At 39.7% G+C, this 117,974-nt stretch overlaps 1 protein-coding gene and 1 pseudogene across 3 annotated transcripts; one reads left to right on the forward strand and one right to left on the reverse strand.

The window, feature by feature from the left end:
- The first annotated feature begins 23,109 nt into the window (after positions 1 to 23,109).
- Positions 23,110 to 24,683, forward strand: LOC110124589 (mothers against decapentaplegic homolog 2 pseudogene; annotated as a pseudogene).
- A 4,938-nt stretch (positions 24,684 to 29,621) lies between these two features.
- Positions 29,622 to 104,568, reverse strand: DPY19L3 (dpy-19 like C-mannosyltransferase 3). Of its 3 annotated transcripts, none has more exons than XM_020873186.2 (19): positions 104,479 to 104,568; positions 102,551 to 102,692; positions 99,253 to 99,386; positions 80,327 to 80,417; positions 73,140 to 73,261; positions 72,413 to 72,558; positions 70,360 to 70,483; positions 69,692 to 69,826; positions 57,367 to 57,498; positions 55,898 to 55,999; positions 53,705 to 53,778; positions 53,381 to 53,539; positions 50,440 to 50,562; positions 49,962 to 50,073; positions 49,081 to 49,137; positions 44,813 to 44,895; positions 37,817 to 37,949; positions 35,225 to 35,383; positions 29,622 to 33,694 (listed from the first exon to the last, which is right to left on the reverse strand). In XM_020873186.2, exons 2-19 carry the CDS (start codon positions 102,651 to 102,653, stop codon positions 33,533 to 33,535), a joined length of 2,151 nt encoding a protein of 716 aa, XP_020728845.2. In that variant the 5' UTR covers positions 102,654 to 102,692; positions 104,479 to 104,568; the 3' UTR covers positions 29,622 to 33,532. The 3 variants fall into 3 exon arrangements, with proteins under 3 accessions (XP_020728845.2, XP_020728844.2, XP_070307113.1); XM_020873185.2 differs by lacking the exon at positions 104,479 to 104,568 and adding an exon at positions 104,086 to 104,244; XM_070451012.1 differs by lacking the exons at positions 29,622 to 33,694; positions 35,225 to 35,383; positions 37,817 to 37,949 and adding an exon at positions 44,076 to 44,609.
- Positions 104,569 to 117,974: the final 13,406 nt, after the last annotated feature.

Consider the following 117,974-nt stretch of genomic DNA (forward strand, 5'->3'; position numbering starts at 1 on the left):
TAAAGCTCATAAATAGGGACCTCCCTGGCGGTCCAGTGGTTAGGAATCTGTCTTCCAATGCAGGAGATGCAGGTTCCATCCCCGATCAGGGAACCAAGATCCCACATCTAAGCCCACAATTAAGCCCAGGCCCCACAACTAAAGAAGACCCAGCACAGCCAAAATTAATTAATTTAAAAACATAAATAAATAAAGCTTATAAATATACTTTAACTTTTTTATGTTATTGTTCAGTCGCTAAGTCGTGTCCAACTCTTTGTGACCTCATGCACTGCAACACACCAAGCTTCCCTGTCCTTCACTATCTTCCAGAGTTTGCTGAAATTCATGTCCATTGAGTCAGTGATGCTACCTAATCATCTCATCTTCTGCCACCCTCTTCTCCTTTTACCTTCAGTCTTTCCCAGCATCAGGGTCTTTTCCAATGAGTTGGCTCTTCGCATCAGGTAGCCAAAGTATTGGAGCTTCAGCTTCAGCATCAGTCCTTCCAGTGAATGTTCAGGGTTGATTTCCTTTAGGATTGATTGGTTTGATCTTCTTGCAGTCCAAGACTCTTGAGAGTCTTCTCTAACAGCACAGTTCAAAAGCATCAATTCTTCTGCGCTCAGCCTTCTATATGATCCAACTCACATCGGTACATGACTACTGGAAAAACCATAGTTTTTACTAGATGGACCTTTGTCAGCAAAGTGATGTCTCTGCTTTTTAATATGCTGTCTAGGTTTGTCATAGCTTTTCTTCCAAGGAGCAAGCGTCTTTTAGTTTCATGGCTGCAGTCACCATCTGCAGTGATTTTGGAGCCCAAGAAAATAAAATCTGCCACTGTTTCCACTTTTCTCCCATCTATTTGCCATGAAGTGATGGGCAGTGAAGGGCAGAGTAGGCACGGGTGCTTCCAGTAACAAATCTGTTTCCTCCAAGACGAAAATATACTTCCCTTAATAAGCATTTCCCCACTTTTAGGCTGCAAGCTTAATTTAGAATTTTACTTCTAAATGAATCTTAAAGAGGAAGATATCATGCAAAGACAGCATAGTGTAGTGGTTAGGAGCAGACTCTGAAGCTAGGCTGCTGGTCAACTCTAGCAGGTTGATTTTTGGGGGGATGATTTTTTTGCCATGTGGCATGTGACATCTTGGGCTTCCTTGGTGGCTCAGCTGTAAAGAATCTGCCTGAGACACAGGAAACAAGGGTTTGACCCCTGGGCCAGAAAGATCCTCTGAAGGAGGGCATGGCAACCCAGTGCGGTATCCTTGCCTGGAGAATCCCATGGACATAAAAGCCTGGCAGGCTACAGTCCGTGGGGTCGCAGAGAGTCAGACATGACTGAATCAACTTAGCGCGCACGCATGCTTGTGGGATCTTAGTTCCCCAACCAGGGATCAAACCTTGAAACTGTACCCCCTGCATTGGAAGCACAGAGTTATAACCACTGGCCCACTAGGGAAATCTAGCTGGGGGATCTTGAACAAATGCACTGGTTGAATTTTCTCATCTGAAAATGGTGTTTGTGATAGTACCTTTCTCATGGTGCTGAAGTGAGGATTAAATAAATTGTTATATGTATATAACCTAGAGGGCTTCATGGCAGAGAAATGATGCTATGGAAATGTTAATTGCAATAAATACAATAGACAAAGGGAAAAAGAATGTCTGACTGCCTTTTACTGTTGTCCTTGCTGAAAGGTGTGTTGATTGTGGTTAGCCAGCCCATGAGTATTCTATCTTTGTATGTTGTGAGTGGGGCAACACACTTGGAGTTGGAGTGATGAACTCGGCTTCTGGCTCTTAAGTCTCTGGGTGGAGAGAGTACCTCCTTGCACTCAAATTAAAAATTCCTGTCCAACACCCATAGATTCTGGACTTTAAGCTTGATGCCATGACTGGGTGGAACTTTTGGATATCATCCTTGCAGGGAGGTGTGTAAGTATATATTGCTTGTAGGGAAGAAGGGTGGTATAAATATTTATTGACAAGAAGCACAGACTGTGATAATCTTTAGTTGGCCAATATTTCCACTTCTCCCCATTTCTGGGTGTACGGTAGGGTGCACTTTGGGGCCCCCTGGTGGTAGAATGAGTTGTGAGCAAAAGAGATGTATCATTTCCAGGTCAGAGTTTTGGTGTTTTTTTTTAAGTATTTATTATTTATTTTTGGTTGTGCTGGGTCTTTGTTGCTGTGTGAGGCTTTCTCTAGTTGTGGTCAGTGCCAGTGAAGTTGCTCAGTCGTATCTGACTCTTTGCGACCCCATGGACTGTAGCCTACCAGGCTCCTCCATCCATGGAATTTTCCAGGCAAGAGTACTGGAGTGGGTTGCCATTTCCTTCTCCAGGGGATCTTCCCGACCTGGGGATCGAACCCAGGTCTCCCGCATTGCAGGCAGACGCTTTACCCTCTGAGCAACCACGGAAGCTAGTTGTGGTGAGCGGGGGCTTCTCTCTAGTTGCAGTGTGCGGGCTTCTCACTGTGGTGCCTTCACTGGCTCCAGGGCATGCAGGCTCAAGTAGCTGTGGTACACAGGCTTAGGTATCCTGTGACATCTGGGATCTTCCGGGACCAGGGATCAAACCTGTGTCCCTTGCATTGGCAGGCGGATGCTTAACCTCTGGACCACCAGGGAAGTCCAGGCCAGAGCTTTTAATTACTGGTGCAAGACCCCCTCAACCATCTCTTCCTCTGCCATGGCAACCAGGCACATGCCACACAAGGGCCGCTCCATCCATCAGTCTAGGAGGGAGGAAGGCATGATGGAAATTTCCAGGCAACTTGCTGGATATGTAGGAAGAGTGGGAAATAACATTTCATCGCTGTAAGCCGCTGAGAGTTTAGGGCTGCTGGCAGCAGAATTAAGCCTATCCTGAAGACACAGAAATGTGAAGGGAACATTTCACTTGTGTAAAATCCCCTTACACTCCATCTCCCTGTTTGGGGGCCAAAACCCTTGTTAAGGCCAGAGAGGAACCAGCACAGCGCTGATACGTCGTGGCTGCCTAGAAGGTAGTTTATGATTGATCGGTGAACGTCATATTTTTCATGCTAGAAATTCACTTCCTTTGGACCTCTAAGGTCTCCGCTAAGCTATTATTAGAACATAAATTGGAGCAGACTGCTTTGTAGTGACAGGAATATGAAAGTTGGTAACTCAGAGGCACTTCATTTTGAAACCGTTTGGACAGCTCACATTCAGGTATTACAGCAGGAGAGTTATAAGGAAGGATGAGCACGGGGAAGGCAGACAGGTTTAAAATGCGGTTGCTAGAAATACTCTGAGGGGATCCCAGCATCTCAGTATTTACTATGTGATGAGTGTTGAAGGGAGGCAGATGCTTTTTAGCATATCAATGTCCAGTGACTTTGTTTTCTTATAGACCAGAAAAGGGGCCTAGTAACCCATGGGGTATTAGGGTGTATTAAATTGTTGGGTGTTAAATTGTTGGGTGTTGAGCAGGCCAAGGCCAAGTTCAAAGTCATTTTTTTTAAAAGATTTGCATTTAAATTTTTTTGAAGTATAGTTGATTGACGTGTTAATTTCTTCTGTACAGCAAAGTGACTCAGATATACACACATATACATACTTTTTGATATTCTTTTTCATTATGAATATTGAATATAGTTCCCTGTGCTATACAGTAGGACCTTATTGTTTATCCGTCCTATATGTAACATTTTGCGTCCACTAACCCCGAACTCCCAATTCATCCTTTCCCTAGTCTGCTTCTCCTTGGTATAACCACAAGTTTGTTCTCTGTGAGTCTGTCTTGGATTCATTGTTGTTGTTGTTGAGTCGCTAAGTTGCGTCTGACTCTCTGTGATCCCATGGACTGCAGCATACCAGGCCTCCCTGTCCTTCACTATCTCCTATAGTTTGCTCAAACTCATGTCCATTGAGTCGGTGATGCCATCCAACCATCTCATCTTCTGTCATCCCCTTCTCCTCCTGCCTTCGATCTTTCCCAGCATCAGGGTCTTCCCAATGAATCGGGCTCTTCGCATCAGGTGGTGTTTTGCCGAAAGTTTTCACTTTCATCTCAGGTTCAAAGAATTTGTTAACAAAATAAGCCACACATGATAGACAAATAAATAATATAGATATTTATTAGAGAATTACCTAGCTTACTTTCAATATGCTAACATTAAAAGAAAAGAGAAATAGAAAGAGCAGAGAATACATCACCAAATCGGGTTTTGACCAACATCCAGACTTAAACAGTGCTGGGATGTCCCGTGTCACAGCACATCTGGAGTCACAATTGGGAAAATGTCCCAGGCACCTTGTCCACTCCGTGGGTGAGACTTCAAGATTGCCGTTCAGGGTTCCCAGTTATAATCCCAGGAAGGATGCCAACTGATACCATCATCAATCTGTGACCAAATTGTGTTTGTGATCATTGTGATCACTGTATCAATCTGTGACCAAATGGTTTCCTGTTCATGCTGTGTGTTTTGGCTTGTAAAACTTGGAATGTTGCTAAGCTTGGGGCTTGGTTGGCCAGGCCCCCTCAAGGGGCTCAACAATCTCAAGATTCCTCCCTCATCTTACCTATGGTGCTGCAAGTCCTGCACTCAGGGCAGGCAGTCACTTACAGTCACTCCCAGTCAGCTTAGAAGCAAGGTCAGAGGCCTGCTCTGCTTTGTCTCTGAAGCCTAAACAAGACTATTCATTCAATTCCCCAACAGGTGGCCAAAGTATTGGAGCTTCAGCTTCAGCATCAGTCCCTCCAATGAATATTCAGGGTTGATTTCCTTTAGGTTTGACTGGTTGGATCTCCTTGCAGTCAAGGGACTCTCAAGAGTCTTCTTCAACACCTCAATTTGAAAGCATCACTTCTTTGGTGCTCAGCTCTCTTTATGGTTCAACCCTCACATCCATACATGACTACTGGAAAAACCATGGCTTCGACTATATGGACCTTGTCGATAAAGTGATGTCTCTGCTTTTTAATACACGGTCTCTGTATCATAGATAAGTTCATTTGTGCCATATTTTAGGTTCTACATATAAGTGATATCATATAATATTTATCTTTCTCTTTCTGACTTACTTTACTTAGTGTGATTATCTTTAGTTGCATCCATGTTGCTACAAATGACATTATTTCATTCTTTTTATGGCTGAATAGTATTCCATTGTGTATACGTATCACATCTTCTATATCTGTTCATGAGTCGATGGACATTTAGGTTGTCTCCATGTCTTGGCTATTGTGACTAGTACTCCTATGAGCATAGGAGTGCATGCAAAATCATCCATTTTTGTAGTGGTGCCTCTTAATTGTTTTACAAAACATTTCTTTGCCTGCTGTGTGTCACCTTTTTCAAGACTTCATGAAGTTTATCCTTTTAATTCATTCCCATTTTTAATATGGACTTGTTATTCCTATTAGTTCATTTCATAAGAGCAGTGAAAAGGGATGAGTGGGTTGGGCAGCGTAATCAGATTTTCATTTTGGAACAATTCCTCTGCAATATGGAGAACAGATCTCTGGGCACAGGGGTAGGTACAGACAGACAGAAAGCTGCCCAGGACTCTAGGTGAGGGATGATGCTAGCTTAGATTAAGTTATATAAAAACGAGGAATTGACAGGTACTAGAGATGTAGAAGAAGCAAAATGACTTCTGGATGTGTCTGATACTGGAGACAAGGGAGAAGACAGTACAAGCATAGTCAGGTTTCTGGCTTAAACATCAGGATGGATGAAGGTACCATTCACTGAAGTAGATACAGTGGGTTGAATGGTGCTCTCCTCAGACGTCTACATATTAGAACCTGTGGTTGTGACCTTATTTGGGGTCTTTGCAGAGGTATTTATGAGTTAGGATCTTGAGATGAAATCATCTTGGATTTTTCCAGGACCTTATAAGAGAAAGGCAGAGGGAGATTTGAGATATACAAGGAGAAGAAGTGAAGATCATGTGAAGATGGGAGAAGAGACTAAAATGATGCAGCCACAAGCCAAAAACACTGGGAGCCACCAGAAGCTGGAGGAGCCAAGGGAGGATTACCCCCTAGATCTTGCCTTTTGGGGGAGGCTTGATTTCAAACTTCTGGTCTCCAGAACTGTGAGGGCATAAATTTGTTGTTTGAAGTCACTAAGTTTGTGGGAATTTGTTGTAACAGCTCCAGAAATGAATGCACTAGTGAACACTGGAAAAGGAACAGGCTTGGAAGAAGAAATAGTTTGTTTGGACATGTTGAACTTGAACTGCCTTTGAGACAGCAAGGAAGAGAAGTTGAATGGGCCCTTATGTACTTGTCTAGGCTGGAAAAATCAGCTTGTAAGTCATGTACATTTAGGTGGTCTTGGAAGACAGGACATGGTAAGATCTGAGGAGAGAAAATACAAGAAGGGAAGTCCTAGGACTAACTCCTGAAGTACCTCAACATCTAAAGGGGTAAGTAGTAGAAGATACACAAGCAGGAGAGCTGGGGAAGGGGAGGGCAGAAATAGAATGAATCAGGAGAGCACTGTTTTAGAAAATGAGGGAAGAGGGCTATTTCAGAAAGGATGGAGTGCTATATTTTTATTTTTTATTAAAGTATACTTGATGTACAATGCTGAGTTAGTTTCAAGTGTACAGAAAAGTGATTGTTATATCTATCTATATATATATATTTGTACATACATATGTGTATATATCAATTTGGATAAGTATGAAAATATATATATTCTTTTTTCAGATTTTTCCCTTTTGGATTATTACCAGGTATTGAATACAGTTCCCTGTGTATACAGTAGGTCCTTATTGGTTATCTATACACAGTAGTGTATATATGTTAATCCCAAACTCCTGATTTGTCCTTCCCCTACCACCTTTCCCCTTTGGTAACCATAGGTTTATTTTCTGTGTTTGTGAGTCTATTTCTGTTTGTATATAAATTCATTTGCATAACTAAAAAATTCTACATATAACTGCTATTATATGACATTTGTATTTGTCTGACTTACTTTACTTAGTGTGATGATCTCTAGGTCATCCATGTTGCTGAAAATGGCATCATTTCATTATTCTCTATGGCTGAGGACTGTACCACGTCTTCTTTATCTAGTCGTCTGTCAAAGGACATTTAGGTTGCTTCCATGTCTTGGCTATTATAAACCACCAATGTTTAAACTTAAGAGAGCACAAGGACTGAAAATTGTCCCCAAATCTCGTGAAATCATTGGTGACAAGAGCTTTACTAGTCAAGTAATCCTGCTAAATCTACACTGGAATGGGTTGAAAGTGACTACAGGCAGCTTTTTTGGAGAGAGGACAAGGGCATTAGGACTGTTCAACCAGGGAGAGAAATTTACACGTTGGAAAGAGAGGATGTGAGGGTTTAGTTGGTGTGGTTTGTGCTTTTGTTGGTCTGTTTCTGAGAAGAGCCAGGAGTACACTGAAAAGCTGATGAGAAAGACCCAGTTGAACTGAGAGGATGGCTGTGTAACAAAGGAGGGATAATCCATTCTGAAAGCATCCTGAGAAGAAGGGTCAAGATGGGAACCAAACCACAGGTGAGAGGGCGCGTCTCTGTTGTGACAGGTGGTAAGGGTAGTAGGATGATGCAGATGAATGAATAGACGAGAAAGTTCTCATGCCATGGCTTCTATTTTCTGTGTAAAATTGGAAGTGGGGTGTGGTTGGTAGCCTTGAAGACGGCCCCCACTGATGCCTCCTGGTGCTCATGCCCTTGTGTGACCCCTCCCTGGAGTGTGGGCTGGACCCAGTGACTTGCTTCCGCCAGACCCAACATGGCATAGTCATGGGAAGCCACTTCAGTTATGAGATACCCTGAAAGGCAGTGGCTTCTGTCTTGAACTCTGTTGCATGCAAGTGCACTTGAGGAAAGCCAGCTGAGCTGCCCTATGAAAAGTCTCAAAAGGTGAGGAACTGGGGAGGGGGCTTCTAACCAATAGCCTGCAAGGCGCTGAACACCACCAACAAGCATGGGAGTGATCTTAGAAGAGGATCCTGCCCCACTTGAGTCTTCAGGGGAGACACAGACCTTACCGACAACTTGGCTGAAACCAAATGAGACCTGGAGCCAGAGGCATCCAGCTGATCCACACCTGAATTCCTGAACAACAGAAACGATGGACAGCGAATGCTTTTCATGTTTAAGCCATTAAGTTTTTTAAGGTAATTTATTACACAGCAATAGATCGCTAATACTTGGTTTTATCTACTGAGAATGTAGGATGGTCTTTCTGTGACATCTTCAGGGACCTGACTCATTCAGCACATTTGCTGAGGGTTTATTATGTGCCAAACACTCTTTGTGCGTTAACAATATTTACTGGGTGTCTAACTGGGGTTCTCTGATGGCTCAGATAGTAAAAAAATCTGCCTGCAGTGCAGGAGGCCTGGGTTTGATCCCTGGGTCAGGAAGATCCCCTGGAGAAGGGAAAGGCAACCCACTCCAGTATTCTTGCCTGGAGAAATTCCATGGACAGAGGAGTCTGGCGGGCTACAGTCCATGGGGTCGCAAAGAGTCGGACACGACTGAGTCCGTAACACTTTCACTTTCATTAATTGGTGCTGGGGCTTCCCTGGTGTCTCAGACAGTAAAGAATTTGCCTGCAGTGTGGGAGATCTGGATTCGATCCCTGGGTTGGGAAGATCCCCTGGAGAAGGGAAAGGCTACCCACTCCAGAATTCTGGCTTGGAGAATCCATGGGTTGGCAGAGTCGGACACGACTGAGCGACTTTCACTTCAGTTGGTGTCCATTGTTCTAGACACTGTTCTTGTGGGCGATGTGGAAAACTAATAAGTAAATAAAAAGGTGATGCAAACTCAAAAGGAAAGGAAAGAGGAAGGGATGGGATGAACGGGGCTCTTTTATGTAGGGGGCCAGGGCAACTTAGTTGCAGGGGCTTCTGGAAATAGAGGATAGTGCAGTGAACAAGATAAAGTCTTTGCCTTCTTGAGAGTTACATTCCTGTGGAGGAAATAGAAAATAGAACAAACACGACTGTGGGACTTCCCTGGGGGGTCCAGTGGTTAAGAATCCACCTGACGATGTAGGGGACACGGATTCAATCCCTGGTTCGAAAGAATCCCTTATGCCGTGGGGCAGCTAAACCCATGTGCCGCAACAACTGAACAGGTGCTCTAGATACTGTGTTCCACAACAAGAAGCCCACACACCGGGCTTAGAGTAGCCCACACTCACCCCACTAGAGAAAGCCTGCGCACAGCAGTGAAGATGCAGTGATGCTACAAATAATAAATAAATAAATAATTTTTTTTAAAGTATACTTACAGGCACTGATAGATGGTAGGAAGCAGAATTAGAGTGAGCAAGGCATGCCTCTCATAAAGGGTAATATGTGAACAGAGTTGAATAGAGGGAGGGAGGGAGTCCTGTGGAAACAGAATCCCAAGCCAAGGGGATGACACCTAGAAATGCTCCCGGATGGGACCATGCTTGAAATGTTCCAGCCTTGGCCAGTGCTCTGGGAAGTGAGAATTGCTTTTTGCTGATGGCACACAGTATTTCAAAATTTTCATTGAGTTACAGCCGAAAGTGTCTATTAATAGATGATCTCGTCACACCAGGGGTAAACATTTTATTCCGTTGGGTAAGAAGAAGAATTACACAAGCCAAACTCCCCTTTAAGAAGTGTCAAAATTGTGTTAATAACAGCAGTAAATATTTATTAGGTGCTTACGCCATGCCTGACACTGCCAGAGAGCTTTAAATTATTAACTAATTTAATCCTTTCAAACCTTATGGGATGAGACTATTGATTTAATCTATTTACAGTTCAGGAAACTGAGACACAGTTTCCTGTGTTTATGTGTTTCTTGTCCAAGGTCACGCTGCTGTCAAGTGATGATGCTGTGGCAGAACCCTTCGCCCTTGTGCTGCCTCCATCCAAATCTCTTGAAAAGATACTAGAAAATATTAGCAAATAATATGCATTATGATTTAAGTTTAATGGAGTGGATTATATATGTGAAGGGGAAATTAATTTCAAATATCTTAATGTAACATTAGATTTCAGTAGTTGGATAGAAAGCAGCTTAGATTTTACAGATGGCTTACTAGTTGTTTGGGTTAGAATTCTTAAAATGTCACTCACTGAGTGTGTATCTTATCATAAAATATTAATGGGCTAATGATTTATGTTGAGCTCTCAGCTGCTGCTATGCCGAATCTTTTCAAATATTGTCCATCTGGAAAACCCTAACTGATCATGGGGTAGTAGTCACTCTTTGTGTTTTATAGTCTTTCCGTTTACACAGCAGGCTCAAATACTCTGCATTTGTTTTTCCTTTGATAGTTTTGAGCTCAGTCTGTTAATGACTGATTTTCATGTAATTAACTTTAAAATAGACTTTATTTTTTAGAGCAATTTTAGGTTCATAGAGAAATTGAACAGAAAGTATAGCAGTCTCCTATATACTGCCTGCTCCCCGCTGACTCCTAGATAGCTTCCCCCACCATCATCTTCCACAAAAGGAATGCATTTGTTACAACTGATGAATCTACCTCGACATCCTAGTCACCCGAAGTCCATAGTTTAGGGTTCACCCTTGGTGGTGCCCATTCTATGGATTTTGGCAAAGGTATAACGACAAACATCCAACATATATTTAGGGAAGATGCATGTCCCTAAAAATCTTCTGTGGTCTGCCTATTCAACATTTCCTCCCACCAACCCCTGGAAACCACTGATGTTTTATGGTCTCCATAGTTTTGCCTATTCCAGAATGCCGTATCGTTGGAATCATACAGCATGTAACCTCTTCATACTGGCTTCTTTCGCTTACTAGTATGCCGACTCCTCTATGCCGCAGGCTTCTCATGACTTGATAGCTCATTTCTTTTTGTGCTGAATCATATCCCGTTGCCTGGATGTCCTGCAGTTTATCCATTCACCAACCAAAGGACATCTTGTTACTGTCGTCGTCATTCAGTCGCCCAGTCGTGTCCAGATCTGACCCCATGGACTGCAGCACTGAGGGACAGGGAGGCCTGGTGCGAAGGACATCTTGGTTGTTCCCAAGTATTGGCAGTTATGAATAAAGTTGCCATGCTGCTGCTGCTGTGAAGTCGCCTCAGTCGTGTCTGACTCTGTGCGACCCCGTAGACGGCAGCCCACCAGGCTCCCCTGTCCCTGGGATTCTCCAGGCAAGAACACTGGAGTGGGTTGCCATCTCCTTCTCCAATGCAGGAAAGTGAAAAGTGAAAGTGAAGTCGCTCATTTGTGTCCAACTCCTAGCGACCCCATGGACTGCAGCCCACCAGGCTCCTCCATCCATGGGATTTTCCAGGCAAGAGTGCTGGAGTGGGGTGCCATTGCCTTCTCTGAAAGTTGCTATAAAAGTAGATATACATTTTCAACACACTTCAGCAGTGTGATTTCTGTCTGGGTCGTGTGGACTTGGTGGCAGGGGGAGTGGCCCCCTTCTGAGTGACACTCTCGTTTTCGGAGGAGGACGCTGGGTGAGGGCAGTAGCTTTCAGTTTCCCAGCCTGCTCTTCCTGGCAGTGACCCTCAGTCCTATGAAGCGGGCCTGGGGTTTTCAATGTGCCGTCCTTGAGGGGAGCCTCCATCTGCGGGGACCTGGGTGGAAGAATGAAGCCCCACACCCTTGGCCACACCTGCCTGGAATCTAGTGCCTGCAACACGTAGCTGGGGTTGAAGGGTCCGGAATGCTGTGTCTCCTGGAAAGACACTGCAACCCTCAGCGGGGAGGTTGGGGGGGAGCCCTGTGTCCTCAGCTACACTGGCCTGGACGCTGGAGTTCCTGTCACGCTGAACAGGGAAGGGGAGGGGAGAGAGGGACTGGCTCTGGTTCAAACACCACAGACTTGCACTGTGTTTAGTAAGTTTTAATAGATTTTCTTGAATAAATGTTTTTTTAATAAGATATTTTCCAGAGACTTTAAATGGTTGGGTTTAAAAAATTATTTTCCTGATTTATACTTATTTCACTGATGAGCAGGTCCATAGAATTCCTTGTGCTACCAGTGTGGAAGTGGAACTCTTTGGAAAGGTTTTTGATAAATTCAATTTGATTAAAGCATTAATTCCTAAAGTATTGTCTAAATAGCTACAAATAAAGTGTGGCAAAGACAGAGGGTGAGGGAGATCACTTTAAGGTTTATAGTAGGTACCTTCATTACGGAATGCCTTCAAATAATACTGTATCACTTCAGGTAAAATATAAGAATCTTATAACAGGTGGAGACAAGGGTGGGAAATAACAGTAAACAGAATATAGTCTGACAAAGTGTGAGTTATGACTGAAGTTTGGAGGAAAGGGAGAAAAGCCACGGTAGATGGGATAATTGATTGTTGAACAGATAACAGTTGAGAATCAACAGACACCCGAGATACCAGATAGTAAAAGCTAAATGAGTTTTTCTCACTTATGCCTAATGAAGAACATAAAGAGTATAAATATAAAAGTAACCAGTGAGACAAGATACAAGCTTTCCTAAATATAAACAATAATTTAAAAAAGTTGACATATCACATAAAGAAACATGGCCAATATAACATACACAATAATTAAAACAATATGAAGGCATTAAGACCATACACATCAATCATATCGATAGATGTTAACAGGCTTAACAGCTACTAAAAAGGAGTAAAATCTCTATGAAAATATGTGAGATGATTTCAAGGATTAAGAAAAAATAGCAAAGTGCAAAAGAATGTATTCATTTTGTGTAAGGAAAAATGGAAAATAAGAAAACACACACACCTGCTTAGTTTTGCAAAAAGATACAAAGAAAAAATGAACACTAGAAACTAGTAAAATGGATTGTGCACAAGAAAAAATGAACACTAGAAACTAGTAAAATGGATTGTGCACAAGAATGAAGTCAGGTGGGAAGGATAATGGAGAAAGTGACACTTCTTTTTTATTTTTTTGACTTTTGTAATCATATTAATGTTTTAAATACTAATACACAAAAACCAGAACAACATGGGTGGGAAGAGGGGAAAACTCAAACTAAACGCAAACACAAACCGGTGAATCCAACTGTGTTTCATAAGAATAACAACCACAATAAAGGGGGAAGGGATTAATTTGAGTAATATTTGAACACAATACTTTGACTATATACCCACCCTCAGTCTAAAAAATAATAAATACTGAACTTTTCCAAGTAGGCTTTATTTTCATAGTGACGTATAGGCATAGCAATTCTGAAACTATTTTATGTGATTTTGGATTGCTAACATTGGGAACCAGGGTTCTCACTGCAAAAGTAAGATATAAATACTGATTTTTTGTTTAAATATAGGGAAAGCAAGGAAGAACATTGTGGAGTTGTATTGGAATTGGCTGTTTCAGCACAAAGTCACTTGTATGTTTATGCATACATGTATGTATGTATTTTTGCATACACATATGTATATAAATTTTCTCACGCATGCATATGTGTGCATGTGTTTCTGTGTATTTCATCACATAGTCCACGAAAAGCCTAAAAGCCACAATGGTCAATAGCAATTAGCACACCTAGCATTCAGAGTCTGGTTTCTAAATACCATTTCCTATTAAAAGGACCAGAGCTCCTTAGAGAAATGTTTGGCTGTAGGGCTCAGGAAGGAATCACACAAAGTAAGTATGAAATGTCTTATTGTACCAGAAAGAGAGGAAAGGTTAAGATAAATAACAGGGCATGTGACAAAGGCAGAAGAGTCAGCTTGAAGGACTTCCACTGTTCAAAGCTAGAAGAATGTGAACACTGAAATAATAAGATCAGGTATGGTTTGTAAATCTACTGGAGGAGCTGGAATTGATGAAGGACACTGTTTTTGTTCTCAAAATATCTTCCTACACATCACTTACTATTTATCTTTTCATAATTATTAATAATAACTATATAGTGACTAATTGGACAACACCTTAAGTAAGTGACCAAAATTAATATCATTGAGAAAAGAAAAATGGTATCATGTGTCTTCAGGCGTGGTGCCCTGAGAAAGACACAAAATCACTTGTTTAGTATCACTGTATCTACATAATGTATTTATCCCAATGTATTTACCCATGATTACACTAAAATCTAAACAGACTAACCTTTCCTACTGGAAGGACAACATTTTCAGAATGGAGGAAAAAACCCTACTGTAAGTTTATAAGGGACATAATAAATATAGGAATACAGAAAGCTTCCAAGAAAAAGGGTGGAAATATATATATATACATATACCATGCAAAGAGACATAGGGTAACTATACTAACATCAGACAAAGAAAGCTAAGCCAATAAGCGTCATTTAAAAATTAAGTGGGGAATTTCGTAAATATTGAGGAGATTCATCTACCAGGAAGGCATAGCAATTCTAAATCTTTTAAAATTAATTTATTTATTTTTGGTTGTGCTGGCTGTTTGTTGCTGTGTGTGTGCTGTCTCTAGTGGTGAGCAGGGGCTCCTCTCTAGTTGTGGTGTTCAGACTTCTCATTACGGTGGCTTCTCTTGCTGGGGAGCACAGGTTCTAGGTGTGTGGGCTTCAGTACTTGCTGCACATGGACTCAGTAGTTGTGGCATGTGGCTTAGTTCTCCCCATACCACGTAGAATCTTCCCAGACCAGGGATCGAACCCATGTTCCCCGAATTGACAGGTGGATTCTTAACCACTGGACCACCAGGGAAGTCTGCAATTCTAAATCTTAATGCATCCAATAGCATAGCTGCAAGACATGTAGAGCAAATTAGCAGGAGTAAACTGAGAAAAAGGCGAGTCCATAACCATAGTGGGTTATGGGTTCAACACCTTTCTCAACAACTGACAAGCAGAAACAAAGAAATAAGTAATTATATATATATTGAATATCTAAATAACAAAATTAAATTTGGCCTAACAATAAATATTAGAGCATTGTACTCAATCAATAATGACATAATAGATATCCTTTTCAAGTGTATATATATGTGTGTGTGTGTGTCTGTGTGTGTATAGTCACCATTTTTTTTTTTTTTTTTACTGTTGAATGCTTGGATATTTTTGAGTGAGATTCTCATATTCATCCCTTCTTTTTGGAATGTAGGTGAATCAGTTTCTTCAATAGGTAGTAGGAAAGGAAAGTTACCTTGCAGGAGCCATGCTCTCATTCCCTTTCTCTCCCTAAGAAGAATTGACTGACTATAGTTCAGTGAGTATTATTTGGCCATTTTGATCTTAACTGCAGAATCCGATGCAATAAACCCTTACAACACACTCACTCTCAGTGTCCATTCAGGGTTTGAAGATGAAAAATAAATAGTCCCTCTTAGGAAGTTCACAGCACAGTGAGAAGGGTAGAAACTTACATAATTAACTAGACCCTGGTGCTAGGAAAGACTGAGGGCAGGAGGAGAAGGCAGGCGACAGAGGATGAGATGGTTGGATGGCATCACCGACTCGATGGACATGAGTTTGAGCAAGCTCCAGGAGACAGTGAAGGATAGGGAAGCCTGGCATGCTGCAGTCCATGAAGAGTAAGAGACGACTTAGTGATTAAACAACAATAGGATGACAAGTACCATGTTTACTGTGTAGAAATAGTCTTATGAAATTAAGAACATCAAAAAGAGATGTCTTAAGATAGCCAGACTCCTGAGAATCCTTTGCCTGTACTATCGTCTTCATCAGGGATCATTTGGTTATAAGAAACAAGCCCATAGTAGCTCAAATCAAAGGAGTAATTTACTGGAAAGTAACCTGATGGGTACTTCCTGGAACCCAAGAACAATGCGTGAGGCCAGCCCCAGGGGGACTATGATTAGGCACTGACCATCCACAACCTGGTAATTCCCCCCTGTCTCGCCAGGCAGCCACATGACTTCTTATGGCCGCTTTTCCTGTCTGCTTCACTCTTTCTCTGCAGGCTGGCTTTGTCTGGTTTGGTGTGCACATAGCAGCTCTGGTCTTGTGGTTTTACAACTCAAAATGCCAGTGAAGACTGACTGGGGTCCTGAAGTCATATTTCCAATTACACTTATGGTAAGATAACCCATTTAGTGTAAGTCAGCGGTGGGGAGGATTCAGGAATGTGATATTTTTTGTGTTAAACAGAGGCTGAGGGGGGCAAACTCTCTGGGAAGCAGATGTGGGCAGTGCGGGTAACACACTTGCTATAGATGGGCAGACCCATAGGTTTTTCAGACTTCTCTTTACATGGTTCTCTTTACATACTTCTCTTTATCACAGTTGTGGCACTAGAAACAAATGTTAATTATTGTTTTCATAGTATCTATAGGGAAAATGTCAAAGTAAATCTGTGGGTAGATAAAGTTACATACATGACATCTGCAACAATTTTAGCTGAGCTTAACAGTGCTCATCATGGGTTCCATGAAGGATGGGATTACTGATGAAATGATACATGCTGGGAATTCCCTGGTGGTCCAGTGGTTAGGACTCTGCACTCTCATTGCTGAGGGCTTGGGTTCAGTCTCTGGTCAGGGAACTAAAATCCCACAAGCCACACACAGTGCAACCACACACACACACACAAAGATACAAGCAAAGTATCAAGCACTGTGCCAGACCTACAACAGGAACTTTAAAATGTGTTTTCCTCTTGTACTGAACATGCATTCCCAGCAGCTTCCCTCTCAAGAAAGCTCTGGTTTTCATAGTCATGTGAACTACATGCGATTTGTCTCACATTCAACTCCAGAGGGAGAAACTGATTGGCCTAAGTTGTCAGTATAACCCATCCCCATGGTCTCAGCAATTGGCTCTGAGACAGACACATGAACAAGATCAGGTCATAAAAACTCCATTCTTAGATCTCTGAGCCATCTGAACCTGGATCATGCCAGCATATAGATCTTGAGAGCAGCTGACAGCAAGTCTAGAAACAGGAAGAGTTCTCTGAGAATGGAGGTGATGCATTAGTACTAAATTGCACTCATTTCACATGCTAGTAAGGTTATGCTCAAAATCCTTCAAGCTAGATTTCAGCAGTATGTGAGCTGAGAAATTCTAGATATACAAGTTGGGTTTAGAAAAGGCAGAAGAACCAGAGATCAAATTGCCAACATTCGTTGGATCATAGAGAAAGCAAGGGAATTCCAGAAAAACGTCTGCTTTATTGACTACATGAAAGCCTTTGACTGTGTGTGTCACCACAAACTGTGGAAAATTCTTAAAGAGGTGTGAGTGCCAGACCACTTTACTTGTCTCCTGAGAAACCTGTATATGGGTCAAGGAGCAACAGTTAGAATCTTACATGGAACAATGGATTGGTTCCAGATTGGGAAAGGAGCATGACAAGGCTCAATACTGTCACCCTGTTATTATTTAACTTCTATGCAGAGTATATTATGCAAAAGCCAGGCTAGATGAATCACAAGCTGAAATCAAGATTGCAAGGGAAATATCAACAACCTTAGATATGCAGATGATACTACTTTATAGCAGAAAGTGAAAAGGAACTGAAGAACCTCTTGAAGGTGAAAGAGGAGACTGAAAAAGCTGGCTTAAAACTTAACATTGGAAAAACTAAGATCATGGAATCCAGCCCCATCACTTCATGGCAAATAGAAGAGGAAAAGTGGAAGCAGTGACAGATTTTATCTTCTTGGATTTCACTATGGACAAAATCACTATGGACAGTGACTGCAGCCATGAAATTAAAAGACACTGGCTCCTGGGAAGGAAAGCTATGTCAAACCTAGACAGCATATTAAAAAGCAGAGACATCACTTTACCAACAAAGGGCCATGTAGTCAAAGCTACAGTTTTTGCAGTAGTCATATACAGATGTGAGAGCTGGACCATAAAGAAGACTAGGTGCCAAAGAATTGATGCTTTCAAACTGTGGTGCTGGAGAAGATTCTTGAGAGCCCCTTGAATAGCAAGATCAAACCGGTCAATCCTAAAGGAAATCAACCCTAAATATTCATTGGAAGGACTAATGCTGAAGCTGAAACTCCAATCCTTTGGCCACCTGATGCAAAAAGCCAACTCATTGGAAAAGACCCTGATGCTGGGAAAGATTGAAGGTAAAAGGAGAAGAGAGAAGCAGAGGACGAGATGGTTGGATGATATCATCGACTCAATGGACATGAATTTGAGCAAACTGTGGGAGATAGTGAAGGACAGGGAAGCCTGGCGTGCTGCAGTCCATGGGGTCGCAAAGAGTCAGATATAACTTAGCGACAGAAACACAAAACTGAAGCAGAGCAGGGAAGCAGACAGAGAGGCACACTTTCTGACACACCACTGATTAAGCATCATGAACTTAACTGGTCAATTCATAACTCTTTATTCTTGCTTCTGCAAAAGGGCTGTTCCTTCCCCAGTAATGTCAGGTCAGGGTAGGTGAGACTGAGGTGCAGTAACAAACAACCCTAAATCAAGGTGACTTAAAACAACCAAGGTTTATTTCTTACATGTTGAATGTAACTTGGCAGGAAGGTCTGTTCCACACCATCCTTTTTCAGGACCTAGGCTGATGGAGCAGTGGCCACCAACTTGGAGAGAGCTCTTGAGAATTTTGCACTGGAGGGTAAATGCTCTGACCCAAGAGTGACACATCTCATTGGCCAGAATTGGTCATAAGGCTGCATCCAACCAAAAGGTGGGCAGGGAGAGGGGAGAACCAGATTACTGAACACCAATAATGGCTATAATGCCAGTCTTCTCCATATCAAAAGGTACTACCATCAAATACCCAGTTTTCCAAGTAAAAAAAAAAATCTAGGTGTTTCCTTTGATTTTACCCTTATTCTCAATGTATAATCCACCAGCAACTCCTATTTTACCCTACTTCTTTTCCTTCTCCATCACTACCATTCTGTTCCCCAAGCCATATCTTCTTCCTTGGAGTACTGAAATACCCTTCCAATCTTACCCTCTGTCCGCTCAAGTCTGACTTCCACACAGCATCTGTGGAGGCTGAGCCCCAATTTCTACTTCCTAACCTCCAGAACCTGTGAATATGTCATGTTACTTGGCAAAATGGTCTTCGCAGGTTATAAACCTTAAAGATTATAAACCCTGAGATGGGGAGATTATCCTATAATTTCTGGTGGGTCCAATCTAAGGCCACAAGCCCTTAAAAGAAAACTTGGACTTTCCTGGTGGTCCAGTGGTTAACAGTTTGCCTGCCAATGCAAGGGACAGGGATCCGGGAAGATTCCACGTGCTGTGGGGCAACTAAGCCCAAGCGCCACAACTACTGAGCCCATGATCTAGAGCCTGTGCTCTGCAACAAGAGAAGCCGCCTCAGGAATAAGCCTGTGCACCCCAGCTAGAGAGCAGTCCCCTTTCGTCACAACTAGAGAAAGCCCATGTGCAGCAATGAAGACCCAGCGCACAGTCAAACATAAATACAATTTTAAAAAGTGGAAAACTTTCCCCAGCTGAAATCAGAAAGATGCAGTAGACAGGAGATAGACGTGAGAAGTGATGCAAGATAGTGGGGCTCCTAAACTTGTTGCTGGTCCTGAGATGTAGGAGACTAGGAGAAAGGATCACAGAGGGATCACCAGGAGCTAAGGGTGGTCCCCAGCTGAGAGCCAGCAGAGAAGTGAGCACCTTAGTTCCACGTGTGCTTGGAACTGAATTCTGCCAACAACCAGAATGAGGCTGGAAATGGACTCATCCCCAGAACCCTCAGAAGGGAGCCTCGATTTCTCAGGAGAGTTTGAGCAGAGCAAACAGCTGAGCCATGAAGACTTCCAACTACAAAACTGAGAGGTAATGTTTTTTTTTTCCATTTATTTTTATTAGTTGGAGGCTAATTACTTTACAATATTGTAGTGGTTTTTGTCATACATTGACATGAATTAGCCATGGATTTACATGTATTCCCCATCCCGATCCCCCCTCCCACCTCCCTCTCCACCCGATCCCTCTGGGTCTTCCCAGTGCACCAGGCCTGAGCACTTATCTCATGCATCCAACCTGGGCTGGTGATCTGTTTCACCCTAGATAATATACATGTTTCAATGCTGTTCTCTTGAAACATCCCACCCTCGCCTTCTCCCAAAGAGTCCAAAAGTCTGTTCTGTACATCTATGTCTATTTTTCTGTTTTGCATATAGGGTTATCATTACCATCTTTTTAAATTCCATATATGTGTGTTAGTATACTGTATTGGTCTTTATCTTTCTGGCTTACTTCACTCTGTATAATGCGCTCCAGTTTCATCCATCTCATTAGAACTGATTCAAATGAATTCTTTTTAATGGCTGAGTAATATTCCATGGTGTATATGTACCACAGCTTCCTTATCCATTCATCTGCTGATGGGCATCTAGGTTGCTTCCATGTCCTGGCTATTATAAACAGTGCTGTGATGAACATTGGGGTGCACGTGTCTCTTTCAGATCTGATTTCCTCAGTGTGTATGCCCAGAAGTGGGATTGCTGGGTCATATGGCAGTTCTATTTCCAGTTTTTTAAGGAATCTCCACACTGTTCTCCATAGTGGCTGTGTTAGTTTGCATTCCCACCAACAGTGTAAGAGGGTTCCCTTTTCTCCATACCGTTTTAAGCATAGGAAGTTCTTCGTAATGCGATACGGCAGCAACAGAAAGTGAATAGCATCCATGGCTACCTTTTTTGAAATAGAAATTAATGTCATTATCTGCTCAAAATCCTCCATTATCTTCCTATCACATTGGAGTAAAATTCATCCTCTTTCCTATGGCATCCATGGTCTGATGGCTGCATGCTTCCACCATTCACACCCTTCCCTATGTTCTCATTTCTGACCCTTAGTCGACCCAGCCTCCTTCCACCTACTTGCCTCTTTCCTGTCAGTCACATCCTAGCCTAAATGCCATCTCCTCAGACAAGCCTTTCTGAGCACCTAAAACCAAGTAAGCCCCTAACTGGGCTTCCTAGGTGGCGCAATGGTAAAGCATCTGCCTGCCAGTGCGGGAGACTAGGGTTCGATCCCTGGGTCTGGAAGATCCCCTGGAGGAGGAAATGGCAACCCACTCCAGTATTCTTGCCTGAAAAATCCCACAGACAGAGGAGCCTGGTGGGCTACAGTTCGTGGGGTCACAAAGAGTTGGACATGACTGAGCGACTGAGCACTATAACCCCCTGATTACACTATCACAACACCTTATTTCCTCTCTAAACATTTTCTTATATTTTTTCTTATCAATTGTGTGTATCCTCCACTAAAATATAAGTTCAGTGAAACCATGGACCTTGTGTGTCTTGTACACTAATATGTTCCCAGTGCCTACGGGTCTCGATAAATATTGAGTGCATTTAGTCACTGGGACATTAGACTAAGTCTTATCTAAAGGCCTAATGTGCTAATGTCCTTTTAGTTTGAGCCAGTTTGAGTCAGGTTTTCTGCAACTATCAATATGAAACTTCCTAACTGGCACATCCTTTCTTTTCCCTTAAAGCTGTTTTTTTTTTGTTTTGTTTTGTTTTTTGATGAGAGGATAATTGCTTTAAAATGTCGTGTTGGCATGAAAAGATGCTCAACATCACTCATTATCAGAGAAATGCAAATCAAAACCACAACGAGGTACCATTACATGCCAGTTAGGATGGCTGCTATCGAAAAGTCTACAAGCAATAAATGCTGGAGAGGGTGTGGAGAAAAGGGAACCCTCTTACACTGTTGGTGGGAATGCAAACTAACACAGCCACTATGGAGAACAGTGTGGAGATTCCTTAAAAAACTGGAAATAGAACTGCCATATGACCCAGCAATCCCACTTCTGGGCATACACACTGAGGAAATCAGATCTGAAAGAGACACGTGCACCCCAATGTTCATCACAGCACTGTTTATAATAGCCAGGACATGGAAGCAACCTAGATGCCCATCAGCAGATGAATGGATAAGAAAGCTGTGGTACATATACACCATGGAATATTACTCAGCCATTAAAAAGAATTCATTTGAATCAGTTCTAATGAGATGGATGAAACTGGAGCCCATTATACAGAGTGAAGTAAGCCAGAAAAATAAAGACCAACACAGTATACTAACGCATATATATGGAATTTAAAAAGATGGTAATGATAACCCTATATGCAAAACAGAAAAATAGACACAGATGTACAGAACAGACTTTTAGACTCTGTGGGAGAAGGCGAGGGTGGGATGTTCTGAGAGAACAGCATTGAAACAAGTATACTATCAAGGGTGAAACAGATCACCAGCCCAAGTTGGATGCATGAGACAAGTGCTCGGGGCTGGTGCACTGGGAAGACCCAGAGGGATGGGATGGGGAGGGAGGTGGGAGGGGGGATCGGGATGGGGAACACATGTAAATCCATGGTTGATTCATGTCAATGTATGGCAGAAACCACTACAATATTGTAAAGTAATTAGCCTCCAACTAATAAAAATAAATGAAAAAATAAAATAAAATGTGTTGGTTTCTTCTGTACAGCGTGAATCAGTCAGAAGCATACATATGTCCCTTCCCTACTGAGCCTCCCTCCCCCTCACCTGTTTCACTCCTGTAGGTCATCACAGAGCACCAGACTGAGTTCCCTGTGTCTATACAGCAACTTCCCACTAGCTATCTAGTTTACACATGGCTTTATATATATTTCAATATTACTTCCTCAGTTTGTCCCACCCTCTCCTTCTCCACCATGTCCACAAGTCCATTCTCTACTTCTGTGTCTCTATTCCTGCCCTGCAAATAGGTTCATCAGTACCATTTTTCTAGATTCCATATATATGTGTTAATATATGATATTTGTTTTTCTCTTTGACTTAATTCACTATGTATATAACATGCTCTAGGTTCATCTACCTCAGTACAACTGACTCAAATTTGTTCCTTTTTATGGCTGAGTAATATTCCATTGTATATATGTACACTTCAGCTCTGTCTAAAGCATAGCATTATAACCATTTCACAGGGTGTTTTTATTCATGTTTATATCATAGCACCTTCCCTATCCTTAGGCTTCACCCTGTCATAGAGTAGATACTCAGTAAGTTCTCATGGAAGGAATCACTGAGCTGAATGATGGTACAGGGAAGGTTGTGTTCATAATGTTTATAACCCAGCAGGCTCTTACAGATAATCAGATTTCCTATTAAACAAGCAAAAAGTACTGCTCACACCACGCGGCCCCAGCGGCGGCGGCGGAGCAGCTCCTAGCCACCAGCCAGCGAGTGCTGAGCGAGCCGCCTGGAGGTTAGATTAAGGAGGATATTAGAGTGGACCACCGCTTTCAGTAAGACCATGTCGTCCATCTTGCCGTTCACTCCACCAGTTGTGAAGAGACTGTTGGGATGGAAGAAGTCAGCTGGTGGATCTGGAGGAGCGGGTAGAGGAGAGCAGAATGGACAGGAAGAAAAGTGGTGTGAGAAAGCAGTTCAAAGTTTGGTGAAGAAGCTGAAGAAAACAGGACGATTAGATGAGCTTGAGAAAGCCATCACCACTCAGAATTGTAATACTAAATGTGTTACCATACCAAGCACTTGCTCTGAAATTTGGGGACTGAGTACACCAAATACGATAGATCAGTGGGATACAACAGGCCTTTACAGCTTCTCTGAACAAATCAGGTCTCTAGATGGTCATCTTCAGGTGTCCCATCGAAAAGGACTGCCTCATGTAATATATTGCCGATTATGGCGCTGGCCTGATCTTCACAGTCATCATGAACTCAAAGCAATTGAAAACTGCGAACATGCTTTTAATCTTAAAGAGGATGAAGTATGTGTAAACCCTTACCACTACCAGAGTTGAGACACCAGTTTTGCCGCCGGTGTTGGTGCCCCGGCACACGGAGGTCTTAACAGAGCTGCCCCCTCTGAACGACTATACCCACTCCATTCCGGAAAACACTAACTTCCCAGCAGGAATCGAGCCGCAGAGTAATTATATCCCAGAAACGCCACCTCCTGGATATATCAGTGAAGATGGAGAAACAAGTGATCAACAGTTGAACCAAAGTATGGATACAGGATCTCCAGCAGAATTATCTCCTACTACTCCTTCCCCTGTTAATCATAGTTTGGACTTGCAGCCAGTTACTTACTCAGAGCCTGCATTTTGGTGTTCAATAGCATATTATGAATTAAACCAGAGGGTTGGAGAGACCTTCCATGCCTCACAGCCCTCACTCACCGTAGACGGTTTCACAGATCCATCAAATTCTGAGAGGTTCTGCCTAGGTTTACTCTCCAACGTAAACAGAAATGCTACGGTAGAAATGACAAGATATATAGGAAGAGGAGTGCGCTTATATTACATAGGTGGGGAAGTTTTTGCTGAGTGCATAAGTGATAGTGCAATCTTTGTGCAGAGCCCCAGCTGTAATCAGAGATATGGCTGGCACCCTGCAACCGTGTGTAAAATTCCCCCAGGCCGTAATCTGAAGATCTTCAACAACCAGGAATTTGCTGCTCTGCTGGCTCAGTCCGTTCATCAGGGTTTTGAAGCCGCGTATCAGCTAACTAGAATGTGCACCGTAAGAATGAGTTTTGTGAAAGGGTGGGGAGCAGAATACCGAAGGCAGACGGCAACAAGCACTCCTTGCTGGATTGAACTTCATCTGAATGGACCTCTGCAGTAGTTGGACAAAGTATTAACTCAGATGGGATCCCCTTCAGTACGTTGCTCAAGCATGTCATAAAGCTTCATCACCAATCAAGTCCCATCAAAAGACTTAATATACCAACTCTTCTGTCATAGTATTTGTGTGTGGTCCCTGTGGACTGTTTACTATCCAAAAATTCAAGAGAAAACAGCACTTGAGGTCTCATCAATTAAAGCACCTTGTGGAATTGGTTTCCTATGTTCGAATATTAGATGGGAAAATTAATGTCTAGAAATACTCTCCCGTAAAGGAGGAAGAGAAGATTTTAAAGACTTCCTGATGTCTTGTTGGGCATAAAACTGAGTGTCCCAAAGTTTATTAATAACAGTAGTAGTTATGTGTACAGGTAATGTATCATGATCCAGTATCACAGTATTGTGCTGTTTATATACATTTTTAGTTTGCATAAATTAGGTGTGTGTGTGCTGCTTCTTGATTTAGGCAAGCCTTTATAAAGTTACAGTACCTAATCTGTTATTCCCCCCCCCCCCCAAAAAAAAGTACTGCCCACAAAGCCAGAGCAAAATCGCTGTACAGTAGGCCCTCCAATAATGGTTTTGTCCATTTGTGTCACACCATTAATTATCAATAATCCCCAAATACTTTCCTGGCCAGAGAGAGAATCGAGCGTAAGATGAGGCATTGTTTAAAAAAAAAAAAGCATTAAGAGTGAATTCTGAATGAGCACAAGTTATGTAAATAATCTGAATAGCAATGATAAAAGAGATAATTGTTCACAGGTGTCATTTCCTGGGGGAGGGAGAAATCCACCATTTCTTGCAAGAGAAAATGCTAATAGTTATATTAAATTTATGAGCTTTAATTATCACTCTGCTGTTTTAATTACTATGGTAATTCCTGAAGTCATGTTCTTTTACTCCTTTCCCTCTCTTAAGTAAATTCATACACTTTTACTTTCTTTATGAATATGTGTATCTTGGCAGGGCTTTTACATTTATCTTCAATAATGATGATGTTGCCTCCCAAAATATGCAAATAATTAGCTTCTCAGTCTTTGTCTATGGCTCTTTTTTATCTCATATATATATATATATACACACACACACACTCAGCTAGCAACAGACACAAACATACCTCTTTTTGTGATGTAAATACGTAACTCAGAAAATACTAAGAAGTTAGTTTCCTTACAAGCTTTATGTCCATAAAGGTTTTTGTTTTCTTTTTTAAAGATTTTTTTTTAACAGCAATACAGCAGAATAGTTCACAAAATTATCAAGGGTTCTTCTGTCTGAGTCACATAACTTTGTTCTTCATATTCTTCTTGACATTCTAATTTTGATGACAATGATGATGGTGATAATATCCTGTAGCTTCCACCTACTGTACTCACCTTGTACAAAGTATTAGGCCTATTGCTTAAAATATTATCTCATTTAATCCATCCAATGACCCTATAGGTAGATTATTAAACCTCTATATACAAAAAAGGAAGCTGAAGCTAAGAGTATATGTAGCTTGTGCAAAGTCATATAGCCCCATTCTCTTCCTTCTCTCTGTGGGGCTTTAGTTATACTTACAGGAAAAGTGAAATGTTTTAACATATATATCTCATGCACTTTCCTTTTTCACTTTTTTTCTCCTTTATATTTTAGTCTGAATATTTTCTTCTAACCTATCATCTAGTTGATTAAGTCTCTCTTCAGCTGTATCTAATTTTTTATTTAACCCTTCACTGAATACTTTATTATTTCTCAATTCTAATATTTCCATTTTGTTCCTTTTTACAGTTTTCAGTTCACCTAAATTTTCCATCTTGTCATTTAATTTCTTGAATATAATAAGCATAGTTATTTTTGAAAGTTTAAATGGGTTTCCCAGGTGGTGCTAGTGGTAGAAAATCCACTTGCTAATGCAGGAGACATAATGAGCTGTGGGTTCAACCCCTGGGTTGGGAAGACCCCCTGGAGAAGATCATGGCAACCCACTCCAGTATTCTTGCCTGGAGAATCCCATAGACAGGAGCATGGTGGGCTACAGTCCATGGGGTTGCAGAGTCAGACACGACTGATGCGACGTGGCATAGCATATGCTTTAAACTCCAATGTCGGGCTTTCGTGGTGGTCCAGTGGTTAGGAATTCACCTGCCAATGCAGGGGACAGGGGTTTGGTCTCAGGTCTGGGAAAATCCCACATGCCCCAGGACAACTAAGCCTGTGTGAGACAACTACTGAAGCCCAAGCACCTAGAACCTGTGCTCCACAACAAGAGAAGCCACTGCAATGAGCAGCCCATGCACTGCAATGATCATCCACTGCAACTAGAGAGAAAAGCCTGTGCGCAGCAACGAAGACCCAGTGCAGCCAAAATAGATAAATGAATGAATGAATGAATGAATAAAAATACAAAGATGGTACTCTGGTCTGTTGCTGCCAGATACTCAGTATTGGCCAGACTCTAGTTTTCTTTTTAACCTGTCTGTGGTAGGCAGAATTCTAAGATGGCCCCTAAGATTCCTACCCCATGGTGATCACGCTGTCTATAATCCCTCCCCCAAGTACCGGTGGGCCCTGTAGTTATGATGAATGTCACTCCTCTGATTACATCACAGTCTATGGTAACGGTGAAGGAAATTTGTTGATGTAATTCAGGCCCCAAGTCAGTTGATTTTGAGTTAATTAAAAAAATGGAGATTATTCCAAGGGGGTGGGAGTGGGTGGGTTGTGGAGTCTGACTTACTCAAGTAAAAGGCCTTAAAAGAATCTTTCCTGAAGAGAGATGCATTCCTGCTGGTCTTGAAGAGGCAAAAAGCCATGTTATGAAATGCTTATGGAGAGGCATGGGCTCCAGGAGCTAATAGGCTCAGTCCTACAATCACAAGTAACTGAATTCTGCCACCAATTTTACGATCACCCTGCACTCCAGATGAGCAAGCCGCCTGGCTGACACCTTGACTGAAGTCTTGTGAGACCCAGCTCAGCTATGCTTGGACTCCTGCCCCATGGAAACTTTGAGATAACAAATGTATATTGTTTTAAGCTGGAAAGTTTGTGGTAATTTGTTATGTAGCATTAGAAAACAAATACACTATTCATGCTGAATTCTAGTGAACTAACTGAAAAAGTTTCCTAGAAGAAATGTGGAAGGTTTCCTTATTTTTCTATGGCCCACATTAAATTTGGAATCATCCTGTCTTTAAAAGTTGGAATTCAGCTGTGTATCCTTCTTGCCCAGGAGTCCTTTACAATCTTTGGACCTCTTTCCAGATTCTTCTATGGTTCTTATCTATTCCAGTTTTCATTTTCTTCTTGGGGTTTATTTTGACAATTTCTGTTTTGTTAGGAAATCACCCAATTCTGGTAGGGTTTCGATTTATTTCTTGCTACAAAATTGTATACATCATTTCACATATATTTTTTGTCGCTTCTGATGCTGTGATTGTCTTCTTTATCTCTTTTTCTTAATCAGGTTTACCAGGTGTTGTTTTCACTAGTCTTTTAAAAAAATATCCAGCATTTTGGGGGTGGGCAATTTGTTTATTCTATTGCTTTCCTATATAATTGATTTCAGTTCTTACCTTTTAAATTTTTTATCTTCCTAGTTTCCTGGTTAAATTTGTTAGTTTTTTAATAACATCACTTTGATAAGTTAATGTTTTTAAATTTAATTTTTATTTCTGGCTGTGCTGGGTCTTTGTTGCTTTTGTGTGGGCGTTCTCTAACTGTGGCAAGTGGGGGCCTCTCTTCATTGCGGTGCTCGGGGTTCTCCTTGTGGTGGCATCTCTTATTGTGGAGCAATTTGGATATAAACCCTGTATATATAATCTCTCCTGTAAATATTTCAGTATATATTCTAAAAGATAAGGATCTAAAAAATAACAATGTCCATATCATACCTAAAATGTATAATTCTTTAATGTCATCATCATTGTTCAAAAGGGTCTACTCTAGCAGAGCTGGGGGACAAGGACAGAGCCAGGTTCAAGCTGCCATCCTCCCAGAGTCCTCCCTGATGTAAGGGCATGGCTTTCCAACTGACTATGAATTCACAGTAAGGAAAACGTTTGACATTGCATTCCAGTGCACAGATATTGACATGTGTAACTGAAACAATCATTTCACAAAATACTTAGAGTTACCATACTGGCTGTCTGCTCTCTCCCTTCCCTTTTCCTCTCTCTCTCTTTCTCTCAACTACTAAATGTTGGCTGCAACCTACTAAGCTGATTTCACATTACACTATAGCTCTGTTATCTGCGCTTCAAAGAGCAATGCTGTAAAGCAAACAGCTAAGTATTAAATTAACTGAAAAGGGGTAACTCCTTGGCAGCACAATGGTTAAAACTCTGTGATTCTATGGCAGGTGGCATGGGATTGATCCCTAATCATGAAATTAACATCCCACATGCTTCGTGGTGTGGCCAAATAAAAATAATAAAATAGTTTAAAAATTACCTGAAAGGGTTTGGGATGAGTTTCAGATACCTCTTCTGAAAGGAGGCGCAGAGAACTAGCATTTTATCTGCTCTGTGCCTGGTGTCCCTGTCAAACCACTACATGTTTATTCACACCTGAATCTCTCGCTTATCTGTACTGCTTGCAATTCTTATTTTGCTAGACCGTTAAAGCAACCTGTACTTAACTGTAAGTACACTGAAACTGTATATGTATAAAGAGTCAGTACGAAATATCTGAGATCCCACTGCCATTTTCTTGTTAGGAAGTATACTTGTCTCCCTGACCATTTTTGCTTGGGATCTCAATATCTGCTTTGAACAATAGTCAAGCACATTTGTTATCTATACACTTAGCAAAAATGTGAACCACTGCTCATTTTCCTGAGTTACTAAAGACTGATAATTTGATCAAGAAGTAGAAACAATTCCAAAGGTCAAAACAATAGCATTTATCTCCTTGAAGATAAATTCTGCTGATAGCAGCCTTCTTTTTAGAAACCGTAACTATAACCTTGAGGTTCAAGTGAAGCAAATAAGCATCTAGCAAACCAAATTTTGTGAAAAAATGAACCCCTTCAACATTAGCAAGCACAATTAAGACCTTGCCACATCCATCTTTAGTGATGATACTCTATTTAGCACATATTTAATACACTTCAGTAAGCCAGTTCCTAGGTTTTTGACCTTCAAAGAACTGAGAGACACTCATTTTGTGTAACTTAAAAAAGCTTTATTCAGTAGATAATCTTCATACAGTTCAGTACAACAAATTATAAAAGCTCTTTGTAAGATTTTACCCATAGGATATTAAGTACAGAAAATGAATCGCCACAAGACAGTAAGTCACTCTCTCATTTTCAAAGCTTCTTCCCATGAACAAACAAGCACTCTCTTTTATGCCAAAAGGTTGTTGTATATAAAGCATTTGGGAGCATACTGGCCAAGTTATATAATCTGAGAACATTTTTTCTTCCTATTAATTCCAAGGTTTAAATGAAAATTTAAAAATGGAATATTTCTGTGTTACTTTAGGTAAGTTTTGGCCAAATATGAGCTAAAATTGTTACAAGGTCCATGTGGAATCAGAATAAACATTTTTAGTTACTTTTAAAGATGCAGGCCAGATGAAACATTGGTCTGCAGTATCTACATATGCCCTTGCCATCACCAGCACCAACCTAACACATACAAAGACACAAACACTCACATAAATACATTTATCTAGTTGATCTCAGTGAGGTCAAGAAAATCACCTTTAAGTAGACAACAAATGACCTAGATAACACCTAATTACGGTCCTGGCTAATATATCTGAAATGAATTCCTACTTCTAAGTCTGTAATAAAGTGACTGGAACCTTTCAACTCTAGCAGATCAGTCACTGTGATCAGCATCAGCAGCTAGTCATTTAATGAAGTTAAGTGGGTCAAAGCGGGGAATCCTAACTTCAAATGTGTAATTTGTACATCCATTTGCTCATCTTTTGATGTAAAGCTGAAACCTTTCCTTTGCATAAGGGTCCAATGACTGTGGTTTTATTCTTGAATAAATCATACCAATAACATCCTCTGGGTACATTTTAATATCTTCTGATCAGTCTAGATTTTTTTGAAAGGTGAAATGAGGACTAAAATAAATAAACCTGTGAAGCAATCTAAGCTCATAAATTTTCTTGAATTTTAAGTTCTCCCAGTATTTTATAATTTTCCCAAACACAATTCATTTAAAAGCAGTTTTTACTAGTGGCAGCATTTATCAAATATGACCAAAGCATTCTAGCTAATTTTCACAGAAATAATCCTTTTGTTTTAGATCGAAATGTCCTGGGTTTATGTTGAATCGTGTCTTTACAACAGGAAGTACAGCATGCACGGACAAGCAGAGATCCCCAACGAGGGCGCTGAGGCCTGTGAGAACAGGGCAGCGGGGAGCAGTCCCCACTGGTGCTGGGCGGCAGTCAGCTTACATGACGACGGAAATATCAAGGGATCTGGTGAGTTGTGTACGTAAAGGATAATTAAGAGCACTTACTGTACTTAAGAGTTTCTTTTGAATGCTAACTCTGAAGCAAAATCAAGTGGTACTTCTATGCATAAAACACAGCCATAATTTGAGGTCATTATCAAATATTAGCACAGCCACTGAGATCCGTGTGGAAGGGACCTTGGGCTACAGGTCACTTGCTTTGGCTCGGCAGAGAGCCAGGAGTCAGCCGCTTTTCTTCTCTTTCCTCCTGTGTACTCCAAGGAGAAGGTCATAAAAGAGAAAACTGAGGCGCACTAAAAAGATTTAACATTATTCATTGAGAGATTTGGTCATCAGGAAATAAAAATGCCAACTATACATGGTCACAGTGTTTTGGAAAGAGTGTATGTATGGATTCTGTCTTGCAAGATTTTTTTGGCACTTTATATTTTTCACTAAAGACTGAACACGAAGTGTTTTGGCAACAGATGGCACCTAAACCATGAAAAAAAGATTACTGTGTGCCATCAATGCAGTGATGATAAGCATAAAAATTTAAGTACACGTTCCTAGTATATTGAAACTCCAAATACCCAAATGCGTAGATTATAATAATACATATAGAAATATTTAAAATAAATCAAAATATTTCTGAGAAGGTAATAGGGGGTTTTAAAAACGTAACTAGATAGTCTAACATACTGTACCTTACATGTGCTTGGTCTCAATTAGAGTAAGGCACTCATTGAAGAATGGACTGACTCATGCTGTCAGCTACAACGGCATGCATCATTATAGAATTAAAGTTTTAGTACTGATTAAAATGTTTCATTATTGTATTATCCTAAACTGCAGTGGTCTCCAACCCTATTAAGGGATACAAGATGTAATTCAGGAGTTTCAGTTGCATAATTTAATAACCCAGCTACTGTCAATTTTTTATTTAAATAAGTTGTGATAAAAGCCAAGTGTCCTTGAATCCAACATGACAGTGTAAAATTTCTTTCTGAATATTGCTTAATAAGTAGTAGCTGAATATAAAATCACTTGGACATATGATATATCCATCTTCATGCCGACAGTGATTTACTTTAATACAACTGTGAGGAGAAACATTTAAATCATTTCCAACTGGCATGAGAGATGAAAGTTAATTTCATTAGCCATCTTGATTTAGCTGAAAACACAATATGCTTTTATCAGCAACTTTTACATGTCCCTATCATTAGAAATTAATTATAAAAGAAATTATCAAAAGACTTTTGAGCAGGTACAAGGTACACATAATCCTCTTCATTGTTGTTTACAAGTAAGCATGACTTAGAGGCACTTGGTTACCTTTGAGTAAGAAAAAGAACAACCTGTCAAGGGCCCTCACAGTAAGATTGGAGACCACAAATCAAACCTAGTATGAAAATGCTTTCTGCCAAAAATATCATAGTTGTAAGTTAGTTAAGATACAACATTTAAAAAATAGTAAGACTTTGCAAGGTTCTAGGCTGTAAAAAATACAAAGGCTAAAAACAAAGAGTTTACAAAATCTTGCAAACCCAGTAAATTTGAATGAGTAAGAAATAAAGAAAAATTTTCTTACTTACAGGATAGGTTAAATAGTATCAACAAGTTTTAAAATAATGACACTAAACAGTAACAAATTTGATTCAGCTACATAACATTGCTGCTGCTTTTTTTTTTTTTTTTTCATTGCTGCTGCTTTTTAAGGACTTACAATATGGAATTTGTAACCCTTTTCTGTGTCCAGCATTAAAACATGCATGCACATGCTCATGTACACACAAACACACACAGACACATACTGCTGAAGTGCTACCCATTACATTTCAGACGGAGCACAACAAAAAATTTAGATATATACGAAGACCTAACATGATCTTTCTTTAAATAGTAAAAGCATGACAAATGGAAAACATTATAAAATTTTTAGGTGAAAAAGGACAATAAACAGCTTTTTAAAAAGTCACCAGTTGGTCTTCACTGGTGAAATAATATTAAAGAACTTAATTATGCATTTCCTCAGTTCAATTCAACTATAGCTGCTGTAAGTCAATTAAAAATTAGAAGTATTTCAAATCCTGAACAAGTTCTGGATTTACAACAGGATATGCAACTGTTCCGGGCTCCCTATGTGGCGCTAGTGGTAAGGAACCCACCTGCCGATGCAGGAGACGTAAGAGATGTGGGTTTAATCACTGGGTTGGGAAGATCCCCTGGAGGAGGAAATGGCAACCCACTTCAGTATTCTTGCCTGGAGAGTCCCATGGACAGAGGAGCCTGGCGGGCTACAGTCCATGTGGTCACAGAGAGTCAGACACAACTGAAGTGATTTAGCATGCACACACGCATGCAACTGTTCAAGCTACCTACAGAACACTTACTGTTCTCCCCAACAACAAACTTCTAGATCACTTTTAGAAAGTGGAAGCATTTAGGCTAAAGAACATTCATGAAACAGGACAAAGACTGAAGCTTGTATAAGATACTTTCAAAGATGGTAATGCTTGTGTAAACATTTGTAGACTTAATCATATCACAGCTTTAAGGTTCGGGCTACCTAATTACATATGAAACATCATCTGAGTTTCATTATGATGGAGTTTCACGTATCAAAAATAGAGACTGAACAGAAAGCTCTGTTACTTGTTTCTAGATAGCTTGTAAACGTGGAATGTTTTGTTCTGGAACACTCTAGTGAAGTATGCTGTGTAGGTGGGCAGGTTTTTTTTAATCTCTTCACAGAAGCGAGGGTGGCCTGCAAGTTTCAAATCAGGATCGTTCTCTCCTGGGCCGTCCATCATCTACAGCCAAAACAAAACCAAATACAATTTGGAAAAGAAAAATCATATTTACAAGACAAACATAAGTAGGAATAGGGACTGAGTTTCTTTAAGAATGATATGCTAGTGAACTTAAATTGAATGACATCAATGTGACCTGCTGCTTGGAGATCATCTGGTTTACCCTTTTCCCCTTTGGAAGTGTGACCCAGGACTGAAGAGGAGAGTTCTGTGTCAAACAGTGTTCGCCTTTATTAATGGTAAAGCTAGAACTAGAACTTGCATCTCCTTGTCCTGACGAACACACTACACTGTTCCTCTCACAAAAATCAAATACAAGAGAAGAATTTCTATGACTAGAGAAAGCTTTTCAACTCATTAGATGGCCTAGTTAGAAAAAGTTATAAAAGTTACCCACGAAGCAAAATTTAAATGCAGCTATTTGGTCCGTACCTTCTCTGAATTCAAGATAGTTACAGACAGTTATTTTCCTTGGGCAAAAATCAAATATTCTTTTTTCTTCCCTCAGCTTTATTGAAGCATAACTGACAAATAAAATTATATATATTTCAGGGATATAATTGATGATTTGTTATACATAAACATGGTGAAATTATGACCACAATCAAGTGGATCAGTACATCTGTGTTGGTCACAGGATATAAGCTTGCCTTTATGAGTAAGTTCTGGTGACCTAAATGTACAGCATGGTCACTAGTGTTAAAACCATACTCTACACTTGAAATTTGCTAAGAAAGTAGATTGTTAAGTGTTCACAATCTCAAATTCTGTAGTTAAGTTTTTTCTTTTCAGATTTAGGCTAGATTTATCATTCCCCCCGCCCACCAATTTTAGAAATATCTATTAGCTTTTAATTCAGCACCAATAATTACAGCAAACGCCACTTCTGTAGGGTGAAAATCTTCTGTTTGCCCTATCTGAGATCTGGCATAGCTCCAAAAATATCTCCTCTCAGAAGGGAGAAAAGAGGAGTAGCTTGTTTTCCTGCTCTGGAGTGTAAGCTTCGCTGTAGAAAGCCACCTCTGTGGAAGTGTGTCAGAGGACGAAAGGGGACACCCAACAGGAGAGCAGGGAGAGAAGTGAGATTCTATCACGGGCGGGGGGGAGGGTGCAGGGTGGCAGCAGTGTGGGGATGGGGCACCGCAGTCATTTTCAATGAGCCAAAATGATGGTTTGGAGCAGCGGTTTTAAAAGGTTGAGGTTTTCTTTTTTCATTTCTGAAGCAAAATCGTAAAAAAAAAAAAAAAAAATTCTACGCAGAGCATGACACAGACCAGCTGCAGACAGAGTTGCTCTATTTGGTGTGAGGCTGGGGACTAGAGCCCCGCTCCCATATCTCCCGCTGCCCAGCTCCCGTGGCAAGTATCTAACATGCCAAGGTAGGAATTCTGCAGAACACAGCAGACAGACACTTGATCTATCATGTAATTCTGCAGACACTCAGTCTAAAGGCTGCTCCGTTCCTCAGGACTCACCCTGGACCCTCTCCCCCCCAGGAGATGCCCCGTGTGCGCTGGCTGGCATGCTTACGTGTCCGTTGGCGACGTCCAGCAGGTCCCGCAGCCGGCAGCCCCGGCGGTGCCTGCGCTCGTAGCAGATGCTGTCTTCCAGGATCACGTAGTCAGTGCCAAAGGACCTCAGCAGGGCATGCACTTCCTCTGGGGCCCTCTTTGCATATATCTGATACACCTTCAAAAGGAGATAAAAAATGGAATAGGGCAAAGTACCACTTAACCGCTGGGCAAGTTAGTCAAGGACTATCTACTGATGTAACTTCCCCCAAGAGCGAGTCTAATCGCAGCCACCCAGCTCCCTCACCTCTTCCCGTGCGAGTCATCTCATTCACCTACTGTCCTGGGGTGTGTGGGACATTTCAGAGAAAGAATATTGTTGGCAAGGGGGAGAGTGAGTCATGCTGAATATATCTGGATTTAGACACCAAAGAGATCTGGATTGAGAATGTATTACCTTGAGTTATGAATATATTCATTAGTAGATGCTGATTCTAAGAATGCTTCACCAAGGTAAAGAATGAGGTGAAGTGAAAGTTGCTCAGTCCTGTCTGACTCTTTGCGACCCCGTGGACTATAGCCCGCCAGGCTCCTCTGTCCATGGAATTCTCCAGGCGAGAATACTGGAGTGGGTTGCCATTCCCTTCTCCAAGGTAAATGTGATTTAGTAAATAAGACACAACATCTCCCTTTGAAAAGGGGGCTTTCAGACTAAGAGGACTGGAGGGGACTTTGGAGGCACAGACACGTGTAAGGAGCCCCAGCTTCTGATGATGGCAGTTGGAGAACAGGACCCTCACGGGGTCCCTGGGCCCGGGCAGGGGTAGCACCCATCTTCTGCTGCCCTGCTGCACTCAGCCTGACCGGCAAACCCTACACACACACTCTCTCTCTCTCTGGGAGGGAGAGCAACTCTCCTGGGGCGAAAGCAACGTGCGGTGCCCAGGGGCCCTTCAGTAGGGGGTGGCAGCCCAGTCCCCGCCAGCTTCACACGCCTGAAGTCCTGTTTCCCAGGACTTGGCAGGTGGGGCGGGGGGAGGCTGGGTGGGGTGCATGGGAGGGGGTGGCAATGAAGAGAGGTGCTATTTCCTGTGCCGTCCACTGATTTCTCATTTGTCTCTGACTTAAGAGACTGGGTTCTGACAACTACGGTCAGCATGTCTGGACGGACACTGAAATGGTAGAGGGTGTCTGTCTGTACTGCTAACACCGTGAGGTTAATCCTACCTACACAGCACAGCCTCAGAGTAAGGCATTTCAGGGATTTGAAGGTCATGACTGAGGAGGGGCACTGGGACCTTCAGGACATCAATTTTTAGGGCATAAAATGGCGCCGAGGCAGGGACTGGATCTTGGAGAGGATGAAATATAGCACTCCCGTCTCTCGAGTCAAAGCGGTGGCCACCTCCTGGCTGAACTTTGGAGTCTGGTGAGCCAGGTACCTCCCCCTCTTTCTCGAGCTAACTTGGGGCTATCTGGAACATTTGGGCCCATTGGAAAATTCCCATTTTAGCTGGAATCAGACAGTTCTTTTTAAAATGGAGGAGTTAGTAAAAATCATTTGCTTTTAGGCTAGTTATTAATAAATCTCATCCCCTCAAACAGACTTTTTAACACACTTTCAGCCACCAAGATTAAGAAGTGACTGACAAGAAACACTAAAAAGTCTGGAACGCCTGCTGGTAAGGACTAAGACAGGTACCCTTCTGTAGCACTGACTAGAATGTAAAGTTGGTGAAATTTATACAGACTTAGTAATTCTATCTCAATACAAATGCCCATACCCTGTGACCCAGCAACTTCACTTCTAAGAATCTGATGTACACTTTGTACCTGTGCAGAGTGAGCCCTATACAAGTATGTTATTTGAAACACTGTTCAAGGAATTGCAGAAGACAGGCAACAACCTAAATGGTTAAATAAAATTTGCTATTTCCACATAAAGAAATATGAGGCAGCTTTAAAAATGACAAGGAAGCTGTTGATAAACCAATATGGAACAATCTCCAAAATATATCATTGCCCAAAAAAGGAAGATGTAGTAGCTTAGTTCTTTTGTTTAAAAAAAAAAAGGAGGGAAAAGAATATGAATTTACGTGTGTATATAGATATACACACATCTGTACATACATAAAATTCCTGGTAATGTTATTTCCCTCCTGGGAGAGGAACTGCTAGTTGGAAGACAGGGTTGGGATGGAGACTTTTCACTATGTTCTCTTTTGCATGTTCTGAACTTCTTAACTATGTGTTGCCCCCCCCCCCCCCCACACGAAATTGCCCATGAACACCATGACCAGCACGGCTCTCCCGCTTTCCCTCCTCGCTCCAGTTCCAACCTCCGAGGGCTCCATCCTCAAACACTCTGTCCTGAACATCGCAGGGTGCACTTCTCCTCAGGTACTCTTCTAACCCGAGAGGAACATACGGCCCAAACGGCACGCCCTTGAATGGATGGGGTCAAGGTCTAGGTTCCGGAGACGTGAGTCCTGCCAGGTGTTTCAGTTGTGCCTTCCCCTCAGGACCCACAAGACAAGCAGCCGGGGCCCCGGCTTCACCAAACACAAGCCAGCCCGCGGCTGCCCCGCGAGGAGCCGGGTGGGGCCCTCACCGCTTTGGTCCGCTCTCTGAGGCTGTTGTCTTCGTAGTGCGGGTGGTTGGTTAAGGTCCGGCCCGTGCACAGCTTGACTCCCGCCAGCAGCTGCATGCTTCCAGCAAACACAGCCTTCCCTGGAGTGTTAGTGCTAAAAGATTTTAAGAGTCTGAATTAACCTCACTGCTATGACCTCCACGAAGACAGTGCCCACACACTCAGGATGACCCGGCTGTGTTAAGAAAGGCTATGTATGAGTTGGGAAAAACAAGAGACTGCTGTGATTCTGATCTGCGCTCAAGCTGTTCTATGAAATTTTTCCTATCTGATTTTGATAATGACTGGGAAGTTTCTGATTTACTGTTTTGATGGGTTTACTCTTACAATGAATTGTCTTAGGATGTGGCTAAACTTCCCGAGTCTTCTAGGCTCAAGCCCACAACCCTCTCCTGCTCCTGTTCCAAAGGGACAGCTTCTAACAAGAGGCCTTAGAAGACTGCCAATGCCTTTTGTATTAAACTTAATTAAATGGGCTGCCTAGAGTAAAACAAATTATAACGCTAGAAACTGCAGCTGGCCACGAGTTGATTCCAAGGGTTTTTGGTTAAAACAAGGAAAAAGGATCATAGATACTACTATAAATTACTTTTCAGAAAAAAATAATTGGTTAAAACAGAAGAACACAGGAAAAAGATTCTGAACTAGCAGATATCATACTCAGTAAGAAGCTATACAACATTTTTGATGCAGGCCGAAGTATTTTATGTATTCCTCTCCTTTAGTCCTGATTATGAAAGACTGCATGCATCTTAAGGAGTACAGGACATTCTGATACTCAATTACGGTCTCACTTTCCAGTTATCACCAAGCTGTGATTCTCCGCCTCCCCATAGGGTGTCAGGGACAACTGACAGAGGGCCAAGGGAAGACTTCCTGATTACTGTGATACTGTGAAAGCATGTTTTCCTTTTCCCCAGGGAAAAAAATAATCTTAGTCGTTGATTCAATTCCCTTCCATTTTTTAAAACCTGGGAGCTACCTTCAAATCAATGTGGTGTCATTTTATTGTGAAGAACATAACAGCTATTCTATGGACTTTCCTTAATGCAGAATTTCCAGTAAAGGTCCACTTGAGTAGTGCAAGATACACTCACCCTTCTTGTGTTAAAAATGAGTTGATGGCTGCTAGGGTGAGTTAAAATGGACATAGTCTTTTTGAGACGGAGTCTAACTGAAATCATTAAAACTCAACATACGTTGCAGAAAAAGCCAGAGCATACCATTCTCAATGTTTTGGACATCAGGGCATGAAACTTGCTCTAATGTTCATTCTAAGAGAAGCCTCATCATATTCATATATTCCATGAGGATGTTCTACTTATTATATTTTTATGCTAAGACTACGGCATGAATGCCACCCAACAAAGGCCTTAGGATGTCTATAAGCAAGGCATTCTACAGCTCAAGCTGAAACACTGACAAATAATATACTTTACAAAAATGCAGTATTTTCTAACACTGACACTCTCGTTCACTTGTATTCCAATAACCTTTCTTAAAGTGATAGAATTACAGTGAGCACCCAGGGAATGACACAGTCTGTACCCTCCCTTATTCCCGTTGGACGCCAGAATGGATTACAAGAGAAAAACTTTTACATGAACCTGGCTGTGCTTCACAGGATATCATCATTCTGACAACCAGATCCAGGAACACAGGCATAAATACATGTCTGCTCTGTCCCCCTTAACCAGCAATTTATAAGAAATTCTTGACATGTGTCCCACATGATCAGGGAAATAGGAGGGTTTAAATGAAAAAGGGTAAAGGTGCATAGAGTTCCTTAGTGAAAGATTATCTAAAAATTCAGCTTAATTCAATGAATATTTACTAAATGCTCAGTCTGTGCTATATATACTGTGCTGCTCTCATTTATAGTGTATCATAATTGCTAAAGAGAATAGATATGAACAAATAAGATGAAAGAACATGTCATCATTTTTCCAAATCTGTCTTCTTTCCTTCTATATACTCTTAACTGGCACAAACCATCCTACTGCAAGAAATTATACAACCAATGCCACAAAAACGCCGTCTTTGGGTCCTCTGAACCAAAGAGATTTAGAATGCAGGGGGAAGATGCATCTGGTCTCCGTGTTTGGCAAAGCACGAGGTCGAGGTGAGAACTAACAGAGACGGAACCATCCTGTTCTGTATAGTCTTACTGAAACACAGCAGATGAGCTGACAGTATTCGCTCAAATCTTTAGGCTGTCTGAGTATCATCATTTTGAATATGCAATGGGATTCAACATCAGGGAGATGCACAGGGCAGTTTGTAATGTTGGCCAAGATAGCTGGCCTGTTATCTGTTCATGGCTAACGAACAAGGCTTCTTTCCCCTTCCTGGGCTACCATCATAATACTTGGATGAGTTATACAGTTCACAAAGGTTTAAAACGTCAAAAATCCTAAACTGCTTGCTGGGGAGTTACAAGGTTCTACTTGCTTCAGCCAAAAGTTATTACTGAGAACCTACTATGTGCTGGGCTGGTAGATACCCTGTCTTCAAGAAGCTTACTGGTTGACAGACTCAGCTCCCACCACAGGCAAACACTTCAGAACAACCCATGACTAGTCCACCACATATTGACGACTGTCTTTTGTGGGCCTGCAGCTGTGCTGGAAATGGAAAGCGGCAGGATCGTGGCAAACACACCTCTCCCCTCTGAGAGCACCTGCCGTCCCTGCCGCCCCGCTGGCTACGGTCCCCACGGCAATAGCAGCCTCACCAGGAGAGCAGGTCAGGTCACATGAGCGCTTAGAGGCGGTGAGGAAAAGTGGGATGAAGCTCATTTGATTGTGACAAGATTTTAATGTTTGGCCTCATTAGTAAAAGAGTCAGAAAGTTTAAAAGAAATGTAATCCGTCTCGACTGCAGGGCTACAATCCTCTGGATTCTTAAAGAGTCTTTCACTGAAGGTTCTGGTTTCATTTTCAGCAAAGTACAAGTACCCTAATGCCTATGAAATAGATTTAGATATAATAATTTCTTTGAAAACGACTGACTTCCAAGCATACTAAAGATGCTGTTTATTCACGGGATTGTTTGACTTGGTTTTATGTGCTAGCTCTGTGGTAAATCTGGGACATTTAACTGCTCCCTTAAATATTTAATTTTACCCATAAAGCAAATGCAAAAGTAAAACAAGCAAAGTGAAACAAAATGGAAAAAAAAAAATCACACGTTTTTCTAAACTTTAAAAACCTAGGTTCGAAGTATTTTATGTTTCCTGTGGTAAGCTCGGTGGGCAAAGGGAGCTGGGGTTCTTTGTCTTGACTTAAAATATGCAGCATGACAGATGGAACGATGGGTATGCTTCCTTCACGGACACTTCTGCTGACACAGTCTGCGGTCTGTGTCCAAAATAGCTAATGTGCTTTTAACCATTGAATGACACTTCTCTATTATAGAAAAACAAAGCAATTTTTACCAATGTTTGAACAAATGATGTATAAAATGAAAGAATAATTTGTTTTTATAGCTCTCTGCCAAGCTCCATAGCAGGCTGCCCAACCTGCAAACAATTTATTCTGTAAGAAATGTCACTAAATAATGACAAGGACTCACAGGTCAAATGGATTTACATTATATAATTTAAATGTCATTCCAGGAAGACCTGATGGCATTTTTGAACAAATAATCTCATTTATTTTTGAAGCTCTAAGCTTCAACAAGTTAATTACTGTTGAACTAATGGGTAAACTGAGCATTATAATATAACGTGTGAACATTTGCTTTATCTACACTTCAAAAATTTATAGAATTATGCAAATGCCACAAAATGATTCATTAAATATAAAAGAGGCTCATTGGCATTTAAGGTCTGAACTTAACCTACATCATATTTAAAATATACTGTAATTCTTTCTGCTTTGATTAAATGTGAAGGAAGTCTGGTCCATTTTTTCAGGCCCATTGAGAAAATATTGCACATGCAGGCTTCATCACTGGAAAGAAACTATTTCTAGTGAACATCTATAGCCAAGTAGGTAAAATGTCACACCTCAAAACAGTCAGTCTATCTGAATTGCACAATGTCCAAGAAATCTTTCAGGAGCCAAAAATGAAACACTCTTAAGGATGCAAAGGAACAAGGTATGGATTACCAATTGCTGTGACATTTGGCCTTGAAGTAAACGTGCTTTCTAGTCACACATAAAACCTATAAAAGTTCCACCAGGGTTCTGCTGAAAGAGATACCAGAAAGTAAAACAAAAAAGGCAGGTTTTTAATCTTCATATTCAGGAAAAACATCATTAGCAAAAAGGGGTTAATGTGAACACGTACACTTAAATTTACTGGAAAATAGAGCATGCTGCACCTCAGTATAACATGAAAGGCAGGCATCCAGGCCCGTGAACACACAGCTGGGGCTGTGGAAGGCATGGGGAGATGACGTCCTAGTTCTCACAGGGAAGACGCCGGGGGCCTGACTGCAACAAAGGGTCCTCACTGATTAAAGAAGAATTTAATCCTCGGGCATCAAGCCCTAGCATCAAGTACATGAGGCAGACTGGGAGATGGTGGTAGCTTCTTCTGAACACTTTGCACAAGAGTTGCCCCATGCTGAAATAGAGAGTTATTTGTCTTCCTGAGTTTCTTCAGGTCACTGTTTCTTGTTCTGACTCATTCTAGAGGCCGGGCAGCCATCCGGCAAGGGGAGCTGTGCCCTGACCCCAAAAGATGCTGTCATGCCCTCCCTGACAAAGGACAGATGTGAGCGTATCACTCTGGCTGCCTGAGAGCAGGAGCAGACAGGATGGAGAGGAGGCGTCTCTCAGCAGCAGTGCTGGGTGGGACCAGAGGCCCAGCTGCTGCCTTCAGACAATTCCAAACAGGCTTTCAGATACACTCCATGAATCCTTAGCCCACAGCCTTTCCTCCAGCTCAGCTCAGACCTACTAATGTCACCAACACTGTGTGATTAGTCAAGGTAGTAGAGTCAAAGGAGAAGGTCATAGTTTATGTTAAAAAACAGAAGAAATCAGGACAGGTTAAACGAATAGTAAAGTGCATCTGCTTGTGTTTGGAAATGAAGCCTAGACCAGAGCTGATTTAAATGTTGATTTAAACAAATGCATTTTGTGTCTAAACAGACCCTATTTTGACATACATTCATCATCACTTAAGCTTATTTCACAAACATGCCTAGCAGCTATTTTTGCAAAAACAATAATTTAGATTTGAAGACTTTGAAGGGAAAACAGGCAAGATTAGATCACAATGGAACCATTTTTGGGGGAACAATACAAATCCTTCAGTTGCTGAGATTTGTAAAAAGTGAAAAGAATAAGCCTACATACAGGGAGAAGAACTGTTAATAGAAGGAGAATGTAAGAACAGAGCCCACTTTCCCAAAAGCAGACTAAAAGATTATCTTCTTTACACATGGAATAAACTCTCGTCCATAATTTTTCAGAACCACAAATGTTATATTAAATAACCTCTGTGAGCAAAAGCATGAAAATAAAGGCATTACAATAAGTATATCCTGTCTGACATAGCCAGAGGTAACTCCACTAGAATAAAATCTTAATGACACTACAATTAATTCCTAAAAGATTGGGAAGTGGAGGTGGGATGTTTATAATGCCAATCCAAGTAGATCCAGAAGGTATGCCACCTTTGGGACTCTATCAGAGTGGGCACCCTACACCACTCCTACCCATGGTGCAATTTGAAAAACAGAAAAATCAGCCTCACCTTCAGATGCGCACGTCATAAATTTCCAGTTGATTGCAGCTAATGCAAAAGTAATTAGCTTTTCTTTATATGAATAAGCCTTTTTTCTCTTATACAATAAATACTGAAGGAATTATTTACTTTATAATAGTCTGCCATGATTTAAAGTTAAATAAATAAATAAAGATAAAGCACTGCTTCATACACTCAGCACTGGAAATAAATGAAAAATTATACTCATTGCATCTAGTCAAATCTAGTCCAACATTGGGACCAAAGCCACATATATATTTTAGATACAAATCTCTATAAAACCCATGTATTGTACTCAAGAGGCCCAAGCTATCAAACATTTACCATCGCTTAATACACAAGCAGTGCTAAACTGTACTGGTTAGTAAACATCAGTCACGAGCAAGTGCCAATATGGCTACTAAAATTCTAAGTGATGGAGACAATACAGCCAATGCTTTCAGAATATGTCACATAAGATTTGCAACATCTATTTATGTGTAAATAATGACACTGCTGCTTTTTGGCTATAAAATAGGGAAATACAACATTACAGGGCACAGGAATGCTGCTTGGAGTAAAAGAGTTAATTTTTGCTGGTGGGAGGTGGGTTTCATTAACGAAACTTTGAAAAACATGAATCTCATTCTGCTGCGGAATGCTGAGGTGAAGCAACCGTGCAGGCAAAAATAAAAACCAATATAACATTGAAAGCATTATGATGTTTGCGGAAGGAAAAGCTCTAGCTTTTGTATTTTAAATTTTCTCTAGGCCTAATCTTGGGCAATATGATCAGTTAAAATGAAGTCTGCACTGAGCTAACATGACTCTAATTAACTGTAGTTTACTGTATAATTTTTAGATGATTAACAAGGAAAGAATACTTTATGTGTCAGTATTAATAGAAAATTTGAATGCTATTAAAGTGAAAGAAATGCTAAAGATAAAACTGGCAGAGAACATAAAACTTTATTTCCACTGCTGTCGCTGATCTGAAACACATCCTCCGATTCTGTTTCCCTCTCTATACCAGTACTTCCCCTTCTTCACAGGCCTGTGGTTAGAGAGGACATTTCTTGAATGGAAAGAAATTATTTTCAAGTATAAAATTTTAAAGAAAAAATTTGAGAATGAATGTATCTTCATAATTAGATTCAGAAAGAAAAAACCCAAAAAACCAAAAACCAAATGAGGCCTACAGTGACTCTTAAAAAAGGCACTTTAATTTTTAAAGGTTAAAAAAAAAAATCCTCTTACTTAATCCAGTTCATCAGCTCCACTGTATCTGGATCATAGAATTCTCTCAACTCGGAGAGTTCATCCATCATTCCTGGCCAGAACTGAAATTAAAAACAAAACTAAACAAAAACAAAATCCACCCCCAGACCCACAACTATCACTAAAATTAAAGTGAAAAAGGAGAAACTGCATATAACTTGTGAACTACGTAAACTCAGTAACTGGAATAGTAGAAGTCCTTCACCTCTGAGGTCAACCCTTCTAAGTGTAAAGTGAGATAAAGTCTGAGAAAAGTTCCCCAAATCATTTTGAGCTGCAGCTAATTAGAAGTACTGGTGTTGCCAACTTTAAAAACTGAGCTTTTATTTTACACTAACAAAAATGCTGTTGTATGTGTCTTAATATCTAGTAAAACATTAATTTGGATATGATAGGAGTGGCAACCGTGAGAAAGTTCACAAGATATGAGAAAAATGTGACTGACTAACTTCATGTATTTATCTCTAAATGCAGAACGTACCCTTTGGAATACAGAATCTCATTTTATCCTCACAATTCCTCAGGGAGAATGATGATGCAGAAGGCATTATTACCATGAATATCTGTTCTTAATTTTTCTAGTTTAGACACCTCAGCTCAGAGAGATAGATAATCTGACTTGCTCAGATCAGACTGGCAGAGTCACAACTAGAAACTTTTCATTGTGTGCTATGGTGAGTATATTGTTTGTACTAGAAATCTGGACAAATGGTTTGATGAATATTAATATAATTACAGGTACAAAGGTAGAGAAGAATATTTGAAAGAAGGGTGGTCCAGGAAAACCTGGTATATCTGAGTATTATCTTCATGCCACTGGTGCCTCCTACTCAACATGAGTTACTTAAGCTATGAAAATATAATGCAAAAATACATGCTGAATCCACTGCTTTTGTATTATAAGTTATCTGTTTAATTCAACAATTAATTAAATGTTCATTGTTTTATGAAATGGCAGTTACCTAAAAAGACTTAATCATCTAAATACATGCTAGGGTGAACTACAGAACTCATGACCTATATTGAAACAGAAGCCCAATAATAATGCATCTATACTTCGTTCATGTTGTAAATAGAAATTTTCTATTTAAGAACCATTAACTAGAACCAAAGTGGCACCTGACTGGTCTGTGGCTGTTTTTTTAATCCCCATCACTTTCTTATCTTCTTATCATCTCATCTTTGGCCATTTTTACTGTTCATTCGTATCTGGTCTCCTGGGTGGGTAAATCAGGAAAATTGTTGGTGATGGAAAATCAGGTGTCTGCACTACTAATCCTAAGTTTCAGAAGAGATGTAATAAAAATTACTGATTAAATGATAACATTTGTAAGACTTCAATTACCCACTGTCCCTATTAATTTTGATAATAGAATACCAACTTTTAAATGATATTTTAATTATTTTGGTATAAAACATTTTGAAACCTCTGAATTCAACAATTATCAGATATTTTTCTAGTTTGAAAGTTGCTGTTGTTAATTCTGAAAATGTTACAATCTAATAACACAGTCTTAAGGTAAACTTCTTAAACAATGTGTGAAAAAATGCCAAATTAACTAAATGCTGTTGGGTAAAATGATCAGCAGTAGTTTATATGAGACTTCAGATATCCAAGTAAGTGAATTAACATGAGGGCAATGACTTTATTAAACTCTTGATTTTTGAGTGGAGACTAGTACATACTTTTCCCTTTAAAAGAGGATTATCCTAAGCAGACATAGAGCAAAATAGGTATTATTAACAAGAAAATTTGAAATCCTCATTACAAGTGCTATGTAAATAAACTTAAATCAGACTTTGAAATATTAGTTCCTATTTCTTACAGATAAATCTGTTCAATAGTTGGAAAACATTCAGTTTCAGGGTAACTGCTAATATACTTAAAATCTTTATTGTCTTTGTGATTTTGTATTTTACAAGTTCTGAGAAGCTGAAATATGTAAATTAAACTATTTTATACAGTGAAAGCTGGATGCATCAGGATTTTTCCTGAAGTCCAATACTGAGAGAGGCCTGGCCACCTGTCTTTGGAAGGATTCTTCAGAATTACTACTATCTGTCATGTGTGTGTGTGTGTGTGTGTGTGTGCGCGTGTATGTGCACACGCACGCGCACACACACACACACACACAAATGCATTCAGTCATGTCCAACTCTTTGCAACCCCTGGACTGTAGCCCACCAGGCTCCTCTGTCCATGGAATTTTCTGGGCAAGAATACTGGAGTGGGTTGCCATTTCCTTCTCCAGGGGATCTTCCTGACCCAGGGATTGTACCCACGCCTCTTGCGTCTCCTGCATTAGCAGGCAGATTCTTTACCACTGCGCCACCTGGGAAGCCCACGAACTGTCTTACTCAGGATATATCTACAAAGATTTCCTAAGGAAATGATGGCCTTTTCAGTGCTATCATTGGTTCTTCTCTGGCAATGGTTCTCAAGAGGGGTGGTGTTGGCAGATTCTGCCATACTGTAAAGGGACGTTTTGCAGTATCCGTAAGTGTTTTCATTTCTGACAGTCACACCTGGAGGCTGGTGCTATTAGCATGTAGTGGGAAGAAGGTAGGGATGCTGCCAAGTGTCCTAGAACGCACAGGACAGCCCTTAAGTCACAGAATTATCCGGACAAAGTGCCCACAGTGCTGCCACTGAGAAGCCCTGTCCTACCTAGGGGGTTCTCAAGTGTGAGGGTGCGACAGTGCCCACTGGAGGGCTGGTTACACCCGGATCCCTGGGCCCCACTCCCAGAGCTCCTGATGCGCTAGGTCTGGAGCAGGACCCAAACATCTGCAATTCTAACAAGTTCCCAGGTGATGCTGATGCTGCCTGTTTATTTCTTCTATTATGTCCTTTCTCAATTTTGTCCAGAACAAAAGACTTTAGTCCTCAAGTAGCTTTAAAAAAAATCAAAAAATTTTCAAATAAATATCTGAGACAACAAGGAACTCAGCCCCACACAGAGCAGTGGGAGAAAGGACTGCTGTGGTGTGTGTCTTTAGTGGCGAGTCAAGGATGAAGGTGAGCTGAATCTTTTCTGTGCTCTATGCCTGAGAATCGATGTGTAAAGATAAAGTTACCTCCTTCATCATCACACTTATACTCTGCTTAATCCTTAGTTGTTGCTTTCCAGATGTTTTTAAGAAGTTTCATTTACTTAGAGTAGAGCAATAAAATTCCCAGAGGCAAGGTGGCAGAAATGATCTATTTCTATGTTTGCCAGTATCTGGGAATTGGCACAGTGGTCTGCCTATAATAACAAATGTTTTGGTAGACAGGAACATGATAGAACATAATTTTTTGAAATATTTACAACAGAACTGTCCAATACAGTGATTATCAGACACTTTTTCTTAGCCTAAAACCTTTGCTTCAAATAAAATATAACATGAAAATACAAGCAAATAAACCCAGAAGCTGAGCTGCCAAAGCGGATCTTTTCTGTGGGAGAGTCCCCCCGCCTCCCGCCGCCTCCTTGAGCTATCCTCCTAAATCAGAAGCTATACACAGATGAGTTTGAGATCTACTGTTCTAACTTAAAGTCTGAAGAAAAAAACCCTAAACTTAAAAAATATATAAGTTTTTTTTCTTTTAAGAGAGGGTAAGAGTTCAATTGGATAAAACCATCCAAGTTCCCTACCCAGGTAACAATTCAAGCCTCTAAATTTCAAAGATGTGAAAACACAGACTCGTGGTCTTTTATGGAGAAGTCTCAGAACTGAAACACAGTTAATGCTGTTTCAGAAATCAGTCAACTGAGAATATGAAGAATTTCTTTACTTCCTGCTGAAACTGAAGGACAGATCACAAAGCTAATCTTAGACTATATTTATATGTACTCAGTCCTCTTACACAGATGATTTTAAGAATCTAATAAGGTGTGTAGGTTAAAGTAAGATGCATTTTAAGATCTTACTCTATCAAAAGCAGGTAATGGGGAAAACTAACTTTTCTCAAAATAGGTCTGAAAACATCTTTATTTTCAGAGTTTGTATCAGCTGAATGGTAAGTCATAACCATAATTAACTAGAATAATTAAACTGTAGTGTTTCTTGCTATAATGTTTTCATCTGTCAAAACCCTTTTTGGGAAGCACATCACTTTTCTTCTCAATGTCAATTGCCATAAGAAACTAAGCAGATACGTGTAAGCTCTGCAAACCACTCTGCTTGCCAATGGCACCAAAGTGCACTGAGTCAAAGCAATTATTCTGCTAAATAAAGACAAGAATGAGGACAATCAGTCTTACCTTACAGCACAGATACAGCAGTATTAATATCGGTACTGAATATCGCATTATACATATCTATATAAGAAAGACATTATTTAGATTACAAGTATTTGGAATACTTTTGCTTTATATTTTGCTTTGTAAATACATTATTTAAAAAAAAAAAATATATATAATCTAACAGGGCATGAATCTCCGATAGGTGAAAAAAACTGAGTCAATCATTTGTAAGGTATTTGGAGCTTCCACCATATTGCCACCTAGTGAATTTATAGGGCAGAACAACCCAGAACTGCACTTACGGGCTATTAATCATTACCATACTATTATTAGTAATTATGTACATATTATATATTATAGTAATTAACAATAATAATAGTGATAACGTAGATAATGGGATTACTGGTAATTTTTAATATTCCTTTTTGTGCTTTTCAGTATTTCCAAATTCTATATAATGAACATATCTAACTATGAAAAAAAAATGATTTAGAAAATAAAATTAAGCAAAAAATTATTTTAAAATGATTCCTTATAATGCAGGGAACCCAAAGCTGGTCCTCTGTGACAACCTGGAGAGATGGGATGGAGAAGGAGGTGGCGGCGGGGGGGGGGGGGGGGGGGGGGGGGCGTTCAGGAGGGAGGGAGGGGACACATGGATACCTGTGGCCAATTCATGTTGATGTATAGCAGTGGCCATCACAATATTGTAAAGTGATTATCCTCCAATTAAAATCAATCAATCAATCAATCATAATGTATCAATTACTTTAGTTTTAAATTTTAGTATCCATTTTATCAAACTGATCCCTAGACAACTCTTGGTAAAACAACAGAATATATAATGAAAGAAATACTGAAAGTCGTAAAAATGAAATGGAAAAAGAGATAGCACTGACCCTCTTTGGGTTATAAAGATGGATCAACTTCAGAAGTAACTCCCATATTTCAGGGCTGCATAAGCCAAATGACGCAAATACACACATATGGGATGTCCAGAGGTACTTCATTCTGGAAGAATACAGGCAGGCAAAGGTCAACAGTGCTAACTGTACAGAAACCTGAGACAGCTGTAAAGGCAGCTATATTATTTGTGATCATAGAACTTACTAAAACTATGCAGAAACCATCTGCCAAGGGGTTAGTTATTAATTCCATTGCCTTTTGAGAACCATCATATAAGTAAAAATAGAGGAATATTTGGTAATTAGAACTGGTTTCCAATGGTATATTGTACTGGGAGAAGACAATAAATAAGGACATTTTTATGGGAACCATAATTATTAAAGAAGATGATTGTCAGTTTCCAAATTACATTGCTAAACTATGTCAGGTAAAGAGTGGTCATAAAAAAATAAATAGATAAGACAAAAATACCTCATTGTACTCAATGCCAAGAATCCAAACAGAATCGTATGTATTAAATTGTAGGCAGTTTCTGGTTTCAGGCCAATTGTGTACTTTCCCATTTTACACATGGATTGCTGATTGGTAGAATCACTGGATAAAATAGCATATATACAAAATTAGTACTTAATTTTAATTCAGCTAAATCTTTGTTAAAGAAGAAGATATAAGAAAGCTATGCCTTCATATATTTAGAAATGTTTTATTTCCCTAAAATAAAGTGAATCAGCTCTTATCAATTTTGAATTTGTTTATGAGGCTAAAAGTGTCATAATATAAATGTACTAATATTAGAGTACCTAAAATTGAATAAATTTCACTTTAATTTAAGCAAAACCTTAAAGTCCTTCAATCCCTTTGATTATAAGAGACAGCAAAGAAATTCTGGAATCACTGAAACTATAAGAGATCTTCAGAGATGTTGTACTCACTCATATTTTTCTAGTTTTTACAAATAGGAAGTAAAACTGTATCTTGGAATTCAGTAGTTTTATGAACCAATGATCACATTCTTAACCTATCACAATATCTCATTACATACGTCTAACATGATTTTTAAAATCAAATATGGCTACATTAAAATGACTGCACCCATAAAATTAACAATAATCCTTTAACATCACCTAACACCCAGTTCATGTTCTAGTGTCTTTATTTGTTACAAAAGCTTTTTTTCAGGTAGTTTCTTTGAGTTAGGATCCAAAGCTTTCATATTGCATTTCAGCAATGTCTCTTTTAAATTATCTTTCAATCAACAGAATTACTCCCCCCTCCTGACTTTTTAAGGGCATTTACTTGTTGAAGAAAATATATCATTTGTCCTATAGCTATTTCCACCTTCTGGATTTGGTTGATTGTCTCCTTGTGGTGCCATTTAATATATTTCTCTATTCTCACATTTTTGATAAACTTTTAACTAGATCTAGAGGTTAATTATCAGAGTCAAGTTCATTTATTTTGGCAAGTACACTTCATGAGGGTACAACGTATTCCACACTGCATCACGTTGGAAAGTATGTACTGTCTGGTTATTCCCACTTGAGTGATGCTGAGATGGATGAGTGCGTTCAGATTTGCACAATTTGTTGTCAAGGGGAAAGGGAAACAACAACTAATGGCTGCCAGTTTAGGATAAAGATAATACTTCCATAAAGGCTCCACTTATCCTTCATACAAATCCAGTAGGCTTGGATATGTACAATGCTTCTGTATAACTACCGACCTGTTATTTCCTGGAATTCTCTTTTCACAACCCTAGATACATAAGAAAATGAAAATGATACTCTATGATAATTTTCACCACTGGTGATATTCTTTACCTAAACACTATGTATCACAACCCAAGCTCTGGCTTCCATTGACACTAAAAGATTACTCCAGACAAGAGCATACACTTTCATCCTCCCTTGATATTTGGGAGAATTCTGCAACACCTCTCCCAGGCTCTGCAACTGAGCCAGAAAGCTCAATTAATTCTGTGAACATAGAACGGGGTGCCCCTTTCAGTTATATAGTGCACAGTAATGTAGACGTGCTGCATAAATGTAATAGTACCATCCTTCCTAGTACCAGAAGGCAGGAAAACTTTAAATACTTGGCGGTGATAATATATCCTTCAAATTACTTAGACATTAATTCACATTAAGACACTGTAATTCTTAAGAGACTTTAATTAATGTAGTGCTTTCCTCTAATCAAGTCCTAATATCCCTACCTGGTAGATGAAGATGCTCTAAAATCTTTATCTATAATCATATACCAAATCAGCTTCCAGGGACGGCTCATAGATTCACACTGAGCATGGCAGACATTTTCACACAACACTGCAGGCCAACTGAACTTCCTGCTTTGCATGCAGTCTAGAGTCCTGTCGACACTTGATGTGTCTGGAATAATATTAAATTACACTGTCTAGAATAATTTCCATCTATTTTCACAGGGCTAAATTTTTATCTTGGGCTCGGTATAAAAAGAACACTTCTGAAAGATACTAAAATAGTTTATAGTCAATGAAATATCTTCATGGTTCAATGTTGCTTCATTCTTAATAATCATAAAACACCTCAGCTGAGCTGGGCTCACTGTAATGACTTTCTCCCAGCCAGCTCTTGGTGGCTGTGAATCAGCTCACCGGCACCTTAATTGGCAAGGTAACTACACAGAAAAAGGGCTTCCTTCTGGGCTTCATTACATCTTCACAAATGACAGTAGCTTCAACTTCTTACACTTAATTTTCTTTCAATTTAACATGGATAGTAAATGCAAAAACCTCCATCAGCTTGATAGGTAGGTATTCCATAAGTTTTTAAAAAGTCTTCATACTCCCTTACTTCTTCTTTTAAGTAGGTTAGCAGATTGCTAAGTTTTAAAAAACTGTCAATTAATACTTTAAGACTTTTAGTAGACGTTAACAATTACGGTCCGTTCCAACTTCATAAGCCCTTAAGCAAGATGCAACAAAACAACGGTTTGTAAACCAATAAAAATACGTGCTAATGATAGCTAAAGCCAACAAAATACGCACAAGGCACTAAGTACTTTATGTAATTTTAACTTATCTCTCAGAGAGCCTTGAGGGGTAAGTACTCTTAATGCTCTCATTCTATAGAAAGGGGAATGGAGATGTGGAAAGGTTATGTAATTGGCTCAAAGATCACATCATTCCCAAGTGTGTGGGCCAGGACTTCAACCCAGAACTGGGTGCAAGGCATCCGCTACTATTTACTGTCTCTTCACTGCTCCACCCTTAACAACTCAGAGTCGAGTTCATGCTAACCTGGGCATGCTCTCCCTTTAAGATGACTGTACTCTGTTCTGTATCTAATGCTTTGATTTTTCAATTTAGCAATTTTTCTGCAACACAGAACAAGCTCATTAAAGCACAAAATTAGATTTCTGAAATATGCCATACCTGAGATTACGGAAGGCCACAGCTAATGCTGCAATCACTGTGATGGACAGAACAAATATATAAGCATAAAAAAGCAGAGTATCTGAAAGTCTTTCAAATGTATTAAAAGGTAGAAGGCCAAATGCTTCTTCACACAGGTATAGGTTTGCATCAAAATCTCTAGGAAATAAAAGGAAAGCAAAGTATTTAATTCAATACAAGATAGTAAACCTCACATTTTTCCTCAAAACAAGCCTGAAATTAAAATAACTGGTAACTTACATTTTAAAGACTCTTGCTGATTTAATATAAAAAAACAAACACAGACTTTAAATTTAATCATACCTTGTTGCTCCAAATCCAAATTTTGCCTTCAGAAATTTAAATATGTGTTCGTCTGACTTGAGGTTAAGAATTTTCTGTCAGGGAGGGAGAAAACGAAAGTTGCTAATTAGCTCCTTATGCATTGTTTTCTGATAATTTCCCATTGAACACACTTATTCAGTGTCCCATTTCATAGGCGTGTATGTGTGTACGTGTAAAATTAGTAAATGTTCAAAACAATTCTTAGAATCAAGAAATTCAAAAGCTGAGATATTCTTTTTTTAAAAAAAGTGTTTTAGTGAAGTAGTTGATTTACAATGTTGTGTCAGTTTCCGGTATACAGCGAAGTGACTCTGTTATACATACATATATTTTTTTCCATTATGATTTGCTACAGGATATTGAATATAGTTCCCTGTACTATACAGTAGGACCTTGTTGTTTATCTATTTTATATGTAGTAGTGTGTATTTCAGAGTTGGACATGACTAAAGCGACTTAGCAGCAGCAGCAGTGTGTATCTGCTAATCCCAAGCTCCTAATTTATCCTTCCCTGAACTCCTTTCCCCTTTGGTAACCATAAGCTTGTTTTCTATGTCTGTGAGTCTGTTTCTGTTTGGTAGATAAATTCACTTGTATCATATTTTAGATCCCATATGTAAGTGATATGTAATACTTGTCTGTCTGTCCGATTTACTTCACTTAGTATGATAATCTCTAGATCCATGCATGTTGCTGCAAATGGCATTATTTTATTCAAAAGCTGAGCTTTACAAACTCTCTTTCTTCCTGTTTTTTTTTTTTTTTTTTTAGCAGAATCACTTTTGCAAACAAAATCTAGGCTTAAGTTCAATATGCAAAATAGATAAAAGATGAGGTTCTTTGGTTTCAGGGAAAGCGAGAAGCTGAAGCCCCAGTGAGTACAATTTTTTAAATCAGAAAACCGATAATATCATGATCTGAAACCTCAAACAGGAACATAGTCCACAAATCCTACTTTGCTGATGTAAGACTCATTCACTCAAAGATAATTCAAGACACAGCAGTAACCCTCAATGGGTGAAGAGACAAATGCCAGTGTTCATCATTAATGAGTGTAATTTTAACTCACATTACTTTATTTTTAATTTATGGCTTACCAAAATTCATACAACATAAATGGGTGAAGAAATTATATCAGAAGAAAAATGAAGATAGAAAAAAATATATGATTAATCCAGAACTGAGGTTGATACACAAAACACATTCACTAGAGATGAGCCACAAATCTGGACTCAAGCATTCTAGCAGAAAATGCGAAGAAGGAAATAAAAGCATTTATGCTCCTCACAGGGTCATAAGATTAAAACAAACCAGTTGCTTAGAAGAGATCCTTATGGTCTTAAAATTGAGACTCAAGAGAAATTTTGCCCATGGGTATATTCAAAACAGTGAGCAGTCTCAAGGAGTATCTCTTCCGAATTCTTCTCATTAGGTGGCTGGCAGAATGTCAAGTGCAATTCAACAGATGTTATTTTTGGGGGGAGTCAAAAAATAGTGGTCCAGATATGCAGCTCTCTCCTGGTTTAATCCAGACACAGATAACTGAACATCTAGGGTGGTGAGATGAACAGACTGCATAACTTTCAGCCAAACTTTCAGAAATGCTGATTGTTCTGCTCAGATATGTTTTTGGTGAGTACTGACTGATATGGAGTTTAAGGACATAGTGACAAGGACCTGGAGTAAAGGTGTTTAATGTAGCTGGCTGAGTGAAGGGTCTTTTTTCTTTCTTTGACAGTCAACAGACAGGGGGAGGGACTGTCATTTTCCTAGAGGAAGGGTCTGTCCTGGGTCCAGCCTTCCCAGAGGGGTAAAATCATCTCCATCAATCAAAGTGGCTCTGATAATAAAGCTAGTTTATTTATGAACTTAACCCAATAAAATCATGTCATTTTTTTTTAGTAGCATTGTACAGAAAACTATCCCTAAAAAGTAGATTTTTTAAATTTAGAGAAATGCTTGTTAAATGCTTTTAAAGCTGAGTTTTTAAAGAAGTTTAAGAAACTCAAAGGTGGGTTCAAAGTAGAACATGTTAAAGAGTGAATAGAAATCAAGGACTAAAATAAAGAAAACAATCCTATTACTGAAACAAAGATAAAACTGAGTCTGTTTAAAGTAAAACTAGTAACTCTTCAGTAATGTTAAATTAAATATATCATTTTATTAACATACCTTAATGATGTTGTTGAGAAAAAGTGTCAAACATAAAACGAAAAATAAATGTAACAACAGTTTCCCAAGTCTATTAAGAAAGTTTCCAGTTTTCATATTTTTCTAGAAATTAAGAGAGTTAAGTTTTAATTTTTTAATATTCATTTAACTTCACAAACATTTAAAATGAGATTACTTAAAAGATTTAAAACATTGAGTCATGCAACATACAGAGAAAATATAACCTAATTTTCATGCGGTAACATTGCTTAAAATTTGTTATTTTCTAATAGTAAATGAATCACTTAATAATAAGCTCCATATGATAAGGAATGTATCCGAGTCCTTTCTATTTTAAAGACCTTCAAAAAAAAAGATCTCTTCAGAGTATGGAGTGAGCTCCTTAGAAGGTACTCAGCTCATACTGACTGAAGAAATCTTTTGATGATTTATCCACTAATTTGTATATCACAGACTAGAACCCATTAAATAAAAACACCAGCATAAAAAATAAATTGTGCTCTTTGATATATAATAATTTTATTATAACACTCAAATAACTTTACAGATTATCAAATATAATAATATCTAAACAGTTCAAAGATGAGTGATAATTCATTTCTAATTAAAGTTAAAAGGATAAATGAGACATACAGTTTCTAACAGTCAGCTAAAAGCCTATTTATTAAAATCTTTGTGAGGACTTGTCCATAGCAATTATCACTCAAAAGACTAGTAAGAGAAAGGATTTATTCTTCCCCAAATGGAAAACAAAACAGCTTCTTGATTTAAAAGTGATTATGAGAAATGTTTCTCATATGCTTATGAGACAGAGAACAGGCTTTGCAACACTCTTAAGGAAAAGACAACTAACTCAAATTTTATGTAAATTTAAGAAATTTTAATAGCATAATAAAGTCAAAGATCAGGTGAATGTCAAACATGTTATTCTAGTAAGTGTCCCAAGGTATTTATTTATTTGGAACCTCAAATTCTCAAAACTGTTAATTTTAACTGACTTAGAAATCAATAATAATAATAATATAATATGTAAGAATGAGGGAGAGTGGTGTTACTACTTTAAACAACAAGGTGTCCACCAACTTTAAAGACTGTGACAAACGTTCCCACAAGCAATAGGTTCTTCTCATTCTTGGGTTCACACTTGAAAAGTTAACATTTTTTTCTCTTTTATTTCAACTTTAAACCAACAGCATTCAAATCAGTATCTCTGGCTAATCCTAAATTTAATTAAGACTCCAATTTTGTAGGAAATAATAATGTCAAAACAAAGGGATGATGACATATCAGAAAGCTTGAAAACGAATGCTATACCATGCACTTCAAAAAAAAAAAATAATAATAATAATGCCCCTACTGTGATTTAGTGGGAGTTTGGTCATAAATTTTCCTTTGTATCCTATATGAAAACATGGTCCAAACAACCACACGTTTTTTAAAAAGTTTAAGGACAAAAAAAAAAGTCCTACCTGAAGTTTTCTTGCAATTAATACCGAAAGGTTGAAACTGATGAGCAATGATCCAAGAATCATGGAATTAAAAAACTGAAGAATGCAGACCAGGAGTAAACCTGTGAGTTGTATACTGTACAGCCATGTCACCTGCAACAACCAAAGGTTAGATGATTACGCAGATTTTATCAGGGGACTCCCACATGCTGACGGGCTGGTCCCTAGCTGAATACATCTCAAGCTATAAATAATGCAGAAGACACACCTAGCTTCAAGTAATACAATCTAAGAAAGGAAAATAGAACATTATACCTTTTAGTTACATGACATTTTAAACTTTATAACATTAAGAAGAAAGGAGACATATGAAGTAGAGGGAGCAAACAACGGTATAAATAAATTCTAGAAATAGGCAAATGCTGTTAATAGCTTTCAATGTTCTTCTAAATTCCTTTATAGTTATGGTTTATATTTTATCATCTTCTAACAATGAATAATTTACTGTATACATTATTTCTCAATCTTTTATTTCCCAATCTTTCCTAATGATGTTGAACATCTTATCATGTGTCATTGAACCTTTATATATCTTCTCTGGAGAAATATCTACCTAATGCTTGCCTATATTTAACTGTGGAAAGTACTGTAAGAATTCTTTATATATCCTGGAAATCCCTTTTCAAACATGTGATCTGCAAATTTTGTTGCCCATTTTGTAAGCTGTCTTTTTACTTTCTTAGTGGTATACTTTGAAGTACAAACGTTTTCAATTTTGATGAAGGCCACTTTTTCTCCTTTTACATCCTCGTGATTTTGTTGCTGTTGTTTCGTCGCTGAGTTGAGTCTGACTCTGTGTGATCCCCCGGGGTGCAGCACGCGACTCCTCTGTCCTCCAGTATCTCACGGAGTTTCCCAAAATTCATATCCATTAAGTCAGTGATGCTATCTAATATGTCGTCCTCTGCCAGCCTTTTCTTTTTTTGCCTTCAGTCTTTCCCAGCACCAGGGTCTATATTGGTGAGTCGGCTCTTCGCATTAGATTGTCCAAAGTATTGGAGCTTCAATTTCAGTCCTTCCAATGAATATTTAGGGTTGATTTCCTTTAGGATTGACTGGTTTGATCTCCTTGCAGTCCAAGGGACTCTCGAGTCTTCTCTAGCATTACAATTTGAAAGCATCAATTCTTCAGCTCTCAGCCTTCTTTACAGTCCCAACTCTCACATCCATGTGACTGCTAGAAAAACCATAGCTTTGACTATACAGACCTTTGTTGGCAAAAGGATGTTTCTGCTTTTTAATACGCTGTCTGTTTGTCACAGCTTTTCTTACAAGGAAAACGTGTCTTTCAATTTCATGGCGGCACTCACTGTCCACAGTGGTTTTGGAACCCAAGAAAATAAAATCTGTCACTGCTTCCACTCCCCCCTCCCCCTGCCCCGCTTCTATTTGCCATGATGCCGATCTTAGTTTTTCTGAATGTTGAATTTCAAGCCAGTGTTTTCATTTTCATCTTTGATCCTCATCAGTTCAGTTGCTCAGTTGTGTCCAACTCTTTGAGACCCCATGGACCACAGAACGCCAGGCCTCCCTGTCCATCACCAACTCCCAGAGTTTACCCAAATTCATGATCCTCATCAGGATGCTCTTTATTTCCTCTACACTTTCTACCATTACAGTGGTATCACCTGCATATCTGAGGTTGCTGATATTTCTCCTGGAAAGCTTGATTCCAGCTTGGGATTCATCCAGCCCAGCATTTCACACGATGTCCTCTACATATAAGTTAAATAGACAGGGTGACAATATATAGGCTTGACGTATTCTTTTTCCAATTTGAACCAGTCCATTGTTCCATGTCCAGTTTTAAATGCTGCTTCTTCAACTGCATACAAGTTTCTCAGGAGAAAGGTAAGGTGGTCTGGTATTCCTATCTCTTTAAGAATTTCCACAGTTTGTTGTGATCTACAGTCAAAGGCAAGCCATTCAATATCACAGTAGTCCAAGTTTATGCCCCAACCAGTAATGCTGAAGAAGCTGAAGTTGAACTGTTCTATGAAGACCTACAAGACATTCTGGATCTAACACCCAAAACAGATGTTCTTTTCATCACAGGGGACTGGAATACAAAAGCAGGAAGTCAAGAGATACCTGGAGTAACAAGCAAGTTTGGCCTTAGAGTACAAAATGAAGCAGGGCAAAGGCTAACAGAGTTTTGCCAAGAGAACGCACTGGTCATAGCAAACACCCTCTTCCAACAACACAAGAGATGACTCTACACATAAACATCACCAGATGGTCAATACCGAAATCAGATTGATTATATTCTTTGCAATTGAAAATGGACAAGCTCATACAGTCAGCAAAAACAAGACTGGGAGCTGACTGTGGCTCAGATCATGAACTCCTTATTGCAAAATTCAGACTTAAATTGAAGAAAGTAGGGAAAGCCACTAGACCATTCAGGTATGGCCTAAATCAAATCCCTTACAATTATACAGTGGAAGTGACAAATAGATAATAGATTCAAGGGATTGATCTGAAAGAATGCCTGAAGAACTATGGATGGAGGTTCATAACATTGTACAGGAGGTGGTGACCAAAACCATTCCCAAGAAAAACAAATGCAAAAAATGCAAAATGGTTGTTTAAGGAATCCTTACATATAGCTGAGAAAAGAAGAGAAGTGAAAGGTGAAGTAGAAAAGATATATCCATCTAAATGCAAAGTTCCAGAGAACAACAAGGAGAGAAAAGATAGCCTTCCTAAGTGAACAATGCAAAGATATAGAGGAAAACAATAGAATGGGAAAGACTAGAGATCTCTTCACGAAAATCAGAGATCCCAAGGGAACATTTCATGCAAAGATGGGCACAATAAAGGACAGAAATGGTACGGACCTAACAGAAGCAGAAAATATTAAGAAGAGGTGGCAAGAATACACAGAACTGTACAAAAAAGATTTTAATGACCTGGATAACCATGATGGTATGATCACTCTCTTAGAGCCAGACATCCTGGAGTGTGAAGTCAAGTGGGTCTAAGGAAACACCACTACCAACAAAGCTAGTGGAGGTGATGGAATTCCAGTTGAGCTATTTCAAATCCTAAAAGATGATGCTGTTAAAGTGCTGTACTCAATATGCCAGCAAATTTGGAAAACTCAGCAGTGGCCAGAGGACTGGAAAAGGTCAGTTATCATTCCAATCCCAAAGAAAGGCAATGCCAAAGAATGTCAAATTACTGCAAAATTGCACTCATTTCACAGGTGAGCAAAGTCAAGCTCAAAATCCTCCAAGCTCGGTTTCAGCAGTACATGAACTGAGAACTTCCAGATGTACAAACTGGATTTAGAAAAGGCAGAGGAAAGAAAGATCAAATTGCCAGCATATACCAGGTCATAGAAAAAGCAAGGGAATTCCAAAAAACATCTACTTCATTGACTACATTAAAGTCTTTGTGTGGATTGCAACAAAGTGTGTAAAATTCTTAAAAAGTGGAAATACCTGACCACCTTACCTGCCTCCTGAGAAATAGGTATGCAGGTCAAGAAGCAACAGATAGAACTGAACATGGAATAAGAGGCTGGTTCAAACTTGGGAAAGGAGTGCATCAAGGCTGTATATTGTTACCCTGTTTATTTAAATTATGCAGAGTACATCATGTGAAATGCCGGGCTGGATGAAGCACAAACTGGAATCAAGATTTCTGGGAGAAATATCAATAACCTCAGATATGCAGATGACACCACCCTTATGGCAGAAAGCAAAGAGGAACTAAAGAGCCTCTTGATGAAGGTGCAAGAGGAGAGTGAAAAGGCTGGCTTAAAACTCAACTTTCAAAAAACTAAGATCACAGTATTTGGTGCCATCACTTCATGGCATATAGATGGGGGAACAATGGAAACAGAGACAGACTTTATTTTCTTGGGCTCCAAAATCACTGCAGATGGTGACTGCAGCCATGAAATTAAAAGACACTTGCTCCTTGGAAGAAAAGCTATGACCAACCTAGACAGCATATTAAAAAGCAGAGACATTAATTTGCTGACAAAGGTCCATCTAGTCAAAGCTATGGTTTTTCCAGTAGTCATGTATGGACATGAGAGTTGGATCATAAAGAAGGTTGAGCAGCAAAGAATTGATGCTTTTGAACTGTAGTGTTAAAGAAGACTTTTGAGAGCCTCTTGTACTGCAAGGGGATCAAGTCAGTCAATCCTAAAGAAATCAACTCTGGATATTCATTGGAAGAACTGATGCTGAAGCTGAAGCTCTAATCCTTTGGCCACCTGAGGCAAAGAGCTGACTTATTGGAAAAGACCCTGATGCTGGGAAAGACTGAAGACAGTAAGAGAAGGGGATGACAGAGGACAAGATGGTTGGATGGCATCACTGACACAAGCTCTGGCAGATGGAGAAGGATAGGGAAGCCTGGCATACTGCAGCCCATGGGGTTGGAGAGAGTCGTACATGAGTGGCTGAACAACAAGAAGACAGCAGATTAAAGACAGAGACGTCATTTTGCCAACAAAGGTCTGTATAGTCAAAACTATGGTTTTTCCAGTAGCCCTGTATGGATTGTGAGAGTTGGCCCATAAAGAAAGCTGAGGGCCAAGGAATTAATGTGTTTGAATTGTGGTGCTGGAGAAGACTCTGGAGAATCCCTTGCACAGCAAAAGATCAAAGCAGTCAATCCTAAGGGAAATCAACCCTGAGTATTCTTTGGAAGGACTAAAGCAGCTCCAATACTTTGGCCACCTGATGTGAAGAGTCAACTCACTGGAAAAGACCCTGATGTTGGGAAAGATTGAGGGCCAGGGTTCAGATCCCTGTTCAGGCACCAACCAGACCAGCAAGGAACTGACCTGAGGGAAGAGTGCCACAGAAGAATAAAGAAAAAGAAGACTCAGAAATAAAGAAAAAGAAGACTCAGGGGTCTGATGCCATTTACAGGCAAAAGCCCAGATCCTAATCCTTGCATGCCTTTTATTGTTAACTTCTACTTCCTTGTTTGTGCTCTAGAGATAACTGTTCTTTACAATCTCAGATCGGGGATAAAGATATACAATGCACAGTCCTCCTTGTCAAGCCTTCAGGCTTTTCATGACTTTTGTTTAGCTCTTTGGTTAGTGATGACCTTTCTCAGCAACTCCCTCAAGGCTCTGGTTATGGGAACAGTCATTAATGGTTTTCCATCAGTCACATCAGTACTTCAACATCTTGTTTTCAAGATGTCTTTCCACGACATACTTTTTACTGCTCCCAGCCCTTCATCTGGGGGTGATGAGAAAGTCATTCTTTTTCAAAGAAGCCCTGTTAATTATAGTACAAGCCTGTGCATAGCATATTCCCTGCATAGGAAAAGGGGATGAAGAGAGGAGGAGATGGTTGGAAGGCATCACCAACTTAATGGGCATGAGTTTGAGCAAACTCTGGGAGATAGTGAAGGACACAGAAGCCTGACATGCTGCAGTCCATGGTGTTGCAAAGAGTTAGACACAGCTTAGTGACTGAACAACAACAAGGTGACAGCTTGGTTATAGTTGAGATGTTTCCTCTTTTATAATGTGAGTATGGAGTGCTACACATTTCTCTGTCAGTGCTGCTTTAGTTGCACCCCAAAAGGTTTGATGTGTTGCATTTTTGTTGTCACTGAATTCATTGTTTTCTCAAGGCTGCCTTTTTGACCCATAGATTATTTAGAAGTGCACTATTTAGTTTCCAAGTTTGTAAAGTTTCCTACCTTTTTGTATGATTTCTAGTTTGAATCCATTGATTCAATCCATTGGGTATTCTGCTGTTGTTGGGTGGAGTGTTCTATAAATGTTAGTTAGATCCTGTTGGTTGATGGTGTTGTTCAGTGCTATATCCTTGATGATTTCTGTCTGGTTGTCAATTATTGAGAGAGGGTTGCTGATGTTCTCAACCCTATTTGTAGGTTTGTCTATTTCTCCTTTTAGTTCTGTCAGTTTTTGTTTCATATATATTGTGGCACTGTTATTTAGTACATATGCATTTACAGTTCTCATGTCCTCTTGGTAGATGAATACTTTTTTCAATATACAGTATTCTGGCAATCTCCTTTGTTCTCATGCCTACTTTATCTGATATTAATATAGCCACTCCTACTTTCTTTTGGTTAATATTTGCAGTGGTGTTATCTTTTCCAACTCTTTTAGTTTCAATCTTCCTATACTGTTTGTTTGGTGTGAAGTGAATTTTTTACAGAAAACATTTTGGTTGTGTGTTTTTAATCTGCTTTAACCCATCTCTGTCTTCAAATTTTTGTATTTCCTTGCTATGTGTGTGTTAGTAGCTATGTGTATGTTAGTAGCTCAGTCATCTCTGACTCTTTGTGACCCCATGGACTGTAGCTCACCAGGCTCTTTTCTCCCTGGAATTCTCCAGGCAAGAATACTGGAGTGGTGTGCCATTCCCTTCTCCAGGGGATCTTCTCAAGCCAGGGACTGAACCCAGGTTTCCTGCATCGCAGGCAGACTCTTTACCATCTGAGCTACCAGGGAAGCCCTAAATAATTGTTGCTATGCTAGATCTTAAAATCTGTCATTTTGTCATTTGCTATTTGCTCACTCTGTTTTCTATTTGTTTTCTCTTCTCTGCCTTCCTGTGGGTTACTTGAACATTCCTTGAATTCTATCTTTACTTATTTATAGTATTTCTGAATGTATCTCTTTGTACAGATTTTTAGTGGCTGTTCTGGATTATTCCATTATGCATTCTGACTTATTACAGCCTACTGGTGTAGACATTTTACCAGTTTGAATCAACTGTAGAAATTTTACCTCAATTTAAGTCCCTTTACTTTTCTCATTTACAACTGTCTTAAATATTTCCACTACATAGAGAACCATAGGCAATATTAGTAACTTTTGCTTCTGCTATCAAACATAATTTAGAACACTCAAGATCAGACAAGTTTATTATACTTAAGTATAACTCAAAATTAAGGGAGCTACCCACTCCAGTATTCTGGCCTGGAGAATTCCATGGACAAAGAGCCTGGTAGGCTACAGTCCATGGTGTTGCAAAGAGCTGGACATGCCTAAGCAACTTTCACACAATAAACTTGTTTCATCTGGTTCCAAATTGGGAAAGGAGTACCACAAGGCTGTATCTTGCCACCCTCCTTATTTAACTTATATGCAGAGTACATCATGCAAAATTCTGGGCTGGATGAAGCGCAAGCTGGAATCAAGATTGCTGGGAGAAATATCAATAACTTCAGATATGCAAATGATACCACCCTTATGGCAGAAAGCAAAGAGGAATTAAAAAGCCTCTGATGAAGGTGAAAGAGGAGAGTGAAAAAGCTGGTTTAAACCTCAACTTTCAAAAAACTAAGATCATGGCATCAGTTCTCATCACTTCATGGCAAATAGATGGGGAAACCATGGAAACAGTGACAGACTTTATTTTCTTGGGCTCCAAAATCACTGCAGGTGGTGACTGCCATCATGAAATTAAAGACACTTGCTCCTTGGAAGAAAAGCTAAGACCAACCTAGACAACATATTAAAAAGCAGAGATATTACTTTGCTGACAAAAGTTGACATAGTCAAGGCTATGGTTTTTCCAGTAGTCATAAAGAAAGTTGAGTACTGAAGAATTGCTGCTTTTCAACTGTGGTGTTGTAGAAGACTCTTGAGAGTCCCTTGGATTACAAGGAGATCAAGCCCGTCAATCCTAAAGAAAATCAGTCCTGAATATTCATTGGAAGGACTGATGCTGAAGCTGAAGCTCCAATACTTTGGACACCTGATGAGAAGAACTTACTCCTTAGAAAAGACCCTGATGCTGGGAAAGACTGAAGGCAGAAGGAGAAGGGGACGTCAGAGGATTAGATGGTTGGATGGCACCACCAACCTGATGGACGTGAGTCTGAGTAAGTTCCAGGAGTTGGTGATGGACAGGGAAGCCTGGTGTGCTGCAGTCCATGGGGTTGCAGAGTCAGAAATGACTGAGTGACTGAAGTGAACTGAATTAATATTTTTATTTTTAATTGCCTTTTATTTGTTCTTGATGTCCCAACATTTCTCCTTTTATCATTTTATCTGTTTCAAGAACTTCATTTACCATTTTTAAAAAACAGTAGGTCTGCTGGTAAGAAATTCTGTTAGTTTTCCTTCATCTGAGAATGTTTTGCTTTCTCTGTCTTTCCTGAAAGGTATTTTGGCTGGGTATAAGACTATGGGCTGACCATTGTTTTCTTTCAGCACCATGGTTTCTGATGAGAAATCCACTGTCATTCAAATTGGTTTACCCCATCAGTATCATTTTCCTCTGACTGATTTCACAGAAAAATTTTTAGTCTCCAGAAATTTGATTATGATGTATCTTGGCATTGATTTATTTGGTTTATACTATTCAACATTAGCTTAACTTCTTGATTCTGTAGGTTTTCCCAAATATGTAAAGTTTTTGATCATTCCTTCAAAAATTTATTTTTTCACATACTTTTTTCCAGTTTGACACTCCTTCTCTCCTCTTGGGGTTCTGATTACATGAATTCAAGTTCTTGCTATGGTCCCATAGGTCTCTAAGGCTCTGTTCACTTTTTCCAATCTGTTTGAATGTTCAAATTAGTTAATTTCTAAATTGTCCTATCTTCAAGTTCACTGATTCTTTCCTCTGACCATTCCAGTCCACTGTTGAATTGATCTTCTGAGATTTTTACTTCATTATTGGAATTTTTCAGTTGTAAAATTTTCATCTGCTTCTTCTTTTATCTTTTAAATCTCAGTTGAGAGTTTCTATTTTTTCATTTGTTTCAAGTGCATTTATAATTGCTCAATGACAATTTTATGAAGGCTGCTTTAAATTCTTTGTCAGATAATTCAACTTTTGTGTGTCTTGGTGTTGCCACCTGTTGATCCCTGTTCATTCAAGAGATTTTCCTGGTTCTTAGTTTAATAAATGATCTTCAGTTGTATTGTATGATATTATGGATCTTGGACCTTCTGTAAACCTTCATTGTCAGCAGACCTCCTCTGATACCATTCCAGCCTCATGCCACTGAGGAAAGAAGGATGCTGCCTCATTATTTCCAGACGAATCTGGCTGTCCAGGGTGCCCATTTGACCTCTGCTGACCTTTAAGGGGGTGTCTCATTACTGCAAGGTGAAGATGAAAGTTTAGGCTCCCCATAAGGCATCTGCTGACACCATCCTGGCAAAGAGGGTAAGGGATGTCTTATTACCAACAGTTAGAAGTTGAAGGTTCTCCACGTGGCATTCATGTTTCACCTTTTCTTGAGGCTTTTCCCCCCTCTGAATCCATTAGTATTTCCTGGTTGCTAACTTCTCTAATACTTAGTCTGAGATAAATACAGCAAAGAGAAAATTGAGAGAACTCAGTGTCATGTTTTCCCTTTGGTCTTGAGGTCTCTAGGCATTGTCTACTTTCTTTTCTCCACTTCTCAAAATCTTATGTTTGTTTTTTATATAACGTCTAGGGCTGCTTTTAATTGTACTTAGTGGGAGGGATAAGGAGAAGTGCGTTTACTTCATTTTGTCTGGAAACTTACTGAGTACTTTAAAATTGCCTCCCAGGTATTAATCACTAATGTGTCTTGTTTTCACAATGGGTAATCTCTATATCCTTAGTAATGGAACAGAATTACATGCTTAATAATAACATTTACTGTTCTATTTTATATTTTAAAGTTCTGTACACATTTCTCACTGAAAACTTCACTTTTGATGGTAAGAGACTTTCCATCATCCATGATAAGAAGATGACATGTACTGAAAAAGATAGTTTTTTATCACCACATCAGGCTCTGAATTTGCATCATCTTTTTCTGTATCAATTATTCTGACTCTTTCCCATGTGACATGATTAGAGATCATGATTCCAGTTTATGAAGAAACTAAGGCTCCAAGAACTTGTATCAGTTGAAAAAGCTTAAAGAGCTAGTTATTTTCAGAACTGATAGTAGCAACTTGGTATTATAAGCCAGGATCCTTTCGTTATGATACTGTTCCTTCTTAAATTCTGATACTACTTCTAACACCAACAGAGTTTCAAATATGAAAAGTTCAGTGAAGTTTAGAACTGAATATAAAATAAATCAGCTGTATTATGCTTTAGTTTTGTGTACGTGCCAAAATAGTACTTTTTATTGTTTTGTAATTAAAAAAAAAAGAAATAGATGGTCATTATGGAAATTCAAGAGATCTATAGAACAAAAAGAAAATAAGAGTACTAAGCACATTTTGTTGTTGTTTAGTTGCTAAGTTATATCTGACTCTTTGTGACCCCATGGACTATAGCCCATGAGGTTCCTCTGTCCATGGGATTTCCCAGGTAAGAATATTAGAGTGGACTGTCATTTCCTTCCTCAGGGATGTTCCCCACCCACGGATCAGATGACTGCTAATACTTTAATGTATATTATTTCTGGAAACTTTCCTTTCTATATACATGTTTTACTTTTGAAAAAAAGGGAGAAGGAAAACTAATGGTTATATATAACACTCTGTTACATAGTTAAGACATGTTCATTTAACAGTACTCTATTGCTGTTGACTTAGGTCATTTCCAGACTTTTCTTATTACAATAAAACTAAAATGAACATCTTTGATTATTTCCTTATGGCAAATTTCAAGAAGTGAAAGTCTGGTGAAAAGACAAACACATTTTCTTGGGCTTATGATGCTTACTGTAAAAATACACTAGAGAAAATTCTATACTACAGAAAAACTTTATAGTTATATTTTCAAAATTGCTCATTATTTATTTAATTTCTTCTTCCATTGATTAATTAATAAATCAATTATTTATGCTAAAATGTACAGTGTTCTTTTGAAGTACTTGTTGGGGCAGAGAGTGATATGAAGAAACCAACTGGCCTAGGAGTGTATGACTAGGAGAAATACAGAGGCATCTAGACACTCCTTCCCCTTAACTTGCAAGTCCCCATGAGCAAAGTATAAAGAGTTAACAAAATAGCAAAGCAAATATAATCCGACATGAATGAACTCAGCTTCATTTGTACATATAGCTTTTACAGGCATGTAGGTTCTATTATTATTATCCAATATTACACATACACATATACACACATATACATTTTAGCTTTTGCTTATCCACCTGCTTTCTTTTTTAATTTTTTCTAAATTAAAAAAATTTTATTTTATGTTGGAATTTACTTGATTAACAATGATGTGCTGATTATAGGTGTACAGCAGAGTGATTCACTTATACCCATGAGTATCCATTCTTTTTTGATTCTTTTCCCATTTATCCACCTGCTTTCTTTACTGTATTTTACCTTCATATTTTGATTTCTCACACTCCATCCAAATTCTACTCTCTTCATTTTTGGTCCAGCTCGAGCATCTCATTTCTGTGAAACCTTTCTAGCCTAAAAATAACTTTCTTCTTCTAGACTTCTAGTGCTTATTGTTACTACAAATTGACATCATAGATAGATATAGCTATATAGATGTATATATTAGACATCTAATTGTACAGACATCTTTATTTCCCAAGTTAGATGGCAAACTCCCAATGGATGGGACAACATCTTACCCAGGTTCTCACCTGTTTCCTGTGCTGACTGCCTTTAATGTGCTGACTGACTTTAACGTTTCCTAATTCAGATTTAGTTAGTTTTCAAAGATTGCTACACCTCTTCTGACATGGAATATGTGAGCTCAACTCTTCTCTATTAGATTATATTGCTGCCCTAGGTCTGGAGATAATATTTTATTGTACTTGGGAACTTAAGTTACTGTTACTTTAGAATAGTAACTATGAGCAACTTAAAAATATACACAACACATTAAAACATATTTCTGCATGTGACAAAAACCATGCTGTTAAATGACGGCAGCACACACTGGGAGACAGACAAGTTTCCTTCATAATTTCCTTAGTTCATAGGTGGCCTCTGGCCAATCAACAGGGATTCAGATCCCAGACTGGTAAATGTTACTGTGAAAATTTTATAAAGTACCATAGAAAAGTTATTATATATCCACTGATTTCCTTGGGGGAAAAAGGATGGGGCAATATACAGTAACACATTTAAAACAGCTATCCTACATTTTAACATTTAAGTAAACTCTATAAAGGACAATTGACTCAGACATTTGTGCTCCAAATAAATATGTCTTTTAATGTAAAATACGCAGGATAAAAGTTAAAATCATCAAACTAGGCTGTATAAATTACTGAACTTCAACTGACTACAAGATATTTACATTACAGTTAAGAAGCAGCTTCAACTTTATCATTAAGCATGTGCATATTTTGAGCTCATTCTATGATATAAAACATTAAACAATGACCATCTCAACTGAGAAAAGAAAGCAAAGCTTACCTTCATTGCTGGCAACATGTCTAGGGAGTCCAGTATGAACAGCACTAATGCTTGCATCAGCATCATAAATTGATTAAATTGCCATGTTAGACTAAAGAGAAAAGTTGATATGAAAATGGCAAGAAGTGTCAGCCTCTGTAAAAAGAAAATTTTATATAATTTACACGTCTCTACTAATAAAAAGCCTCTCAGACAAGTGTTCTCAAGAGCAGCCAATATCTCTACAAACAAAACAGAAAAAAGCTATAGTGTTGCTCTGAAAACTCTTGCATTTGTTACTTATGCTCTAAATATCCTAAAGTGACACTCTGCATATAAATATTCACATACAGTATGTGTACTCCATATTATTATGGAGGCGATAATGCACCAAATCACATCTCAAGAGCAATCGCTTAAAAATTCTGACAGCTCTGCAGAAATTTTGTGTGGGTTTGCTGCAACTATTTAAAGGCAGATGATACAAAGAACATTTTTCACATCATAAATGAAAACATTTTCTTTGTAAAGTAGGGAAAGACTTGGAAAAAAATGTAACAAGTTAAAAAACTGGTTGTGGAATAAGAACTATCAACAGACACTGGGACACTATGAACATCACATTTTCTGATGCTTCCAAGATAAAACTGGAGAACTAAAAATAGACACAAAGGATTGTAAAAACTTACTTGAGAAAGAGGCTGTAAGTTTGGTCTCAGGAAGTATGTAATTGCTGCTATCTGGATTGCAAAGAACGGCAGCGCCCAGTTCTCTCTCAGGGGGATGGTAAACTCCACCCTCGTGGTATCTATTCTGCACATGGAAAAAACAAAGGGCCCAAGGGGTAATTTTTACCACCATTAGCTCAAAGATTTCCTGAAGTGAAAGATGTATTACATTAAGTATATTTGGATTTTGGTTCTTGGTTCTCAATAATTCATCCTTATCATCATCCCTGTAACATAAAACTGTCATTGAGAAAATTTAAATAACCTGTCCACAGTTAGACAGGGGTGGAACTGGTAGTGTTTTATACTCGAGTCTTAATTTTGTCATTGATTAATAATTGTTAAAAATGGTACTGAAGAATTTATTTACTGGGCAACAATAGAGAAACAGACATAGAGAATAGACCTATGGACATGGGGAGAGGGGAGGAGAGGGTGAGATATATGGAGACAGTAACATGGAAACTTACATTACCATATGTAAAATAAATAGCCAATGGGAATTTGCTGTATGTCTCAGGAAACTGAAACAGGGGCTCTGTATCAACCTAGAGGGGTGGGATGGGGCGGGAGATGGGAGGGGGGTTCAAAGGGGAGGGGACATATGTACACCTATGGCTGATTCATGTTGAGGTTTGACAGAAAACAACAAAATTCTGTAAAGCAATTATCCTTCAATAAAAAATAAATAAATTAAAAAAACTACTGGTAAAAACTGTTTGACTCACTCCCCTAGAATGTGAACCCCAAGAGGGCAAGAATAGTTTTCAAGTTTGTACACCCAGTACCAAGAACCATTCCTACAAACACTAGATATCCAACAAATGTCTTTTATTTACTTTTAATAGAAGCAAATTTGACTTTTAGCTGGGATTATATGTTAAACTGTTAAGAAGCAGCATAACAGTGGTCTCACACTTTGCATCTTAATTCTGATTAAAACTTAGCTCCATATGTGCGTGTGTGTGTGTGTATACCTTTCTACAGAAATATATATGCCTAATAAATAGTTTCATATACATGTCTATGCATATAACTTAACCTTTTACATATATTTATATATATAATGTATACTATAAAACTCAACCTTTTAAGCTTCAATTATCTTATCTCTGAAATAGTAGTAATAATAGTACCTACACTATAAGGTTGCTAAAATAATACATATAAAGCACTAATGTAAAGTGCTTAGCATATAGTAACCACTCAATAAATTTATAATAAAAAGTAATTTGTTGAGGATTAACCAGTATTAGAACTCATGTTCAAATTTTAAGAATGATACTGAATATTGATATTGCTTTTACAGGTCAGGCAATAATTCGATATATCCTGACTATGTTTTTTAAAAATGCTATTTAATAATGCTCTGGTATTTGGAAATTAATATATATTAATTAAATAATATAAGAACTTCTTTACATTTGTACAGTGCTTTATGCTTTGCTAATTAGGAGCTCCACACAATCTTATTGAGGTTGCTAATAAAGATATTAAACCTTAGAAATGAGATTTATGACTAGAGAAATATTAATCATACAGCAAGTTAGTAAAAGAATTGGGACTATTATAGATGATTCTCTTGACTTACAATTCAATGTTTTGTTCCTCAGTTGTAGACATATTAATACAGAAGTAGGACTTTCTATGTTACTAAATAAAATGTTTATGAGGTAACCCAAAGAGAAAATGGTGGTTGTTTAGTCGTGCCCGATTCTTTTTCAACTCCATGGACTGTATCATGCCAGGCTCCTCTGTTCATGGAATTTTCCAGGCAAGAATACTGGAGGGGGGTGCCATTTCCTTCTCCAGGGGATCCTCCCGACCCAGGGATCAGACCCATGTCTCTGGCATTACAGGTGGATTCTTTACCGCTGGGCCACCAGGGCTTCCCAAAGAGAAAATACTCTCACACAAATGTGGAAGAACAATCTTCTTTAACCTGGAAATGAAGTAACTTCATTTTCTAAACTTACACTTAGAAAGGGAGAAAGGAATACTGATTCCAACTCACCTATTTGTGACGTACCAGAAGGCTGCTAACAGTCCTGAAAGCCACGTACCGCTCAGGAGCCAGCTGGTTATGTAAAGAGCTGTGACATAAATTGCTTGGAGTCCAAATAAGGTGTAAATATAAAAATAAACTGGTTCTATATATCTCTGTAAAAGGGAATGATAAAAAAAATGTTTGTTATAGAACTCCTACTCCTACTCATTGCCACTTAAAAAACATGCAAGTGGAAATTTAGTATTTAGAAGTTTGGTATTAATTCTAAGAAATAAGTATACATCACTCCTTCCCATGCAAAAGTGTGCTAGCAGCCTTCTTTCTCAATATCAAGAGCAGAAGAGGGAAGTTCCTGAGGACTTTGGCTTCAGACAAGTTTTACACCTAATTTTGTCGAGTATTCCCTTATTCAGGTGAAGAGGGCCACTGTGATCTGCTAATCTTCCAGGTTTTTTTTTTTAATTCAAAGATAAATGAGGAGTGATTACACATTGCCAATTGAAAATATTTACCAGCTTTCAAACTACACACAAGCCTCCAAGTATCTATATGTGAAAATATAAAATATAAATAAAAAGCAAAATTCACAATATGTAAGGAGAAAATTAGCTTGTTTTTATAAAATTGTTGTTTTTATATCAAGACAGCTGAAGATCAGAAAAACCTATGTGAAACATTTCAACACTTTGATTTTCATCTGATATTAAATTCAATGTCACAGATCACAACATACCTGTATGGGTAGAACTCTATACAAAATACTGAGAAAAACCTCTTGGTAGATATTCATTCGTTGAAGGAGGTTAATTGTCCTCATAGATTCCGTTTTGTTATCATATATTAAGCCACGAAAACCTAAGATTAATATTTGAAAATTCAAGAAAAGATAATTATTCATTCAAAACTATTCACAGAGTCTTTAGTATATGTCAGAGAATGTGCTAGGTACTAGGGATATAATATATCCTATCCACAAAGAGCCTGGGCTTCCCAGGTGGCTCAGTGGTAAAGAATCCACCTGCAACGCAATGCAGGAGACGTGGGTTTGATCCCTGGGTTGGGTAGATCCCCTGAAGAGGGCACAGCAACCCATTCCAGTATTCTTGCCTGGAGAATCCCATGGATGGAGAAGCCTGGCAGGCTACGGTAAATGGGGTTGCAAAAGAGTCGGACACGACTTAGCAACTAAACAACAACGACTTCCACAAAGAGCTTACCCCCATATATCAGATGGACACTTGTTTAAATGTTTACACAAACATAGGTAAATTATAACTTTCGTGATGTGATAGAATCTTCTACAGAAATTTGCACAAGAGGATTTTATATTTTCCTGCCTTGCCTTCCTGTCATGAGACCTGTAGGACCTCCCCGGGGAGAATATATGAAGCCTCCCTTACTCCTCTGGGATGGGTTTGGCCATATGACTTGCTCTGAGCAATGGCATGTGAGTGGATGTGACAGAGGTCATATCAGCAGAATCACTGCATGTTTCCACCAGCAATCTTGCTTTTCCCTCTGCTGTGATAACAGTATGTTCCCCATAGAGGCTGGATAATAAGAGTGAGAAATAAATCTATTGTTAAAGAATTCCACTGCTATAATTTGGTCACCTGCTACTGTAACCAAGTCGACTATTCAACAGAAGGTATGAATAGACAGTTCACAGAAGAACATGCACACAGTTCTTACACATTTGAAAAGATGCTCAACCTCACTCCTACTAGAAATGCAAATTAAAACTTCACTGAGATACCACTTCTCAACTACCAGCTTGGAAACAATCAAGAAGCTTGACAATATATTCCATTAGTGAGCCTATAAGGGAAAGGAGTGTGTCAAGGCTGTATATTGTCACCCTGCTTATTTAACTTACATGCAGAATACATCATGCGAAATGCTGGGCTGGATAAAGCACAAGCTGGAATAAAATTGCTGGGAGAAATATCAATAACCTCAGATATGCAGATGACACCACCCTTATGGCAAAAAGCGAAGAGGAACTAAAGAGCCTCTTGATGAAAGTGAAAGAGTAGAGTGAAAAAGCTGGCTTAAAACTCAATATTCAAAGAACGAAGATGATGGCATCCGGTCCCATCACTTCATGGCAAACAGATGGGGAAACCATGGAAACAGTGACAGACTTTATTTTCTTGGGCTCCAAAATCACTGCAGATGGTGACTGCAGCCATGAAATTAAAAGATACTCGCTCCTTGGAAGAAAAGCTATGACAAACCTAGACAGCATATTAAAAAGCAGAGACATTACTTTGCCGACAAAGGTCCATCAACTCAAAGCTATAGTTTTTCCAGTAGTCAAGTATGGATGTGACAGTTGGCCCATAAAGAATGCTGAGTGCCGAAGAACTGATGCTTTTGAATTGTGGTATTGGAGAAGATACTTGAGAGTCCCTTGGACTGCAAGGATATCAAACCAGTCATTCCTAAACGAAATGAACTCTGAATATTCATTGGAAGGACTGAAGCTGAAGCTCCAGTACTTTGGTCACCTTATGCAAAGGACTGCCTCATTGGAAAAGAACCTGATGCTGGGAAAGATTGAAGGCAGGAGGAGAAGGGGACAACAGAGGATGAGATGGTTGGATGGCATCACCGACTTGATGGACATAAGTTTGAGCAAGCTCCAGGAGCTGGTGATGGACAGGGACGCCTGGTGTGCTGCAGTCCATGGGGTCACAGAGTCCATGGGGTCACATGACTGAGCGACTGAACTTAACTGAAGGTGCTTTCATACACTGTAGCTGGGAAGGCAAAATGAAATAATCCTATGTAAGACAATTTGGCAACACCTAGCAAAATTACATATGCATTTACTCTTTGATCCAGGAAGTCCAAGTCTAGGAATTATTTCCAAAGACAGACTGGCAAAAAGACAAAATGACATAGGTACAAAGTTATGCATCCAACACCAAAGTCCATCAATAGGAGGTGTTTTGGACTGAACTGTGTCTCCCCAGATTTCTATGCTGAAGCCCTAATCCCAGTGTGTCTGTATTTGGATAGGGTCTATAAGGAGGAAAAAAGGTTAATATGTGAGGTCATAGGGTGGGACCTTAATCCGACAGGACTGCTGTCTTTATAAGAAGAGGAACCAACAAAACGGGACTCTCTCCCTCTCTCTAAGAATACACATGGTGGAAAGGCCATCTAAGACCATGGGAAGAATGGGGCCATCTACAAGCCAGAAAGAGGCTTCACTAGAAACCAACCCTGACAGTACCTGATTGTAGACCTCGGGCCTCCACAACTGAAAAAAAAAAAAAATTGTACTGTTTAAGCCACCCAGTCTGTGTTATTTTGTTACAGCAGTCCTACTAGACTAATGTAGGAGTGTTATGGAGTCTTTAAGTGCCTCCTGTCCATGTCAAAGTCCTAGGAACCCCCAATGTGATGGTATTTGAAGATGAGCCTTTTGGACGTAACTAGGTAGAGATGAAGGTTATAAAGCGGGGGAGCCTCATGATGGGATTGGTGCCTTATCAGAAGAGACACTGGAGAGCCTGCTCTCTGTCTCTCCTCCTTCTGAGGGTGCAGAGGTGGCCATCAGCAAACCCACAGAGTCCTCACCAGAACCCGACTGTGCTGGCACTCTGATCTCAGCCTGCCAGCTTTCGGAATGGTGAGAAAATGAACTTCTGCTTTTTAAACCACCCAGTCTATGCTAGTCTGCTATGGCAGTCTGAGCAGGCAGAGAAGACTACCTGAATAAAGTGTGGTTACCCACACAAAGGAGTGCTGTGTCACTGCGAGAATGTAAGTAAGTAAATAAATAAGGAATATCATGATACTCTACTCCAGAGTGATGAAGATTTCAGTCAAGGAAAAAAAACAGCAAAATAAAGAACAGTGTGTACAGTAAGCAGGGATTTTTCTATGGTAAAAGGTAAAATAAAAATATATAAAGTATTTGCTTACATTGAAAATATTAACTGTGGAAGAATAAACCAAAGACTAATAAAAATAGTTACCTTAAAAGGAAGAAAGAAACAGGGTGGAGATGAGAGGGGGACTTTCCTGAATCGCCCCTGTTTTATAGTTTTGACTTTGGAACCATGTAAACTTTTTAAAAATAAGTATAAAAATATATATTAAAATGTTTTACAAAGCAATCCCTGAAAACCAAAAGCAAGATAAAACAAAGATACCTACTGAGTTGGTATTAAAAAAAAAAAACACTTCTTTCTAGTGTTCTTGAGAATAGAGGAATGTGACTATAAATTTCCAGGAGGCCACATCCTAAGGACAAAAATCCCTGGTGGTCCAGTGGTTGGGAATCCACGCTCTCACTGCTATGGGTCCAGGTTCAGTCCCTGGCCAGGGAACTAAAGTCCCATAAGCTGCACGGTGTGGCCAAAGGCAAAAAACGAACAAACAAAAAATTAAAAAATAAAACAATTACAAAGACAGCTTTGTTTTTTAGGCAGTCACACTGTTGGTAGCAATATTATCATTTCTACACTGTAAGTATCATACACAGCAGCAAAAAATAGGTAAGTGACGTTAATATCATAAGAAGTCAAAATTTTTTATTTAAATAAAAAAGATACAAATGTAAAGTTGAAAAAGTAAAACCTTGTTCTAAATTTGAACTAAAAATAGCTATATTCATATTTTCTCTCAGGGGAAAAAAAATCACATTTCCTAGCTCTGCTCACTAAAAAGGTCTGGAAACAAAGACCAATCTAGATCAGTAAGGGCCTTGGGTACCCAGAATGTGGTCTCTAAATAGCCACGAAAGAGGACTGGGGCTCCTCTGGAGAAACAGCTGATTCTAAGCCAGGGGTAGAGAACACACAAAATGGGTTTGAAACAACTTGTCGTGTCAAAAACGAGGGAGTCTGCAAAGACTACAGGAGTCATATCAGAAAGAAAGAAGCTGATTTGAAGAGCATCCCACTGGCCAAAGATTGGACAATTTGTTTTAAGAAGAATAAGGCAAAAGATTGAAACACATCAAGTATGTTAGAAATCCATGCATTTATGGTGATTTTTAAACAAGCAAACCTTTAAGGGATGCGAGAGATGTAACTCATTCTACAACAAAGGGAAAGCATCAATACTTCTCCCATCTTTCCCTGAGGAATTAAAATTCTGGGTTGCCAAACAGTTGAAGAGAAAATGTTTTTCTTTAGAGAGGAATTCCATCTGATAATGATGGCAGTAATTACAGACTTAGATTATCACCACGTTATAGTCATGACACAATGAACAGATTTAGGTAGTGATCATCAGTGGTGTCAAACCAATAGGTGAAAGGCTGAGAATTCAATAACGGATGGCCTAGGCCTAACTCCAAAAGAAAGAACTGTACATTCCCTGATGTGGAATTGTACAACACCATCTATAAAGTATTCTTGCCAAGAAGCAGAACCTAAATCTGAGCAAGCCTCTAGATCTAACTGCCAATCAAGAGGGAATTCAGACAACAGAGAAATACCGAATGCAACCACTGGGGCTCCCACAAAACCCAGAAAGTGGAAAACTCTAGGACAAAGCCATCTGTGTTTGTTTTCAACAAGGAATTATAAGGAAAAAAACGATGGTAAGAAATCCATAGCTTAAAAGAAAAGACACCACAAAAGATTGCAATGGATGAGCTTTACTTGGATCTCAAAAAACTACATCAAACATCTGTAAGACAAACAGGAAAATGAGAATACTGAGTGGATATCTGATACTAAGTCATCTCTTATTTGTGACAATGACAAGTTGGTTATATTCACAAAAAGGAGTTGCCATTCTTTAGAGAAATATACTGCTATATTTACAGATGAGCAATATGAGGTCTTGGAATTACTCCAAAATAATCCAGGTGGAGGGTGGGGGGTAGCGAGGAGACAAGATTGGTCATAAATTGGTAACCAATATAGTTGAGACACTTGAGTGCGAACCCATTAGAGAGTTCCACACTTTTATATGTTTGAAAGTTTGTAAAAGAATAGTCTTAAAAATGACTTAAATGAACTGAAAGATCAACTACTGCGTTCACAGTGATACGTAGAAAATACTCACTATTCGCCTTTAGAGCAGAGTTTCTCAACTTCAGCACTACCTGTATTTTCATATTTTGGTCCTGATAATTCTTTGTTCGGGGGACTGTCCTGAGCATTGCAGGATGTTTAGAAACATCTCTGCCCTCTGCTCACTAAATTCCAGGAGCACACTCACTCCCTCCCCTCTAAGCTGCGACAATCAAAAGATCTCTGGACATTCCAGTTGTGTCCCAGGGACACAACTGCCCTTCAGTAAGAACCACTGCTTTAGAGAATGCTAGAGAAGCAACTCAGAAGTTTGAGAACTAGTAAGGACAGTTGATCCTCATACTCACTGTAGTTATGTCCTATAAAATTGCAAAGAAAACTGAGCAATACTGAACAAGTAGGAAAAACAGGGTTAGGTTCTTCCAAGCTTCTGGTCATGTGTTTTCATCAAATGATCAACACATGACCTTGATTTATGTGAGTTTTTGTCGAAAGACACCATTTGTTGATTCATTAACATTTAACTCGACAGTACTCTAACTCACACCTGAACAAAGCTTATCTAACACATGTATTTTCTCTGTATGCCTTCACCACAGCCTTCTCACATTTAAGAAGACTATATAGCACTTCAGTGCTATGCTTGGGGATCACTTTAAATATCAAAGTAATCAACAGAAAGCACAAAAATGCAAAAAACATGGCACTAAACAGACTGTGAAAAGGACTCTGTAGTCTAAGAGCTAGAACATGAAAGCCGTGCATCACCTTGTTCAGCTTCAGCTGGGAACACGAACATCAGGCAACTAAAATTTTTCACTGCTGTGCACATGCTTGTGAATGACCATGAAAGAACCAAAACTATTGACTCTGGGGTTACAGATAAGTTTCAGTGAGTATGTGAATTTGCAAATATTGAATCCATGAATAATGAGGGTCAACTATATGGGATGAGAAATCAACACTTACCCTGACTTTTTTTTTTTTTTTTGATAAACTATCTCAGGGTAACCAAATAGCTGGTGAGAAAAAGGTTTTCTATATAACAGAGTTTTGGCTAATAAATGCAGGAGGAATGACAGTCACTTCTGTAACTACTGAAACAATGTACATAGCAATCGTCATCAATGGCTGCCAAAACCATTAAGTACAAGGCTGGTGGGTAATTCACCTTATTACGTTTGAATGTGATTATCTACACAGGAGTCAACTGGTGAACTTTTATGGCACTAAAATGAAAGGCGGCCAAAATTTCAAGTCTCCTATTGTGATAAAATTAGAAGTACAAAACATTACCTGTGACGGATACTTGCCAAAAATATACCTGATTCCAAACAAAGCCTAGAAAAAGGCAATTCTCTGCCACTGCACCCATATTAAGGATATAAAGCATATATTAAGTAGGAGAGAGCCTTTTGTGGGGGTTCCATTAAATGGAGTAAAGGTAGAGTATGCACTAAACCACTTATAAACCCAGAAAATGGAGGAAAAAGGTAAATGCAAAATAAAGGAATGAATGGGGGCACCAGAGACAAAAAAGACAACTGTAATTCTTATTTGCATTGCCCAAATGTCTCCTGTTTTCAGACAACACTCCTTTAAAATACAGAGACCTTTTTCAAAATGATCATGAAAAAGAAAACAACAACAGTAAAACCAAGAAACTGCAAACAGATAATTTGGGATGGAGTAGAGCTGAGATGCAAAGAGAGGAGAATTACATAAAATATTATATATAACTTCTTCCCGAGCAAAACATCTTCACAGATTGATTATGTTAAGGAAAAACATACAAGTACAAAGAAAAACTACACAAGCCCTATAAAACATTTAAAATGTATTAGTGCAGAAGTGTATTTTGGCTGAAATACTGAAAAGAATGCAGCAGACCCTAAATAAAATTGTTAGTTGTGATTACCTTGCATGAGGGTAGGCGCCTGCAGCATCTGCTTGTAGTAGGAGTAATATAGTCCACATTCCGTTCTGAATGAGATTTCTCGCTCCACTTCCTGAAATAAAGTGAGGTTTACATGACCTAGTTTTGTCTAAACATCTACTGTCACTGGAGAAACAGGACACAGAACTAAAACTTAAAAAAACCCACAAAACTTCGGACAAAACAGTCTTAAGAAATCTTGGCAAATAAAAACAATGGAAGGCTTGATACATGCATGTGTATGTATAGCTGAGTCCCTTTGCTAGTTCTCCTGAAACGATCACAACATTGTCTGTTACTCAGCTATACCCCAACAGAAAACAATGGAAGGCTTGATGCATAATATGTACACGTATGGCTGAGTCCCTTTGCTGTTCATCTGAAACTCACAACACTGTTAACCAGCTATACCCTAAAATAAAACCAAAAGTTAAAAAAACATAAACTACAAGGACATACTGTATAAGACAGGGAATATAGCCTACATTTTGTATAAATGGAATACAACCTTTAAAAATTGTGAATCACTATATTGTATACCTGTAACTTATGTAATACTATATATCAATTATTAATATGTTTCAATAAACAAATAAGCAACAGAAGGCTAATAATTATTGAAGCTGGGTATATATTATAGGGGTTGATTTTACTATTCTATTTTTGTGGCTGTTTAAAATTTTTTCTAACAAATCATTTTTAACAAAGGAGAAAACTAGTTCCATTTAAGTTAATGTTCTGGAGTTAATGTTTTTTTATTTCATACAAACTAAAACCTTAAAAAAACACCATTCTTATGTACTATTAGTTAGAAACAAAAAAGGGACAGTAGAAAAAGTCTCTCAAATAAAAAGAACTACAATTGCATTAGATACTTGCCTAAAAGCTAATAGTATTATATAAGATTTTTTTTCTTATATTTTCTTATATATAAAAATATTATTTTTCAAATAATAATAAACATTTCATTAAAAGAACCATTCATGCTATTTATCTTCAGATCTGGAAATTATGCAATGTATTTCCTTTTGCCCTTAAGATACTTTTTAAGAAATATTTCTCCTACCTTTTAAAAAAGTATTACAAATCAATTCAAAAATAGAGCACTGAAGAAATACTCAATTTTCAAAGAGTGTGTAAACATTCACTTAGTGATACTGAAACAAACTGTTATGTTTTATTATTATTAACTCTTCTTTTTTAAAAGGCCAGGAGATACAGGGTAGCAAACCTTCTTATATACTGAGTTGCCTTTCATAGAAAACAAATTTATCCTTGGGAAATCAAACACGAAATCAAACATTTCAGGCCCATGAGGTTCTGAAATGTAACTTCATGAGCACACTTGCTTTATAAAAAGGACAGAAAATGATACAGCTCTTCTAGTTTTTACATTTGCTACTGATTTGTGCCCTTTCTTTTATAGCTACAAAGTTCTATCTTAGCAGTCACATGAATCCATTCACCTTCAATCTTTAGGCAAAACCTGCTCCATTGATTTTGATAACATATAACTAAATTGTATCACTTGTTCCTAAAATGTTCAACCTCCTCCTTGATCAAGTAACCAAGAAGCTAGGAATTGACATTAAGCAAATATTAGCTTTTGTCCATACAAATTAAAACAAACCAAACCATTAAGTATATTACATTCCTTTCCTTCTCTCCTACTGTCTTAAAGTGTTCAAAGTATGGCTGCCTTCAGTGGAATATTCTAACATCAAACTCACATGCCCAAACCAAACTGGAGAACCAAACCAGCCATTCACATGTAGGGGGCTCCGAATCCAACACACTTTAAGAAATAAAAGGAGAGTGACTTCATAAAGATGAGGAAAAAGAAAAAACAAAACAAACAAAAAAAAAAACCACTGCTCAAAGTACTAAAAGTAGAAAGCCACTTTTGTGCCCCATCCTCTCTCTCTCTAAAATACCCAGAATGTGTAAAGAACAGAGGGGATCCTGATTAGTAAAAATGCATTTCGACATGATTAATTGGAAATCTTGGCACCAGCTGTATAGAACCAAATGCTGTACTTTATTAGACAGACACTTGCAAGTTTTACATCTGCTTCATGCTAGGAGAACATCTGCTTTACTCATTCAAACACTTTTCCGGTTTTTATACAGCAATTTATACTTTGCCTGGTGGACAGTGCCAATGAGAATGTACACTAATAGAAGTTACCCTCCGAAGATTCTAAAATGAACAAATATAATACTTCATATTTTAATCTGCACAAGTTCCACAGGGGAAGAAGCACTGTTGAAAGAATAAGAAAACATGGTCTCTGAAGATAATGACAGAAAAAAGGAGAAAGACAAAAGATTGCATTTTTAAGAAACCGTACAGCTAAAACCATGTAAGTAGTAGTTTATATGGTAATTTAACAGAAGTATTAAAAAGAAACAGGCATCAAGAAAAAAAAAATGACAGCTCACAATTAATGATACGCATACCCTAGCAACAAACAAAAGGTAACAAGCCCTTTCAGACAAATGACACCACATTTGCAAAGGAACCATATCATTAGCTTTTAAAAATCTCATGTAAATAACTTTTGTTTATAAAAATTGCCCCCCAAATAACTAGGCAACTGGTAGCGGAGAAGCCATTGAAAAACTAACATTAAAGATCACATTAACGCTAAAGATTACATTAAAGATAAATGTAACCTTTCAGAATTCAGTTAACAAATCATCTCACCAAGAAACAGTAGCTCACGATAAGACAGCTGTTCTTAAAGTTCTGTACAGGGAATCATGCCCTCAGCAAACATATTTATGGCACATACATGGTTTATTGTCTGGTTAAATTCATGTCCATCTGTTAGAATGGGATGATGCTTGCCCTAGAGTTGATTATAGCAGTGACATGTGACAGTTGCCAAGCAGTGTTTGTGAGTAGTTTAGACTAGCTGAAGTGACAGTACTTCCACTGGGCTCAGTTGAAGCAATTATTATCCCTCGTTCTACCAGTTACCACTGTGCAAATTAACCCTACTTGGTTTAAAGACTCCTTGCTTTGCAGGAGTATTCAATGGGGAAATGTGCAAATTCTACGGTATCAAATAAATAAGAAAAAAATGTTAGCATAAGGTAAAAAGACTTAAAAAAGTGACTTTAGTACTTTTAGCCAAATGAGAATTACCTATTCTTATCACTGAACATTCATTTGCTGAGGAAATAAAAGGTGTTAAGATTTCAGTCCTTGACCCCAAGCAGTTTGAGTTTTAGTGAGAAAGAACAATGCATTTTTTAAAAAGGGAAGTAACTATTCAAGGCAAGACTGGTATCAATAGAAAGGAATGACTATTCTTTGCCTATTCAACTAGCCTCCCAGACGTCAGAGGTGGTCCAGTGGCTAAGACTCCGAGATCCCAGGTTGCAGGCGCCTAGGTTGTATCCGTGTCAGGAACTAGATCACACATGACACGACTGAAGAGTGTGCATGCTGCAACTAAAAAAGAAAAAAAAGATCCTGCATGCCACAACAAAGACTGAAGATCCCGCGTGCCGTAACTGAGACCCTGTGCAGTTAAATAAATAAATAAAAATAAATATTAAAAAAAAAAAACAAACCCAAAACTTAGTCTGCCCACCAGATTCGGTGCTTCTGATTGGTATCTTTTTAATCCAATTGATCCTCCCCATTCACTCATTCATTCATCCATCCATCCATTCATTCATTCATTCAACAAATGCCTACTAACCACCAACAATTTATAAGCAATCTTTTGCCGAGAGACTGAGCAGGGAACAAAAGAGGCACAATCTCTGCCTTCATGGAATTTATAATCCAGAGCAGGAGGAGAAGAGAATAAACCAGTAAAACATAAAAGGCAAAGCAGAGAAGAGGGACAGGAAGGGAAGGGGGTGGTACTGTGAGCCTGGAGGTGGGCAGTGAAGGTCTCTCTGATGAAATGACGCTGACCAGAGGCTGGAAGAGGTGAGACAGTGGGGCCCGCGGAGGCCTGAGGGGAGAGCTGAACAGTCAGAACAGCCCGCAGGCACCCTGGAGATCACGGAGACAGGGTGGTCTGAGCAGAAGGAACAAGGGAGGGGAGTCGTGTCAGAGAGGCTGAAGGGGCAGAAACAGAATCTGAGGTGTAAGGAGGGGCCGGGGGCTGCAGGCACACGGACTCTGGGCTTGTGCCCTGAGCTAGAAGGTGGGTGTGTAGGGAGGTGTGAGGTAGGAGTTTGGTTTCGGGCATGCTGAGTTTGAGGGTGAAGGGTTTCGAGCAGAGACATACACTGCCAAACATCTAAAAGAATCTCACTGGCTGTTAGGCTCAGGATAGACTCCACAGGGAATCCAGGAAGGGAGCTGCTGAAGTAATCCTCGCAGACACAAAGGCGGAGGTTGTGAATGGTGATCCGATTCTAGATACTATCAAAAGAAAACTGAGAGACTTCCCTGGTGGTCCAGTGGTTAAAACGCCATGCTTCCCAACCTAGATGTCCATAGGCAGACGAATGGATAAGGAAGCTGTGTGTGGTACATATACACGATGCAATATTACTCAGCTATAAAAAAGAATGCATTTGAGTCAGTTCTAATAAGGTGGATGAAACTGGAGCCTACTATACAGAGTGAAGTCAGTCAGAAAGAGAAACATTAATACAGTATATTAACACGTACATATGGAATTTAGGAAGATGGTAACAACCCTATATGCAAGGCAGCAAAAGAGACAGATGTAGAGAACAGACTTTTGGATTCTGTGGGAGAAGGCGAGGGTAGGATGATTTGAGAGAATTGCATTGAAACATGTATACCATATGTAAAATAGATGACCAGTGCAAGATTGATGCGAGGCAGGGTACTCAAAGCCACTGCTCTGGGACAATCCAGAGGGATGGGGTGGGGAGGGAGGTTGGTGGTGGGGTTTCAAGACGAGGAGACACATGTGCACCCGTGGCTGATTCAAGCTGATGTATGGCAGAATCCACCACAATATTGTAAAGAAATTATCTTCCAAAAAAAAAAAAAAAAGACTCCATGCTTCCAATGCAGGGCAGGGTGGGTTCAATTCCTGGTGGGGACACTAAGATCCTGCATGCTGCACAGCGCAGCCAGAAAGAAAACTGATAGGATTTCCTAAAGGATTTAATTTGGCATTTGAAAGAACTAGAATTCTCTAAGGACAGAAATCCTGAGCCACTGAAGGACAAAGTTGCTATTTACAGATTTGGTTTTAAGGAGAAACACCTGCAGCCAGGGAAGGTCAGGTGTTTTAAGTCAGTTAAGTCTGAACTGCCTATCGGACAAATGCAGGTGATCAAGTAGGTGGCTGAATATCCAAGTCTGAGTTCAGGCGGATGTCTGAGCAGGGATGGACACTTGGGAGCTGGAAGCATAGAGGTGGTTGTGCGTGCTCAGTCATTTCAGTCATGCCCGACTCTCGGCAACACCGTGGGCTACGGCCCGCCAGGCTCCTCTGTCCCTGCAGTTTCGCAGACAAGAATACTGGAGTGGGTTACCATTTTCTACCCCAGGGGATCTTTTCAACACAGGGATCCAACCTGCATCTCCTGCACTGGCAGATTCTTGACCACTGAGCCACCTGGGAAACCCGTGGAGATGGTATTTAAAGCTACAGACAGACTGTTCTCAGCAGCTGACGGTGGACAGAAGAATGCAGGAGCTGATTCTTAGGGTTCTCTGCCAATTAGAGGTCACTGGGAGGCTGAGGAGGAGCCTGTAAAGGAGTCCAAGGAGCATCTGAGAGGCAGGAGGAGACCCGGGAGACTGTGTGCTGGAGGCAAGGAAAGATGCTAACAGGTCAGGTAGGAGGACTGAGAAATGACCACTACAGTTAGTAAAGTGAGTGAAAGTCGCTCAGTCATGTCCGACTCTTTGCGACCCCACGGACTATACAGTCCATGGAATTCTCCAGGCCAGAATGCCGGAGTGGGTAGCCGTTCCCTTCTCTAGGGGATCTTCCCAACTCAGGGACCGAATCCAGGTCTCCCACACTGCAGGCAGATTCTTTACCAGCTGAGCCACAACGGAAGCACACAGCTAAGTAACTTGGGGGACATCCATGACTTTAGCCAGACCTTTTTAAGCACATCATGGGTGGAGCCTGATCGGAATGGGTTTGAGAGAGAGAAGGGGAAGAGAGGAACACAGATGACTAAGTCACCAAACTTTGGGGGGAATTTTGGTGTTAAGGTGAGCAGAAAGATGGGACAGTAAGTGCAAGGGGGGGAAGTAGAGTAGCCTGCTCCTTCTAGGATGGGAGAAGTGTGAGAGACAGAGAAGGACGACGTGCTAGAGCGACGTGGATCAGCAGGAGACGGGGGCGAGGGCCTGGCACACACGGGCAGGGAGTCGGCGAGCACGTGTACCGGCCTGGGCGGTGTAGAGTGGGGGCAGGTGCGCCGTCTCTTCAGTTGACCTCTCCTTTCTCAGCTGACAGAGTTCAGAACACGTTACCTCAAAATACGGCTCCCTGGCATGCTGAAGGAAACGGACGGGTGGCAGGTGCAGAATGGACTCTGACCTCTGTACTACCCTGGGCTCACACACTATCACATTCTCCCACTGCCCTCGATTCTTCATCAAATCCAGTACAAAAATGCAAAGGTCTGAGGATTTCTTTGGGTCATTTTATTATGAAGGTGTTGTGTCCCATAAAACTTGTATTAAAGAAACTTGTATGCTTTCCTCTTGTTAATCTGTCTTTTGCCAGCTCAATTTATAGGACTCCAGCCAGAGAGCCTAGGCGGGTAGTAGGAAAAATAATTTCTTCCTTCCCTATATGGTGAAACAGGAAGCAGTGTCCCTAGCTGACAGTGAAGACTGGAGGGGGTCTGGTGAAGAAGAGGAGGGAAGAAAAGGCTGAAACAGTCACACAGGAGAGCTGCGTTCTAGGACTGCCAGGCAACACTTTTTAAAAGGGCGTATGTGAAGTCTTCCATCCCTATTAATTTCAGTTTTTGACAAACGTAAAAATAAAATTATCGTGGCTTCTGTATATTTAGTTTTGGCATCGGCATATTTAATCCCTGGTACATTCTGAACTTTCTTATTGCTTGTAACCACTTTTTAGATTCTCTTGGGGTGAACAGGTATATAGTTGCATCATCTGCCAATAACTCTTATCTCCTCTTTCAGTAAGGGGCAGAGCAGCACAGTGCAAGATGCCTCAGCTCCAGGACCAGTGGACAAAGTTTGAATCCCAGCTCTTTCAAATATTAGTGGATGGCCTCAGGCGACTCATGTAACAGTTCTGAACCTCATTTTTTCTTTTGTGAAAAAAAAGAAAATAGAATCTACCAGGAGGAGATTTTAGGATTTAAGACTGTAACCTCTGTGTGATATGAGTGTGCTATATACATGTACATATTTCCCCAGAAGCAATGGTTCAGTATTCTCTAACTCACAGCTCTCAGTGACTTTATAGATCATAACCGGTGGAAATAAGAACTGACTGTAGCTATATTCTGATCCTCAGGTTTGGTGTGTAATTCTTGATTTATAACAATATCTTGGAAATTTTCTTCCTCTTTAATGTTCTAGAATAGCTCAAATAGCAGTGGAATTTTTTAAGAGTTTGGCAGAATTCCTTCATAAAATCCACAGCATCTGGTATTTTTGGGGTGGGGGTTAGGTAGGTGTTTTTCAAGTTTTCTCTATCACACGTACAGAAATAATTATGTTTACTGGGGCCATTTTGGTAATTTATATTCTAGAAAATCATCCATGTTACCCACTCATCTAATGTGCATAAATCAAACAAAATAGTATCATGTGGCTCTTTCTTATTTCATGGTCTTTATGGTTATTTCTCTGTGACCATATTTCATGATTTTTGTAATTTTTGGATATTTTCACTTCCTACCCCATCTGTATCTTTTTTTAGTTTCTTTAGTTTTCACTCCCCAAATAACCATTCATTTATGAACTGTTTTCCTACTTTTGAGGTGACAATTTCTCTTATTAATACTTTTATCCTTCCTTCTGTTGTGAGACTTCGTAAGTGGAAAAGTTCATTTACTTCATAATGAAAGTATTTACAGTTATAAACTTTCTTCTGAATACTCTTTCATTAATTCTGAAACATAGGTTTCAATATTTTCTAGATTTCATTTGTGATTTCTACAAATTCAGTTTTAATTACCTGTGGTCAAAGATTATTTTTAAAATTCAAGGTACTGATTTTTCTTTTTAATTAGTTAACTCCTATCTTTATTTAAAGGGGATACTGTGACCTTTATGCCCAAAGTCAGGAACAAGCCAAGACTATGTGCTATCACACTGTGATTAGAGAATATCATCATATAATTTTTGTATTTTTGGACTGAGATTTTCATTATGGTTTAATTTATCAATGTTTTAGTGAATGTTCTGTGAAAACTGGAGATGAGTGTATGTTATCTTTAGATATTATAGATTGGGTCTATCATATTCAATATTACATCTTTATATCCTTATTTTTTAAAATATTTATTTATTTTGCTGTGCCAAGTCTTTTTTTTTTACAGAATAGTATAAATGTTTATTTTCTGTATGATTTACTTTGCTCTTCCTGTTTTTACAATATAGAAAAGTGTATTCTTTGAATAGCTCTAGTAAATATAAATTTTATCTTTCTACTTTGGGATGTAAACAGAGCTAAAAAATTATATACCCAACCCTCCCCAAATAGTCTTTTAAAATTGTTGAATTAACGTGGACATTAATCTTGTTCAGCAATTTGATGCAAATGCCTAAATACAAAAAATTGTTTAGTAAGTACTACACAGGAAGGAAAAGGCTTAATACTTTAGATAAGTTTCTTGAAAATCAGAAGAACTAGTAGCATTTGATTGCACCTTCAAATTAGCATTTGATTGCACCTTCAAATTTTTACAAGCAAAACATTCTCAAGCAATGCCATCATACATAATCTACAATTGTAATCCAAATTTCACAAACATTTATGCACACTGTATATAAATACACATCACAAAGGTGCAATTAGAATTAAACGCAGAATATGTACAAAATGAACACGGTTTAGGTGTAGACCAAAAAGGTATTGTAATCTTTTGAAAAATAACTTGATTAGATATTACTTTATCCTCTTACACTAATTTACATTTATACAAACTTTAATTAAACATACTAGAGTGAGGTGCTAAGAATGTCTACACTATCTACATTTAAAGTTACTGCACTATGACTTTATAAATCCAAATTTCAAAAGGGAACTGGAGATGAGTGTATCTTATCTTTAGATATTATAGATTAGGTCTATCATATTCAATATTACATCTTTATATCCTTATTTTTTAAAATATTTATTTATTTTGCTGTGCCAAGTCTTAAAGGCAGCATGTGGGATCTAGTTCCCTGACCAGGGATCAAACTCAGGCCCTCTAGCATGGACTCCCAGCTACTGGACCACCAGGGAGGTCCCTCCTTACTTATTTTTGTCCACATGTTTTTCTATGACTGGGAAAGAATTAAAACTCAATACTAAGGTATTTCTATACTCTTCTTGCATCTCCAGTGGTTTTTGCTTTGTAAATATTTTGATTATTTGATACACAGATAGTCCTATTTGTAGTTTGTATGTTTATCACTGAAACACTGTCCTTCTTTGCCTCAGTTCAGTTGCTCAGTTGTGTCTGACTCTTTGTAACTCCATGGACTGCAGCACGCCAAGCTTCCCTGTCCGTCACCAACTCCCGGAGCTTATTCATACTCATGTCCATAGAGTTGGTGATGCCATCCAACCATCTCATCCTCTGTCATCCCCTTCTCCTGCCTTCAATCTTATCCAGCATCAGGATCTTTTCCAATGGGTCAGTTCTTCCCATTAGGTGGCCAAAGAACTGGAGCTTCAGCTTCAGCATCAGTCTTTTCAATGAATAGTTAGGACTGATTTCCTTTAGGATGGACTGGTTGGATCTCCTTGCAGTCCAAGGAACTCTCAAGAGTCTTCTCCAACACCACAGTTCAAAAGCATCAATTCTTCGGTGTTCAACTTTCTTTATGGTCCAATTCTCACATCCCACTTAAAAATCAATATTCAGAAAACTAAGGTCCTGGTATCTAGTCCCATTACGTCATGGCAAATAGATGGTGAAACAGTGGAAACAGTGTCAGACTTTATTTTTCTGGGCTCCAAAATCACTGTGGATGGTGACTGCAGCCATGAAATTAAAAGACGCTTACTCCTTGAAAGAAAAGTTATGACTAACCTAGACAGCATATTAAAAAGCAGAGACATTACTTTGCCAACAAAGGTCCATCTAGTCAAGGCTATGGTTTTTCTAGTAGTCATGTAAGGATGTGAGAGTTGGAGTGCTTTTGCACTTTCAATTTCATCAAGAAGCTCTTCAGTTCCTCTTCACTTTCTGCCATAAGGGTGGTGTCATCTGCATATGAAGTTATTGATATTTCTCCTGGCAAACTTGATTCCAGCTTGTGCTTCATCCAGTCTGGCATTTCGCATGATGTACTCTGCACATAGTTAAATAAGCAGGGTGACAATATACAGCCTTGATGTAGTCCTTTCCCAATTTGGAACCAGCCTGTTTTTCCATGTCCGGTTGTAACTGTTGCTTCTTGACCTGGATACAGATTTCTCAGGAGGCAGGTAAGGTGGTCTGGTATTCCCATCTGTTGAAGAATTTTCCAGTTTGTTGTGATCTACACAGTCAAAGGCTTTGGTGTAGTCAATAAAGCATGTTTTTCTGGAACGCTCTTGTTTTTTCAATGATCCAACAGATGTTGGCAATTTGATCTCTGGTTCCTCGGCATTTTCTAAATCCAGTTTGTACATCTGGAAGTTCTTGGTTCACGTACTGTTGAGGCCTTAGTTGGAGAATTCTGAGCATTACTTTGCTAGTGTGTGAGATGAGTGCAATTGTGCGGTAGTTTGAACATTCTCTGGCATTGCCTTTGGGATTGGAATGAAAACTGACCTTTTTCAGTCCTCTGGCACAGCTGAATTTTCCAAATTGGCTGGCATATTGAGTGCAGCACTTCACAGAATCATCTTTTAGGACTTGAAATAGCTCAGCTGGAATTCCATCACCTCCACTAGCTTTGTTCGCAGTTTTGCTTCCTAAGGCCCACTTGACTTCACACTCCAGGATGTCTGGCTCAAGGTGAGTGACCACACCATCGGGATTATCTGGGTCATTAAGATCTTTTTTGTATGGTTCTTTTGTGTATTCTTGCCACCTTTTCTTAATATCTTCTGCTCCTGTTAGGTCCATATCATTTCTGTCTTTTATTGTGCCCATCTTTGTATGAAATCTTCCCTTGGGATCTCTAATTTTCTTGAAGAGATCTCTAGTCTTCCCCATTCTATTGTTTTCCTCTATTTGTTTGCATTGATCACTAAAGAAGGCTTTCTTATCACACCTTGCTATTCTGTGGAAATCTGCATTCAGATGGGCATATCTTTCCTTTTCCTTTGCCTTTAGCTTCTCTTCTCAGCTATTTGTAAGCCCTCCTCAACCATTTTGCCTTTTTGCATTTCTTTTTCTTGGGGATGATCTTGATCACTGCCTCCTGTACAATATCCATTGTTCTTCAAGCACTTTGTCTATCAGATCTAACCCCTTGAATCTATTTGTCACTTCCACTGTATAATCAATCCTAAGGGATTTGATTTAGGTCATACCACATTGACCTTCTTTGCTTCACTTAATACAATTTTCTGTCTGAGATTTTCCTTCCCCCTTTTGCATTTATTAAGTCTTTATCCATACTTTTGGTTTAATCCCTCTAAGTAACTTTGTTCTGGGAGGATCTTATGCATAATATGATGTGATTTGGATTTTGCTTTATGATCCAGAATTTTTATTAGGTGAACCTAAAACCCATTGACACTTATTTAAACAAAAACATTTGGATATATTTGTGTTAATACATTTTGTGTCATGCTTTTTGCTGCTTTTTAGAACAAATCCTTTGCTACATGATCTGTCTGCTTGTTTCTGTGTGTGTGTGTGTGTCTGTGTGTGGTTGCATGTGTGTACATGTGTCTTTAACTTGGAAGGTTTATGTTTTTGTTCTAGGGTTTACCTTTCTTTATAACCTCAGAGGATAACTTCTTTACCTCTATGGAGAGTATCTACTGACTTCCTATAAGGAGTAATGACAATCTTATTATATGAAATTCATATTTCTCCTCTGCCAACTATTTGATAATATTTTTCCTGGAATGTTCTTTTATATATACTGTGTGTCTGTTTCTGGACATGATTTTTAGTTGAAAGTTTTTGAATTCTAGCTATAAAAGATAAATTAGCATACCTCCACCATCTTTTACCTTCTCTTTCCAATTCCTCTTCTAACTTGTGCTATTGTGTTATTACTACACTGGGGTGTGTTACTATTATATAATAACATTATTACATGTTATTACATTGCTCATGGGCTTCCTTGGTGGCTCAGCTGGTAAAGAATCCACCTGCAGTGCGGTAGACCTGGGTTCAATCCCTTGGTTGGGAAGATCCCCTGGAGAAGGAAACACCTATGCATTCCAGTATTCCGGTCTGGAGAAATCCATGGATTGTATAGTTCATGGGGTCACAGAGTCAGACACGACTGAGCGATTTTCAATTCATTCACATTGCTCACATATGTTTTGTTCTGTAACTATTTATTCTTAGTCCTAAACTAAATTTGAACTTCACTGACAATTTTTCTACCACTGTTTTGCCTTTTATCTCTTGACAGGATAAAGTTTTTCCTCTACCCACTTCTCCAAGTGTTGTTAAAAATACATTTCTCAGAGTCAAAAAAATCTGTATGGTGCTTTATATATGATGGAGTAATCGGGTTAAAACATGTAAATCACTTTCTTAGACATCATTCGTGGTCTTGGAGCACTCGATGTTACTATGGAAAACTTGGAAGCCAGGCTGACCTTTGTCTCCTATTATACATAACTTGATCTTTTTGTCTGGATGATCAAAAGTTGTTTACTACTCAAGTATAGCAATTTCATAACTACAACTTGCTAATGACTTTTCTAGGCCAAATCTTCCTGGGACTCACTGTGCCTGTTCAATTTGTAGATTCAAGTCTTCTTTTATTTTTGGAAAGTTTTCTTGAATTACATTTAAACTTTTTTTCTTTTCCTGTTTCACGGTTTTGGTTCCTTTGGGACACAAATTATGCAGTCTTGCTGCTGTTTTTCTCAGCTGTCACTTCTCTTTAATATTTTAACTTTACTAATTTTATTTTGTTTAATCAGTCCTGTCCAACATATCTCTTTCTGTGCTTTCTGCAGGTTCTGGCCTCCTATAGTCATGATTTCTATCTATTATATCTTTAAATATTCTATTTATTGACTAAGATCTGTCAGCTCAAGTTTCATTTCCTTTTGTCATCTTCCTACTTCTCTTTAAAAATGTATACTCCTTGCTATATTCCTACTCTGAATTCACCTTCTACAGTGGCAAACACTGTATTATGTTTGCTTTTCCTTGTGACATGATTGGCTAGAATCTTCTTGTCTCTGCTGTGAAAGTTTTCTGGTGACTATTCTTCATGTATCATTTGTTCTTGTTTTTCTCTTCCCTTTTTTTCTTGCAGTATCATTGTACAGATCCTGGACTAGCTCTTTTTTGAGTATTAACTCATTTCTGAATATGGCAAGTTCTTACCCAATCAGCTACACGTCAGAAGCTCATGCAGGGGAGAGGCCTGGGCCATAACTTAGGCCTGCAAGAATTTTCCTGGTGCTTCAGAGTGGATTACAGAGTGAGGTTTTAGTCTTTTCCTCATTTTAGTCAACAGAGATTGGCAGCTTTGGGGCTGTTGAAAATGCAAGTTTTCTTTCTTTATCCTGGTCATCTTGACTTTTACAAAAATGGCACGTTTCTGTGATGTCTTTCAGCCTGTCTATCTTGTTTCTCTTTCACATCAGAGTATCTCTAGGAAAGCTTCTGTCATTGCTCCTTACATCCAGTCCCATTAACCACCACACCCCCCAACCCAGGATATGCCAGTGACTTTGGAGGACTAAACTTTGGCAGGTTTTTCCAAAATCTGCAGCTTTGAGATTCCTCTCTCAGCATCTGTCTACACTCCTAGGAGTTTCACTAGATTTGGCAGCCCTTCCTCATATACTGTGATTCCAGATTACAGGACTCTAGTTTCATCAAAGAAGGAATTTGACTATTTTTCATTTCTCTCAATTGCTCTGAAGTAATTCTAAAAAAAAGTAAGAGAACTGACATCTTTATTCTGCCACTTTAAAATGAGAAGTAAGCAATTTTAGGGGTCTAACCACACAGTCAGAAACAATCTATCCCAAATTGGGGAGCAAGGAAACAGTGAAATGACCATGGGTATAAAAATGTCAAAAAGATTAAATTATATAGCTATCATTATTTACATAATAATTGTTTGTGAAAATATACAATTGTATATTGAAAAGCATATGATGATTATAAAAACTGCCTATACTGAAGTCATAAATAAGTAAAATACATATACACATACAGGATGAAGAAGAATGGAAGGGAAAATGAAAATTGTCTTCTGTTAAAGGTGATGAATACCGAGCAATGTTTTTCACTGAAAAAGTATTTGTTGTTATCACAGTATAGTTTGTGCAGTTAAAAAAAAAAATACACGTTCAAAAAACAAAAACAAACAAGACCACACAGATATTTACTTTAGTACCTACTAAACACAAATTATTAAAAACACAATTAACAGCTTCCCACTTGCCATTGCTAACCATGCCCTAACCTTGAAGGCAAGCTCCGAAGGCTGCACCCTTCGGCTCTAGTTCCAACCAGATTCTTTGCAGCAGCCAGTGGTCTCCTGGCTACACCACTGCCTCACCCCTAGAGGTTGGCCCTGCTCCAAAAGAGCACTGTCTACTCAGCCCTGAGGATGTGCGGGTCACTGCGAGGGGAGCACAGCAAGTAAGAGTGTGGGCTTTAAATTCTCTTAGTTTGTTTCCTTCATAATGCAGAGCAGGAAAAAAACAAAACAAAACAAAAACGGCTGCATTTAAAGGACAAGTTAAGAGTTAAAATAGCTTGGGCTTTGGAAACAGCCAGATTAAATAAAATATGTATAAAATGCACCTAAAACAGGGTCAAGCACATAGCAGACATTCAGTTAAAGTTATTTGAAAAAAGCTCTTATACTCGGAAAATGACTTTTTAATTAAAAAAATATGGTAGGAAAGGATACTACTTACACATTTTCTAGGACCATTTAAACCAACATTTTCTCCTTTTCAGCTCTTCAGTTTCTCTGTTCCAGAGTTTCCCACATATTAAATACTGACATTGCTATGACCATTTAAAAAAATTACTTTGAATGCATAAACTGAATGTGTGATTAGTCTATTTTATTAGCAATATCTGTACTCTCTGAATAATTACAACTAATTCAAGGTGTTCAAAAGATCAAAGTATTTTCATAAAAAAGTAGCCTAGTAATTTTGATAAGTTATAACTCACAAACAAAAAAGAGGAAAACAGATTTACATGTCTCAAATATTTCCATAATCCTCCAAGATGAAAGTGATGAAAAGGAATAAATCTAGGTATAAACTCTGAAAATGAGCTTCTCCTTTGGCTAAGTAAATCACTGATCAGTAATGGCTAGAACTGTCATTGGTTTATTCACAGAAAATGTATACATATTTGAAAATTAAAGTTCAATTTAAGTAAAATTTAAAATTTAGTTCCTCTGTTGGACTAGCCACATTTCCAGTGTCCAATTGCTACACCTGGCTGGCAGCTACTGTATTGGGCAGTGCAGGTTTAGATCATTTCCTTCAGTGCAGAGTTCTGGAGATCACTGGGTTTAGATGGTTCAAAGATGAAAAATAAACCAAAGCCTGTAATCTGGTTTGAGAAATGATTACATCATCTGAGGACTCCTCTTGTGACATAGGGGGAAAAAGAGAGAGAGGTTGAATAGAGAGAGAGAAAAAAAAAAATGCATCCAGACTCTGGCTCAATTTTAAGCTTGAGGGGCTGGGGGTGTTGGTGATGGTGAGAGGGAGAAACCTGTGAGAGGATGGGCCTCTTTCACGGCTTCTCCCAGATGCCATCTGAGGCACAGCCAGAATCTAGCGTGGGGTCTCTTTCTTTTCTCACTCTACATACTCCCCAAACAATCTTGCCCACACAACCACAAGCTGGTAACAGGAAAGTGTCTGTTTCCAACACAGATGGAATTCTTGCCTTCAGGTCCATACCCAGCTTCCTTTACTCTAGGTCTTTACTTGGATTGTTTTGAAAGTGACTCACAATGTATCCAAACTCAAACTCCTCATTTCTTGCCTTACTGAGTCCTATACAATAAAGAACTTGGTTGCCCTTTGTCCCCGTTCCTGGGGGCAGCCAATGAACCCTTGAACTTCCGTGTGACAGAGTATCTTTGTTATTCACGGTGGGCTCCTTGGCCCACATCTGATAGCTTGTGTTAACAAGTGACTCAGGGGGGACCCCCAGACAGTTTTCGCTAAGGAGATGATTCACGATGGGAGTTGGTCAAGCCAGAAAGTCCAGCCATATCATCAGAGGGTTGGGGCACTGAGCCAGCAGATATCAGACCAACATCTGGGGAGTGAAGAGGGGCTGGAGATTGAGTTCGACTTTGTGGTCAATTATTTAATAATGCATACATAATGAAACCTCAGTAAAAACTCTCCACACCAGAGCTCAGTAACTTTTGCCAGCTGGCAATACTCTACACATTGCTGCATGCTAATATGACAGTCCAGGGAAGGCAATGGCACCCCACCCCAGTCCTCTTGCCTGGAAAATACCATGGACAGAGGAGCCTGGTAGGCTGCAGTCCGTGGGGTTGCGAGACACGACTGAGCAACTTTACTTTCACACACTGGAGAAGGAAATGGCAACCCACTCCAGTGTTCTTGCCTGGAGAATCCCAGGGACGGCGGAGCTTGGTGGGCTGCCGTCTATGGGGTCGCACAGAGTTGGACATGATCGAAGCGACTTAGTAGCAGCAGCAGCAACGTGACAGTCATGTCCTGCCTCTGGGAGATGGGACAATGGAGACTCTGAGTGTGGGGTTCTCCCAGGCCAGCCGGATGCGCCTCTTCCTTGGGCTGGTTCTGATGTGTATCCTAGTTCTATAATAAAATTGTAATGATAAGTATAGAGCTTCCCTGAGTTCTGTGTCATCTGAGTGAATGTATAGCCTGTTGGTCTGAAGTGAGAGTAGCTGGGGAACCCCCAAAGTTGTGACTGGTGTCTGAAGTGAGGGGCTGTTTTGGGGAGGACTGTGCCATCAACCTTGAAGAGTGGCTTAACTCCAGGTAGCTGGCCAGATGTTACTGTCCCCTCCAGACCTTCTCTTCTCATGGGGTTCATGATCACAGTGAATGAAGATCCACCCATCTATCCTTCTGCTAATAGGGGAAAGGTCATCACTGATGATTCGTCCTCCTCAATCGTCCTCCACACAAACGATCAATCATGACATCCTTCTGACTCTGTCTCTGTCCATTTCTCTGCAATTCTGCCCAGTCTACAAAGCCCTACATGACCTGGCCTTCTCCTCAGGCTTCTTGATGAGGGGGTATATTAGTAAGGCCACTTATCAGCTTTAAATTAAAGAACTAAACTTACATTTTAAAATTACATCATCTCTTTCACCTGGTACCTTGCTATACAGCTTCTAGCATTTAATTTTGGCTTTATGCCCACAAAGGGGAAATTCCCTGCTTTATTCAAAATACTTGTATTAAATAAGTCTTAAATTTCTATCTCCAGGGAATCTCTTTACAGGTACTCCATTTTAAAAAGACAAAGGTGGGTAAAATTTTTCTTGACAAGAAAAACTACCAAGTGTCATTGAAGGATAAGAATTATTATTCTTTGGTACCATGATCATTTGTAAAAAGATATATACATAGATACTTGCTATACCTATAAAGTAATATGGCAGGTTTAAAAAAATAAACATACTAGACATTATTCATAAAAATAAAACTTGTCATTCAAAGTAGTCTCCTTTGGAGACTCATTCCAATAACAGAACTGAAGCTGTAAATATTTTGGAAAACACTGGACAGTCTATATATTCTGCATATTCTGCTTTTGAATATTCTCACAGACAATAAACTTTGCTTGCGAAAGTCAATTTTACCTTCATAACCAACTAGTCATTAGAAGTCATGGTGGGAAATAAGGTCAAGGATCATGACATTTTTGGATGAAAAGCAAGTTATATTTGGATGAAAAACACTGGCAACGTGTAAGTTTCCTTTTAAGTGCTATACTTGCTCTGAACCAAAGCCAAATTGAAGGATGTATAAAAATGTTTAGAGAGAGAGTGAAAGACAACAAGAAAACTGGTGTTTAAAGAATCACAGACCCTTCTGAAAAATCTGATGACATTTATAGCTTCCCGCAATCTTTTGCATATACTTTTAGAAAGGTATACCACATCAAGATCATCTATAGAGCCAGATTAAAACTCCTTGGTTTAAAACAATTGCTTTGGCTTTCTCCCCCCCCCCCCCCTTTTTCTTTACTATACCCAACAGAAAAAAATTATACTATAACCTGTTTTGTATATACATACATATAGTTAAAACAAAAGTTTCACAAATAATTACCAACTTTACTATGTGACCATGTTCTCTTCTATCTGATTTCATTAAGAAAAGTGTTACTCATGACCTACTACACCAATTTCACAATCTACAGTTTGAAAAATACTGGTTTAGAGTAACTGATACATAACTGGAATAAGTTAACGAAAATGGGAAAACTCATTTGACTATAAAACTTCTGATGTTATTAGAAATTAACAAAAGTCATTTTACTCTGCATCCAAGCACAAGGGCCTGAATTCTTTATGGCAAAATGAAACTGTCTTGGTCATACATCTAAATGGTTAACTAACTACTGGAGACATTGATGGGTAAATCATACAATGTTCATACCTTAATATTAGAAAACCACAAATCATTCTCATGTAAAGTGGCCAAGTAGACAGATGTAAGAAGCCCAATGCACAGGGCAACAGTTCCACCAATTGTAAATGACAGAATCTTCCATAATCTTCTATTGGTACAACCTTATAGAAAAAATAAAACAGATGAGCAACCAAATCAGTAAAGGATTTAGCAGTTAATAGTTCTATTTCAGATTGTCAAGCCTGCTAAGTTCCAGCTGCCTGTCATTAGAGTTTTCCCTGTCCCCAGCAGACAGGGGCTCCTTTCTGTGATTCCACAGATCTTTCTTTCTATACTTTTATTATAGCTTTTCCCACCACTGTATCTAACTGTTCATTTGTCCATTTTGCCAACTAGAATGTGAACTTTGTGAAGACAAGCACACTATCTTATTCACCTTAAAACCCAGGACCCATGTTTGACTTAGTTTAGCTACTAAGTTTCTTAAATGGAAGAATAAATGTGTTATAGTTAAAATATAAAGTCTTTTAGATGATCTACTTAAAATGTATGGTTTATTCATTAAAAGCTACCCCAAAATTTGATTAAAATTTTAAAATCCATAGAAAAAATCCATCATTCTAAAGTTAAAGGGCATATAAACGAGGAAACATATTTTTAAAGTACATATAAGAAAGGTTAAGTATTCTTAATATAGTATTCAGTTCAGTTCAGTCAATGTAGTATACTTTCAAGGTAACAGAACAATGAATATTCCAGCAGGAAATTGATTAAGGATGTGAATAGGCAATGTACAAAAGAAAAAATGACCAATAAAATTAATAGAAAAAAAAAAAAGGTTAGTATTAAAGAAATGGAAATCAAAGTAAAGAGCTATAACTTTACAATACTGGCTAATTTGATAGCTTAAAAATGTTTAGTATTCTGTTTTGGTATGTACACACACACAAAAAAAAGACATTTTAAAAACAATGCTGGTGTTAGAATAAATTGATACCTTTCTGCAATGCAACATGGCAACAGGCAATAAAAGCCACTGACATGCGTACCCTATTTGACCAATAATTCTAAATCTAGGCATATACCCTAAATAAACAGTTTTAAACAAAACATTTGGCCACGAGGATATTTATCACAGTTCAGTTTGTATAGGTAAAAGGTTAAAAGTCATCTAAATATTAAATAAGAAATTAGTTAAAGAAATTATGCTAGAGTTACACAGTGACTACACACTGACAAAATTTTAAAAATACACTGACTGATGTATGTTCATATATATCATAATAAGAAAAAGACAGCAAGTTACACAACAGCATGTAGGATCTCAATTTTGCAAAATCACATCTGAATGCTTGTAGGTATATATGTACAGGAAACAACATGCAGATTTCGAGATAATCAAAGGGCCATAAGTGGCAATCTCAGGATGAGTGGGTTTCTGGGAATATCTGTTCCTTCCTTTTTGCTTTTGTTTTTTTCTGACATAAATACTGCTTTGGTAGAATTAACAATTCTCAAAGCCATGTTTTAATTTAATGTTAGGGAAACTAAAATGGAGGAAATCTTGTTCAGGCTTCAGAAGCAGGAGAGCAGGTCTCTGATCTGCTTCTGACCTTCCTGGCCACTGCCTGGATTCTGTGCCTGCCTGCAAGTACCGCAGGTCAGGTGGCACTTTAGATAAGAAAGGGAGTGCGTCCTGAAATTTTTGGGGCCCTGGAGGTCTGGCCAGTCCCCCAGGGTCTAAGAAGTCCTGTGACTCACAAGGTGAAACAAACAGCATTATAAAAGTTAAAGAAAAACCAGAGCTGCATTTTTGTGTGCAAACTGATGATGATATCAGTTTGTAGCCTGGGATTATAAATGAAAGTGAAAAGTCAAAGTGAAAGTGAAAGTCGCTCAGTTGTGTCTGACCCTTTGTGACCCCATGGACTGTATAATCCATGGAATTCTCCAGGCCAGAACACTGGAGTGGGTAGCCTTTCCCTTCTCCAGGGGATCTTCCCAACCCAGGGATCGAACCCAGGACTCCAGCATTGCAGGAAGACTCTTTACCAGCTGAGCCACCAGGGAAGCCAAGAATACTGGAGTGGGTAGCCTATCCCTTCTCCAGGGGATCTTCCCAACTCAGGAATCGAAGCAGGGTCTCCTGCATTGCAGGCGGATTCTCTGCCAACTGAGCTATGAGGGAAGCCCCGGAATTATAAGTGGGAGTCCTCCAAACTGCAATCTCAAATCTTGCCTGTTGCGTGGACACACCACCCAGGATCCTTCCCCAACTGAGAGTCCAGATTTGCTGTTAAGGAGGGACTGCCCAGCACTGTTTAAGTCTGGATGTTGGTCAGCCCAATTTGGTGATGTAGATGCTTTTCTCTATTGCTTCCATTTATCTTCTTTTAATGATTGTAAATTGAAATTAAGTCAAATAATCCTCTGTTAAATGCTGAAATTGTTTATTGTGTGTGACAAGTGTTTTCTTTTGTTAACGAATCCTTCCAACCTAAAATGAAAGTAAAACTTTTGGCAAAAATTTAAAAGGACAAACTTGAACTTGTATTTTGTATGAGATTTTCAGAGAGTACTCTGCATTATCTCAATTTGCTAACAGCCGAGTGGCATGACTGCTCAACACAGATTGTTTACTTTATAAAACTGCTCCCCCAAATCACTTTACTAGCTCTAGCTGCAGTCGACATAAACTCAGTCATATCCAAAACGGCTGATGGACATGGACTTTTTCATGACTACTTTTAAAAATCCTGACATGCTTAGTCTAAGAAAGCAATTCAGGAAACAAAAGGTTGGCAATTAATGCCGTTTGATGCATGGCTTAGCACAAGTCTTCAACATTGTATAAACAATTTACCAAATTCTGACCACTTCCCTCCCCACCCCCCAAAAGGCAAAGAAAAAATATTTAGGAATTTGACTGAAAATAAAAAAATGTTTTGACTCATCTTTCAATACTTTAAAGAATTGAGAAACTCACCCAAGGTAAGGCTGTCTACTGTAAGCAGCATACACAAACCAGAAAAGTAAGAACGAGACTAAAATCTAAACAGTGGGGAAAAGTATTACCCTGAAAGTCAAAAGATCAGGTTGGCATAATCATACTGAACAGACACCTGAGAAGCAAAGAATTCTAAGCATAACTGTAAAATGAATATTATCAGATAGAAATCAAATCATCTGTAGAAGCCTCAGGGTAGCAGAACAAGTTTCTTCAACTATTAGGTCTCTCCAAATTTTGTTCCTGTTGGAGAGTGATTATTTCAATATGCAGACAAAAAAAACAACCCCAAATGCTGCTTTAATTTAAATCACATACTAGACGGCAATTTATCTTCCAGCTTCACATTTTCTTCTTGTGCCGTGTAATCCTCAGAAACTTCTGTGGTTTGTATTCCTTTTCTTTGCCTGATGGATATCATGGTGTCAAAGACTCACATGCATTGTTCTTCCAACCACTCCTACAAACAACACAGAAGTAAAGCACCAGCCATATGTGAGTACCCTCTCTAGCAAATACACCCTAGTGCTCATCTGTGTTTTAGAGACTTTACCTGAGCCATTTCCCCATGCTTACCATGTCCTCCCATTTTCCCATCCAAACCTTAACAAGCATTCAAAGCGACTCTCAAGACACAACACAAATATTTCTTCAACACGACCACATTTATAAAGCTCCTGTTCTACGGCAGGCACTGCCAAGAGTTAGGAATACAGGTGAGCATCACAGACAAACCCCTGCCCTTCTTCCAGGAAGCCTTCTTTTCCTGGGATGCACCGACCCCTACTGATCCTTCCCCTTCCAGAGTTACAGCAGTCATTATGCAATTTGTCACATAATTAGGTAGCTTCCTATCATTTTCTATAGTACCATACCATGGAAATGGTATTAAGTAGAATCTGTTGATTGTTGATAGCCTGATTTTGAAGAACTGAAATAGTGTTTTGTCTCAGGTATCTGGATTTTGATACCTGTGTTCCTTCAAACAATCCACTCTGGAAGCTTTAGGAATATGTCTGGGCGGTGATGGCAGCGGGGGTGTGCCAATCAGGGCAGCTGCTCCGCCAGGGAGCAACAGTGGGAGTGCCAGCAGGGAGCAGGAGCCTGGTTTGGAAGCAGCAAGTGGGAGGCGGGGGAGTGCTGGCAGTGAGTAAGCTGGCTACCGTCCCCCAGAACATCTTGCGTCACTCCTCTGACGAATGAACAGCCTTAACTAATTTATTTATCAACTATGACCGGCCGCCGGACATGATTGATGGGGCAGTTTATTAATTCCTAAAAGTAAACAAGTTGCTCTATTGAAAAGAACACATCATCCAACATTATGCAATTCATTCATTCATTCATTGAAACAAGCAAAAAAACCTGAGAGGCAAAACAGACTTCGGGGCAAACACGGAAAATGGAGAATCTGGAGCAACGAGACAGAAAAGGAGTGTCGGCAAAGTCGTACCTCCAGAGATGAGCTTATCCCCAAGTTACCTCATCCTAGAGTCATGCTCAGAAAGAGGCTCCGAGCGGAGTTGTAAAAAAAATCCCAAACTGATACACTGTAACATGTTAGGACATACGGCAACAAATATTTAAGTGTCAACTATGTGTGGTAATTGCATGAACCCCATGGTACAAAAGTTTCCCCACCAAATTACAAGCTACGCTATCTTAATGTTTGAAAAGGGAAATGACAGCGTTGCTTTTTTCCTCCATTGCTTAGGAGGACCAGCGCGTACTGGGCATCCGGGGCGCTGCAGGGCACGTTGTTCAGCTCACCTCCGCACCCCAACCCTACGGCACCGGCGGTCCCCGCCGGCCGCCGAGCGGCCGGAGAAGTTCAGTAACTCGCCCGGACTCACCCAGAAGTGGCTTTGCCGCCGAGGCCGGAGACCACCCGGGCCTTCCCTCCGCCCGCGCGGCCAAAGCGAGAAGTCGACCGAGAAGGCGCCCCGCCCTCGGCAAACTTGCTCTCTCCAGAGTTGCTGCCCCCGGCCCCGCACGTCGGGTGGACAGGGGACGACCCGTCCCAAATCGGGTGCCCCAAGACGCCACGAGGGGCGGGGCCGCGCCCCCAGACTGCGCGACGGAGCGGGGCGGCCAGTGGGCTTTCGCTCTTCGCTGCTGATCCGGCCGAACACCACCAGGCAAAGGCGCAGCGCCACCCACCCGCCCGCCGGACAGTCCCGAACCGCCGAAGTCTGGCGCCCAAGCGTCCGTTCGCGCTCCCCACGGCCCGACACGCAACCACAAACCTGCAGCCTCAGCCGTCCTCGCGCGCGGCTCGGGACCAGGAATGAAGGCTGTGGGCTGGCCGGGGGCGCCGAGGGTCGCGGGTGCGGGGCCTCACCACGGCCTGCAACGCGCCGGGGGAACGACCTGGACCCCGCAGCCGCGGAGCCTTGTGCAGCACCCTGGAAATGGGGGGCTGGGGGGCGTCTGCCGCCCCGGGGAGGGGGCGCGCCGGGGAGGCCGGGCCACTGTGGCCGCGCCCATAGGTCCCGGGAGCCGTCCGTCAGCGCGGGCCCCCGCCCCCTCCGGGGACGCCCCGCCCCGTCTCGTGCGGCGCCGGCCGGAAGGAAGCAGCGCACTTCCGGTCTCCAGAACGTCCCAGTCTGGGGGTGCAGCTACCTCCGGGGCACCCGGGACCTCGGGAAGGGAACTGGACTCGTGCTGCAGACCGCAGGGCCGGAGGCCACCTTCGGCCACGCAGACGCCCGCCACCCCCGGACCAGAGCGAGGGGTGGGGCTTGGGCAAAGAGGGCCGAGCTGCGAGGAAGGGTGGCCTCAGGTCGGACCGCGGAGCCGTGACACCTCTTCGTCCCCCAGGGGGAAGGTGGGCGGGCAGCAGGAAACTGTTCTTTTCGCCGGCGCCCTCTGGTCACCTGTGCTGGTCGATCCGGAGGGGCCGGTAAGGGCCCGACGAACGGAAGCACTCCGACCACTCGGACTTCTCCCAGCTTCCTGGGTGGCAGGGCCTGGCGCGCCCCTTCCCCGGTCTTGGCAAACTCCCCAGGGCCCAGCTGTCGCTGATCTGTGCTTGGAAGTCTTTTACCGACTGCCAGTGAGAGTTAATTTTGTATCTCCATAGATGCCCTTTTTGGGGGTGCGGCGGGCAGTATCTTCCCAGTTTTGTCTTCTAGAAAACAGTATGTTCCTCTGTCTTACTCTCCTGTGTTAGTCGTCTTCAAACGGGTGCCAGCCGTTTGGAGGGCTTTTACTGTTCTGTCTACGTAAAAATCTTTCTTAATCACACTGCGATGAACAGTAAAGCCTTTTGTCAGCAGATTCTCAGAGCACATGTTAATTCATTTTTGTTAAGGAATGGTCCTCTGGGTCCTCCACCTGTGAAAAGGCTGCCCATCTGTTTAATTCCAGGAATTACTTCAGCCAGGTGCCTTTCCTAGTTACCCCTGTTTGATGTTTTTCTCCTCCTTTGTGTGTCTGTTGCTATTAATAACAAACACATTCTGTGAGTATGGATTGAGGTAACTGCTGGGTTGTTTTAATAAACCTAAATGTCAGCTGTTTTTTCAGGTGGTATTTGTCATATTTCAACATGATTGTTGGTGTCTTTACTTCATGGTGTGGACCCGAGAACAGGGACTGTGTATTTATAATCCGCCTTTTCCACCTTAAGATGCAGTAGTAAAATACATTTGTGTGCTTAATAAATACATATGTGAGTTGATTCCTCATTAAATAGGATTCCCCCCTTCTTTCTTATATAGGGTTTTTTCTTATTAATAAATTTTCATGAGTCTGTTGTGAAACATGTATCTTTTGAGTAAAGGAAATACTGTTTGTTAGCAGCTGCTTGTTTTACTATGAAATGGTTTTACTAAACAAGATAAAGCATTGAGAGAAATAAACACCCACTGCACAGAGTAAGTCTTGGTATTAAATAAGTTAATTAAGAAGGAATTCTTCATTCCAATACAGCATTTGTGGCTGTGGGGGTGATGGGTAATGAGTGGTAGACCCATCCCCCACTGAGCTCTGGGCATGCACTGTGACCGCAGAGGTGAGCACTTCTTGTTTGTATTATGTTTTGAAGCACAGTGGACTTTGGCTTTTCCTTTGTTGGGGTCAGCAACAGTTAAGTTGTGCTGAAACAGGTCAAGTCAAAAAGTATGGTCTGGAAACCTGTGTCATCATGGGGAGCTTGTTGGAAATTATCAGATTCTCTCCACGCCTATTGAATCAATCTGTAGCAGTCAGGGACTGAGAATCTGTAGGAAGTTCTCCATGTGAGTCTGTGTTCAGCAAAGTTTGAGACCCATAGCAGGACCCTGCTATTCAAAATGTGATCTGTGGACCAGCAGTGTTGACATTACCTAGGACCTTAGAAATGCTGGATCTCCAGCTCTCCCCAAGACCTACTGAGTCAGAAACCTGCATTTTAATATAATCCTCAAGTTACTTGTATGTACATCACTGAGAAGCACTGCACCAGAAGTCATTAATACCGTTCACATCTTTCCCATAAAAGCATCTTGCCTTGGACCAATGGGGAGGGAGCTCTACTCCACCGACTTTCTTCTCATGCACGATGTTTGTTCATGTTTGTTCAGTTTTTAAGTTGTTTGGCTTAGTAGTGTGAACACTCTGGACCACTCCTGTTTTCTGTGGCAATAGACTCTCCTGGTATTCCTTCTTTGTCCTGTTCAGTCTGTTAGGTCATGTCCGACTTTTTGCAACCCCATGGACTGCAGCAAGCCGGGGTTCCCTGTCCTTCAGGGTCTCCCAGAGTTTGCTCAAACTCATGTCCAGAGGGTCGGTGATACTGTCCAGCCGTCTCATCCTGTCACCCCCTTCTTCTGCCCTCAATCTTTTCCACCATCAGGGACTTTTCCAAGGAGTTGGATATTCACATCAGGTGGCCAAAGTATTGGAGCTTCAACTTCAGCATCAGTCCTTCCAATGAATACTCAGGGTTGATTTCTGGCATTCCTTCTCTATACATTTCTGGCATTCCTTTTCAGTCTTTTGTAAGCTCCTTTTCCTCTCTGGCTCATGTCTCCAGTTTCCAGTGATATTGTGACTCATAAGTTTTTATGTCGAGGCATAGCTCCTTACCTCCAGGTCCCATATGTTCAGTGTCTGTTGGAAATTTCCACGTGTACAAAGCATCTCAAACTCACCTTGTTAAAAATTAAACTTTTCCTAATCCCCAAAACTACTTTTCCTCCCATGTGCCCCCATGTACCTAATTGCCGGTAACCTAGGAACCAAACTTTATTCCTCCGTATTGTGTAACCCAAATACCTAGTCAAATACTGAGTCCCATTGGGTTTATTCCTAAACATCTCAGAACTTGCCCAACTTTTCTCCCTCTTTATAGCCAGTACTGTAATACAAGGTACCATCTTTCTGTCTGGATCATTTCAATAGCCTGCTGACAGAGCACCTTGCCTCTGGTTCCTGGTCCCTGGCTTTGTCCACTCAATCTACTCTGCATATAATAACCAAACTGATCTTACTAAGATACAAATCTTTTGGTGGCTTACTGGCTTTCTATAAAAATCAAGCTCCTTAACAAGTTTCTAAGTACTGCCATGAATCAGGCTCCATTTACCTCTCCAGCCTCATCTCTACTTCCTGTTCATAAATTTCCAAGTTTTTATAAGTGGTCTCCTTGCCTGACTTAACTACTGTTCAGCCTTTAAATTTCAGCTTAAATGATCCTTGCTGCTTGGCATTTATATACTCCCCTCTCACTGAATACAGCTGTTCTGTGTGATGCATAGGAAATGGTGGAAGTGACACTGTGGGACTTCTGAGGCCAGGTCATAAAAGACATCCCAGTTTTAGCTTAGCATCTCCAGGACTGTTCAACTGTAGGGCCACCAGCCCCCGTGTTGAGCGGACATTCAAACAGCCTGAAGTGAAAGCCACATGGGCAGCACCTGGCCTCTGGCCAACAACCAGCCTGCCATGTGAGCAAGCCACCTCAGAGCAGGACCTGCCGGGTCCAGGTCCTCCGTGCCACCCCCAGATATCTGATGAGAACAGTAAATGTTCATTTTTGATATAGCTGAAGGGATTTGGGGGTAGTTTTGTTACACCATGATGGCTAATCAATACAGTAGTCATCCTCCATATGGATATATTATCCCTTATATCATATGGATATATTTATCATTATTTAATATTTCCCTGTAATTTGACATTTACATGGTTTCTAGCTCTATCCTATTACAAGTAATGCTATAGAGAATATCCTTATATGATTTTTTAGGATATATTTCTAGACTTATAATTGCTAGAACTCATATTTTAAATTAGGAGAAACATTGGTAAACTACATTCCAAAAAGGTTAAAACTTCTGTTACTTTACACTTGCACCAGTGTATGTTATGGTGCTTATTTCTCCATGTCCTTGCCAACAATGGCTGTTTTTCATCTTTGCCAAACTTAGGTGACAAATGACACATCATTTTAGATGTATTGGTGAGGTGGAGATAGTTATATCAGGAGATTATTTGTATCGCTTTTTTCTGTGATTTATCTTTCATGTTCTTCAATGAATCATTGATATAAGCTTTATATCCCAGGATTATTTGTAGATTGTGGATATTAATTCTTTGTCATTAACATGCAGATATTCTCTCCGTGTTGTGTACTTCATACTGTGTGTTTACTATGCACTGATTTTCCATTTTATGTTGTCAAATCTATCCTCTTCCTTTTATAGCTTCTGGGTTTTTTGACCATGCTTAGGAAAACTTTTACCATCCCAAGAGTGTAAAGTTTTTAAAATACTTTTTACTAGTTTTAAAATTATTGCATCCTTTTAATATGAGGAGTGATAGACATCTGATAGTTTTTTAAATTGGAGAATCACTTGTTTCACCTTCATTCTTACTGATTTGAATTATCTGTATCACATACTAATTCTTGTATGTATATGGCCTATGTGTAAACTCGTGTTTAAATGATTCTAAGAAAGAACTAGTGTGCAACAGTTCTATATAGTGTATTATTATTATTTTACAATAGGTCCTTGCAAGGAGATCAAACCAGTCAATCCTAAAGGAAGTCAGTCCTGAATATTCATTGGAAGGACTGATGGCTGAAGCTCAAACTTCAATCCTTTGGCCACCTGATGCAAAGAACTGACTCACTGGAAAAGACCCTGATGCTGGGAAAGACTGAAGGCAGGAGGAGAAGGGGATGACAGAGGATGAGGTGGTTGGATGGCATCACTGACTCAATGGACCTGAGTTTGAGCAAGCTCGGGGAGTTAGTGATGGACAGGGAAGCCTGGAGTGCTGCAGTCCATAGGGTTGCAAAGAGTCAGACATGATTGAGTGACTGAACTGAACTTGCTGATTATCTGTTTTAAATATAGTAGTGTGTACATGTCAATCCCAAACTCCTTATCTATCCTCCCCTCCGCATTTCACCCCTCATAACCATAAATTCATTTTCTAAGTCTGTGAGTCTGTTTATTTTGTAAATAAGACCATTTGTAACATTAAAAAAAATACTGTATATAAGTGATATCATATGATATTTGTCTGTCTCTGTCTGATTTACTTCACTTAATATGATAATCTCCAGGTCCATCCATGTTGTGAAAAACGGCATTGTTTCATTCTTTTTACTGGCTGAGTAATAAGCCACTGCATGTATGTACCACATCTTTATCCATTCATCTGTCAACAGACATTTAGGTTGCCTCCATGTCTTGGCTATTGAAGATAGTGCTGCAGTGAACATTGGGGTGCATGTATCCTTTTGAATCATGTTTTCCTCCAGATATATGCCCAGGAGTGGGATTGCTGGATCATATAGTAGCTCTATTGGCAGGTTCAGTCAAACAGTTCAGTCGCTCAGTTGTGTGTGACTTTGCGACCCCATGGACTGCAGCACACCAGGCTTCCCTGTCCATCACCAACTCCCAACTATTCAAAACTCAAGTCCATCACATTGGTGATGCTATCCAACCATCTCATCCTGTGTCATCCCCTGCTCCTCCTGCCTTCAATCTTTCCCAGCATCAGGGTCTTTTCCAATGAGTCGGTTCTTTGCATCAGGTGGCCAAAGTATTGGTGTTTCAGCTTCAGCATCAGTCTTTCCAATGAATATTCAGGACTGATTTCCTTCAGGATGGACTGGTTGGATCTCCTTGCAGTCCAAGGGACTCTCAAGAGTCTTCTCCAACACCACAGTTCAAAAGCATTGATTCTGCAGTGCTCAGCTTTCTTTATAGGCCAACTCACATCCATACGTGACTACTGGAAAAACCATAGCTTTGACTAGACAGAACTTTGTTGGTAAAACAATGTCTCTGCTTTTTAATATGCTGTCTATTCTGACATGGGATTAATTTCCAAAATATACAAGCAGCTCATACAACTGAATGCCAGAAAAACAAACAACCCAATCAAAAAGTGGGAAAAAGGCTTAAACAGACATTTCTCCAAAGAAGACATACAGATGGCTAACAAACACATGAAAAGATGCTCAACATCACTCATTATTAGAGAAATGCAAGTCAAAACTACAATGAGATATCACCTCACACTGGTCAGAATGGCCATCGTCAAAAAGTCTGCCAACAATAAATGCTGGAGAGGGTGTGGAGAAAAGGGAACGCTCTTGCACTGTTGATGGGAATGTAAATTGATAACAGCCACTATGGAAGACAGTATGGAGATTCCTTAAAAAGCTAGGAATAAAACCACCATATGACCCAGCAATCCCACTCCTAGGCATACTCTGTGGAAACCAAATTTGAAAAAGACACATGCATCCCATTGTTCACAGCAGCACTATTTACAGTAGCTAGAACCTGGGAGCAACCTAGATGTCCATTGACAGATGAAGGGATAAAGAAGTTGTAGTACATATACACAGTGGAATATTACTCAGCCATAAAAATGAATGCATTTGGATCAGTTCTGATGAGGTGGATGAACCTAGAACCTATTACACAGAGTGAAGTGAGTCAGAGAAAGACAAATATCATATTCTAATGCATATATACAGAATCTGGAATAATGGTAATGAAGAATTTACTTACAGGGCAGCAGTGGAGAAACAGACACAGAGAACAGACTTATGGACATGGGGAGAGGGGAGGAGAGGGTGAGATGTACGGAAAGAGTAACATGGAAACTTACATTTTCCATTGCCAAGGGGAATTTGCTGTATGGCTCAGGAAACTCAAAGGGGCCCTGTATCAGCCTAGAGGGGTAGGATGGGGAGGGAGATGGGAGGGAGGTTCAAAAGGGAGGGGATATATGTTTATCTATGGTTGACTCATGTTGAGGTTTGACAGAAAACAACGAAATTCTGTAGAGCAATTATCCTTCAATAAAAACATAAAACACCCACACACACACAAAACAATAAAGTCAGAGTAGTGGTCTCCAAACTTGGATCTCACAACTTAAATAACAAATTTTGTCCTGTGTCTGTGTGTATACACACACATTGTTTGTATATAATGGATAGATATAACACAGATAAATATATGTGTGTAGGTATATATTGTTTAGTCACTAAGTCATGTCTGAGTTGTGTGACCCCATGGACTGTAGCCCACTAGGCTCCTTTGTCCATGGGATTTCCCAGGCAAGAATACTGGAGTGGGTTGCCACTTCCTTCTCCAGAGGATCATCCCAACCCAGGGATCAAACCTGTGTCTCCTTCATTGGCAGGTGTATTCTTTACCACTGAGCCACCAGGGAAGCCTGTGTATGTACGTATGTGTACATGTATATATATACACACATACACTACTTATGTATATGGAAACGCTAGTATGTTCTTCCTGCATCCCATGTGTTTTACATACTGCTTGTGTATGACCCACGTCATAGACCTCAGACATCAGGTGTATCTACAGCATTCTTTCAAGACTGATTGGGCTCACTTGGTCTTAAGCACTCCATGCTGAGTCCTGAGGAGGATCAGCTTTCTCAGTGCTCAGAGATCATTCCAGAGTTGCGCAGGAATCAGCGTTACACCAGAGTCCTTCTCCCTCAGTACTCCCTCTCCTTCTCACCCTCCACCTCCATTTAAAATATTTGGTTCCTTGTTAAGAGTAGGCATTATGTAATATCATTCATAACTTTTTCTTTCTGCCTTTGATCAACTTTGTGTTAACTGGATTTGTAATGGTTTAAACAGTGAAATTTACAGGCAGATTAGCATAGTGCATAGTTATCCAAGGATTCTATTATTTACACATTGTGTTGTTTTATTTTAATACCTGCTACTCTTCTCACCTCCACTCTGTTAGTTTCCACCTACACCTGTCTTTTCTGTTCCTATGGTTAGATTAACTATTGTACTTCTGTATTTTTGAATGAGGAAACAAAATGCTTGTGCTTTATCACTCAAGCTCTAGGTCAAATGTGATGATTCCTAGATGTTGGCTTTCCAAATTCACAAACCAGTGGCCTTGGCTAGTCTTTCCAATTTGTTCTAGACTGCACTAGTACCATTCCCTGCAAGACAGGGTATACACAACAGTGTCTGCAGACCCTAGAAGCAGATATTTCTGGCTTTGGTATTCTTTTTTTAATAGGAAGAAGTAAGGCTTTTAGCCATAATGTATGTGTTTCTAAAACCCTCAAATTCAGATATTTTATCATTTCTCTTTTGTATATATTTCATTTGTTCCAGGTTTCTGATGGGTTCAGAATATGTCCAAGTATATCTTTATTTATTGACTGTGCTGTGGCTTACTTGCCCCATGCAAACTCTTAGTTGCAGCATGTGGGAGTTAATTCCCTGACTAGGGATCAGACCCAGGCCCCCTGCACTGGGAATATGGAGTGTCAGCCACTGGACCACCAAGTCCCCCTAAAATATTTTTTAACCAACTCACACAATGGAATTGCTGATGGGTTGTTGGAAGGGATCTTGCTTTAAGAATACATGCCTTAGTCACCTGGAGACCAGAACAAAGATCTGGCCAAATATTTGCCCAAAGGCATTATACCAGGGAGCTTTGACCACACACTGGTTTAAACATGCCACTTGAGAGAATCAGCATTAGAAATACCAGTGATGAGAGCAGTAGCAGGGTGTCAACCTGCCAGTAGAAAGCAGGACAGCGGGGTTAGTTACAACACAGGGACTGTAATAATGGAGTTTGGATTCCAGAGGAAACAAAGGTGGTGGTGTGGTTGCTGTTGCTGTTTAGTTGCTAAGTCCTGTGTGATTCTCTTATGACCCCGCGGAGTGTGGTCCGCAGTCTGCCAGACTCCTCTGTCCATAGGATTTCCCAAGCAAGAATACTGCAGTGGGTTGCTTTTTCTTCTATCACTTCTTAAATTATGGCTAATCTAGCACTGGGTTGAATTTTCACTAACACTTATCCAATCCTGGCCCCCAAACCTTCCTGAGTCCACCCGTGGATGTTGATAAACTTGCTTGAAGGGCTTATGCTTAAGAATTCAGAGGACTGATTGTATCGCATCAGGCCTGTGAGCTGCTAGGATTCAAATGACCTCAATAGCTGTGTGGGGACTGGAGTGGGTGGGCTTTGTCTGCTATGCTCCCCACGTGATGGAGGAAAGAACACAGCTAACTCTGAGAGGTTTTTAATCACCATCTCTTGATGGTTTAAAATTTTTTCAGTCAAGATACCAGGAAACAAAGCCTGTTTCTTCTTACCATTGTCACCAACCAGCTCATTTGTATGAGCATGACTTCTCCATGGTGACACTATTCTCTCCACTCCCAGTAGGGAGAAAATTGGTTCTTAGGAGTTGAAAAAAGAATTTATGTATTGGGTTGGTCAGAAAGGTCATTTGAATTTTTGCATGTTACGGAAAAATCCAAACAAGTTTTTTTGCCAACCCAGTATAAAATGCAGATATACAGTATATATAAGGTATTCAAATTTCATGCAGGAGGGATGATCAGGAAAAAAAAGTCTAGAAAAGTTTCCTTAAGGAGGTGATAATGAGAAAAAGGTTGAAATGCTGATATAGATTAAACTTTGGGGGTTGGAATCCTGACTAAATCCTAGCAGTAAACTTTTCTCTTTAGTGAATTTTCACTAGGCATGAGTGTGTGGCGGGGGGCAGGGAGGAAGATGGGAAATAATGTTAGGTTACATCAACAAATAGTGGTTAAATACAAGTGCTGCTTTGGGTTTTATCTTTGCCCCTTCTGCCTTTGTCCTTTGGAAAAAAAAAAGAAAGTATTAGTCATTGAGTCATGTCTGACTCTGTGATCTCATAGACTGTATAGCCTGCCAGGCTCCTCTGTCCAGGGAATTCTCCAGGCAAGAATACTGGAGTGGGTAGGCATTTCCTTCTCCAGGGGATCTTCCCGATCCAAGGACTGAACCCAGGTCTCCTGCATTGCTGGTGGATTCTTTACTGACTGAGCCACCAGGGGAGCCCTTTCTCCTACCTGATCCTAATTCTTCTTGGTGGAACTACAGAGCTACGCCCTAGGCCCACAGGACAGTACCCCACAGAACGAGGCTGGCCTGCAGGTATACTTCAGAATTAGGACTGCTCTGCAACCGGAGTCCTGCAGGTCAAACTGTCCGGTGTGATGGTTGGAAGAATGACTTTGGTGTGAGAGCCTTGCATGGTCTAAAACATTTCTCATTGTTTTCAAGAACTTTCACCCTTCCCTAATAGTCCACTGCACTCCCATATAGTCAGCAGTTGGTTATTTAAAGTACCATTCTTTTTCCTTGGGCCATTCTGCCAGGTTACTAGCTTATTTAATGAAAGAGGCATTCTCACATAGTCCTTAATAGTGGTTTGTGGATGTGAGAGAGGGACTGATATAATGGGAGCAGGGTAATGTTCTGATACTTTATCCCAGGCCATTGTCTTTTGAGATGTGACATGAGTTGTATACAATATAGTCCAAGTACCAAGTTTGTCTTTTTTTGGGTCTATTTTAAGAGAGAGGATTATTTTGAGTTATTTTTGTTCAGTCACCCCATCATGTCCAACTCTTTGTGACCCCATGGATTGCAGCACTTCAGGTGTCTCTATCCCTTACCATCTTCTGAAATTTGTCCAAGTTCATGTCCATTGCATCAGTGATGCCATCTTCTGATGCCCTCTTTTCCTTCTGCCCACAATCTCTCCCAGCATCAGGGACTTTTCCAACAAGTCAGCTGTTCACATCAGGTGACCAAAATACTGGAGCTTCAGCTTCAGCATCAGTCCTTCCAATGAGTATTCAGCGTTGATTTCCCTTAAGATTGACTGGTTTGATTCCCTTGCTGTCCAGGGGACTATCAGGAGTCTTCTTCAGCACCAGAGTTTGAAGGCACCAATTCTTCTGTGCTCTGCCTTCTTTCCAGTCCAGCTCTCACAAGTGTGTGACCACTGGGAAGATCATTGCCTTGACTATACGGACATTTGTCTGCAGAGAAACGTCTCTGCTTTTCAACACACTGTCTATGTTTAACCAAGGCTCAAAAGAAGGTTGAAAGCCTTACTCAAGGTTACACAGCTTAGACCCAAGGACCATCCAGAACTGTCAGAACTTGACTAGGTATCTTACAGATGATCTTCTCCTTTAGTCCACATAACTCTGAGGTAGGTATTATAACATCAATTTGACATTTCAGAAAATAAAAGCAATAACTGAACTTACAAGAGGTTGAAACAGGTAAAAGCAAACTACATTTCACACCAGCTAAGGTAGCAATACTCACTCTGCGTGCAGCCTAGTGGGCTGTCCAGGGACACAATGACTGCTTCCCCATTAGGAAGATTCACTTTTTTTTTTCTCCTGTGATCACAAAGCAGGTTTTAAAAAGTGTCACACATAGGGGTTCAGGATGGAGGGGACACATGTATGCCTATGGCTGATTCATATTGATGTATGGCACAAACCATCACAATATTGTAAAGTTAATTATCCTCCAATTAAAGTAAGTAATAAACTGGAAGCTTTTAATCAGCACTGGCACAGACAGCAGAGGGGTGGCTCCAACTGGGCAGGCTCTGAAGGGTTTGTTAACCTACACGGTGACCCTGCACGGACTCGTCTCAGCATCACGACCGCCCCGTCTGCCTTCTCCCGCTTCATATGGACAAAGGCTTAGAAAATAAAGAACCTTGAGACCACTGGTTTCCCGCAATTATTTAATTATCTCTGCACAACTATTTTTTGTAGAATGTTAGCTGTAGAGGACCAGAAATAAATGCAGCTTAAGATTTGAACCGTATCCTGCTGTACTTTTTCCTAGAAGCCCAAAATAGAATTTTCTAACACCTTTTGTGGTTGGAAATACTGAATTTAAATAGGATTGCAGATACAAACATGTAGATTGATGTGTCTATTTCCGTAAAATGCAGCCACCATATTGGTGAAGTATGGATACTAAAATTAATAAAATGACAAGTAGAAAAAAAAAAAACAACCTAAATCTGGAGACAGGCACTGTAGTGACAATAAGCCTTTACATAACGTTAGGGACTAATAAAAGATCTGAAAAATGAGTAACTTGCTTTATTTTGTTGAGGGTCTCTTCAGGTCACAATTTTCTGTTGTGTACATATTTAAGATGACATACTTTATTGATAATTAAAAAAACAGGGCTTCTCTGGTGGCCTGATTAAGAATCTGCCTGCCAGTGGGAGGTATATGGGTATGACACCTGGTCTGGGAAGATTCCACATGCTGCCAGGCAGCTAAGCCAGTGTTCCACACCTACTGAACCGCAAGCGCCCTATAGCCTGTGCTCCTCCACAATGAGAAGCCTGTACCGCGCCTAGAGAGCAGTCCCTGCTCGCTGCAACTGGAGGAGGCCCACACACAGGAACGCAGGCCGAGCACAACCTAAACAAATAAATCCATCTTTAAAAAATAATTTAAAAAACATGTTACTATTACTGATACCCGTGGCAATGACATGGATAATTGTTCTTTTAATTTTTAAGAGGATAAAGCTGAGAAATTGGGGCTTACCTTGTGGTCCAGTCAGTGAAGAGTCTGCCCGCAATGCAGAGAACCCGGGTTTGATCCTTGGGTCAGGAAGATCCTGTGGAGGAAGAAATGGTAACCCCCCTCCAGTATTCTTGCCTGGGAAATCCCATGAACAGAGGAGCCTGGTGGGCTACAGTCCATAGAGTCACAACAGTTGGACACGACTGAGCAACTAAACAATGACAAAGCTGAGAAATCAGAAAGATGAAAACAGTTGGATCTGACTGCATGGTTAAAGAATAAATCAAACTCCACTCACCTGTCTTGTCCTTTTCAAACAATGGCCCCATGTGCCTCTGAACTGCCATGGAAGTATCCGTCTTATATTCAGGTTTGCAAACAGTTCCAAATGGTTCCTTTACTGTCTGGATTAAGTGACACAATTGGTTTAAATGTGGTTGAGTTAGGAAGCAAAACAGTATCAACATCTGATGATTTTTTTTCTATAAAGGTAAAAATTTATATTAGATGCCTAAAATTAAACTTTAATTCAAAGGATGATCTATTATAATCACCTTTTTTAAAGGCAAACCATGTAAACAGGAATTACTCATACTGGAAAAATAATCAATAGGTGAAAATCAATGTCATAACACTTTATGGTTCAAATGAGAAAACTGGATACAGTGTATTAATGTATCACCAGAAAAATGAGGTCTACAGTTCCCCAACACAACATACACACTGGATTCTGCTGATCATTTAGGACTCTGGAAATGGTTTAAGCATCTTAGTCATTTGGATTCTAAGATATAAACCAAAACATACTATCTTATTGTATGGCACCAATTAAAAACAGAAACATCTCTAAGAAAT

Source organism: Odocoileus virginianus, chromosome 20 (assembly GCF_023699985.2).
Source record: "Odocoileus virginianus isolate 20LAN1187 ecotype Illinois chromosome 20, Ovbor_1.2, whole genome shotgun sequence".
Lineage (NCBI taxonomy): Eukaryota > Metazoa > Chordata > Mammalia > Artiodactyla > Cervidae > Odocoileus > Odocoileus virginianus.

What these genes read in the sequence shown, in the direction of transcription:
- DPY19L3 (XM_020873186.2), bottom strand. Translation starts at nt 102,653, where the DNA reads ATGATATCCATCAGGCAAAGAAAAGGAATACAAACCACAGAAGTTTCT. An exon ending in ATCTTTATAACCCAAAGAGG is followed by an intron (nt 49,138 to 49,961) that starts GTCAGTGCTATC and finishes TTTCTTATATAG; the next exon opens with ATATGTATAATGCGATATTC. An exon ending in TGCTGTATCTGTGCTGTAAG is followed by an intron (nt 44,896 to 49,080) that starts GTAAGACTGATT and finishes TTTTAATTTCAG; the next exon opens with TTCTGGCCAGGAATGATGGA.